General features: G+C 47.4%; 6 protein-coding genes across 16 annotated transcripts; 2 read left to right on the top strand and 4 right to left on the bottom strand.

The window, feature by feature from the left end:
• Positions 1-16,110: 16,110 nt before the first annotated feature.
• On the bottom strand, positions 16,111-41,225 carry LOC138792274 (piwi-like protein 1). Of its 2 annotated transcripts, none has more exons than XM_069969508.1 (21): positions 41,201-41,225; positions 29,176-29,262; positions 28,476-28,602; positions 28,189-28,314; positions 27,774-27,985; positions 27,024-27,145; positions 26,701-26,781; positions 25,193-25,390; positions 22,552-22,663; positions 22,278-22,398; positions 20,869-20,986; positions 20,240-20,354; positions 19,633-19,820; positions 19,463-19,535; positions 19,183-19,383; positions 18,714-18,817; positions 17,928-17,998; positions 17,517-17,670; positions 16,726-16,851; positions 16,417-16,564; positions 16,111-16,326 (listed from the first exon to the last, which is right to left on the bottom strand). In XM_069969508.1, exons 2-21 carry the CDS (start codon positions 29,251-29,253, stop codon positions 16,210-16,212), a joined length of 2,592 nt encoding a protein of 863 aa, XP_069825609.1. In that variant the 5' UTR covers positions 29,254-29,262; positions 41,201-41,225; the 3' UTR covers positions 16,111-16,209. The 2 variants fall into 2 exon arrangements, with proteins under 2 accessions (XP_069825609.1, XP_069825611.1); XM_069969510.1 differs by lacking the exon at positions 41,201-41,225 and adding an exon at positions 41,055-41,137.
• A 293-nt stretch (positions 41,226-41,518) lies between these two features.
• WDR73 (WD repeat domain 73) lies at positions 41,519-67,618 on the top strand. Of its 2 annotated transcripts, none has more exons than XM_069969512.1 (8): positions 41,519-41,611; positions 59,812-59,879; positions 61,235-61,323; positions 61,984-62,072; positions 63,609-63,676; positions 64,555-64,716; positions 65,154-65,522; positions 66,065-67,618. In XM_069969512.1, coding segments are annotated over exons 1-8 (1,077 nt in total). In that variant the 5' UTR covers positions 41,519-41,609; the 3' UTR covers positions 66,295-67,618. The 2 variants fall into 2 exon arrangements, with proteins under 2 accessions (XP_069825613.1, XP_069825612.1); XM_069969511.1 differs by lacking the exon at positions 41,519-41,611 and adding an exon at positions 41,706-41,781.
• Positions 67,619-71,774: 4,156 nt separating this feature from the next.
• Positions 71,775-83,275, bottom strand: LOC138792273 (sialidase-3-like). Its single transcript, XM_069969507.1, has 3 exons — positions 83,043-83,275; positions 73,869-74,076; positions 71,775-73,511 (listed from the first exon to the last, which is right to left on the bottom strand). The coding sequence occupies exons 2-3, from the start codon at positions 74,064-74,066 to the stop codon at positions 72,561-72,563; spliced, it is 1,149 nt and encodes a 382-aa protein (XP_069825608.1). The 5' UTR covers positions 74,067-74,076; positions 83,043-83,275; the 3' UTR covers positions 71,775-72,560.
• Positions 83,276-84,968: 1,693 nt separating this feature from the next.
• On the bottom strand, positions 84,969-92,236 carry NEU3 (neuraminidase 3). Of its 4 annotated transcripts, none has more exons than XM_069969506.1 (3): positions 92,178-92,236; positions 89,166-89,380; positions 84,969-88,489 (listed from the first exon to the last, which is right to left on the bottom strand). In XM_069969506.1, the coding sequence occupies exons 2-3, from the start codon at positions 89,364-89,366 to the stop codon at positions 87,488-87,490; spliced, it is 1,203 nt and encodes a 400-aa protein (XP_069825607.1). In that variant the 5' UTR covers positions 89,367-89,380; positions 92,178-92,236; the 3' UTR covers positions 84,969-87,487. The 4 variants fall into 4 exon arrangements, with proteins under 4 accessions (XP_069825607.1, XP_069825606.1, XP_069825604.1 ...); XM_069969505.1 differs by lacking the exon at positions 92,178-92,236 and adding an exon at positions 91,337-91,676; XM_069969503.1 differs by lacking the exon at positions 92,178-92,236 and adding an exon at positions 91,528-91,676.
• Positions 92,237-97,033: 4,797 nt separating this feature from the next.
• On the bottom strand, positions 97,034-112,442 carry SPCS2 (signal peptidase complex subunit 2). Of its 2 annotated transcripts, none has more exons than XM_069969500.1 (5): positions 112,303-112,442; positions 106,133-106,219; positions 103,254-103,413; positions 102,676-102,811; positions 97,034-100,545 (listed from the first exon to the last, which is right to left on the bottom strand). In XM_069969500.1, the coding sequence occupies exons 1-5, from the start codon at positions 112,339-112,341 to the stop codon at positions 100,359-100,361; spliced, it is 609 nt and encodes a 202-aa protein (XP_069825601.1). In that variant the 5' UTR covers positions 112,342-112,442; the 3' UTR covers positions 97,034-100,358. The 2 variants fall into 2 exon arrangements, with proteins under 2 accessions (XP_069825601.1, XP_069825602.1); XM_069969501.1 differs by having other exon boundaries at positions 106,133-106,216; positions 112,303-112,439.
• A 5-nt stretch (positions 112,443-112,447) lies between these two features.
• XRRA1 (X-ray radiation resistance associated 1) lies at positions 112,448-141,475 on the top strand. Of its 5 annotated transcripts, none has more exons than XM_069969496.1 (18): positions 112,448-112,647; positions 114,562-114,636; positions 115,142-115,314; positions 115,423-115,494; positions 115,780-115,852; positions 119,479-119,576; positions 119,770-119,903; positions 120,004-120,108; positions 120,921-121,135; positions 121,391-121,434; positions 121,727-121,840; positions 124,228-124,321; positions 138,930-139,048; positions 139,236-139,502; positions 139,680-139,848; positions 139,962-140,077; positions 140,819-140,927; positions 141,000-141,475. In XM_069969496.1, exons 2-18 carry the CDS (start codon positions 114,567-114,569, stop codon positions 141,242-141,244), a joined length of 2,217 nt encoding a protein of 738 aa, XP_069825597.1. In that variant the 5' UTR covers positions 112,448-112,647; positions 114,562-114,566; the 3' UTR covers positions 141,245-141,475. The 5 variants fall into 5 exon arrangements, with proteins under 5 accessions (XP_069825597.1, XP_069825596.1, XP_069825599.1 ...); XM_069969495.1 differs by having other exon boundaries at positions 112,448-112,660; XM_069969498.1 differs by having other exon boundaries at positions 112,448-112,666; positions 115,423-115,470.
• The last annotated feature ends 2,704 nt before the right edge of the window (positions 141,476-144,179 follow it).

Below are 144,179 nucleotides of genomic sequence, written 5' to 3'. Positions count from 1 at the left end.
TAACAAATCATTTGGTAACCTCTATTGACATCTGCCATGTGGTTTCTATTTGTAATAGCAACAGCGTCAGTCTTGCTGGTGAACCAGGAGCGGTGAGGCATCTGAGACCCATTCACTTCAATGTAGATGAGCCATATTTCAAATTTTTTCTAATTTTATAAATTCACTTAATTTCAATTTTGCTGTAGGGTGGTTTACATCTTTACTGCTCTTACATTAAAGAATCCCTTCCCGTATTACCTTTCCTTTATACAAGACCATGGCCCTCTGGTCATTTTTTTCCCCATTTTTGTTAACACAAGCTCATGCTGTAGAGTAGTTTTACTCTAATTGCCCTTTTGGTCATTTCTTCAATTTTGATGACACAACCTCTTCCTAAACCTCCCAGATTTGTCACTTTTACTGTAAAGAATCCTTTCCTATATTAATGATAAAATTACATTTCCTTCGTGTACAACTAATATCCCCCTGGTCATTTATACAATTTGTAAAATAAAAATGGCAGAAGGTGAATATTCAAAACATTTGGCCCTGGATATATTCTTAGATGTCGTTGACATAATCCAGACAGCGCTTGTTGTAGGAGAGACTGCCTCCATCATTTTACCTCGGACACACATGACTTCCCAATCCTATGTCCTTGTTACAATACGAGGGACATGATCCAAACCTTTAAATATGTTAAATGACTAAATAAGGTTCAGGAGGGAAACTGGACACAAGAACAAGGGGGCACAATCTGAGGTTCCATTTTTTATATTTCTGGCATTAAACCTTAGAAAACACAATAGTTATTTTTTTGTATTGTTCCCTTTTTAGTTTCACTTTTTTTGCCTTTAATCTACTGATGGAAAGTTTTTTTTGGTAGAAACTATAAAAGAAGCCTGTGAGATGGAATCACTTTATAACAGTCATGTAAACAGGGCCTCCCCGGGAGGCGTCATACTGAGGATCATTCTCAGCCTCCTGACTCCGGGCGGAGTAATGGGGGCCCGGAGGGATTCATTATCTGGTTGTTTAGAGTCAGTCCACAATATGTTCAGCGATTACCAAAGTGACTGATGTGCACCGATCAGCCGATTCCTGGGGGAGGCCATTACTGACACAGCCCGGAGCGAGGTCAATGCTTTCTCTTTTAATAGGATTATTTCTCGATTTGATCACTTTTACTCAATAATCACATTTTGAAAAAAAATTTAAAACAGTATTAAAATAAATGCCAAACATCGTCTATGTATTAGAACAATGTAAAGGAATTGAGTCATTCTGACATATCATAGTCTACTATACAAATAGCAAAGGATGGGTGAGGATCACAGATGGCCACATAGATGATGGTGACCTACAGTGCCTGTAGTGGGGTCATCAACATGGGTCCCAGACACCCTGGATGGCTTTTATATGGCATGGGAGTTGTGTTATATCTAAATGTACATATATACTGAAGTTTATTTGGGAACTGTGCAAAGTTTGGTAGCAACCATACAGATGGTGGCCAAAAGTGGTGTTCAACTAGTATCTTTACCCAAGTAATGGACCAAGATAACTCGTGTTACGGCGCAGAGTTCTGTAGGCTTCAGTGCTCAAAGGCCAGAGCAAGGCTGGTACATAGGGTGTTTGTGGCTCTGGACAAGAACCAGACTTATGGTACGATAATTCGCACGATTAACGATTTTGAATGAACAATGTTTTTTTTATAACGATCAGTGTTTAGACGGTATGATATATCGTACAGAAAATTCGTTTTGCGATCGTTTAAGCCTATCTCACACATAGGTGAAATTGCTGAAAGAATGTTTACACGGAACGATCTGCGAATTTTTTGCGAACGATCAACGATGATTTGAGAACATGTTGAAAGATCAAAATGAACGATTTTTTGCTCGTCGTTTGATCGTTCGCTGCGTTTACACGTCCGATTATCGTTTGAATTTGACCGTTATCGTGCAAAAACGAACGATCAATCATCCCGTGTAAAAGGACCATTAGTCCCAAGTGACACCAAGTAGGTCATGGCAATTAACTCCTTCCAGGCTTCTTGTGCTGGTTCTATTTACTTTGGAACATACTACTCTTTGCATCAGACTAGACTACTCTTAGGGTTTAAATAAACAGTCCGGTTAACAACGTGCACAAATGTATCCCGAGAGAGATACCGTTGACTTCAATGGGGTTCGTTGGGTTTCAGTCTAGTGTCTGTTTATTCTGCAGGATTTCAGTAGACAAACAAGTTACTGCTTGGTTTGTTTTGTTGGCTGAGATCTTGAAAAATAAATGGAGCGTGAGATGGAACTCCCCAAACACAGCGTTAAGGCAGGTGTGACCCTAACCTAGGCTCGACAAAGGGCCCTATTACACCAACAGATTATCTGACAGATTTTTTTACACCAAAGCCAAGAAGGGATTTGAAAAGAAGAGAAATCTCAGTTTTTCCTTTGTTCGTACAAACCCGGACTCTCTGCAATGATTCCCGCTATCTTAAACCTCCGTGCAGAAGGTGGATACAGCGGGAAGACCGCCTGGAAAACTGGGATACAGCCTATGGCTGTGGCTGTATCCCGGTTTTCCAGGCAGTCCTCCCGCTGTATCCACCCTCTGCACGGAGGTTTAAGACAGCGGGAATCATTGCCGAGAGTCCGGGTTCGTACGAACCCGAGCCTCGGCAGGTTCGGAGCATCCCTAATCAGAATCTAAAACATGAAACCACAGGACAACATAATCTAGATTACCAAACCAATGGGCACATGATCTAGAACACCAAACCACTTGATACAAGCATCTTAACCACAGAACAGAAAACTCTAGATTACCAACCAATGGACTTTAGGATATGGAACACTAACCCACTGGCCACTGGGATCTAGAACACTAAACCACTGACTACCATGATCCAGAAAATGAAAGAGTTAGACACCAGTATTTAGAAACACTAAACCACAGGACACTAGAATCTAGAACATCAAATCAATTGACAGATCTAGGACACTAAACCACTGAACACCGGGTTCTAGACCATCAAACCACTGGACAAAAGGATTTAAATGACAAAAATGGACATCATGAACTTAAACATGAAACTACTGGATAAATGTAGAATACCAAAACCACAAAGAACAGGATCTACAACAACTAACCACTGGATAGAAGAATCTAGCACATCAAACCACTAGACAACAAGATCTAGATTACAAAAACACTGGACGCCAGGTTGTAAAACACCAAACCACTAGACACCAGAATCTTGGACATGAAACCACAGGACAGCGGAATCTCGATTACCAAACCACTGCCCATAAGGATCTAGAACACCAAAACTCTAGATACCAGGTTATCGAACACCAAAACCACTGGACACCAGGATCTAGAACATGTCAAACATTCATTGTTAACCTGAAACTCATTGGTCACCAAAGACGAGAGCAGCACATTTATGGACACTAGTTCATTGCACTTTGCGTCTTCGGGCACCAAATGAGTGGAGACTGGTGACGCTGTACCACAGGTCAGCAGGACTAGCGGCTGATCACACCCAATAAAAAGAAGAGATTAGTGCATTTAGAAGCACTTTATTTCTAGTTCTGTGATATTTCACACCTTTACCACCTGTCACGTTGAGGACATCAAAATTGTTTTTGACCCATTTATTCAGCGTAGAAATCCAGCTTACTTGTTGTCTAGACTGGAGACTGAATGACACTTTGCATAGAACATTGTCCGTGCCCTGGCAGCCTGCCCCACCCTTTTATTGTATGGCATTAGAGAATAAATACAGGGACAGTGTGATAAGCTGTGCAATCATCAGACCATGCTGCGCCTCCGGACCCTCACACTGCTGCTCTTGTTTACTGCCACTCTACTACTTGGTATGTAGAATTGTTTTGTTTTTGTTGTGGTTGCTTTTATTGGTGTTTTGTGTGTATCATGATCTGGATAACTGTAGATAATTGTATTACATGATAACAGTTGACTTTAGACCCAATAGCCACTTGAATCTTGGTAGAGAATGCTGTGGGGTCATGGAGGACATTGTATAACCCTTGTTGAAGGATACGTTGGTGTGGACCCATGAGAAGAGATGGCCACCGATAGCTAGACCACCATGAGCCTGGTCCCCCCCGGATCACCATGCCCAGAAATTTCCAGATCTCTAAGTGAATGCTGCCCTCACTCCCTGTTGGAACTGTAATTAGAATTTTTATGGTGATATCCGCAAACTGTTTTTGGGGATCAAGAGATCTGGGTGACTGGTAATCTTATTTTCCTTACATAGAAAAAGAACCCACCAGGGAAAGAAGGATCCAACCCTAATATGAGAACCCTCAACCTTCTTGTGGGATCTAATGTAGTTATAAAATCCCATGTATCTGATCAGTGAAGCATTATCCTCCATGATTATTCGGATCTTCTCGAATTTTGTGTCTTTTTCTACCATTGTCTGAATAATGTGTCCTAGACCACCCATAGATTTTCAGTCCATCTCCCAGTCCAAAAGGTCTAATCAGCTTATGGTTAAAGAGATCTGTCCGCACGATCGATCCTACACTACTATAGAGGTGGTCATCAACCAGTAGCTACAAGCCCACCACTCTGGTCCATAGTCATAGTCACTCTCTGCGTTCTTCTGTCCATGAAGGTACTCCAGGCATTTTTTTTTCTTTCAAGAAATAGAAGATTATAAACAGCCTATTCTCGCCCAACAGGTTCTTCTAAGGCATCTTCAGGTCTCCTGCTAAACTCTCTGGCTGCTACTTTGGAAAGGGACTCATTCTGGCACCGACAGCCTGCTCAGCCAATTACTGGCCATAGCACTGTCCTACTTGTTAGTAATTGGGTGAGCGGGCTGTCACTGCCGAGAAAATTCTGCCTTGAAAGTAGCAGCCAAAGGGATCACTGTAGGTGAGAATAGACTTTATTATTTTCTATGCAACCCCACCAATATCTAAAATATATATATGCCCAGAGTATCCCTTCAATGTTTTTTTTGCCATGGTCTTCAAAACATACCCAAGGATCAGTGGTAGAGTCCATGACCTCAAATGACCACTACTCGCCTACAGGTGGGTCCATAGGAGCACCTATATTTTTCCATCATTGAAAGGTGCTCTTGCTTTTATTGGCTTTGTATCGCATGTTATGTTTGTATTGTATGTTTAGAGATGAGCGATACTTGAGCATGCTCGGGTCCATCCAAACCAGAGTGTGCAGCATTTGATCACCAGTAGCTGAAGTTGGATGGAGCCATAGGGAGTCCTGAAAAACATGGCTGTATCCAACTTCTTCATACATTGGTATTTAAATGCCGAACAATCAGACTTGAGTTACGCTAATCTCTAGTATCTACCTCCATCTCGTGCCTTGTGTCAATTCGTGACACAAGGCACCAGTCTCACATGTTCATGAGATTTTTGCAAATATCAGTTCTAGGCTATGTACACACAAAGATGTTATGCAGCCATGATGACAAAACAATGTTTTATGAACATAGCCTTTTTTTTCTTGCTATCAAAAACAGTGCAGCCAAATATTACCAGGGAAATATAAAAAGCCACACCCACAATGTTTTTTGTTTATGGTGTTTTTTGTTTTTTTATTTCTCAATTGGCATTTATGGCATTTTTTGGGGTTTACATTCTTTAATTAAAATCCTTGAATCTTCTGAAAAAAAAATCACAATTGTAAAATGCTGTAAAGTAATGATAAAATGCTGTAAAGCCAAGAAAACACTTAAAGGTGTAGTTCAATAAATTATTTAGCTGCCAGGGCAGGGGAAAATATTGGAGGGAAAAAAATAACCTCTCTGCCAGTCGAATAAACCCCTTTTAAGCCTATTTTCCCCAGGTAAATTTTTCCCAGAATACCCCTTTAAGGATTTTCTTCAGCTTGTGAGTCTCATTCTTTAGTATCGATAAAGCTATCCTGTGACTATGAGTGTTATGTTCCTTTTTCAGCTGTCGGCAGCAGTGATGACCTCAAGCTGTCACTATGGACGTGTGGCAATCACCAGGGTTACTGCCGCCGCTACTGCTTTACGCACGAGAGCTTCGTAGGGGCATTCGGTTGCCCTCGGAAATTTAGGTAATGACAATATATGTCATTGTAGTCTGGATTTTCTGATTAGCGTCACATACTAAAAATTGCATTGTAATCTGTTAGTAACAGTTGTAACAGTTTCCAGTTTTTATTTTGTGATTTTTTTTTTTGTCTATATATTTTGAGGGTGGTCCTTCTTGCCTGATCTGATACCGCAAGGTGTGACCCTCCAGATGTTGAAAAAAACTACAATTCCCATGTCTAACACCCTCAGATCAGTCATCGTTTTACATGATATATAAGAGAGCTGCCATTCAGGGATGTAGAAACTATCAGTGCCCGCCCCCGAGGGAGCTGTAATATACTGTGACACTTTATAACCTTGATTCTCTGCTGTTCTAGATGCTGTGTTCCTGGGGCCTAATCCCTCCTCGTGCATGCAGACTATGGCACCCCAGCTGTGGGCCCTATCAGCACATTGCTAGACAGATACAGAATGTTTTCCAGTTACACACAAAGCAACATAAACCTTCCAATCCCTCAGAAATGTGAATCATGACATGAAATGTACAATAAAGCTTTATTTATTCAGTATTCCGTGCTTCTATCCTGCTCTCTGATTTATTAATATATGGCCTAGTCTAAGTTTTTGGTGGAAATTCCCTTTAAGAATTTTGTCTGACCTGAACACATAGACAAAGCTGGGGCAACTGCTCAAAAAAAATAAAGGGAACCCTCAGATAACACGTCCTAGATCTGACTGAATGAAATATTCTCATTGAATACATTGTTCTGTACAAAGTTGAATGTTTTGACAAAAAAAAAAAAAAATCATTGGAAATCACATTTAGTGCCCAATGGCGGCCTGGATTTGGAGTCACACACAAAATTAAAGTGGAAAAACACACTCCAGGCTGATCCAATTTTGATGTAATGTCTTTAAAACAAGTCACACTGAGACCCAGTATTGGGTGTGGCCTCCACGTGCCTGTATGACCTCCCTACAATGCTTGGACATGCTCCTGATGAGGTGTCTGTATGACCTCCCTACAAGGCCCGGGCATGTTCCTGATGAGGTGTCTGTATGACCTCCCTACAATGCTTGGGCATGCTCCTGATGAGGTGTCTGTATGACCTCCCTTCAAGGCCCGGGCATGTTCCTGATGAGGTGTCTGTATGACCTCCCTACAAGGCCCGGGCATGCTCCTGATGAGGTGTCTGTATGACCTCCCTACAAGGCCCGGGCATGCTCCTGATGAGGTGTCTGTATGACCTCCCTACAAGGCCCGGGCATGCTCCTGATGAGGTGTCTGTATGACCTCCCTACAAGGCCCGGGCATGCTCCTGATGAGGTGTCTGTATGACCTCCCTACAAGGCCCGGGCATGCTCCTGCTGAGGTGTCTGTATGACCTCCCTACAAGGCCCGGGCATGTTCCTGATGAGGTGTCTCTATGACCTCCCTACAAGGCCCGGGCATGCTCCTGATGAGGTGTCTGTATGACCTCCCTCCAAGGCCCGGACATGCTCCTGATGAGGTGTCTGTATGACCTCCCTACAAGGCCCGAGCATGCTCCTGATGAGGTGGCTGTATGACCTCCCTACAAGGCCCGGGCATGCTCCTGATGAGGTGGCTGTATGACCTCCCTACAAGGCCCGGGCATGCTCCTGATGAGGTGGCTGTATGACCTCCCTACAAGGCCTGGGCATGCTCCTGATGAGGTGGCTGTATGACCTCCCTACAAAGCCCGGGCATGCTCCTGATGAGGTGTCTGTATGACCTCCCTACAAGGCCCGGGCATGCTCCTGATGAGGTGCCTGTATGACCTCCCTACAAGGTCCGGGCATGCTCCTGATGAGGTGTCTCTATGACCTCCCTACAATGCCCGGGCATGCTCCTGATGAGGTGTCTCTATGACCTCCCTACAAGGCCCGGGCATGCTCCTGATGAGGTGTCTGTATGACCTCCCTACAAGGCCCGGGCATGCTCCTGATGAGGTGGCTGTATGACCTCCCTACAAGGCCCGGGCATGCTCCTGATGAGGTGTCTGTATGACTTCCCTACAAGGCCCGGGCATGCTCCTGATGAGGTGTCTGTATGACCTCCCTACAAGGCCCGGGCATGCTCCTGATGAGGTGTCTGTATGACCTCCCTACAAGGCCCGGGCATGCTCCTGATGAGGTGTATGACCTCCCTACAAGGCCCAGGCATGCTCCTGATGAGGTGTATGACCTCCCTACAAGGCCCGGGCATGCTCCTGATGAGGTGTCTGTATGACCTCTCTACACCGCCCGGGCATGCTCCTGCTGAGGTGTCTGTATGACCTCCCTACAAGGCCCGGGCATGCTCCTGATGAGGTGGCTGTATGACCTCCCTACAATGCCCGGGCATGCTCCTGATGAGGTGTCTGTATGACCTCCCTACAAGGCCCGGGCATGCTCCTGATGAGGTGTCTCTATGACCTCCCTACAAGGCCCGGGCATGCTCCTGATGAGGTGTCTGTATGACCTCCCTACAAGGCCCGGACATGCTCCTGATGAGGTGGCTGTATGACCTCCCTACAAGGCCCGGACATGCTCCTGATGAGGTGGCGGATGTTCTCCTGAGGGATCTCCTCCCTGACCTGGACTAAAGCAGCTGCCAACTCCTGGATAGTCTGTGCTGCAACGTGACGTTGGTGGATGGAGCGAGACATGATGTCCCAGCTGTGCTCAATAGTATTCAGGTCTGGGGAACGGGCGGCCAGTCCATAGTTCATCTTGCAGGAACTGCTGCCACTCTCCAGCCACATGAGGTCTAGCATTGTCCTGCATTAGGAGGAGCCCAGGGCCAATCGCACCAGCACATGGTCTCACAAGGTTACTGAGGATCTCATCTTGGTACCTAATGGCAGTCAGGCTACCTTTGGCGACATATGGAGGGCTGTGCGGCCCCCCCAAAAAATGCCACCCCACCCTATTACTGACCCACTGCCAAACCACTCATGCTGAAGGATGTTGCAGACAGATCACTCTCCATGGCGTCTCCAGACTCTGTCACGTCTGTCACATGTGCTCAGTGTGAACCTGCTTTCATCTGTGAAGAGCACAGGGCGCCAATCCTGGTGTTCTCTGGCAAATGTCAAGCATCCTGCACGGTGTTGGGCTGCGAGCACTACCCTCATCTGTGGACATCAGGTCCTCATACCATCCTCATGGAGTCAATTTCTAACCCTTTGTGCAGGCACATGCACATTTGTGGCCTGCTGGAGGTAGTTTTGCAGAGCTCTGGCAGTGCTCCTCCTGTTCCTCCTTGCACAAAGGCAGAGGTAGCGGTCCTGCTGCTGGGTTGTTTGCCTCTTCCACATGTCCTGTTAGCGCCTCCAGCCTCTGGACACTATGCTGACAGACACAGCAAGCCTTCTTGCCACAGCTTGCAATGATGTGCTATCCTGGATGAGCTGCACTACCTGAGCCACTTGTTTGGGTTGTAGAATCCATATAATGCTACTACGAGTGTGAAAGCACCAGCAACATCTATAAGTGACCAAAGCATCAGCCAGAAACCATTCCGTTTCCGCCATGGACGGCAGTGACCTTTGGAAGATCAGCGCCTTAAAACCTGAAAGCTTTTTAATAAAACATATAGCATGTTCCAATCCCCCTTCAAGTGCCCTTTCACCTCCCCTTGTGAGGCACCCTTTGTCGCCCCAGTCAATTTAAGTGTGAATTTTATTTCATTTTTAATTAATTCAATTTTATTTTATTTTATTTGAATTCAATTCAAAGTAAAAAAAAATTAATTTAAATTTAATTGGTATAACTTAATTTTATTAATTCTATTTCAATTCAATATTCAATATTTCAATTTGAAGTTTTTTTTTAAATTTAATTAAATTTAATTTGAAATTTCATTTGAATATTTAGTTAATTGTTATGAAAGTGCATTAGCTAAGCCCTCACCCACCTTGTGGTGCTGCGACAGCAACGCAGAATAGAGGTCACATCACTATGGACATCAACTCGTACCCATCTAGCACCCAGTGACCTGGTATAATGAACAAGACCAGCAAGGGGAGCAGTGGGAGGGGCTGACGTGTAGCAGTCTGTAACATCATACAACGGTACAATGTAGCTCTCTGGCAGCCGTCCAGCCACAAGCTGTAATAGGCCTGTGATATTTGTGATATTTCACTCTTAAAAATGAGCTACTACCACTCAAAAAGCAAACTTCCTATTATCTCTACCTGCTGCCTCCTCCTCTGCCCTTCGGTTCAGAATTCAGGCTGACTACAGTTGGTATTTCTCTGTATGTACTCTTTCTTGGGTCTGATCACTGCAGAATAGCTTAGGACTCTTGACGCTCAAATCAAAGGTAATTCTTTTGCCATGGTTTCCTAGAGGTTTCTTACACAGGGTGTTCCTCTCCTGAATCTTGTTGGGGGACTTTAATAGTTGGGAGTTAGACAGCTATTGCCTGGACATCTAGCTTTTCTAACCTCCTGTTATTAAATTAAGTGTTAGGGTGTGTTCACACCTACAGGATCCGCAGCAGATTTGATGCTGTGTTCAGTTATTTAAATGAAATCTGCTGCAGAGCCGCAGCAGAAAATACGCTGCAGATCCGTAAGTGTGAACATACCCTTAAAGTCATTTCACATATATAAGAGAGGCATTGTACACAAGGTGCTTTCATTCTTTGGTCTTATCACTGCATGTCCCACATATTGTCAGGTACACACATTGTACCCCTCTGTGATAGAACTTTTGCCATAAGCTTTTTATACTGTAGAACAGCTTATCTAGCAGAACGTCTCCACCTTGTGGCGGACAGTCTTTCCTGCAGCCAAGCAGCTCTTGTGGCTGGCTGCCTCTCTCAGACAGACAGAACTCTTACTAATTAAAGCGACTCTGTACCCACAATCTGACCCCCCCCCCCAAACCACTTGTACCTTCGGATAGCTGCTTTTGATCCAAGATCTGTCCTGTGGTCCGTTCGGCAAGTGATGCAGTTATTGTAATAAAAAATTATTTTAAAATCGCAGTCCTGATGAGGAGGGCGGGGAGGAGGGATGGAGGAGTGGTGCAAAGTTAGGGCACAGATACACCCGTAGAGCACGGAGCTGCAATTTTAAAAGTAATTTTTTATGACAATAACTGCATCACCTGCCAAACGGACCCCAGGACAGATCTTGGATTAAAAGCAGCTATCCCAAGGTACAAGCAGTTTGGGGGGGGTCAGATTGTGGGTACAGAGTTGCTTTAAGTCTAGACTGTTTCATTATCCACACACTTTCTATCTTGTCCTTCTTTTGCTCTTACCTAAAGAACTAGAGAAAACCTTTTCTGTCGACCACCCTTTTACTTGCTACACTAATAATGATTTCTCTGTTACCTGTATAATTTCAAGTCGGCATGAAACCTCGAAGCCCAAAGCAATGATAATTTTTTGCCATGTTTCCCTAGAGGTTTCTTCCACAGGGTGTTCCTCTCCTGCATGTTGTTGGAGGACTTTAAGAGTTGGGAATTAGATGTGTTTAGCCACGTATGGCTTTTGCCTGGACAACTAGCTTTTTAGGTTATATCCTCATGGTATTGAATTAAGTGTAGTAGTCATTTTACATAAGAGTGTTACATTTCATATTCTGAAGTTGAGGAAGCACAAGAAAGTCATTTGCAGGCAATTTAAGGGAGACATTTTAACAAGAGGATCTTAAAATATATGGAGGTAAACAGACTGCGCTTTGTGAGTAGGCAGTTTTAGAGGAGTATTCTGGAGGTCAGTTGTTTTTAAATCAGATACACAGATGGGTATATCATTATTATTAAAAAGCTTTACTAATAGTTTGTGTCTTGTAGGATCTCACACATTCGCCAGTCATCCGTCTTGTTTCCTTGTACATTGCTTTAACCCTCAAGGCACGGCTTCTGTTTATTTGGTTTTCTTACATCACAATCTGCCGATCGCCTGTCATCACGTCTGCCAATAAAGTATCACCATCCCCGAAATGTTTATCACTGGGCCCGTCGCATACACCATTGTTCGACTTTACTGAAGCAGCAGAGATTTCATTCCCAGATCAAAAACACACGCCTGCACTTAATGCTTTGTAGGAAGGGAACATCTGCGGGACAATGTCACCCAGCACTGATCCCTTTCCAGAGCTAATTCTTTGGCGGAAGAATACTTGCGGTGCATCAAAATCGCCATACTGTGCCATTGCTGGTCTTGTGTACCTGCAATCTGTAATCCTGTCTACTTTAAAAAGGTCCAAGCTGTGCCTGAAAGGTAAGTCAAGGCTTTCCTCATATCGCTGACCACCCATAAAGTTCTGGGCAGCTGTCCTATTTGTAAATGCCACAGTTAGTACTACAATATATACACTGTGCTGCCTCCTAAATGCAATCTTCCAACAAGTGCTGTGTGTGACTTGATCAATGCTATTCTTTCCTTTCTGCTCAGGTAACCCCTACATCCACCTCCTCACCATTATAGTAATGTACTGTACATTTATCTCCCAGCACAATGCCAGTCGATCTGATCCAGTTAACATGCTTCAGCACCATGTCATGGTTTAGCAGAGAAGACTAAGGCTGCATTTACAAGTCCCGTAAAATTGTCTGTAGTTGCGGATCCACGACCATGGACAATTTTAGGGTCCATTGAAGTGAATATAGCCATTCACATGATCCGTGCCGCGACCCGCACCGCGAAAAAATAGGACATGTATTACAGCAAGACTCATGGACATAGACAATAGACAGACTCTGTCCCCTTGAATAAATTTAAAATGTTCCCGAGCATGCTTCTGTGACCTTTGAAGTAGTCATTCCACAGGGAGCTGCTATTGTGTCCTCTATCTACTAGTGTCACATGACGCTGCAAGGATATACAGATCACTTTACAGCAGCTTCCTCCTATCACCACAGACACAACAGAAAGTCTCAGGTTAGTTTTAGCCCCAGTGGTGCGAATGAAAACTGCAAGATCTCAGGATTATTTTATAAAATAGATTTAAAATAAAATTTAAAATTAGGAAAAAAATGTCACCAAAATTCTTAAAAAATATTCCCAACATAAAAATAATGTTTAAACAGTAGGTACTTTTCTGATGACACATTCCCTCTAAGGATTAGGTCAGTTGCTTCTTAGGGTGCCTTCACACCTAGCGACTTGCAGCGTAAATTACGCTGCGAGTTGTCTAGGTCCTGGCAGATCACTTTCACTACATACACGCAGCGGTCTGAACGACCGCTGCGTGTATGTAATTCTGCCGGCCCCTTAACCCCTTCAGCTGCCGCCCGCCTCCCACTCCACAGTATACATTACCTCTTCTCGCTGCACAGGGTCCCGCCGTACTGCTCTCCCACCCGGCCAATCAGTGTGTTGCCCAGCCGCAGCCACTGATTGGCCGGGCGGGAGAGCAGCGAGAAGAGGCATGTATACAGATCGGGAGGCGGGCGGAAGCTGAAGGGGTTAAGGGGCCTGCAGAATTACATACACGCAGCGGTCGTTCAGACCGCTGAGTGTATGTAGTGAAAGTGATCTGCCAGGACCTAGACGACTCGCAGTGTAATTTACGCTACGAGTCGCTAGGTGTGAAGCCACCCTTAGAATCAGATTACATTGCCTTACCTAGAAAGCTGATGATCAAATGGCCTCCAATCTTTCATCGAGATTGCATGCTTTAAGTGACAGATTTACCTCTGCTATATATAAATATGACATCTAGGGATAAATACTTTATAAGGGAACAACTTTGGTACCCAAGTACACATGACAGTCTAATGTGACCCACTAAGAGACCTCAGAAAAATCCTCATAATACAAACACCATTGCGGAGAGTGCATCGGCTCATTCAGTGAGAGTAGATTTCATTCAAGCCTCTGGTTCAGGTCACATCAGGTCTGCTGGAGAGGTGACCCGAGGACATACAATGACTGCGGCTTCACAATCAGAGGACTGGTCACTAGGTCTGGGTTCGGGTCTCAGATTTGCAAGTCATTACTGTTTTGTTTATATATTTGGAACCAAAAAAAAAAGAAGATTGTATGTTTTTGCAAACTTTTCTAAAAACAAACGTTACAAAAGTCGAATGAAGACAATGGCCTCTCAACTGTACGGGGAACATGATTTCTAGAACAGATCTATAGAAAAATATCCCGCCCATCCCTTATAGAGTCACTCCGGTACTCGTAAAAGGGACATTGATGACACCATCACAAAGTCAACACAACGCCTGACACTCATGTGAGCTAAATGTACAGAACTGGTTTTATCTTCAAAACACGTGCAAGAGCATGTAAGGTCATCACATCCTGCAATATGGCTGCTGGGCAGTCCCCGAAAGGCACACAGGCCCCCAACAGGGACCTCCTGAACGCCATCTTGACACACAGGAAATGACCGCTCAGCCAGTCAGTGCTAAGGCCAGTGATTGGTTGAGTGGGCACCTAGACTGCGTTCATACTTCGTCATACATTGCTGTATACATGTGTCGGCATCAGACAGATCACCACAAAACAAACTAAATGGTCAAACAGACTTTATTAACCATGGGAACAAAAACAAACTATAGAACTAGCGCTCTGGAATTTAGGGCGCTTTATAAATAAATTTTATTATTAATAATAATTTTACACAACAAAAAGGTAAGGTTTTAGTCTATCAACATTTCCACTCAGGTAAAATACATTTGGAATCACCCCCGCCCTAGAGACTAACAATCCCTTCCATACATGTTATATTTTCTGTCTCCTTCCCCCAGTTCTGAGCTGCAGCTTTCTGCTGAAGACACATAAAAATGTGAGTTGTTCACGCCGCTTCCCCCTCCCTTCTGAGATGGCTGATGTAAGCAGCGTCCCTGGCCGGCTGTCTCTGCATTGTGTAATGCAGGAGAGTTTAGCTAAGACAGAGTTACTTGTGGCCTCACTGTGATTAATACTCCCTGCACCACAGAGTGCAGAAACAGCCGGCCAGGGACACTGTTTACATGAGCCATCTTAGAAGTGAGGGGGAGGAGGAGGGGGGGACAGAGAGAAAGGGTCTTCAGCAAAAAGCAGCAGCTGAGAACTGGGGGAAGGAGACTGAATAGATAACAAGTATGGAAGGAATTGTAAGTCTTTTGGGGGGGGGGGGTGATTTAAAATGTATTTTACCCCTTTAAATGCAACTAAATTGAGCCAGAGGCATTTGTATCGCAATTTTGGAAATTTGGTAAGCACTGCGAAGTTACCACAAGGAAGAAAAAAAAACAAACAAAAAAAAACAATAATGTGAGAACACAGCCTGAGATTCTCAGTCATCTCGGAATTAAAGTGCCCCTAAACTAAGTGTCACTGTCGTTATAACTTTCAAAATCTAAATCAGCAGGGGATGTGATATAAAGCAAATTTTCATTAACTTTTTTTAAGTTATCACAGGAAACAAAGACTTCCTGTGTTTTGTTTTTTTTTTGGGGGGGGGGGGGGTACTAAACACAGGAAGTCTCGGTCATCTGCGCACAGAGAGGGCAGTCACGTAATGGATGGACACATTGAGTCGTGACTCTCTGTACTGGCCGGGACCTCAGGCGTTTTTTTTCAACCCATACAAGACTTCGGGATACTGGACCTGGATACAAGTAAGTATAGCTTTGTTATAAAGCATTTTCTCTCCAAAAACAAAGGGGTCGGGCAGTTAAAAATTCCTCATGCCTGACCACCATCTCCACCAACAAAATCCATACACTTTATTCTTATGTCAGCACAATATGAAGTGTATTTTCATGGTCGATTTCCATGAAAAGCTCATCATGAATACCATGGTAATCTCAGACCACACAGTATAGACACCTTGACAGTCTCTCTCTGCATTACTGTTTTCCAATGAAAGCCAAGCAGAAATTAGGGGACACAGTGCCCCTAGTAATAAATGGGGTTTTCAGCAGCCGCACCCTACCAGTCACATGACTGTTTTCATTCATTAACTTGAAAACAAAATGACAGCTTGGCTGCCGTTTAGCTTTCCTGACTTTCCATAAACTTTCAAAAACTTCAAATGAAAACAATAGCCAATTGCTAACAACAAACTCTACAAACATGTAGAGAACAGACCACCCAATAATATCACCATTTTAGGTTATGAAAAAAGAAAAAACAAAACAAAAACAAAAAAAAAACTATTTCCGTAAGTGCAACAACTCCCTGCCATAATAGAAAGCTACAGGTAGTAGAGGAGGCTGGACAGGGAAGTGTGCGGTTCTCTGTGGATGCTCTGTCCGACCAGGAAGGCAAGCTTGTGAGCGTACTGGCACGGGGCAGGAACCCTGATGACACCCTGAAAAGAGAGGAAAAAAATAAAAATAGTCAGTAAATTAATGAGTTGCCCTCAATAAATCTCATATCAAAGACCTGAGAGGTAACATACAGGCCAGTTGTAGTACTGGTGGCATAGCTTGTAGGTAAGACGCTGCATGTGGTCAGGCTTCAGTCCTCCATTGTCGTACACAACATTGTAATGTGTTGGCGAGACTGTCCCCTGTCTCACAGATTGGCTGATGATGAAGAAGTCATACCTGAGGAGAAGCAGATGATCCATTACAGTAAACATCTTGAGACTGATGTGGAGAGAAGCTTGGAGCCCATGAAAAGTCAAAAACAGACACTGGATTTAGTGACCAGTCATGCTGCACATTACTTAGGATCCCAATAACCACCAAGTAGGCATCTTCCATACCATTCAGGTCTGGTGACTTCAGTGTCGACTATTGTTCCTGGTGGTGGATTCTGGAGCCGACCGCCCAAAACAGCAAAGAATCTTGCGTTTATTCGTTTCTTCACCACAACCACCGTGAGTTTAGGGCTGGAAAAGAAAGTGACCAAACTTACATTGAAAAGTTAGTGATAACCAAAAGATGACGTAGACATCAGGATTCTTCCCCATATTAGCGCAACTCGAGAATGCTCAAGTCCAATTGTTCGGCATTTTAATACCAGTTGCTAAGGTTGGATGCAGCCTTAGAGAGTCCTGGAAAACATGGATATAGCCACAGGCCTATGGTGGTATACATGTTTTCCCAGACTCCCTAGGGCTGCAATAAACTTCTTCAACCACCAGTATTTAAAAGCTGAACGACTGGGCTTGAGCATATTCAAGTTGCTCTCACTAAAGTCCTCCTAGCAATTGCACCTAATAATGAGCCACTTGAGGTGTAAGGCAGGGGGTCGACACAAGGGGCTTGAGCACCACAACCTGCTTAGTGACCAGGAGTGAGAGAGGGAAAAAAAACAAAAAAAAACCAAACACACACCACCACGGTTCTAGCAGTCGGATCTCCATAACTTAGCACGCAATATACTAGCAATCTGCCATAACTTACTATAGTGGAGAATCCTCCCTTAACATGATGATGTGAGATGATCGCGAAAGATGGGATTTATCAATATAGTGTCTTTTACTGCAATCTACATACTTTTTTTTGTTACATGCAAAAATACCCCAAGGGGTTAAAATAGTTTTAAACGGACCTGTAATCTTTCCCAGCAGACTTTATACAGTCCATGAACTGTGGGACCTCGTAGTTGACCATGGTTTTGAGCTGTCCGTCACCCACGCCGTCTCTGTAGATGATGATTCGGTTCGGCAGGGTGCCATTAGACTTATACCAGGCGTGGAGCGCAGCTAGAGAGGATACACCATAGAACTGAAAAACGTCAACTGCTGCATTGTGATAGACGGATAAATACAGAACCGCCCATAGACGTACAGTTCATCAAATCACCAATGATCACTTAAGTCTATGATATTAATCAGCTCTGACAGATGGAAAATATTTAAAAACCTACCATGTACGGCTATAAAATCATAGTGGTCACTGACACGAATACCATGTGTGTAAAAAAATGCCAATTTTGCCTTGTCCTCCTCTTTATTTTTACCTTGCATACAGACTTTGAGGCCATCGACAATCTCTTGTTTCTGGTCCTGGACAACACACCGAGAGAACCACCTAAAATAAAGATCAGAATGTCTCTATGAGTCCTACCTGCACTCTGTTAGATCTGTACAACTAAGGGCCCTATTAGACAAAGCGATAATCTGCCGAATCAGGCCGATTCTGCAGATAATTGCTCTGTGTAATAAAGACAACTATCAGCTGATGAAAACAATCATCGCCTGATCGTGTCTTTAGGTGCTGACCTAAAACCATTGGCCGCTGGGCGCACATAGCTGCATGTAATAGCTGTGTGTGGCTGATGTCTGATGAATGTGAAAGAAGAAAAAAAGGGGAAAAAAAAAGAAAAAAAAGAGAGAAAAAATAGAAGAGAAAAAAAAGAAAGAAAGAAACTCTCCAGGCCCCCCAATGTCTTGCTAGCTTTGGCCTGTTGCCCCCTCCCTGCAGTGTCTGAAGTGACAGGCTAGTCAGACATTCACTGGCCCAACACTTTTCCAGTGAATGGATGAGTGGCCGTGACTTCAGACACTGCGGGAGAAGCTGGAAATCAGGGGAAGCAGACAGTTATATACAAGTTTATTAACTTACACTTATTAGGCAAGGGCTGCATGATTATTGAACAGTATATGAGCTCAGTAAGCGAGCGCCAATCTAGCAGATCGGTGCTCACTTCCATAACGACATCTGGCCATGTAATACGACCCTTAGCGTCTCCCATTCCTGACGGATCAATCATTGAATATCGGAAACTACCCAGTAGATACATTACCGAGTCATGCCTTTATTCATGCTTGCAACAAAACCAGCAATTGATCTCTTGCCCTGTAGAGTGTCGTGGTAGATATCAATACCAATGATCATCATCTTATCCAGCTGGAAGAAAAACAAATATTTATTCACGTGAACCATTTTCCTACTTCTCTACTTTCTCTCCCCTTACAGCGTTTATGTAAACAAGACAGCCCTTAGACTTATTTTACGTGACAGGGTCAAGAGAATAAATAATAAGCAGGGTCTGAACAGATCAAAACTTTTGATATGTCGCTATAACATGGACATGACAGTGCCCATTGATAAAAGGATGTTTGTCTGGCAGCAGACAGTAAGATTTGGCACCTCAGCTATAGCTGAAGAACATGAATGAGGGATATCCCTGCTGTCTGTGTTCCTGCTACTAGTTATACATAAGAAAACACACACATTATCTTCACAGAGGTAAGGTATAAGTGGACAGGTACCGGTATATCCACGCTCCACAGCTCTCCTCCTAATTTACAATTCATCTGTAAGGCGATTTTAGTGCAGACGGAGAGTACAGTCTGGGGTTTGCTTAAGGTCCTGGCAATGACGCACTGACTGGGGATAGGGTTGTCGAGGCAAAGGTACTTCTTGATGGCGTCGTACTTCATCTTGTTATTACTGGACAGGATACAGACAACCTAGAGAGAGATCAGGATAAAATCATGAATCATACGCCTCTCCCCGATCACATTCCCAACCAGTCCGGTATCTACACACCATCTCTGTGCGGTCGGTAAGGTTTTGCTGGAAGGCCTGTAGATATCCACCTACTGTGTCCTCAATTTCAACCCTTTAAAAGAAAAAAAAAAATTTAAGATATTAAAGAGTTGAATAAAATGTGTAATAAATGCAAAACCTGAAGATCCCGGCTGATCCCCATAACTTACATCACGGCCCGGTTCATGCGGATGCCCATTTGCTGGGTGATCTTGAAGAGGTTTTGGAGAAGGGCATTTGCGGCGTCATAATTTCTCCGGGTATAGACCAGCAGCCAGTTATTCAGGTCCCGGGCGCTGATCAACACGTTTCCTCGCATTTCTTTTGACCAGTCTGCAAACTGTGGATTATATTCTGCCTGCAAACAACCAGGGACAACTGACTCAGATGTACTCTAAAAGGGTGTGATGACTGACTACAGTACCAGAGAGGTCACCCATACCATCTTAGTACTATAAAAATCTGCATTGTAAATGTAATTTAGCACTTTTCAAACTTTGTGTTTTCATAGAAGTGACTGGAGGCTGCACTAAATCCTTGGTTTATCATCAATGATTCATTTTGTATTTCTAACATTATACAGAATTCAAGAGACAAAAAGATATTAAAAGGATATTTTTATTTCTAGGAGTAGGCAAAAATTTACCATGTTAAAACAGCGCTCCATCCTAAATGACATAGAACACAAAGTTACATTTTTTTAATCTATAAACAGAAAAGTGCTAAAATGTAGATTTTCCCTCAGTGTTTGGGCCCCTCCCCATCCCTTATACTCACAGCTCTGCCGCTTTGCAGAATTCGTTCTGGAGGTGCAACTCTCCCGGTAAACTGCAGAAGTCTGGTGTCAAAGTTCAGACCCCAGTCACGTAGCTCTTTCTGCACACCATCATCTCTGTAGAAATAGAGGGGGGGATAAAATAATTTCTGTGGAGTTTTGATCAGTCCAGGACTGAGTGCTCATACTCGTACAGATCAGGAGATAGAGCGGGGAGAGGACCACAGCTGCAGCACATCCACTCTCCGCCCTGAATTAAAAAAAAAAAAGTGACTTATAATCGGCTGACATGGAGCCTGACTTTTTTAACTGCAGCTGCGGTCCTCTCCCCGCTCCATCTCCTGATCGGTACAGGTGTGAGCACTCAGAGCCAGACCAATGAAAACTTTTGACATCAATTTGACACGTCAAAAGTTTCGTATAACGACATTGACCTCCCTGCAAACTGAGAGCTAACAGCCATTACTGCACCATCAATACCTGGTTGGTGGGGTCCCCCGAGCTGTATCAGGGATTTATTTTCATGGCACTTGTTCATTCGTATTTAATTGTACCGTAGAGGACAACAACAACCTTCTCAACAGCAGAGAGAGTAGACCTGCAACAACTCACCACACACCAGGCTCCTTACTTGTGGATGTAGTCAAGGAATTTGGCCACTTGCCGCTCCCTCTGGTCTGGTGGTAAGCGGGTGTGGACGGCCAGATCTTTCATGACGTTGAAATCACTTCTCATTCTGTCAGTCAGGCCTGTTTTATACAAAAGGTGGAAACTTATTCTGATATTATTTTAAAGGGTTCTAACTGTTCAGAAAGAATAGCTTTTGCTATTGGCTGATGCATGCAGGTCCATACACTGTAACCAGGGCAGAGGCACACTTTACTGTATTTACTACAGATTTACTAATTTAGGTCTCCTTCACACGTCCAGAAAATCCACCCAGATATCCAGACCCATAGGGGTAACATTAGTGCCGGACACCCTTCAGGTTTTTACTAAAGAGTGTCTGTTGCATAAAATAGATCATAGAACTCTATGGGTGTAAAAATTGACACGGACATGTGAAAGGGACCTTACTCTTTTGCAGCCGGCTAAAAATTCTTGTCATTTATATTGGGGAACTGTAGTTAGGGTGACCACCGGTCACAGACAGGCACACAAACATGGCCACGTCCTGGAAAGACAAGGCTTAGAGGCCATGTTCTTCCTTCTTATCCTTAAAGATGAAATGATGGTGATCCTGCTAGTCATAATTTGCAGCCTCCGATGCTTGAAGTTCAGATTCCTAGCTTGGTGCGAGCTGGTTCAAGTGGGATTCTGGGTAAGAAGATGGAACTGGATCACACAATGGGGGACATTTACTAAGGAGTCCAATTTGTGCGACTATTCTAATGTGGGTTGGTGTTCATTTTGTTTCAAAATATTGTGTGTTATTTATAGCAAAGTTGCACTGTCATAGTAAATGCTTCTAAATAAAAAGGTCACAAAAAAGTCGCAAACATATTCACCTGGTACTGCCCAGCCGTAGGCCTGCACCAGTTTTTTTTACTTCTGGGGGTACATACATAGACAAAAATCAGACATTACAGGAAAGAAGGCTCTCCTCACATGCATGAGCTTACAGACTATGAGGAGGGGCTTCATTCTTCCTGTGATCCAGCCATCTTTATAACTTAGACCAAAAATGGGCAAAAAATCCAATTATTTTCTGAAAAGTAGGCGCAAAGCCCTTGATAAATTTCCCCCAAATGTGTTTCTTGGTAAACTCCAATCCTGAGCTACCTGTATGGGAGCATGTAGGGAACCTACAGTCTGCCTTACATGTAAGGTGTCCACACAACTTGTACCAGGATTTGGCAAGCAGTATGATGTGTATGGGGACCTTCTAATTTTTCAACAGATGTCGTCGGTGGAGAGAAGGGTCAGGCATTTTTGCTGCAAAACCTTTTTGTTCTTGGAGGGATAAGCTGTCACCAGAGCTGTCTGGCTGTGGCCTACCCCACAAAAATGTATAACATGCAGCAAATAAAATCCATTCACCTGTTAGGTTACATAATTCAGGTATCAAGACGATGGCTCCATTAGTGACGCCTGGCTTGGTTCTCTTCGGGATGTTCACTATCAGGGGCTGGCGCAGGTCAGTAATGTTTTCATTGTATTGCTGTGGGTAGTATGAAAAACAGCATCTATAACAGCACATTTATTGCAAGAGAAATGAGAGATTCCAATTATAAGGTTGGGCAATAACCAAACAAACAATCTCCCAAGGCTTTGGCACCGAAGTCTCCCAGTTACGTAATATAAGACGACTTACGTTTTTATAGTAGTCCAGGAAGCTGATTTCAGTTCCATCGGCTTTCTTAAAAGTAGACTCCGGAGTCATGTTCCAGGAGATTTCATCTATACGGTAGGTTTTATTGTTGTATCTACAGAAAGTACATCATATCAAGTCAGAATATACAATAAATGCCGGTATAAGACACAGATGAGTTCCTAACACATTCTAACACCAGCAATATACCGAGGTATACCACAATCTTCAAAGTATGGAGATGGAAATATGCAGTTATGTCTCAGGCTGATAGGTAATGATTACAGGTGCAGTCTCATTAGATCCTTGGTCTTGCCATAAGACAGTGTGTGGTACTCTACTACTCGACCGCTGACCTGCTGGGAGGTGGCTAATGACGCCACTTCTGTGGTGGTTGATTGGTTGTGTTGTACGGCTCAGCCAAAAGGAGAAAATGTTGTGATGCCAGTGCTAGTCCAGCACACAGGTGTGATGCTGTTACCTGCTTTATGTTGTTGTGACTGGCTGTACTCCCCTGAAATGGTCAGTGATCTTCCGGGCTGTGATGGGTCCCTTGGGCTCTTGTCACGGTAGTCCTGAGTGGAAATTGACCCACCCGGACTATCGGTACAAAGGGGAAAATTACCCAAGGTGTGACGGAGGTGTATAGGTGCTGATGTAAGGAAGACTGAGTCCCAGTAGAATAAACAGAACGGCTTTACTGTACAGTCTCCTGAATAATATAAATGCTTTGGCAGTAAATAGCTTATCTTGATACATGCTTTAATGTTTCACTGGATCTGTGCTGAGAGATACTCGTAAGTGCTAAATATAAGAGAGGTAGTGGTAGCGGTGCTTGTATAGTTTAGAGTTGAGCAGTGCAGAGAAGAGGAGAGGATCGTGTCAAGGGAGTCCCAACCCAAGGTAGTGGTGTTCTCTGCTGGAACTTTAGAGAAGAATACTTGAGAGATACTTGTGCCTGTGATTAGACTGTTGTCTGACCACCTTCTGCCCTACAGTGTCAAGTTACCCATCCTACTAGGGTGACAAGCCCCAGTTGTGGTTGCCTTGGTAAAGCTAAGTGTCCGAGCCTTCCCGATTTCACCTGCACCACAAGATAGGATACATAGACCCTCTGGTTGCTCTGTTCTATCCAGGCTAGCACTGCACTTTTTAGAGTGGTTCTCGGCGTGGGCTGGGTTAATCCCCGACTTTCTCACTCTTGTGGTGTCTAGCAGTGCATCGTAGAAATAGTTGATAGACTAGGAAAACAGTGTCTCTGGCTGCTTCATACATGTGTCTTGACTCACTAACTCACTAGACTAGACACTGAACAGTCCCGGACAGGGGTCCTGGAAGAGCCAGGCCCTGGCTTCAGTACAGCAAGAAATTCCGCTCTGTGTGTCCTCCTCCCACGAGAATCTGAGCAAGACTGAAGCTACACTTCCTCCCACAAAGTAACTACTTCCTACAGGGGTGTGTACGGGACCCTGTGAGTGGTGGAAAGGAATGTGTGCAAGAGGAGAAGGAAAGTGATAGGTTAGATAGAGTATCTCTATTGGACAACAAACTACATAATATAGAAGGAGCAGTAACCCTTTGTTCACTACAGCTGTACAATAGACAAAAGTTTACATACAAAACACTGACATCTAGTGGTGAAAAAACAAACTACCTTCCATCACCACTTCGCTTGGAGTAAAACGGCTTTCGTGACAGGTGTGGCATAAGAAACACCCAAGGTGGGACACCACAAGTGTAGAACCTCTCAGAGGCTACTTTTAAGCAGCATTCCAACCATCAGGACACAGGTGGCCCCTTCATATTACATTATCTGTCTCTGCCCAAACCATTCCAAGCACTTTGCAGGAGGAAATTTGGTGTCTCTGCTATTGAGAGCCATCCACCATTGTCTTTATTCACAGTGGTGTTTTGAATACCACTGGGCTTCTAGGGACTGAAACTGTATATTCTGTAGTAATCCAATTTGTTGGGGATTTGATCATGGTCTGTTTGGAGTATGAAACCTTGTGGGGAGAGCTTCAACCCTGCCTATGCCGCGGAGCACACATTGCCCCCTGCTGGTGTGATAATGTGGGGAGGATACATTGCCCCCTGCTGGTGTGATGATGCAAAAGGGATATACTGCCCTCTGCTGTAATGATGTGGGGAGACATCACATAGGACAGTGGTCCCCCCTAGTACTGCTACAAGGACACTAACCTGTCAGTGATAAGTACAGGACATCCTGCGGCCATATGTTACAGCTATAATGGTCCCCACACACGGGGGTTTCCAGGAATGTCTCCACCAGATTGTAACACTTTCTTACCATTACAGATCACCAGACTTATCACCAATCCAGCAGTTACCAGTGAGCAGGGTCTACAGGCAACAGCTGTAACATCTGTGGGTGCATGGGCCGCAGGATACTGAGCCTGTATACTTCATGCCCAAAGTATCTCATCTTTTATTCAGGTTAGAGGTGCCCAACAGGGTACTAGAACCTCTTTACGAAGGAGGATAAAACAACCTGCATTTCTTTCTTTTTGTCAGTGAGCATTTTAATATTCTGGCAGAAAAGGAATTTGCTTATGTTATTGGGGACTATTCCCTCCTTTTGTGCCTTAAAACATGTCTGGAAGGAAACCAGGTCACCACCTACCTGGTTAGAACAATCTGTCCAATAAGTTCTTTGATACAGATGTCCTGAAATCTCTGAGGGCCACACGAGGAATAGATATTTGTCATCATGTCATGAACAGTTTCATTCCTGAGAACTTTATGGCTGACGTCAATGCTCAACATGATGCTGGTTTCATACTGTAGGATGGATGCAGCAAAACCAGGCCAGATGGCGAGTCTAATGGGAGATGAGACAGGAGGGCGAGTCAAGATAAACATTTAGTGAACACACAAGTGACAGATATCAGGTAAACTCAAAGATTAAGTCTCCAAAAGTGGATGTGGACTAATGGGTTTTCACTTTTGTTTTTTACCGACGTGCTTTCACATACTAATATACCATTCTGGCACTATGTAAGTGAATCAATCACACTCTGGCATCACCTAGAGAAGTGTGCTGCCAAAGAAACTTTTCAAAAGCAAATTATACAAGTGAATATAGCTTAAGGGTGCGTTCACACGTACAGATCTGCAGCAGATATCAATGTAACTAAATACAGCATCAAATCAGCTGCGGATCCTGTACACATTCGTGTGCAATGTACTCCCGACTCCGTGTCACATGACTAAGCAGTCTCTGAAGTAACAGGCTGGTCAGCTAATCACTGGCCGAGACGGGACCAGTGATTGGCAGAGCTGCTTTAACGGCTTCAGTGGCAGCTGCGGTGAGCGGTAAAAAAGCAGCAGGAGACCGGGGAGTGTGGGAAGGTAAGTATAAGGTCTATTATTTTGTTTAAACTTTTATCAGCCATCGCCCGTATATCACTATCACAGAGATCGATGCACGGTTGTTGGCTGATGATTTTTAAACTTGCTGAAAGACAACGGTCAGCTGATGATCGGGTCTTCGGCTGATTGTCATCGCTATAACATGGAAAGTACCCTAAAGGCCCAAATACATGAAACGATTATCATCCGTACTTGGCCAATAATTGTTTAGTGATGAAAGACAACGATTAGCCGACATGCACACTGAATTACATACACGTTGACAGCATGTTGAATTAAAACAATAGCGATGGTCTGCTGGATGGTGCTCTATGGGCCACCCAGACAATCTAAAGAGAAGAGGAGCACTTGGCATGCTTCCTGCTTATTTTACTGACTGAACACTCGGACCCTGACTGATAAACTTTTAGGCCTAGTTCACAAAAACTAAAAATAAGAGCAAAATATGGCTGTATTTAGATAAATAAAGCCTGAAATAAAGAACATGAAAATTATTTCAGGCCGTATTTGTCCAAATACGGCCGTATATTGCCCTTATTTTTACGTTGTGTCAACATGGCCTTTATATGTTTATGACAAATCAAAAGTTTTGTTGTTTTTTTTTTAACGACAAACTTTTTACACAGGGGACAAAAACTAAAGAAAGAAAAAAAAAAAAAAAGGTATAAAAAGGAGACCAATTTGTGTCTCTCAATTAAACACACTTCTTGCCCCATCACAGCAATGATAGGGGAAGTTCAGTTCTGCTTATTACGTTACCGGTGAGCCCGGACTTCTGTTGCATCATTTGGGTTGTAGTAGTTGCGGCCAATCTGCTTCATGTTCATCATCTTCAGGACTCTGCGGAAGCAACAGAAGGGTGAACCAACAATTCTGGCAGGATTAGGACGTTCTCAGAAGTAGAAAAGTATAATGAATAAGTGGTTTCATCACAGCGAAGAAACATGTGCCTCTATCTCTCTGCTTTAGGGACACATTGGTAAGTGGTTCATGTCATTTATACCCGAGAGGAAATAGTGATCAGGACACCACCATAAGGAATGAAACAGAAGTTGATAAAAACAAAAGTTATAGTCTCACACCTCCTGAAGATGATGTTGTAGAACTGAAAGCAGGTTGGTGACGTAGGTGGAAGCTCGTTCGTCAGGGTAATGGTCACCTTCACATTTTCTCCATTTCGGGTTTGGCTAAACACCTCCGTAACCTTTAACAACACGTACAAATAAATCAAATCCGGTCTCCTTTATATGGGTGGCTTCAATCACTTGAACGAGCTAACAAAATGGTCACAAATATAACCAAGAACCATCATCTGGCTCCTAAGGCATTACACCTAGCAACCAAAAGGCACCCAAGTGATTTGTGACTGGTCTGTAAACCGCAGACAAATTGTAAGTCAGCACAACTTGTAAAGAAGTATTCCCATCTCAACTCATTAGCCTATATCCTTAAAGGGGTTACCCAGCGTTAGAAACACACAGCCACTTTCTTCCAGAGACAGCACCACTCCTGTCTCCAAGTCAGGTGGGGTTTGCAATTAAGCTCCATTCACTTCAATGAATGAATGAACCTGAACCCAAACTGGAGACAAGAGCGGTGCTGTCTCTGGAAGAAAGTGGCCATGTTTTTCCCATGCTGGATAATCCCTTTAATGCCTCAATCCTGCCTGTGCTGTGGAGCAATATGCTGCCCTCTGCTGGTGTGACGATGCTATTGATAATAAGGTCACTCTCTTCATACATGAGACTCTCATGGGCTACATGAGGCAAATTAGTTTGCTCATCTCCATCAATAAATAACCCCGTTGCAATTTTTCCCAAAATCAAATTTACCTTGTTCAGTCTTTTTGGTAAAAACAAAATTGTTCCGTCAAATGCTCGGGCTTTCCCAATGGTTTCTTCGTGCTGGTATAGTAGGGCAGTCCGCAAACGCCTGGACTCCATGGGGGGGTTGTAGTCGATGTGGTACTGGTACAAGGCCCACTGGGGTCGTGACACTAGTCTGATGTGGTTGGTCACAAGCTGAATGGTGTTCCCAGAAACACCTGTGGAGAAAGGAAATTGTATCATACAAAGACTTCAGAATTTGTCCATACTATTGGCCATCCTCTTCTGTCACGCTATGCACTTGTGTTAACTATGTAACTGGCTGAATGGCAATTCTAGAAGATTTGAGGGAGTCCATGGTTGTCATTAAGCTTCACCCTCACCCCAAAAAATAAGAAAAAACATTTTGATAACGAGTTACCTGTTTTAGAAGCTTTGACGTGTTCTATGGTTTGACGGGTGTTCACTCCAAGGTCATGGAAGTCTCGTCTACGGCCGCCCCGTTCTCCAAGTGATACGTCCTGAAATCCAGCTGAAAGCTGTTGGACTAAAAAAGAAACCTTGAGCATGAGTAAAAAGTCCGGGCATGACAGATTTACTGTAAACCATTTACACCCCCAGGTTGGGACTGCTCTTTTTATTGGCATCATTTATAGAAGGGCATTTACTTATTTAAAGCAGGCTTCCTCCATCATTAAGGATAGTTACCATCAACTGGGGGTCTCTCCACCGCTGGTGGGCCCCTTTGGCGTCCTCTTCCAACAAGTAAAGGCTCAGATGGCGGTGGTCGTGCTGGCTGCTGTGGTCTCTCTGTGGGCCTGGGGCCTGGAGCCTCCTGTGTATGTAATGAGGAGACAAGTGCCTTGTGTTAGGGGTGAAGTAATGATAGTGCCAATGATTCTGCAGGTTTAGAGGCTTACAGGGTATGCTGGGACTCAATCATTTCTCGGCTGGGATGATCTGGCATCCTTCAGGCCACCGACCACAATTGGACAATTATATATTTTCCAGTTGTGGTCGGTGGCTTGAAGGACCCCAAATACATACACACATATTATATATATATATATACACACACACATACACACACACAGGGGATAGTTAATTCCAGGCACCAGGTCCCTAATATTCTATACAGCTCCCTATGGAAGCAGGTTACTTGTCCTCCTTGGGGCTAAGGGCAATCCCTGTGTCAGGTTAAGCCCCCTGACCTTTTAAAACCCTAGAGAGAGGGGTTGGGAAGGAGTGACAAAGCAGTTCACATGTACAGTAGGTGGGTAAAGCAACCCACTGGATTACCCTGAAGGAGAAGAATCCTACTGATCCCTGAAGTAACATGGTCTTAAGACACATATCGGGCAGATCCTAATTGACTCTACAAGGACTGTGTAAGTGTAAGGCACCAAACCTGTCCTGGAGGTCCAAGCGGGGCCTGCTCCTGGGCACGGGCTCTCCCGCGGGCTCGGGCTCTGGCTCGTCCGCTCATTTTCTATATCTGCAAAGGAAAATATGTCAACATCAATAAAAAAAGAAACCTCACAGAGTGCAAATGTCAATGATAGCTCCGCCTACAAGTGTAGACCACACCCATTACAGTGGTGCTGGCAGAGGTTCTATTCATGCAGAAGCACTCTGTCCCTCACTCCCCCCAATAAACACCACAGCTGGCAGAGGGGCCCCCTATACACACCACAGCTGGCAGAGGGGCCGCCCCAATAAACACCACAGCTGGCAGAGGGCCCCCCTATACACACCACAGCTGGCAGAGGGGCCGCCCCAATAAACACCACAGCTGGCAGAGGGCCCCCCTATACACACCACAGCTGGCAGAGGGACCCCCCAATACACACCACAGCTGGCAGAGGGCCCCCCCAATACACACCACAGCTGGCAGAGGGGGCCCCCTCCAATACACACCACAGCTGGCAGAGGGGGCCCCCCTCCAATACACACCACAGCTGGCAGAGGGGGGCCCCCTATACACACACCACAGCTGGCAGAGGGGGCCCCCCCTATACACACACCACAGCTGGCAGAGGGGGCCCCCCTATACACACACCACAGCTGGCAGAGGGGGCCCCCCTATACACACACCACAGCTGGCAGAGGGGGCCCCCCTATACACACACCACAGCTGGCAGAGGGGGCCCCCCCTATACACACACCACAGCTGGCAGAGGGGGCCCCCCTATACACACACCACAGCTGGCAGAGGGGGCCCCCCTATACACACACCACAGCTGGCAGAGGGGGCCCCCCTATACACACACCACAGCTGGCAGAGGGGCCCCCCTATACACACACCACAGCTGACAGAGGCCCCCCCCCCCCCTATACACACCACAGCTGGCAGAGGGGGCCCCCCTATACACACCACAGCTGGCAGAGGGGGCCCCCCTATACACACCACAGCTGGCAGAGGGGGCCCCCCTATACACACCACAGCTGGCAGAGGGGGCCCCCCTATACACACCACAGCTGGCAGAGGGGGCCCCCCTATACACACCACAGCTGGCAGAGGCCCCCCCTATACACACCACAGCTGGCAGAGGCCCCCCCCCCTATACACACCACAGATGGCAGAGCCCCCCCCCATACACACCACAGCTGGCAGAGGCCCCCCCTATACACACCACAGCTGGCAGAGGGCCCCCCTATACACACCACAGCTGGCAGAGGGCCCCCCCAATACACACCACAGCTGACAGAGGCGCCCCCCCCCCATACACACCACAGCTGGCAGAGGGGCCCCCTATACACACCACAGCTGACAGAGGCCCTCCCCTATACACACCACAGCTGACAGAGGCCCCCCCCCTATACACACCACAGCTGACAGAAGCCCCCCCCCATACATACCACGGCTGGCAGAGGGGCCCCCTATACACACCACAGCTGACAGAGGCCCCCCCCCCCCCTATACACACCACAGCTGGCAGAGGGGCCCCCTATACACACCACAGCTGGCAGAGGCCCCCCCCCCCCTATACACACCACAGCTGGCAGAGGCCCCCCCCCCTATACACACCACAGCAGACAGAGGCCCCCCCCCCTATACACACCACAGCTGGAAGAGGGCCCCCCCCATACACACACCACAGCTGGCAGAGGGCCCCCCCCCCCATACACACACCACAGCTGGCAGAGGGCCCCCCTATACACACCACAGCTGGCAGAGGGCCCCCCTATACACACCACAGCTGGCAGAGGGCCCCCCTATACACACCACAGCTGGCAGAGGGCCCCCCTATACACACCACAGCTGGCAGACGACCCCCTGAGACTTCCTGTTCTGTCTCTGATAAGGAGGCGGCCGCTGGAAAGTGATTTGTACAGCATTACAGCATCATGTGACACCAATAGATAGAGGAGACAACAGATAAAGCTCACAGCTCAGCCTCCTCCTCCGCCTCCTCCTCCCTCCTCCCTGTGGAAGCATCTGCAGGAGTATGCCCAGTAACGTTACCCATTCAGGTCAAAGGGACAGCTCCTGTCTATTGTTCCTTATGCTTATGAGGCTTTCTGTAAAGTATATACATACTTATGTTCACACGTCTGATGCTGTAGTTTGAAAATGTCAGCTGACTGTGGTTTTTTAACATGTCCTATTACACCAAATCATCATCAGCCGGAACGGCCATCATTCATTTTGTGTAATGGAGCCATAACTGGTCACATACGAGATACAGTGACTGGAGTGTACAAACATTGCACAGTGAGCGGTATGTAATGGAACTATCGGCATACACTGTGAGACGTCATAACCAGATAGTCAGCGATCCAACCAGAGATACTGGAAGTTGTTGTGACACGAGCTTAGGCTATTTAGGGTAGCTTCACACGTACCCACTTGAGTCGGATAGGTCCTGGCAGATCATTGTCACTACATACACACAGCTGTCTGAACGACCGCTGCGTGTATGTAATTCTGCCGGCCCCTTAACCCCTTCAGCTGCAACCCGACTCCCGCTCTGTATACATTACTTGTCCTCGCTGCACGGGGTCCCGGCGTACTGCTTTCCTGACCGGCCAATCAGTGGCTGCGGCTGGGCAACACACTGATTGGCCGGGCGGGTGAGCAGTACGCCGGGACCCGTGCAGCGAGGACAGGTAATGTATACAGAGCAGGAGCCAGGCGGCAGCTGAAGGGGTTAAGCTGCCGGCAGAATTACATACACGCAGCGGTCGTTCAGACCGCTGTGTGTATGTAGTGGAAGTGATCTGCCAGGACCTAGCCGACTCCGCTGCGAGTCGGTACGTGTGAAGCTACTCTTAACGGAATTAGTCAGCACAATTGTGCCGATATGGTTCCCAGCAGCGGAGTATAGATCTACTGTGCGGCTCCCGGAGCAAACCGGCCGTGTCTGCATCGGTTGCTGTAGGGGAAAAAGAGGTTTTAACGTATGCAATCTGTTTAACGTACACATTTTATGGAAAAACGGATGCAATTGTGTGTCGTCCATTTGGATCAGTTTTTCCATTGACTTTTATTGTAAAGAAAAAAAAAAAAAAAAAAAAAAGACACAAAAGTAGTGTTGACTATATTTTTCTGTCCATTAAAAGTAAATTCAAATTCAAAATGGATACGTTGAACGGATTGCAAAAGCGCAGTGTGAACCCAGCCTAATGGTGCGTTTACATGGAACGAATTTTCACGATAACGATCGCATTTGAGCGATAATCGGTTCTTGTAAACACAGCGAATTATCAAGAAACGAACGAGAAATCGTTCATTGTGATCTTTCAACATGTTCTCAAATCGTTGTTGGCTAAAGATTCGCAGATCGATTCACCTTAAGGGTATGTGCACACGGAGCAATTCTCGCGGAATTCCGCCCGAACTCCGCCATAAAAAGCGGGCGGAATCCGCGTGGAATTCCGCCCGTGTAAATGCAACATTGCTCTTTCCATAGAGAACAATGGGATTTCCGACTGCCCGTGCACACAGAGTAAATTCCCGTCTGGAATTCCGCGCAGAATCCGCATTCCGCCCGAAGAATGTACATGTCAATTCTTTGGGCGGATTCCGCTAGAGGAATCTTATAGAAGTCAATGGGGTTTGAATTCTGCTGGTAATTCCGCTTGCATTCCGCTTGATTTCCGCGCGGATTCCGCTCAAATTCCGCCAGAGCAGAATAGGCGAGGAATTTCAAGCAGAAGTCTTTCAGCTACAATTCCTTGAGAATTGCTCCGTGTGCAAGGGCCCTAAGGGTATAAACCCACACACCGTATACACAGCGTATTTACTGCTGCGATACGCAGCGAATACGCAGCAAAAACGCAACAAATACGCAACAAAAACGCAGCAGATTAGATCTAAATAACTGAACTCAGCATTAAATCTTCACCATCAAACTGCTGCGTATTTGTTGCGTATTTGTTGCGTATTTGCTGCGTATACGGTGTGTGGGTTTGTACCCTAATGCGCGAGATGGGTTTAAGCGATCTTAAAAACAATCAGAATAACAATTTTTCCAAACGATATATAGTTCCTTCTAAGGGTCCATTTACACAGAAAGGTTATCTGCCAAAGATTTGAAGCCAAAGCCAGGAACAGACTATAAACAGAGATCAGGTCATAAGTAAAAGCCTGAGATTTCTCCTCTTTTCAAATCCATTCCTGGCTTTGGCTTCAGATCTTTGGCAGATAATCTGTCAGATAATCTTTCTGTGTAAATAGACCCTGCAGCACCAGCCGCAGCTGCTGGCGTCCCCTGTGAGAGCAGGCTCAGGTGTATGGTGGTCAGCCAGATATTGCTGTAAGGAATCAGCTGTAACTAACAACTCTGTATGAGCCCCCTACAATAAACAACAACCAGAGGGGGAATTTATCAATACAAGTCCCTATCTGCAACCTTGTAATGCTGGGAGGATTAATCACAGTAAGGGTACAAACACACACACACACACACACACACACCATATACGCAGCCTATTTACTGCTGCGATACGCAGCAGATTAGATCTAAATAACTGAACACAGCATCAAATCTGCACCACCAAATCTGCTGCAGATCTGCTGCGTATACGCAGCAGATACGCAGCAAATCTGCAGCAGATTTGAAGAAGTTTTGATGCTGTGTTCAGTTATTTAGATCTAATCTGCTGCGTATTTGTTGCGTATTTGCTGCGTATCGCAGCAGTAAATACGCTGCGTATACGGTGTGTGTGTTTATACCCTGAGTGTACAAACACACACACACCGTATACGCAGCAGATTTGATACTGTGTTCAGTTATTTAGATCTAATCTGCTGCGTATTTGTTGCGTATTTGCTGCGTATCGCAGCAGTAAATACGCTGCGTATACGGTGTGTGTGTTTGTACACTAAGGGGGGCATTTATTAAGTCCGGCGTTTTTTACGCCGGACTTATAAATGCCCCCGCAGCTCCGGCGCTACGGAGATTTATGTAGAGGCGGACTGCCTCTACATAAATCCCGTGCGCGCCGGTGCGCACCGCCGAAAACCTACGCCAGCTGAGGACTGGAGTAGGTTTTCGGCGTACATTTGGGCGGAACGGATGGTAAATTGCGCGGACTCTGAGTCCGCGCCCTCCGTTCCGCCCACTACACGCCCCCTTTCCGCCCCCCTGGCGTACTCGGCGGAAGGTGCCGATTTGCGAATACTTTATTCACAGATTGGCCATTTGCGTATAAAAAAAAACGCAAATCGCCACTTTCCGCCGAAAATCATCCGTTCGCCGGATGATACATGTGGCCCTAAGGGTACAAACCCACACACCATATACGCAGCAGATACGCAACAAATACGCAGCAGATTTGATGGTTTAGATTTGATGCTGTGTTCAGTTATTTAGATCTAATCTGCTGCGTATTTGCTGCGTATCGCACCAGTAAATACGCTGCGTATACGGTGTGTGGGTTTATACCCTAAGGGTATAAACCCACACACCGTATACGCAGCAAATACGCAGCAAATGTGATGGTGAAGATTTGAAGCTGTGTTCAGTTATTTAGATCTAATCTACTGCGTATTTGCTGCGTATTTGCTGCGTATCGCAGCAGTAAATACGCTGCGTATATGGTGTGTGGGTTTATACCCTAATGCTGCGTTTACACGGAACGATTATCGTGCAAATTCGCACAATAATGATTGAATTCGAACGATAATTGTACGTGTAAACACAGCGAACGATCAAACGACGAGCGAGAAATCGTTTCATCTTTCAACAACTTCTCAAATCGTCGTTGATCGTTCGCAACAAATTCGCAGATCGTTCCGTTTGAACAGTCGTTCGCCGATTTAACCAATGTGTGACACAGGCTTAAGCGATCGCAAAACGAATTTTCCGTACGATATATTGTAACGTCTAAACGCTGATCAATATGAAAAAAAAAAATAGTTACTCGTACGATCGGGCGAATTATCGTTTCGTGTAAATGTAGCATAAGGGTCCATTTACACAGAAAGATTATCTTAAAGATTATCTGCCAAAGATTTGAAACCAAAGCCAGAAACGGACTGTAAAGAGAGATCAGGTCATAAAGGAAAGCCTGAGGTTTCTCCTCTTTTCAAATACATTCCTGGCTTTGGCTTCAAATCTTTGGCAGATAATCTGTCAGATAATCTTTCTGTGTAAATGGATCCTAAATTCATCAGCAACTTGACCTCAGAACTTAACCCTCCCAGCATTACAAAGAAGCTACAAAGTTGCAGATAAAGCCTGCCAGGGACTGGAAGGCTTGCTGAGTATATATAAAGTAATGAAGCTATACTTATGCTCCTTACACTCCCCAGTATTCTCCTTGCTTCTTCCCGCTCACTACAGCAGCTGTTGGCACTTCTCACACATCTCTGAAGTGACAGGCCACTCAGCCAATCAATGACAGGCGACGGGCCAGCACCACGACCTGTTACTTCGGAAAGGTGCCAAAAGTGCCAGCGACAGCTGTGAGGAGCCAGGAAGATGCTGGGGAGCATGGACAAGTAATGGCTTATTATCTTCTACACACATCAGCTGTCGGACGCTCACCTCCTATTACACGGAGCGATGCACGGTCGGCTGAGGATTTTTAAACTGATGAAAGACGACAAACAGCTCCTCAACTGATCATTATCTTTATTATACAGGGCAAAGTCTGCCCAAATCAGCCTCATTTGGCAGATAATCACTCTGCGTAATAGGACCCTACGTTTCAAGTGCTTATCCTGTGTAGCAGTACAGTATGCACCATGATGGAGAAGGCAGGAGATGTGCGGCTGTGTAGGGTCAGTAGTAACGGTAGTAGTACAGTATGGACCATGATTGACAAGGCAGCAGATGTGTGGCTGTGTAGGGGGGTAGTAGTATCGGTGGTAGTACAGTATGGACCATGATGGACAAGGCAGGACATGTGCGGCTGTGTAGGAGGGTAGTAGTATCGGTGGTAGTACAGTATGGACCATGGACAAGGCAGGAGATGTGCGGCTGTGTAGGGGGGTAGTAGTATCGGTGGTAGTACAGTATGGACCATGGACAAGGCAGGAGATGTGCGGCTGTGTAGGGGGGGTAGTAGTATCGGTAGTAGTACAGTATGGACCATGATGGACAGGGCAGTAAATGTGCGGCTGTGTAGGGTAGTAGTATCGGTGGTAGTACAGTATGGACCATGGGCAAGGCAGGAGATGTGCGGCTGTGTAGGGTGGTAGTATCGGTGGTAGTACAGTATGGACCATGGACAAGGCAGGAGATGTGCGGCTGTGTAGGGTGGTAGTATCGGTGGTAGTACAGTATGGACCATGGACAAGGCAGGAGATGTGCGGCTGTGTAGGGTGGTAGTAGTACCAGTAGTAGTATGGTTAGTAGTACAGTATGGACCATGGACAAGGCAGGAGATGTGCGGCTGTGTAGGGGTAGTAGTATCAGTGGTAGTACAGTATGGACCATGGACAAGGCAGGAGATGTGCAGCTGTGTAGGGTAGTAGTATCGGTGGTAGTACAGTGTAGACCATGATGGACAAGGCAGGAGACGTGCGGCTGTGTAGGGGGCTAGTAGTATCGGTGGTAGTACAGTATGGACCATGATGGACAAGGCAGGAGATGTGTGGCTGTGTAGGGGGGGGTAGTAGTATCGGTGGTAGTACAGTATGGACCATGATGGACAGGGCAGTAAATGTGCGGCTGTGTAGGGGGGTAGTAGTATCGGTGGTAGTACAGTATGGACCATGGACAAGGCAGGAGATGTGCGGCTGTGTAGGGTGGTAGTAGTACCGGTAGTAGTATGGTTAGTAGTACAGTATGGACCATGGACAAGGCAGGAGATGTGCGGCTGTGTAGGGGTAGTAGTATCAGTGGTAGTACAGTATGGACCATGATGGACAAGGCAGGAGATGTGCGGCTGTGTAGGGTAGTAGTATCGGTGGTAGTACAGTGTAGACCATGATGGACAAGGCAGGAGACGTGCGGCTGTGTAGGGGGCTAGTAGTATCGGTGGTAGTCCACTATGGACCATGGACAAGGCAGGAGATGTGCGGTGTGTAGGGTAGTAGAAGGGTAGTAGTATTGGTAGTAGTACAGTATGGACTATGATGGACAAGGCATTAGATGTGCGGCTGTGTAGGGGGGGTAGTAGTATCGGTGGTAGTACAGTATGCACCATGATGGACAAGGCAGGACATGTTCGGCTGTGTAGGGTGGTAGTAGTACCGGTAGTAGTATCGGTAGTAGTACAGTATGGACAATGATGGACAAGGCATGAGATGTGCGGCTGTGTAGGAGGGTAGTAGTATCGGTAGAAGTACAGTATGGACAATGATGGACAAGGCAGGAGATGTGCGGCTGTGTAGGGGGGGGGGGGGGTAGTAGTATCGGTAGTAGTACAGTATGGACCATTGACAAGGCAGGAGATGTGCGGCTGTGTAGAGTAGTAGTATCGGTAGTAGTACAGTATGGACCATTGACAAGGCAGGAGATGTGCGGCTGTGTAGGGTCAGTATTAGTGGTAGTAGTACAGTATGGACCATTGACAAGGCAGGAGATGTGCGGCTGTGTAGAGTAGTAGTACAGTATGGACCATTGACAAGGCAGGAGATGTGCGGCTGTGTAGGGTCAGTATTAGTGGTAGTAGTACAGTATGGACCATGGACAAGGCAGGAGACGTGTGGCTGTGTAGGGTCAGTAGTAGTGGTAGTAGTACAGTATGGACCATGGACAAGGCAGAAGATGTGCGGCTGTGTAGGGTAGTAGTATCGGTGGTAGTACAGTATGGACCATGATGGACAAGGCAGGAGATGTGCGGCTGTGTAGGGTAGTAGTATCGGTAGTAGAACAGTATGGACCATGGACAAGGCATGAGATGTGCGGCTGTGTAGGGGGGTAGTAGTATTGGTAGTACAGTATGAACCATGATGGACAAGGCAAGAGATGTGTGGCTGTGTAGGGGGGTAGTAGTATTGGTAGTAGTACAGTATGGACCATGATGGACAAGGCAGCAGATGTGTGGCTGTGTAGGGGGGTAGTACAGTATGGACCATGATGGACAAGGCAGGAGATGTGTGGCTGTGTAGGGGGGGTAGTAGTATCGGTGGTAGTACAGTATGGACCATGGACAAGGCAGGACATGTGCGGCTGTGTAGGGTGGTAGTAGTACCGGTAGTAGTATCGTTAGTAGTACAGTATGGACAATGATGGACAAGGCAGGAGATGTGCGGCTGTGTAGGGTAGTAGTGTCAGTGGTAGTAGTACAGTATGGGCCATGATGGAGAAGGCAGGAGATGTGCGGCTGTGTAGGGTAGTAGTATCGGTGGTAGTACAGTATGGATCATGGACAAGGCAGGAGATGTGCGGCTGTGTAGAGGGGTAGTAGTATCGGTAGAAGTACAGTATGGACCATGATGGACAAGGCAGGAGATGTGCGGCTGTGTAGGGCAGTAGTACAGTATGGACCATGGACAAGGCAGGACCTGTGCGGCTGTGTAGGGTCAGTAGTATCGGTAGTAGTACAGTATGGACAATGATGGACAAGGCAGGAGATGTGCGGCTCTGTAGTAGCAGTAATAGTACAGTATGGACAGTGATGGATAAGGCAGGAGATGTGCGGCTGTGTAAGGGGGTAGTAGTATTGGTAGTAGTACAGTATGGACCACGATGGACAGGGCAGTAAATGTGCAGCTGTGTAGGGTAGTAGTATCAGTGGTAGTACAGTATGGACCATGGACAAGGCAGGAGATGTGCGGCTGTGTAGGGTCAGTAGTAGTGGTAGTAGTACAGTATGGACCATGGACAAGGCAGGAGATGTGCGGCTGTGTAGGGTAGTATTATCGGTGGTAGTACAGTACGGACCATGATGGACAAGGCATGAGATGTGCGGCTGTGTAGGGGGGGGGGGGGTAGTAGTATCAGTGGTAGTACAGTATGGACCATGGACAAGGCAGGAGATGTGCGGCTGTGTAGGGGGGGGGTAGTAGTATCAGTGGTAGTACAGTATGGACCATGGACAAGGCAGGAGATGTGCGGCTGTGTAGGGGGGTAGTAGTATCGGTGGTAGTACAGTATGGACAGTGACGGACAAGGCATGAGATGTGCGGCTGTGTAGAGTAGTAGTATTGGTGGTAGTACAGTATGGACCATGGGCAAGGCATGAGATGTGCGGCTGTGTAGGGGGGTAGTAGTACAGTATAGACCATGGACAAGGCAGGAGAAGTGCGGTGTGTAGGGGGGTAGTAGTATCGGTAGTAGTACAGTATGGACCATGGACAAGGCAGGAGATGTGCGGTGTGTAGGGGGGGTAGTAGTATCGGTAGTAGTACAGTACAGACAATGATGGACAAGGCAGGAGATGTGCGGTGTGTTGTGTCAGTAGTAGTGGTATCAGTGGTAGTACAGTACAGACAATGATGGACAAGGCAGGAGATGTGCGGTGTGTAGGGTCAGTGGTAGTTGTACAGTATGGACCGTGGACAAGGCAGGAGATGTGCGGTGTGTAGGGTCAGTAGTAGTGGTAGTAGTACAGTATGGACCGTGGACAAGGCAGGAGATGTGCGGTGTGTAGGGTCAGTAGTAGTGGTAGTAGTACAGTATGGACCGTGGACAAGGCAGGAGATGTGCGGTGTGTAGGGTCAGTAGTAGTAGTACAGTATGGACCATGATGGACAAGGCAGGAGATGTGCGAGTCGGGGCAGAAGTGGCATTAAACTGATGTGATTACAGCCCAGCTCCATAAAGTTGTAATAAGATCAGTCTCCGCTCCACCATTCCCCAGGCTGTGTAGCGCCATGTTTGGACAGCGCAGTTGTCTGGTACACGGCGGCAGAATTTCCTCATCAATCATCAGCAAACACAAATATATTTACACTATAAAGTGAAATCGACAACAATTTTTGTAGAATTGCGCCATTAGGCTGGATTCACACTACGTTTTGGCAATCCTTTTTTCCGTCCGTTTTTGCAACAACAAAAAAAAAAAACACTGATGTAAAAACAGACGCCTTTGTATGCATCCGTTTTTCCATTGACTTCTGTTATTAAAAAAAAAAAAACACGATCAATAACGTACACAAAAACGTAGCTGACCTTATTTTTGAGAATGCAGCAACAGACAGCACTTCAAGTCAAAGGAGTGTTTATTTCACCGGAGTGCGACGTTTCGGCTCAACAATAGCAGCCTTTCTCAAGCAGTGAGCTTATTTTTGAGTACGAATGCGTTTCGATCCTTTTTTTTTTTTCATGGAAGTCAATGGAAAAACGGAAGCACACAAAAGCATCCATTTTTTGCAAAAACAGATGGGAAAAAAAACAGTGTGAACCCAGCCTTACCTCACACTTTGGAGTGAACATGTGACTTGGCGGCACACTTACATGCCGTTACTGGTGATGGCGGCGGTGGTTATCGCCCATCTGGAATTACTATGAATCCCTGGTAGAGAGGAGGAAAGTTTATTTTGGATCCAGTTTGGCCCTATTCAGCTTTAACCAAATAAATTCAACCCCAACCAAGCGGCCAGGATCGCCCCGAGACATTGCAACCGTATCCGTAATAATCCCAGTGGTGCGATAAGCTGCGCCACCTACACCAGTGTTTCCATATAAACGAATATAGAGATGTGTTGGAAAATCAAAGCCGTGACAAAATGGCGCCATCTTCTCAAAACCGATACAAATACACATACCAACATGATACACCGTATCTAAGCGTGATACACACCGAGCGCCTGCGCCAGGGAGGCTCACGTGAGGCGAGTACCAGCTTATTTTGCCAGATTCCTCAGACGAGACGGCCCAACAGTTATATGATCCTCTGTATTAACAATTTACCTCACGACAAGCGACGCGCTCGCTAACACCTCACCTCATAAATTTACACCAAAAATATTTATCACAGTTTGAAAACATGACTTATACAGTAGACTCGCTGAGACTTGTGGTTCCCTTATTACTGATAATATAAATTATTATTAATACAGCACTATGGGAACTATACAGCAAACACATCACCTCAGCGCTCACCAAATGACACACTGCGCATGCGTGGCTCCAAGATCTCCCAACGGTAGCAACGCTTCATAACCGCTATTTAAGCGTTCGCCTATTGCGCATGCGTGTGACGTCACGGAGGCGGGTGGACGTCCATGCTTATGTCGGGCAATATTTGCCCATAATATAACAGTTATAAAGTGTCGATAATGATATTTCAATAAACGGATACGTGCACGATATGGTGGGTGAAGGCGAGGGTTGGTGAGAGTTACTTTGGGTTAGAGGTTAGTTGCCAGAAAGCAACATCGCTCCTAAGCTGTAAAAGGAGGAGACGGGCTTGCGCCATCTTTGTTTTGGGCGCCGAGCTGTAACGTCCAGTGAATACACAAATTAAGGAGATAACTTTCTTATAGTGACACAATGCAATATGTAAGAAGGAAGAAGGAGACTCTTGTAGATTTGATTAGGTTATGGGCGAGGTGCCCATAAGTAAAATGGCCTGTGAGGAAGAGACGGGGCGGGGCTCTGGGTGTTATGGAGGGAGATTCAGCAATGGACAGTGAGGAGTGTGAGGACTGGCTGCTGGAGTCTATAAAGCTGTGAGTGTATGAGGAGGGTCTGAGCACACTGTGAGGGGGATGGGGTGTCATAGATATGTACAGGATACATTCTTATGGGGGATGTGTAGATGTGTTATGGGGGATGTGTAGATGTGTTATGGGGGGATGTGTAGATGTGTTATGGGGGGATGTGTAGATGTGTTATGGGGGGATGTGTAGATGTGTTATGGGGGGATGTGTAGATGTGTTATGGGGGATGTGTAGATGTGTTATGGGGGATGTGTAGATGTGTTATGGGGGATGTGTAGATGTGTTATGGGGGGATGTGTAGATGTGTTATGGGGGGATGTGTAGATGACACTGTGTTATGGGGGGATGTGTAGATGTGTTATGGGGGGATGTGTAGATGTGTTATGGGGGGATGTGTAGATGACACTGTGTTATGGGGGGATGTGTAGATGTGTTATGGGGGATGTGTAGATGACACTGTGTTATGGGGGATGTGTAGATGACACTGTGTTATGGGGGGATGTGTAGATGTGTTATGGGGGGATGTGTAGATGACACTGTGTTATGGGGGGATGTGTAGATGTGTTATGGGGGGATGTGTAGATGTGTTATGGGGGATGTGTAGATGACACTGTGTTATGGGGGGATGTGTAGATGACACTGTGTTATGGGGGATGTGTAGATGACACTGTGTTATGGGGGATGTGTAGATGACACTGTGTTATGGGGGATGTGTAGATGTGTTATGGGGGGATGTGTAGATGTGTTATGGGGGGGATGTGTAGATGACACTGTTATGGGGGGATGTGTAGATGTGTTATGGGGGGATGTGTAGATGTGTTATGGGGGGATGTGTAGATGACACTGTTATGGGGGGATGTGTAGATGACACTGTGTTATGGGGGATGTGTAGATGTGTTATGGGGGATGTGTAGATGTGTTATGGGGGGATGTGTAGATGACACTGTTATGGGGGGATGTGTAGATGACACTGTGTTATGGGGGGATGTGTAGATGTGTTATGGGGGGATGTGTAGATGACACTGTGTTATGGGGGATGTGTAGATGTGTTATGGGGGATGTGTAGATGTGTTATGGGGGGATGTGTAGATGTGTTATGGGGGATGTGTAGATGACACTGTGTTATGGGGGGGATGTGTAGATGTGTTATGGGGGATGTGTAGATGTGTTATGGGGGGATGTGTAGATGTGTTATGGGGGATGTGTAGATGTGTTATGGGGGGATGTGTAGATGTGTTATGGGGGGGATGTGTAGATGTGTTATGGGGGGATGTGTAGATGACACTGTGTTATGGGGGGATGTGTAGATGACACTGTGTTATGGGGGATGTGTAGATGACACTGTGTTATGGGGGGATGTGTAGATGTGTTATGGGGGGGATGTGTAGATGACACTGTTATGGGGGGATGTGTAGATGTGTTATGGGGGGATGTGTAGATGACACTGTGTTATGGGGGGATGTGTAGATGTGTTATGGGGGGGATGTGTAGATGACACTGTTATGGGGGGATGTGTAGATGACACTGTGTTATGGGGGGATGTGTAGATGTGTTATGGGGGGGATGTGTAGATGACACTGTTATGGGGGGATGTGTAGATGTGTTATGGGGGGATGTGTAGATGACACTGTGTTATGGGGGGATGTGTAGATGTGTTATGGGGGGGATGTGTAGATGACACTGTTATGGGGGGATGTGTAGATGACACTGTGTTATGGGGGATGTGTAGATGTGTTATGGGGGATGTGTAGATGTGTTATGGGGGATGTGTAGATGACACTGTGTTATGGGGGATGTGTAGATGACACTGTGTTATGGGGGATGTGTAGATGTGTTATGGGGGGATGTGTAGATGTGTTATGGGGGATGTGTAGATGTGTTATGGGGGGATGTGTAGATGTGTTATGGGGGGATGTGTAGATGTGTTATGGGGGATGTGTAGATGTGTTATGGGGGATGTGTAGATGACACTGTGTTATGGGGGGATGTGTAGATGACACTGTTATGGGGGATGTGTAGATGTGTTATGGGGGATGTGTAGATGTGTTATGGGGGATGTGTAGATGTGTTATGGGGGATGTGTAGATGTGTTATGGGGGATGTGTAGATGTGTTATGGGGGATGTGTAGATGACACTGTGTTATGGGGGGATGTGTAGATGACACTGTGTTATGGGGGATGTGTATATGACACTGTGTTATGGGGGGATGTGTAGATGGCACTGTGTTATGGGGGGATGTGTAGATGGCACTGTGTTATGGGGGGATGTGTAGATGACACTGTGTTATGGGGGGATGTGTAGATGTGTTATGGGGGGATGTGTAGATGACACTGTGTTATGGGGGGATGTGTAGATGACACTGTGTTATGGGGGATGTGTAGATGACACTGTGTTATGGGGGATGTGTAGATGTGTTATGGGGGGATGTGTAGATGTGTTATGGGGGGGATGTGTAGATGTGTTATGGGGGGATGTGTAGATGTGTTATGGGGGGATGTGTAGATGTGTTATGGGGGGATGTGTAGATGTGTTATGGGGGGATGTGTAGATGTGTTATGGGGGATGTGTAGATGTGTTATGGGGGGATGTGTAGATGACACTGTGTTATGGGGGATGTGTAGATGTGTTATGGGGGGATGTGTAGATGTGTTATGGGGGGATGTGTAGATGTGTTATGGGGGGATGTGTAGATGACACTGTTATGGGGGGATGTGTAGATGTGTTATGGGGGGATGTGTAGATGACACTGTGTTATGGGGGATGTGTAGATGTGTTATGGGGGGATGTGTAGATGTGTTATGGGGGATGTGTAGATGTGTTATGGGGGGATGTGTAGATGACACTGTGTTATGGGGGGATGTGTAGATGTGTTATGGGGGGATGTGTAGATGACACTGTGTTATGGGGGATGTGTAGATGTGTTATGGGGGATGTGTAGATGTGTTATGGGGGGATGTGTAGATGTGTTATGGGGGATGTGTAGATGACACTGTTATGGGGGGATGTGTAGATGTGTTATGGGGGATGTGTAGATGTGTTATGGGGGATGTGTAGATGTGTTATGGGGGGGATGTGTAGATGTGTTATGGGGGATGTGTAGATGTGTTATGGGGGATGTGTAGATGTGTTATGGGGGGATGTGTAGATGTGTTATGGGGGGATGTGTAGATGACACTGTGTTATGGGGGGATGTGTAGATGTGTTATGGGGGGATGTGTTATGGGGGATGTGTAGATGTGTTATGGGGGATGTGTAGATGTGTTATGGGGGATGTGTAGATGTGTTATGGGGGGATGTGTAGATGTGTTATGGGGGATGTGTAGATGTGTTATGGGGGGATGTGTAGATGTGTTATGGGGGGATGTGTAGATGACACTGTGTTATGGGGGGATGTGTAGATGACACTGTGTTATGGGGGATGTGTATATGACACTGTGTTATGGGGGGATGTGTAGATGTGTTATGGGGGGATGTGTAGATGACACTGTGTTATGGGGGGATGTGTAGATGACACTGTGTTATGGGGGGATGTGTAGATGTGTTATGGGGGGATGTGTAGATGACACTGTGTTATGGGGGGATGTGTAGATGACACTGTGTTATGGGGGATGTGTAGATGACACTGTGTTATGGGGGATGTGTAGATGTGTTATGGGGGGATGTGTAGATGTGTTATGGGGGGGATGTGTAGATGTGTTATGGGCGGATGTGTAGATGTGTTATGGGCGGATGTGTAGATGTGTTATGGGGGGATGTGTAGATGTGTTATGGGGGGATGTGTAGATGTGTTATGGGGGATGTGTAGATGTGTTATGGGGGGATGTGTAGATGACACTGTGTTATGGGGGATGTGTAGATGTGTTATGGGGGGATGTGTAGATGTGTTATGGGGGGATGTGTAGATGTGTTATGGGGGGATGTGTAGATGACACTGTTATGGGGGGATGTGTAGATGTGTTATGGGGGGATGTGTAGATGACACTGTGTTATGGGGGATGTGTAGATGTGTTATGGGGGGATGTGTAGATGACACTGTTATGGGGGGATGTGTAGATGTGTTATGGGGGATGTGTAGATGTGTTATGGGGGGATGTGTAGATGACACATGTGTTATGGGGGATGTGTAGATGTGTTATGGGGGATGTGTAGATGTGTTATGGGGGGATGTGTAGATGTGTTATGGGGGATGTGTAGATGACACTGTTATGGGGGGATGTGTAGATGTGTTATGGGGGATGTGTAGATGTGTTATGGGGGGATGTGTAGATGTGTTATGGGGGATGTGTAGATGTGTTATGGGGGATGTGTAGATGTGTTATGGGGGGATGTGTAGATGTGTTATGGGGGGATGTGTAGATGTGTTATGGGGGATGTGTAGATGACACTGTGTTATGGGGGGATGTGTAGATGTGTTATGGGGGGATGTGTAGATGTGTTATGGGGGATGTGTAGATGACACTGTGTTATGGGGGGATGTGTAGATGTGTTATGGGGGGATGTGTAGATGTGTTATGGGGGGATGTGTAGATGACACTGTGTTATAGGGGATGTGTAGATGTGTTATGGGGGATGTGTAGATGACACTGTGTTATGGGGGATGTGTAGATGACACTGTGTTATGGGGGGATGTGTAGATGTGTTATGGGGGGATGTGTAGATGACACTGTGTTATGGGGGGATGTGTAGATGTGTTATGGGGGATGTGTAGATGACACTGTGTTATGGGGGATGTGTATATGTGTTATGGGGGGATGTGTAGATGACACTGTGTTATGGGGGGATGTGTAGATGACACTGTGTTATGGGGGGATGTGTAGATGACACTGTGTTATGGGGGGATGTGTAGATGTGTTATGGGGGGATGTGTAGATGACACTGTGTTATGGGGGGATGTGTAGATGTGTTATGGGGGGATGTGTAGATGTGTTATGGGGGATGTGTAGATGACACTGTGTTATGGGGGGATGTGTAGATGACACTGTGTTATGGGGGATGTGTAGATGACACTGTGTTATGGGGGATGTGTAGATGACACTGTGTTATGGGGGATGTGTAGATGTGTTATGGGGGGATGTGTAGATGTGTTATGGGGGGGATGTGTAGATGACACTGTGTTATGGGGGGATGTGTAGATGTGTTATGGGGGGATGTGTAGATGTGTTATGGGGGGATGTGTAGATGTGTTATGGGGGGATGTGTAGATGACACTGTTATGGGGGGATGTGTAGATGTGTTATGGGGGGATGTGTAGATGACACTGTTATGGGGGGATGTGTAGATGACACTGTGTTATGGGGGATGTGTAGATGTGTTATGGGGGATGTGTAGATGTGTTATGGGGGGATGTGTAGATGACACTGTTATGGGGGGGATGTGTAGATGACACTATTATGGGGGGATGTGTAGATGTGTTATGGGGGGATGTGTAGATGTGTTATGGGGGGATGTGTAGATGACACTGTGTTATGGGGGATGTGTAGATGTGTTATGGGGGGATGTGTAGATGTGTTATGGGGGATGTGTAGATGTGTTATGGGGGATGTGTAGATGTGTTATGGGGGGATGTGTAGATGTGTTATGGGGGGATGTGTAGATGACACTGTGTTATGGGGGGATGTGTAGATGACACTGTGTTATGGGGGATGTGTAGATGTGTTATGGGGGGGATGTGTAGATGACACTGTTATGGGGGGATGTGTAGATGACACTGTGTTATGGGGGGATGTGTAGATGTGTTATGGGGGGATGTGTAGATGACACTGTGTTATGGGGGATGTGTAGATGTGTTATGGGGGATGTGTAGATGTGTTATGGGGGGATGTGTAGATGTGTTATGGGGGATGTGTAGATGACACTGTGTTATGGGGGATGTGTAGATGACACTGTGTTATGGGGGATGTGTAGATGTGTTATGGGGGATGTGTAGATGTGTTATGGGGGATGTGTAGATGTGTTATGGGGGGATGTGTAGATGTGTTATGGGGGGATGTGTAGATGTGTTATGGGGGATGTGTAGATGTGTTATGGGGGATGTGTAGATGTGTTATGGGGGATGTGTAGATGTGTTATGGGGGGATGTGTAGATGTGTTATGGGGGGATGTGTAGATGACACTGTGTTATGGGGGGATGTGTAGATGACACTGTGTTATGGGGGATGTGTAGATGACACTGTGTTATGGGGGGATGTGTAGATGTGTTATGGGGGATGTGTAGATGACACTGTGTTATGGGGGGATGTGTAGATGACACTGTGTTATGGGGGATGTGTATATGACACTGTGTTATGGGGGGATGTGTAGATGGCACTGTGTTATGGGGGGATGTGTAGATGGCACTGTGTTATGGGGGGATGTGTAGATGACACTGTGTTATGGGGGATGTGTAGATGTGTTATGGGGGGATGTGTAGATGTGTTATGGGGGGATGTGTAGATGTGTTATGGGGGGATGTGTAGATGTGTTATGGGGGGATGTGTAGATGACACTGTGTTATGGGGGATGTGTAGATGTGTTATGGGGGGATGTGTAGATGTGTTATGGGGGGATGTGTAGATGTGTTATGGGGGGATGTGTAGATGACACTGTGTTATGGGGGGATGTGTAGATGTGTTATGGGGGGATGTGTAGATGTGTTATGGGGGATGTGTAGATGTGTTATGGGGGATGTGTAGATGACACTGTGTTATGGGGGATGTGTAGATGACACTGTGTTATGGGGGATGTGTAGATGACACTGTGTTATGGGGGGATGTGTAGATGTGTTATGGAGGATGTGTAGATGACACTGTGTTATGGGGGGATGTGTAGATGACACTGTGTTATGGGGGATGTGTATATGACACTGTGTTATGGGGGGATGTGTAGATGGCACTGTGTTATGGGGGGATGTGTAGATGGCACTGTGTTATGGGGGGATGTGTAGATGACACTGTGTTATGGGGGATGTGTAGATGTGTTATGGGGGGATGTGTAGATGTGTTATGGGGGGATGTGTAGATGTGTTATGGGGGGATGTGTAGATGTGTTATGGGGGGATGTGTAGATGTGTTATGGGGGGATGTGTAGATGTGTTATGGGGGGATGTGTAGATGTGTTATGGGGGGATGTGTAGATGTGTTATGGGGGGATGTGTTATGGGGGATGTGTAGATGTGTTATGGGGGATGTGTAGATGTGTTATGGGGGATGTGTAGATGTGTTATGGGGGGATGTGTAGATGTGTTATGGGGGATGTGTAGATGTGTTATGGGGGGATGTGTAGATGTGTTATGGGGGGATGTGTAGATGACACTGTGTTATGGGGGGATGTGTAGATGACACTGTGTTATGGGGGATGTGTATATGACACTGTGTTATGGGGGGATGTGTAGATGTGTTATGGGGGGATGTGTAGATGACACTGTGTTATGGGGGGATGTGTAGATGACACTGTGTTATGGGGGGATGTGTAGATGTGTTATGGGGGGATGTGTAGATGACACTGTGTTATGGGGGGATGTGTAGATGACACTGTGTTATGGGGGATGTGTAGATGACACTGTGTTATGGGGGATGTGTAGATGTGTTATGGGGGGATGTGTAGATGTGTTATGGGGGGGATGTGTAGATGTGTTATGGGCGGATGTGTAGATGTGTTATGGGCGGATGTGTAGATGTGTTATGGGGGGATGTGTAGATGTGTTATGGGGGGATGTGTAGATGTGTTATGGGGGATGTGTAGATGTGTTATGGGGGGATGTGTAGATGACACTGTGTTATGGGGGATGTGTAGATGTGTTATGGGGGGATGTGTAGATGTGTTATGGGGGGATGTGTAGATGACACTGTTATGGGGGGATGTGTAGATGTGTTATGGGGGATGTGTAGATGTGTTATGGGGGGATGTGTAGATGACACTGTGTTATGGGGGATGTGTAGATGTGTTATGGGGGATGTGTAGATGTGTTATGGGGGGATGTGTAGATGTGTTATGGGGGATGTGTAGATGACACTGTTATGGGGGGATGTGTAGATGTGTTATGGGGGATGTGTAGATGTGTTATGGGGGATGTGTAGATGTGTTATGGGGGGATGTGTAGATGTGTTATGGGGGATGTGTAGATGTGTTATGGGGGATGTGTAGATGTGTTATGGGGGGATGTGTAGATGTGTTATGGGGGGATGTGTAGATGACACTGTGTTATGGGGGGATGTGTAGATGTGTTATGGGGGGATGTGTAGATGTGTTATGGGGGGATGTGTAGATGACACTGTGTTATGGGGGGATGTGTAGATGTGTTATGGGGGGATGTGTAGATGTGTTATGGGGGGATGTGTAGATGACACTGTGTTATGGGGGATGTGTAGATGTGTTATGGGGGATGTGTAGATGACACTGTGTTATGGGGGATGTGTAGATGACACTGTGTTATGGGGGGATGTGTAGATGTGTTATGGGGGGATGTGTAGATGACACTGTGTTATGGGGGGATGTGTAGATGTGTTATGGGGGATGTGTAGATGACACTGTGTTATGGGGGATGTGTATATGTGTTATGGGGGGATGTGTAGATGACACTGTGTTATGGGGGGATGTGTAGATGTGTTATGGGGGGATGTGTAGATGACACTGTTATGGGGGGATGTGTAGATGTGTTATGGGGGGATGTGTAGATGACACTGTGTTATGGGGGGATGTGTAGATGACACTGTGTTATGGGGGGATGTGTAGATGTGTTATGGGGGGATGTGTAGATGACACTGTGTTATGGGGGGATGTGTAGATGTGTTATGGGGGGATGTGTAGATGTGTTATGGGGGGATGTGTAGATGTGTTATGGTAGGATGTGTAGATGTGTTATGGGGGGATGTGTAGATGTGTTATGGGGGGATGTGTAGATGTGTTATGGGGGATGTGTAGATGACACTGTGTTATGGGGGGATGTGTAGATGACACTGTGTTATGGGGGATGTGTAGATGACACTGTGTTATGGGGGATGTGTAGATGACACTGTGTTATGGGGGATGTGTAGATGTGTTATGGGGGGATGTGTAGATGTGTTATGGGGGGGATGTGTAGATGACACTGTGTTATGGGGGGATGTGTAGATGTGTTATGGGGGGATGTGTAGATGTGTTATGGGGGGATGTGTAGATGTGTTATGGGGGGATGTGTAGATGACACTGTTATGGGGGGATGTGTAGATGTGTTATGGGGGGATGTGTAGATGACACTGTTATGGGGGGATGTGTAGATGACACTGTGTTATGGGGGATGTGTAGATGTGTTATGGGGGATGTGTAGATGTGTTATGGGGGGATGTGTAGATGACACTGTTATGGGGGGGATGTGTAGATGACACTATTATGGGGGGATGTGTAGATGTGTTATGGGGGGATGTGTAGATGTGTTATGGGGGGATGTGTAGATGACACTGTGTTATGGGGGATGTGTAGATGTGTTATGGGGGATGTGTAGATGTGTTATGGGGGGATGTGTAGATGTGTTATGGGGGATGTGTAGATGTGTTATGGGGGGATGTGTAGATGTGTTATGGGGGGATGTGTAGATGACACTGTGTTATGGGGGGATGTGTAGATGACACTGTGTTATGGGGGATGTGTAGATGTGTTATGGGGGGGATGTGTAGATGACACTGTTATGGGGGGATGTGTAGATGACACTGTGTTATGGGGGATGTGTAGATGTGTTATGGGGGATGTGTAGATGTGTTATGGGGGGATGTGTAGATGTGTTATGGGGGATGTGTAGATGTGTTATGGGGGATGTGTAGATGTGTTATGGGGGGATGTGTAGATGTGTTATGGGGGGATGTGTAGATGACACTGTGTTATGGGGGGATGTGTAGATGACACTGTGTTATGGGGGATGTGTAGATGTGTTATGGGGGGGATGTGTAGATGACACTGTTATGGGGGGATGTGTAGATGACACTGTGTTATGGGGGGATGTGTAGATGTGTTATGGGGGGATGTGTAGATGACACTGTGTTATGGGGGATGTGTAGATGTGTTATGGGGGATGTGTAGATGTGTTATGGGGGGATGTGTAGATGTGTTATGGGGGATGTGTAGATGACACTGTGTTATGGGGGATGTGTAGATGACACTGTGTTATGGGGGATGTGTAGATGTGTTATGGGGGATGTGTAGATGTGTTATGGGGGATGTGTAGATGTGTTATGGGGGGATGTGTAGATGTGTTATGGGGGGATGTGTAGATGTGTTATGGGGGATGTGTAGATGTGTTATGGGGGATGTGTAGATGTGTTATGGGGGATGTGTAGATGTGTTATGGGGGGATGTGTAGATGTGTTATGGGGGGATGTGTAGATGACACTGTGTTATGGGGGGATGTGTAGATGACACTGTGTTATGGGGGATGTGTAGATGACACTGTGTTATGGGGGGATGTGTAGATGTGTTATGGAGGATGTGTAGATGACACTGTGTTATGGGGGGATGTGTAGATGACACTGTGTTATGGAGGATGTGTAGATGACACTGTGTTATGGGGGGATGTGTAGATGACACTGTGTTATGGGGGATGTGTATATGACACTGTGTTATGGGGGGATGTGTAGATGTGTTATGGGGGGATGTGTAGATGGCACTGTGTTATGGGGGGATGTGTAGATGACACTGTGTTATGGGGGATGTGTAGATGTGTTATGGGGGGATGTGTAGATGTGTTATGGGGGGATGTGTAGATGTGTTATGGGGGGATGTGTAGATGTGTTATGGGGGGATGTGTAGATGACACTGTGTTATGGGGGATGTGTAGATGTGTTATGGGGGGATGTGTAGATGTGTTATGGGGGGATGTGTAGATGACACTGTGTTATGGGGGGATGTGTAGATGTGTTATGGGGGGATGTGTAGATGTGTTATGGGGGATGTGTAGATGTGTTATGGGGGATGTGTAGATGTGTTATGGGGGATGTGTAGATGTGTTATGGGGGATGTGTAGATGTGTTATGGGGGGATGTGTAGATGTGTTATGGGGGGATGTGTAGATGACACTGTGTTATGGGGGGATGTGTAGATGACACTGTGTTATGGGGGATGTGTAGATGACACTGTGTTATGGGGGGATGTGTAGATGTGTTATGGAGGATGTGTAGATGACACTGTGTTATGGGGGGATGTGTAGATGACACTGTGTTATGGGGGATGTGTATATGACACTGTGTTATGGGGGGATGTGTAGATGGCACTGTGTTGTGGGGGGATGTGTAGATGGCACTGTGTTATGGGGGGATGTGTAGATGACACTGTGTTATGGGGGATGTGTAGATGTGTTATGGGGGGATGTGTAGATGTGTTATGGGGGGATGTGTAGATGTGTTATGGGGGGATGTGTAGATGTGTTATGGGGGGATGTGTAGATGACACTGTGTTATGGGGGATGTGTAGATGTGTTATGGGGGGATGTGTAGATGTGTTATGGGGGGATGTGTAGATGTGTTATGGGGGGATGTGTAGATGACACTGTGTTATGGGGGGATGTGTAGATGTGTTATGGGGGGATGTGTAGATGACACTGTGTTATGGGGGATGTGTAGATGACACTGTGTTATGGGGGATGTGTAGATGTGTTATGGGGGATGTAGATGTGTTATGGGGGGATGTGTAGATGTGTTATGGGGGATGTAGATGTGTTATGGGGGATGTAGATGTGTTATGGGGGGATGTGTAGATGTGTTATGGGGGGATGTGTAGATGTGTTATGGGGGGATGTGTAGATGTGTTATGGGGGGATGTGTAGATGTGTTATGGGGGGATGTGTAGATGTGTTATGGGGGGATGTGTAGATGTGTTATGGGGGGATGTGTAGATGTGTTATGGGGGGATGTGTAGATGTGTTATGGGGGGATGTGTAGATGTGTTATGGGGGGATGTGTAGATGTGTTATGGGGGATGTGTAGATGTGTTATGGGGGATGTGTAGATGACACTGTGTTATGGGGGATGTGTAGATGTGTTATGGGGGATGTGTAGATGACACTGTGTTATGGGGGGATGTGTAGATGTGTTATGGGGGGATGTGTAGATGACACTGTGTTATGGGGGATGTGTAGATGTGTTATGGGGGGATGTGTAGATGTGTTATGGGGGGATGTGTAGATGTGTTATTGGGGGATGTGTAGATGTGTTATGGGGGGATGTGTAGATGTGTTATGGGGGGATGTGTAGATGTGTTATGGGGGGATGTGTAGATGTGTTATGGGGGGATGTGTAGATGACACTGTGTTATGGGGGGATGTGTAGATGTGTTATGGGGGGATGTGTAGATGACACTGTGTTATGGGGGGATGTGTAGATGACACTGTGTTATGGGGGATGTGTAGATGACACTGTGTTATGGGGGGATGTGTAGATGACACTGTGTTATGGGGGGGATGTGTAGATGACACTGTGTTATGGGGGGATGTGTAGATGTGTTATTGGGGGATGTGTAGATGACACTGTGTTATGAGGGGATGTGTAGATGTGTTATGGGGGGATGTGTAGATGACACTGTGTTATGGGGGGATGTGTAGATGACACTGTGTTATGGGGGATGTGTAGATGACACTGTGTTATGGGGGGATGTGTAGATGACACTGTGTTATGGGGGATGTGTAGATGTGTTATGGGGGGATGTGTAGATGTGTTATTGGGGGATGTGTAGATGTGTTATGGGGGGATGTGTAGATGTGTTATGGGGGGATGTGTAGATGTGTTATGGGGGGATGTGTAGATGTGTTATGGGGGATGTGTAGATGTGTTATGGGGGGATGTGTAGATGACACTGTGTTATGGGGGGATGTGTAGATGACACTGTGTTATGGGGGGATGTGTAGATGACACTGTGTTATGGGGGGATGTGTAGATGTGTTATGGGGGGATGTGTAGATGTGTTATGGGGGGATGTGTAGATGTGTTATGGGGGATGTGTAGATGTGTTATGGGGGATGTGTAGATGACACTGTGTTATGGGGGATGTGTAGATGTGTTATGGGGGATGTGTAGATGACACTGTGTTATTGGGGGATGTGTAGATGTGTTATGGGGGGATGTGTAGATGTGTTATGGGGGGATGTGTAGATGTGTTATGGGGGGATGTGTAGATGTGTTATGGGGGATGTGTAGATGTGTTATGGGGGATGTGTAGATGTGTTATGGGGGGATGTGTAGATGACACTGTGTTATGGGGGGATGTGTAGATGTGTTATGGGGGGATGTGTAGATGTGTTATGGGGGATGTGTAGATGACACTGTGTTATGGGGGATGTGTAGATGACACTGTGTTATGGGGGGATGTGTAGATGACACTGTGTTATGGGGGGATGTGTAGATGACACTGTGTTATGGGGGGATGTGTAGATGTGTTATGGGGGATGTGTAGATGTGTTATGGGGGGATGTGTAGATGACACTGTGTTATGGGGGATGTGTAGATGACACTGTGTTATGGGGGATGTGTAGATGTGTTATGGGGGGATGTGTTATGGGGGGATGTGTTATGGGGGGATGTGTTATGGGGGGATGTGTTATGGGGGGATGTGTTATGGGGGGATGTGTTATGGGGGGATGTGTAGATGTGTTATGGGGGGATGTGTAGATGTGTTATGGGGGGATGTGTAGATGTGTTATGGGGGGATGTGTAGATGACACTGTGTTATGGGGGATGTGTAGATGTGTTATGGGGGGGATGTGTAGATGACACTGTGTTATGGGGGGATGTGTAGATGTGTTATGGGGGGATGTGTAGATGACACTGTGTTATGGGGGATGTGTAGATGTGTTATGGGGGATGTGTAGATGTGTTATGGGGGATGTGTAGATGACACTGTGTTATGGGGGATGTGTAGATGTGTTATGGGGGGATGTGTTATGGGGGGATGTGTTATGGGGGGATGTGTAGATGTGTTATGGGGGGATGTGTAGATGTGTTATGGGGGGATGTGTAGATGTGTTATGGGGGGATGTGTAGATGTGTTATGGGGGGGATGTGTAGATGACACTGTGTTATGGGGGATGTGTAGATGACACTGTGTTATGGGGGGATGTGTAGATGTGTTATGGGGGATGTGTAGATGTGTTATGGGGGGATGTGTAGATGACACTGTTATGGGGGGATGTGTAGATGTGTTATGGGGGGGATGTGTAGATGACACTGTTATGGGGGGATGTGTAGATGACACTGTGTTATGGGGGGATGTGTAGATGTGTTATGGGGGGATGTGTAGATGACACTGTGTTATGGGGGATGTGTAGATGTGTTATGGGGGATGTGTAGATGTGTTATGGGGGGATGTGTAGATGTGTTATGGGGGATGTGTAGATGACACTGTGTTATGGGGGATGTGTAGATGACACTGTGTTATGGGGGATGTGTAGATGTGTTATGGGGGGATGTGTAGATGTGTTATGGGGGATGTGTAGATGTGTTATGGGGGGATGTGTAGATGTGTTATGGGGGGATGTGTAGATGACACTGTGTTATGGGGGGATGTGTAGATGACACTGTGTTATGGGGGATGTGTAGATGACACTGTGTTATGGGGGGATGTGTAGATGTGTTATGGAGGATGTGTAGATGACACTGTGTTATGGGGGGATGTGTAGATGACACTGTGTTATGGGGGGATGTGTAGATGACACTGTGTTATGGGGGATGTGTATATGACACTGTGTTATGGGGGGATGTGTAGATGGCACTGTGTTATGGGGGGATGTGTAGATGGCACTGTGTTATGGGGGGATGTGTAGATGACACTGTGTTATGGGGGGATGTGTAGATGTGTTATGGGGGGATGTGTAGATGACACTGTGTTATGGGGGGATGTGTAGATGACACTGTGTTATGGGGGATGTGTAGATGACACTGTGTTATGGGGGGATGTGTAGATGACACTGTGTTATGGGGGATGTGTAGATGTGTTATGGGGGGATGTGTAGATGTGTTATGGGGGGATGTGTAGATGTGTTATGGGGGGATGTGTAGATGTGTTATGGGGGGATGTGTAGATGACACTGTGTTATGGGGGGATGTGTAGATGACACTGTGTTATGGGGGGATGTGTAGATGACACTGTGTTATGGGGGATGTGTAGATGTGTTATGGGGGGATGTGTAGATGTGTTATGGGGGGATGTGTAGATGTGTTATGGGGGGATGTGTAGATGACACTGTGTTATGGGGGATGTGTAGATGTGTTATGGGGGATGTGTAGATGACACTGTGTTATGGGGGATGTGTAGATGTGTTATGGGGGATGTGTAGATGACACTGTGTTATGGGGGGATGTGTAGATGTGTTATGGGGGGATGTGTAGATGACACTGTGTTATGGGGGGATGTGTAGATGTGTTATGGGGGGGATGTGTAGATGTGTTATGGGGGGATGTGTAGATGTGTTATTGGGGGATGTGTAGATGTGTTATGGGGGGATGTGTAGATGTGTTATGGGGGGATGTGTAGATGTGTTATGGGGGGATGTGTAGATGTGTTATGGGGGGATGTGTAGATGGCACTGTGTTATGGGGGGATGTGTAGATGACACTGTGTTATGGGGGGATGTGTAGATGACACTGTGTTATGGGGGGATGTGTAGATGTGTTATGGGGGGATGTGTAGATGTGTTATGGGGGGATGTGTAGATGTGTTATGGGGGGATGTGTAGATGACACTGTGTTATGGGGGGATGTGTAGATGTGTTATGGGGGGATGTGTAGATGACACTGTGTTATGGGGGATGTGTAGATGACACTGTGTTATGGGGGATGTGTAGATGTGTTATGGGGGGATGTGTTATGGGGGGATGTGTTATGGGGGGATGTGTTATGGGGGGATGTGTAGATGTGTTATGGGGGGATGTGTAGATGTGTTATGGGGGGATGTGTAGATGTGTTATGGGGGGATGTGTAGATGTGTTATGGGGGGATGTGTAGATGTGTTATGGGGGATGTGTAGATGTGTTATGGGGGGGATGTGTAGATGACACTGTGTTATGGGGGGATGTGTAGATGTGTTATGGGGGGATGTGTAGATGACACTGTGTTATGGGGGATGTGTAGATGTGTTATGGGGGATGTGTAGATGACACTGTGTTATGGGGGATGTGTAGATGTGTTATGGGGGGATGTGTTATGGGGGGATGTGTTATGGGGGGATGTGTAGATGTGTTATGGGGGGATGTGTAGATGTGTTATGGGGGGATGTGTAGATGTGTTATGGGGGGATGTGTAGATGACACTGTGTTATGGGGGATGTGTAGATGTGTTATGGGGGGGATGTGTAGATGACACTGTTATGGGGGGATGTGTAGATGACACTGTGTTATGGGGGGATGTGTAGATGTGTTATGGGGGGATGTGTAGATGACACTGTGTTATGGGGGATGTGTAGATGTGTTATGGGGGATGTGTAGATGTGTTATGGGGGGATGTGTAGATGTGTTATGGGGGATGTGTAGATGACACTGTTATGGGGGATGTGTAGATGACACTGTGTTATGGGGGATGTGTAGATGTGTTATGGGGGGATGTGTAGATGTGTTATGGGGGATGTGTAGATGTGTTATGGGGGGATGTGTAGATGTGTTATGGGGGGATGTGTAGATGACACTGTGTTATGGGGGGATGTGTAGATGACACTGTGTTATGGGGGGATGTGTAGATGACACTGTGTTATGGGGGGATGTGTAGATGACACTGTGTTATGGGGGGATGTGTAGATGACACTGTGTTATGGGGGATGTGTAGATGTGTTATGGGGGGATGTGTAGATGTGTTATGGGGGATGTGTAGATGTGTTATGGGGGGATGTGTAGATGTGTTATGGGGGGATGTGTAGATGACACTGTGTTATGGGGGGATGTGTAGATGACACTGTGTTATGGGGGGATGTGTAGATGACACTGTGTTATGGGGGGATGTGTAGATGACACTGTGTTATGGGGGGATGTGTAGATGTGTTATGGGGGATGTGTATATGACACTGTGTTATGGGGGGATGTGTAGATGACACTGTGTTATGGGGGATGTGTAGATGACACTGTGTTATGGGGGGATGTGTAGATGACACTGTGTTATGGGGGATGTGTAGATGTGTTATGGGGGGATGTGTAGATGTGTTATGGGGGGATGTGTAGATGTGTTATGGGGGGATGTGTAGATGACACTGTGTTATGGGGGGATGTGTAGATGTGTTATGGGGGGATGTGTAGATGACACTGTGTTATGGGGGATGTGTAGATGTGTTATGGGGGGATGTGTAGATGTGTTATGGGGGGATGTGTAGATGTGTTATGGGGGGATGTGTAGATGTGTTATTGGGGGATGTGTAGATGTGTTATGGGGGGATGTGTAGATGTGTTATGGGGGGATGTGTAGATGTGTTATGGGGGGATGTGTAGATGGCACTGTGTTATGGGGGGATGTGTAGATGACACTGTGTTATGGGGGGATGTGTAGATGACACTGTTATGGGGGGATGTGTAGATGTGTTATGGGGGGGATGTGTAGATGACACTGTGTTATGGGGGGATGTGTAGATGTGTTATGGGGGGATGTGTAGATGACACTGTGTTATGGGGGGATGTGTAGATGTGTTATGGGGGGATGTGTAGATGACACTGTGTTATGGGGGATGTGTAGATGACACTGTGTTATGGGGGGATGTGTTATGGGGGGATGTGTTATGGGGGGATGTGTTATGGGGGGATGTGTTATGGGGGGATGTGTTATGGGGGGATGTGTTGATGTGTTATGGGGGGATGTGTAGATGTGTTATGGGGGGATGTGTAGATGTGTTATGGGGGGATGTGTAGATGTGTTATGGGGGGATGTGTAGATGACACTGTGTTATGGGGGATGTGTAGATGTGTTATGGGGGGGATGTGTAGATGACACTGTGTTATGGGGGATGTGTAGATGACACTGTGTTATGGGGGGATGTGTAGATGTGTTATGGGGGATGTGTAGATGTGTTATGGGGGGATGTGTAGATGACACTGTGTTATGGGGGGTCTCTTACTGATTCTTCTGTTTCAGGTATAAGGATCTTCACCACTTTGAGTTACAGGAGGCGACGAGGGTCATACAGTGGACGGGTGATAAGAGTGTGTATATTCTTGGCTCCTATGACTTGGTGGGGGTCCCTGGTGTACTATATACCAGGGAAACTCCAGGTAGAGGTTTAAAAAAAATGAAACTTCTGCAGAAGCATATAGCCTTACTTACCTATCTATCTAAGTTTTGAAACTACCAAAAATCCATTTTTTTTTTATTTTTTTTTGGGGGGGGGGAGTTGTTCTGTTTTGTGTTTCTGTATTTCCTGGTTGAGCAGTTGTACTCAGTACTACAGGTTCCAGAATGCATTGATTTCCCTCAGCTGTTTATCACAGTCCTCCACCCTGCACATTCCCTGCCCAAATCTGTTGCAGAACATCTAGGCTGTGTTCACACATTGCAGTTTCATTGTGTTACTGAATTATTTGCAGTAATTTATGATTTCATTGTTGTCCCACACAGCACACTGTTTTTCTACCTGTAACACCACACAGCGCTGTATCCTCTACCTGTAACACCACACAGCACCCTGTATTCTCTACCTGTAACACCACACAGCACTCTGTATTCTCTACCTGTAACACCACACAGCACTCTGTATTCTCTACCTGTAACACCACACAGCACGCTGTATTCTCTACCTGTAACACCACACAGCACGCTGTATTCTCTACCTGTAACACCACACAGCACACTGTATTCTCTATCTGTAACACCACACAGCACACTGTATTCTCTACCTGTAACTCTGATATTAGAATATAGTAAAGAACTTTTTGAATTAATTTTTTTTCTCTTTTGATCTCCACGCACATAGTATGATCAAGCATCTTTTATCTTTAAAGTTGATTCCCACAATAAGGGCTTTATCCCATTTTATCTTTCATGGGATATACTGTTTATGCCTTGTTTTTTTCTCCAGGTAAGATTGGCAGTGCTGGCTCTGATCTTCTCTGCCGTTTAGCATCATTACTTGTGTTACTGCATCATTTTTGTGAATTCGCTGCAGTACTGCAATGAAACTCCAACATGTGTGAACACAGCCCTAATTTCACTGCACACTTCTGCACAATCAGTGAAATCAGTGCAGCAGCCGCTTCTGGCCGGTCAGAGATGGTGAATCACTCAGGGGATTGGGGGATCCAGCCCCGCCTCCTGTGACATCACACCCTGCCCCCTGTCTGCATCATCAGCCTGTGCTCAGCAAACACACAATGTGAGACAGAGGCATAGGAGATTTGTCTCCTAAGGTGGGAGAGCAGTGGGAGCAGGAGACAATGTGATTTGGCACAGAGACCAGGTTTAGGCCCATTGGCCCAATATATAGATTAGTCAGTGTGAGCAGGATGTCACCAGGAGTTCTAATTTAACCCCCTCTATATATATCTCTCCCTTTGTCTCACAGGTATCTGTATAGCGGGCTACACCAAACCCCAGAATAATGAGATCCTGCAGCTCCTCTTCCCCCAGAAGCTACATGAGACAGAGAACCAGGTAGCCACCCGGAGACAAACCCTCCGCATCTCATCACTGTACCGTCTCTTTAAACTGGATGGCTTGGATAATGTCTGTCTTCTCACTTTTTACCACCAGGGGGCACTGCTCTCTTTCACATTCTTATTCAGTCACTCAGGACTGGATGAACCCTGAATCACAGTCCTTGTGGAGGCCTTTGTGGCTTGTATTGGTACTTAGCCAGCGTTCCCAGCCTCCTGAATGGCAGACCAGCCTGGTAGTGGAGGACTTCATCTACTCTATTATTTCATATATATTAAAGTGTCCAGAGAATTATGTTACCATCCCCAAGAGAAGGGGCTGTGACACCACAATGGCAGGTACCTGGCTTTCCTAGGCCCCAGAATACAGCAAGATACTCACAACGTGGATGGGCTTAAGCCTTTCAGGAGACTGGTAAAGCTGTGTAATAATAACCATGTTGGGGCTGTTGTAGTAACATTGGGTATAACCCAGCTTTCTCAGGATCCTGTATGACATATCACTATGGTTGTGCAGTAATTCACCGCCAGATTGTGCACTGAGGGTGATTGCCCCTGCTGACCTCCCGTCTTCCATTGTTCGCTGACCTCTTCCTGATGACTGCCATGTAATCCGCAGCAGGAATTAGCTGACACCTTCTGCTCCTTCTTCCGGCAGGGTCTGTGTCCAGAGAGAGACCTGAGGGTGGAGTATGGGGGATTCTCCCAGCATCCCGTATACAGCCTGCGGCATGTCCCCGACACCAGGTACAGGACACGTATGTAACACTGCACCCCCTGCCCTGCCAGCCCCGTATATGTCATACAATGGTCATATACTGTGTGATGTACCCCATAGAGTCACTGTCTACATACATTACTGATCCGGAGTTACATCCTGTATTATACTCCAGAGCTGCACTCACTATTCTGCTGGTGGGGTCACTGTGTACATACATTACATTACTGATCCTGTATTATACTCCAGAGCTGCACTCACTATTCTGCTGGTGGGGTCACTGTGTACATACATTACATTACTGATCCTGTATTATACTCCAGAGCTGCACTCACTATTCTGCTGGTGGGGTCACTGTGTACATACATTACATTACTGATCCTGAGTTACATCCTGTATTATACTCCAGAGCTGCACTCACTATTCTGCTGGTGGGGTCACTGTGTACATACATTACATTACTGATCCTGTATTATACTCCAGAGCTGCACTCACTATTCTGCTGGTGGGGTTACTGTGTACATACATTACATTACTGATCCTGAGTTACATCCTGTATTATACTCCAGAGCTGCACTCACTATTCTGCTGGTCGTTGTGTTCTCCTCAGTTAAGGTGAGGGGAGTCACACATACTATGGGTCAGGCTCCTGGCCAGATGTATTGGTGATCCCCTGTATTGTGCTGTTATCTGGCCGCCCGGGGTGTGATATGGCGGGGATCCTAATAATTGTTCCTCTGTGCTGTGTGGATTGGACTCTCTCCTGGTATCTGACAATCTGCACAGGAACCTGCAGAGATTTCCCTCCGCGCAGCCCTTCCTGTTATGTACAGTGCTGTTCTCTTCTCACTGCTGGAGGCCGAGGATCAGAGTCACCGACCACAACACCACAAACACCAGAGGAGTCTACACCAGCATTTACTAGAGGACATTTTATTATATAGATTATTATTTACACTATACATTATACATGGATTATTATTTACACTTTATATACATTATTATATATTTATATACAGTATACATTTATTATTTACTATATATTATACATTTATTATTTTCTATACTGTATATTCTTTATTATATTACTATATCTTATTACATATATTACTATATATTACATTATTTATTACATTTTATTAGATATAATAATATATTAATATGATTAATGGATAATATATTTAGTAAAAATATGTATATAGTAAATGTAATAAAATGTATATAATGTATAGTAAATATATAATGTATGTTATCATATACATCTCTAATAGTAATAATAATAATTATTATTATTTACATTTTATTATAGATTTATTATTAATTATTTACTGTTATTATCATTATTTACATTTAATATAGATTTATTGTTATTAACTGTTATTAATAATAATAAAATGTATAACAGTTAATAACAATAAATCTATAATGTAAATAATAATGATAATAAACAGTAAATAATAATTAAAAATAAATCTATAATAAAATGTAAATAATAATAATAATAATATTATTATTAACCTTTCCTCGGGCCTGTACATGTGACCTCTTGCTGTGTTTCCTCTCAGTCTCCTGGTGACCAGTGGTCCATCCTCGGCTCATGTTCAGACCTGGCAGATTGGTGCTGGAGATACAGGTACAGCACCAATGTGAGGTCTTCTCTCTCTCTTCTATAGATAGATGCTGGTGGCTGAGCTCCATTGCTCTCATTGCTTCTATTACTGTATATGTAGCATTACCTCCATGAAGCAGGCAGCTCAGGATGAGCAGTGGTCTCATTGCTTCTATAACTGTATATACAGCATTAACTCCATGAAGCAGGCAGCTCAGGATGAGCAGTGGTCTCATTGCTTCTATTACTGTATATGTAGCATTACCTCCATGAAGCAGGCAGCTCAGGATGAGCAGTGGTCTCATTGCTTCTATAACTGTATATACAGCATTAACGCTATGAAGCAGGCAGCTCAGGATGAGCAGTGCTCTCATTGCTTCTATTACTGTATATGTAGCATTACCTCCATGAAGCAGGCAGCTCGGGATGAGCAGTGCTCTCATTGCTTCTATTACTGTATATGTAGCATTACCTCCATGAAGCAGGCAGCTCAGGATGAGCAGTGCTCTCATTGCTTCTATTACTGTATATGTAGCATTACCTCCATGAAACAGGCAGCTCAGGATGAGCAGTGCTCTCATTGCTTCTATTACTGTGTATATGTGGTATTCCCTCCATGAAGCAGGCAGCTCAGGATGAGCAGTGCTCTCATTGCTTCTATTAGTGTATATGCGGCATTCCCTTCATGAAGCAGGCAGCACGGGATGAGCAGTGCTCTTATTGCTTCTATTACTGTATATGTAGCATTACCTCCATGAAGCAGGCAGCTCCGGATGAGCAGTGCTGTGTCTTATTGATATCCGCGGAAACCCTTACTTCCCTTTTATTATAACATGTTCAGCTATTATTCTCTGGTATCTGCTGTTTTCAGTGACCATTAGTGGTTATTATTCCCGCTACAGATGTCATCCAGCCCGCGACATCCATACAGTCCGAACCCAGCAAAGAAACCTGGACAAAACTCGATGTTTCAGGTGGCGCAGCGCCCCGCGTGCTCCACGGATCTCAGGTCAGCGCCGTTCACGTAACAGAGATCGAGTCGGCCAAGTGCGTCTATACGTTAGGTAGGTGGCGGGTTAGGGCCGTATGCATAGAGGCTGCTGGGTACTTACATAGTGCACTCACCTACACCTGCCAGGATGCAGCACAGCAGAGCCAACTCTGTACTGGCACTGACCAGCAGGGGGCAGCAGTGATGGCTCACGTGTAAATAGCAAAGGATTCAGTGCAGCTCTGGATGTGACTGGAGTATAGGATGTTATAGAGGGCATCAACTTATCTGTGCCAAGGCTGCTAGACTTCTGCTACACCCCAGAGCTGAAATCACAGTGCTGCCAGGGGTGTATCTATCAACAGGGATCAGACATCTCCCTATATTCCCTATTGGCTCTGCTGTGATGCATTGTGGGAGATAAGCAGGGGTGTGGCTTATAGCCTGCAGGACTGTGATTGCTGCTTTGGTGGTGACTTGTCACCCACCATCCCTCTTCCCATCCCCCAGCTGTATCTAGTGGTGAGGCCATCGGGTCGCTCTCCTTCCTGGACCCCAGAACCATCCACCTGTGCTGCCTGAGCGGCCGGCAGATCATTGCTGATGTCCGGCACCCGGGGATCGCCAGTGAGGGGAGCGCAGCTCTGAAGGTGCCCTGTGACGGACGGTGGAGCGCAGCTCTGAAGCCCCAGAGCCAGGACGTCTGTGCAGAGATCGCCAGCCTGTCTTCTGAGGGTCACATCACAATCACTGATACCCGGGACATGGCAGCCCCCCTGAAATGTGCCAAGAGCAAATCACCTAGTGGCCCCACCCCCGAGGAGCATATGATGTGTGTCTGCTGGGCCCCCAAACTGGACGGCTGCATCTCCTGCTCAGGTCAGTGTTCTGGATTATAGCTAGTAGTATAGAACTAAAGGGGTTGTCCAGTGGAAAAAAAAATAAATTTTTTAATAAACTGGTGTCAGAAAGTTTTAAATAGATTTGTAATTTACTTCTATAAAAAAATTCTCCAGTCTTCCAGTACTTATCAGCTGCTGTATGTCCTGCAGGAAGTGGTGTATTCTCTTCAGTGTGACACACTGTTCTCTGCTGCCACCTCTGTCCATGTCAGGAACTGTACAGAGCAGAAGAGGATTTCTATGGGGATTTGCTGCTGCTGCTCTGGACAGTTCCTGACATGGACAGAGGTGGCAGCACTGTGTTTGACTGGAAAGAATACACCACTTCCTGCAGAATATACAGCAGCTGATAAGTACGGGAAGACTGGAAATTTTTAAACAGAAGTCATTTACATTGTACATATAATTTATATAACTGTCTAAAACCAGTTGATTTGAAAACAATGTGTTTTCTCTAGAGTACCCCTTTAAGATGATTATTGACTCTCTACTTGTTCATTCCCTCTTTCCCCCTTTCAGGCTTTGATGGTACAGTCCAGATCTATGATACAAGACACTGGGACGCAGATGGAAAGGAGGTGGATGCGCTCTTCACCCACAGGGGGCACTGTGTTATGGGGGAGTGTGAGGATGGGAGCCCCCCCAGGCTCACCGTCCACTCCTGGCACCCGTGGAAAGAGAGGACGCTGGTGTCTGCCGCCAATGACGGCTCCTTACATATCTGGGACTGGCTGGAGGGACCCGCGTAGCGCTGGGTATAGGGTTAACTTATCACTGTACTGTATAGGCTTTATCCAAATTTAGAGGAATTTTGTAATAAAAGAATTAATGAAGAAGTGTGTGTGTGTGTGTGTGTGTGTGTGTGTGTGCGCACACACACACACACACACACTGAGGATTACACCCAGCACACAGGACAGAAGAAGTGGTAGTGCTAGTGCTGCAGCCTCCCCTGATATCTATATAATACATGTCACCATTAGAATAGACATTACACTGGGATAGCTGTTAGTGTCACTAGTGCTGCAGCCTCCCCTGATATCTATATAATACATGTTACCATTAGAATAGACATTACACTGGGGGGAGCTGTCTGTGTCACTAGTACTGCAGCCTCCCCTAATGTCTATATATTACATGTTACAATTAGAATAGACATTACACTGGGGGGAGCTGCCTGTGTCACTAGTGCTGCAGCCTCCCCTGATGTCTATATAATACATGTTACCATTAGAATAGACATTACACTAGGGGGAGCTGTCTGTGTCACTAGTACTGCAGCCTCCCCTAATGTCTATATATTACATGTTACCATTAGAATAGACATTACACTGGGTGAGCTGTCTGTGTCACTAGTGCTGCAGCCTCCCCTAATGTCTATATATTACATGTTACCATTAGAATAGACATTACACTGGGGGGAGCTGCCTGTGTCACTAGTGCTGCAGCCTCCCCTGATGTCTATATATTACATGTCACCATTAGAATAGACATTACACTGGGTGAGCTGTCTGTGTCACTAGTGCTGCAGCCTCCCCTAATGTCTATATATTACATGTCACCATTAGAATAGACATTACACTGGGGGGAGCTGCCTGTGTCACTAGTGCTGCAGCCTCCCCTGATGTCTATATTAAATACATGTTACCATTAGAATAGACATTACACTAGGGGGAGCTGTCTGTGTCACTAGTACTGCAGCCTCCCCTAATGTCTGTATATTACATGTTACCATTAGAATAGACATTACACTGGGGGAAGCTGCCTGTGTCACTAGTGCTGCAGCCTCCCCTAATGTTTATATATTACATGTTACCATTAGAATAGACATAACACTAGAGGAGCTGCCTGTGTCACTAGTGCTGCAGCCTCCCCTGATGTCTACATAATACATGTTAATATTATATTGTTAATATTACACGTTATAGCTATCAGGATAGTCTGCAGCACTAGTGACACAGACAGCTCCCCCCACTGTAGTTTCTATTCTAATCGTAACACTAGATCAGGCATGGGTTTTGCCATATCTCCTGACATGGTGGTGTATACTACGGATCTATAAGCAGCTCTGAAGGAGGAAGGAAACTCCCTGCACATTGTATACATGGAGGAAACTTCTCTTTATATATATATATATATATATATATATATATATATATATATATATATATATATATATATATATATATTATATATATATATTTTTTTTTTTATTCGTTTACAGCCAGCGGAGCCGATATTTATACCGGACGTGTCACGTGAAGGTCACAAGAAGGTCGGCCCTGCAGAATGTGCCAAAACGGCAAAAATGTGTTATCTGAAGCGATTGCTGTATATACATAAAATCCTCCCCAGTTACTGGTGGCTGGGATCGAAGAAAAATAAAGAGAAGCTTCCTCCATGTATACAATGTGCGGGGCGTTTCCTTCCTCCTCCACAGCTGCTTATAAATCTGTTCTATATACCATGTCTGGAGATATGGAAAAATCCATCCCTGACCACGGATTCACCACTGGGGGGGAGCTGTCTGTATCACTAGTGCTGCAGCCTCCCCTAATGTCTATATATTACATGTTACCAAGTTTAATGTGATATTACATGTTAAGATGTATTATATAGACATCAGGAGAGGCTGCAGCACTGGTAATACAGACAGCTTCCCCAGTGTAATGTCTATTCTAATGCTAGCATGTATTATATAGACATCAGGGGAAGTGCAGTCTCACTAACACTACATGGAGATATGTAACTGTGTCAGGACCAGGGCTTTAGAAGCCCTGCAGTTCCCAACATAGCCACTGGTGGCAGTAGAGCAACTGTCACCCTTTATTGCTAATAGTCAATGTAAAAAAAAAAATATATATATATATATATTGTATTCTTTAATAAAGTTCTTTTTACAAAATTATTTAACTTTGTTAATCAAATGTATTTTTATTTTTTTTTGCAGGGGAATAGCTAGAAAGGGCTGGGCCCCATAGCAAACGTTTGATTGCTACTGTTTGTTACCCCTCCGCCCAGTAGATAGCATATAGTTAAAATCTTTTTGGTATCCCCCCAGTACACAGTGTCCCCCAAAATAGGCATCTTCCAAAGTATCCTACAGCCCCCCCAGTACACAGTGTCCCCCATGGTAGGCATCTTCCCTGGTATCCCCCCCTATACAGAGTCCCCCAAAATAGGCATCTTCCCAAGTATCCTACAGCCACCCAGTACATAGTGTCCCCCATCTGCCTTGGTAGTATAATGACAGCTCAGGAGGCCCAGTGTATTTCAGGGATGGGCCCCCTAAGGCGGTGGGCCCTGTAGCAGCCGCTATGGCTGCTAGTTACGCCCCTGATTTTTATTTTTTTTTTCCCCAGAATCCTCCTCTAATATGAGGTAATGTTATTTGGAGAAGAGACTGGGCAGACATCCTGCTTACCATAAATCTTCTTTATTGCAGTGGCTGTATCCTCTGTACGCCGTATACACATACATTCCAGTACAGGTTATATATATATAACGATTATATGTCATTATTATTATTAGTTCTCTTATTATCGCCCGTCCGTTATATAATATCACAAATCTAGAAAAACATTCAGACATGTCAGGTGTTAGTGCTGCAGAGAGTACACAACCTGTATACAGTGCAAAGAGGCCTGGGAGATAAGGGGTTAATTACCATTTCTAGTATTCGGAACAGTGAATGAGGAGCCTCCTATTTACAATCAGTGCCTGATCCTTCTCACAGCTGAGGGTTTGTTACAGCGGCTTCAGGGCTGACACAATGTAATAAACAGAGAACTGAAGCAAATAGAGAACATTTATACACCCAATGTATTAAAGGGGTACCCCGAAGACTGAAGATTTTATTTATTTATTTTTTCTTGGCAATACATTGCTTTAATAAAGTTAAAATACTTTCTAATTAAACTTTATTAATACAAATGTTTAGTTTTTTTTTATGTACAGAGGACTGGCAGCAGTAAGGGGCGACACAACCTCCTCTGCTGCCACCAACATTTGTGTTGGGAACTGCAGGGCTTAGATAGTCCTGCACTGCCACACAATTCCATCCCGCCCATGTACTGTATATTCTACGGGAGGCTGCCTGATACCATCGCTGTGTCTGTCAGCCTCTGCAGAGGAAGTGGTAATAGCAATACATATAATGCTTTCTCCATTTTTAGTCTGTGGAGTACCCCTTTAAGAAAGGTATGCTGCTTTTTATATTCGTTTTCTGTATACCAGAAAAATGGTGCCCGAGTCCTCCATAGTTTGTTAGGTAGCCGCAGAGTCATTCACCATACAATAGTTGCAGAAAAAGAAACAAAGAGCAACTCTTAATATACCGGAGGATGAGTGTCCCACCGGAAGCATTGCAGTGCACCTGAATGAGGAAACTGTTTTCTGGGCGTTGTATCACACGGAGTGGGGAACATTTTCGCCACTCACCAAGTGTAAGTGACCTGTTGCTATTATACTGAGTGCTCCATAGGGAGGACAGATCCGCTCCAGTTTAGTTTTTTGTATTATTTCTTTCACCATACTATAGTGGAACATCCCTTTAAGGGTGGGTTTATATGGGCAGAATGCAGAATGTTTACGCCCATATTACTGATGCTAGTCTTGGATTACTGCGGTCGGGCCAGGAAAACACGGCCATATTATCCTCGGCCTAAGATTATAATATAGGAGAACAGTGCGTTCTATAGTGATTTGTCGGAGAAGTGTATGGGCGATATGGTAGACCTTGAGCGGCCACGCAGACTAATATCCTGGAGGCCTTATTACGGCTGCCAATTATATACTGACTATTATAATACGGTTTTCAGGGTCAATACCACTCAATCTTAATTGTAGAATTTTGACTGGATACAATTCAGTCAGATGACATCATGCCGGATCAGGGTTATAATGGAGGACCGTTTGCCGCTGGTGACCACCATAAATCGTAGGACGCCATTGGTGACTCTGCGGTAGCAGTCTATATTGGCTGGTGACCACCCTGATTCCCATAGGGGGTCATATACTTTTACTAGTAAAGCCATTTTTTATTATTTGTAGCAATTCAACTACATAAGAAGAGAAATCTGATTTTATATATATATATATATATATATATATATATATATATATATATACACACACACACACACGTGTGCAGTACATAGTAGTGGAGCGGTTGCCCCTGACAACCAGTCACATCCCTTCTTTCATGTAATAAGCTGCAGTGAGAAAATGAAAGCTGCGCTGTGATTAGTCGGTGTGGACTGCAATAATTCAGTTCCTACTTAACTTTCTTCATTATATCTGTCTGTGGACAATTTGGGTGACAACCAATATGGCCGCCAAGTTGGCTCCCACAAGGGATATCGGCACAACTTCTGAATAACCAATCATTACTCTATTGCTGAAAGACTTGAGTGTATTCAGCGTCATAGGTCTGGTCTGGGGTCTGTATTAGTTTAGGGGTCTGGTCTGGGGTCTGTATTACATTAGGGGTCTGGTCTGGGGTCTGTATTAGTTTAGGGGTCTGGTCTGGGGTCTGTATTAGTTTAGGGGGTCTGGTCTGGGGTCTGTATTAGTTTAGGGGTCTGGTCTGGGGTCTGTATTACATTAGGGGTCTGGTCTGGGGTCTGTATTAGTTTAGGGGTCTGGTCTGGGGTCTGTATTAGTTTAGGGGGTCTGGTCTGGGGTCTGTATTAGTTTAGGGGTCTGGTCTGGGGTCTGTATTAGTGTAGTGGTCTGGGGCCTGTATTACATTAGGGGTCTGGTCTGGGGTCTGTATTAGTGGAGTGGTCTGGTCTGGGATCTGTATTAGTTTAGGGGTCTGGTCTATGGTCTGTATTAGTTTAGGGCTCTGCTCTGGGGTCTGTATTAGTTTAGGGGTCTGGTCTGGTGTCTGTATTAGTTTAGGGGTCTGGTCTGGGGTCTGTATTAGTGTAGTGGTCTGGTCTGGGGTCTGTATTAGTTTAGGGGTCTGGTCTGGGGTCTGTATTAGTGTAGGGGTCTGGTCTGGGGTCTGTATTAGTGTAGGGGTCTGGTCTGGGGTCTGTATTAGTTTAGGAGTCTGGTCTGGAGTCTGTATTAGTTTTGGGTTCTGGTCTGGGGTCTGTATTAGTTTAGGGGTCTGGTCTGGGGCCTGTATTACATTAGGGGTCTGGTCTGGGGTCTGTATTAGTTTAGGGGTCTGGTCTGGGGTCTGTATTAGTGTAGTGGTCTGGTCTGGGGTCTGTAGTTTAGGGGTCTGGTCTGGGGTCTGTATTAGTTTAGGGGTCTGGTCTATGGTCTGTATTAGTTTAGGGGTCTGGTCTATGGTCTGTATTAGTTTAGGGGTCTGGTCTGGGGTCTGTATTAGTTTAGGGGTCTGGTCTGGGGTCTGTATTAGTTTAGGGCTCTGCTCTGGGGTCTGTATTAGTTTAGGGGTCTGGTCTATGGTCTGTATTAGTTTAAGGGTCTGGTCTGGGCTCTGTATTAGTTTAGGGCTCTGGTCTGGGGTCTGTAGTAGTTTAGGGGTCTGATCTGGGATCTGTTTTTTAGGGGTCTGATCTGGGGTCTGTATTAGTTTTGGGGTCTGGTCTGGGATTTGTATTGGTTTAGGGGTCTGGGGCCTGTAGTTAGGGGGTCTGATCTGGGGTTTGTATTTAGGAGTCTAATCTGGGGTCTGTAATAGTTTAAAGGGGTCTGATCAGGGATCTGTATTAGATTTGGGGCGTCTGTCTTTACAGAGGTCATCTGGTTTAGGGTCTGTATTTATTTAGAGGGTTAGGGGTCTTGAGTCTATTTAAGGGATTTGGGGGTCTATATGCATCTTGTGGTCTGATGAAGGGGTCATCGGATGCACAATGTATACAGTGATATGGCAGTCATTGCATGGGCTGCATTACCTTTCAGGGGTCTAGGAAAGATGAGTGCCATCTTGTGTGGGGGCTATAAGAGAAGCCATATAAGTTGACAGGCAGCTTTTTCAGAAACAGGTTATTGGGATGTTTTTGTTTGTTTTTTACATTTTTTTTTTATCTCATCTTTACTTAAATCTGCTGAACAAGCCTTTCTTCTTGTTGATATTCTCCAAGACGTCTTCCACGGTAAAAAGACAAAAGTTGATCTTCTCGTAAGGCCCATTGATTCCGCTCTCAAACAGGATGGCAAAGGTATTGGCTTCCTTACAGTCAGCGAGATCGGAGTAGCCCGAGGGGCCGTTGTGAATCACCCAAGGCTTGGACCAGGCCTCAGACATCAGTGGTGTCTTGTTCAGGTAGATGCCCAGATCTCTTCGCTCCTTCTTTGACGGGTGTGAGAAGAGAAGCCAATGGCAGCGTTTCTGCTGTTCCAGTCCTGGGAAACTCAAGACGCTCCCGGAGCAGCCACCCTTCTCTGTCTCCTTCAATTTGCGACTTTTATCTGCAATCTTAAATTCCCCCCCAACGTTGAGCATCAGTGCCTCCACCCGTTTCTTGGAGGGGCTCCGTGCGTTGCAGTACAGCATTCTCTGACCATCTTCAGACACGATTTCCGCCAGTTCAGATTCGCCGCACTCGTGCTTTTCAATCCGTTCCGATATTCGCCACCTGTTGCCTTGGTCCTCGCTGTAGATGTAAAACGTGTGGGCTTCGGCAGACCACCAGCGTATGAACCAAAACTTGGCCACGTACACATAGGCCGGGACCACCAATTTCCCACATTGGGTCTGGATGCCATGACCAGGAGACACGTAGAAGGTGGCCAGATTCCTGATGCCATTGGTGATGTCAGTGATGTCTTTGGGGGTGCTCCACGTCTTCCCGAAGTCCATACTGGTGGAGTAGCAGAGGCGGCAGCTGTTACCCCACTTCTTCATGTGTTCTTCCGTCACACCGATGGGGATGCAGTTGTAGAAGAGGAACACGGTCTTGGTGGCGTCTTCATAGACCGGACAGGGGTTCATCATCCGGTGATTTTGCTGACAGATGTCGTGTAAACTCTGTGGACCTTCCCACTAAAGAGATACAAAATATACGTAAAGCGTTATATACAAAAAATATATTTATAAAAGAACAACAGTAAGATTTAGATTTTAAAGGGGTTATCCAGCGCTACAAAAACATGGCCACTTTTCGCCCTAGTGTTGTCTCCAGTTCAGGTGCAGTTTGCAATTAAGCTCCATTTACTTCAATGGAACTTAGTTTCAAAACCCCACCCAATCTGGAGACAACAGTAGGGGGAAAGTGGCCATGTTTTTGTAGCGCTGGATAACCCCTTTAAGTTTTTTTTTCCATTAAAGCAATACAGAGAAAGACCCTTGAAGAATTCTCCACCCCCTTTAAGGTGATAAGCAGCGAGGAGATACACTTACTGACACGTATCCGGTCTTGTAGATCCCTCTCCTCATGACCACGCTGTCCGCATCAACATCGCTCTCGCTCTTACGCTTCTCCGCGAACGCCAGGAATACGTTCTCCCCAGGGATGTAGATGAGGGACGGGATCCGGTATACACATCCACTGGATTCCTTCTCGAACAGCGGCGTCGGCTCTAGTTGTGTGGCCTTCATGGTGACGGTTCTAGAAGACAGAACACTGAACATTAAATATGTATACAATATATGCTTTTAGAGCAGAGTGGTGGTCGGTAACCTAGACAACGAGCTGTCAACAATGGAAAGTAAGATATATAACTTGACAAGTCCTACAGGTATAACTATATTAGCTGAGATAACGAATACCCCTTTGAAAGGGTTACATTTTTTCCTTCAAATCAACGATACCGAAAAGTGCCAGAGATTTTTAATTTTACTTCTATTAAAAAATCACCAATAATCCAGTATTTATCAGCTGCTGTATGTCCTGCAGGAAGCGGGGTATTCTCTCCAGTCTGACACAGTGCTCTCTGCTGCCACCTCTGTCCATGTCAGGAACTGTCCAGAGCAGCAGCAAATCCCCATAGAAAACCTCTCCTGCTCTCCAGACTGGAAGGAATACACCATTTCCTGTAGTACATACATCAGCTGATAAGTACTGGAAGACTGGAGGTTTTTTTAGAAGTAAATTACAAATCTCTGGCACATGTTGATTTGAAAGAAAAAAAATTTCGGTGAACAAGCCCTTTAAGACTCGGTATCCGGATGGTAGGATGTGCCGTGATATAATGTGATTATGTTCTGCTTGGATGTATTTTCCATCTCTGTGTATTATGTACCAGGCAGATAATGTGCCCGCAGTCTCTGGCTCTGTGCCAGGTTTCTCCTTCATATAATAAATAGTGTCTGGAGCTGGCCGTGCCAGGTGATCTCTGTGCTTATTTATGGTGCCCGTTCCCATACACATTGTACTTTATGGCTGCACCCTCCACCACCGGCAGTATAAGGAGTATGGGGGTCTCCTGACTCTCAGTGGACATAGGGGTTGGGTGTGATGCATTATTACTGCCTGACACTTTGCTTATCGAGAGATAAGCTGGCGCCAAAGTCCTCTCCTCTCTATAGGGAGTACATGAATGTTCAGCCGCGCCAAATGTTCATGTCTATGGGGAAGACAGGGATTAGAGATGAGCGAACATGCTGGTCGGAGCTTGGTACTCGATCGAGTATTAGGGCATTCGATGGTACTCGTTACTCAGACGAGCATCTCGCAATACTTGAGAAAATCTCATCATCCGTTTCCTGTAAGTTTGCACACTTTTTCTCAGCCAATAAACATGCAGGAGACTCTTTGGTACATCCTGCGATGACGTGGGACCCATACATGTCGATAGCAGCGATTGGTTGGCCAGATCAGATGACCCTGCCATATAAAACGCACAGCCGGCAGTACTCGCTTCAGACGCATGCTGTGAGAGATCAGGGACAGAGCTGCTGCTGGTCAGGGAGAGTGTCAGTGTAGGATATAGCGTTCCAGTAGGCAGGGTATATACTAGCAATACAAACAAACAGACCTTTTCAGGGCTTAAAAGCTTTTATTAATACTATTACTACAGACTACTGGCTGGGAGTTGCAGTGCTGCTACCGCGATTTAACCAGCACACTGTGGTGATCGGCTGCTGGCAGAAAGGGGACATTAGGTGTTACATACACACCCCTAAGAAGTGCTCAGTGTGCTCCTTTTTTATTTTGGGGCTGGTGGTGCTGCTGTACTACATTGGATTGATGGGATTTGTAGTGCATCCTGCATAGAACTTCACTGCTCATTGGACAGGGGTATCACAGCGTGTATCTAGGTCCAGTCAGTACCAGATTGTACCGTACAGCCCCCCAAAACTAGTGGCTACTACATTGTATTGCTGGGATTTGTAGTACACCTTTATAAAACTTCACTGTTCATTGTAAGGGGGTGTCACAGAGTGTGTATAGGTGCAGCCACTACTGGATTGTATCCCACAGACTCACAGGGTCTCATGGTAGACCGGTATTGAAACTGCAGCAGTGTGAACAGGTGATCACATGGATAGCGGATAATGTGTCCAGTAACTTATCCACCACCCAGTCTTCCACACAGTCCACCCATGCTAGCCAAGGGAGTGGAACCTTTGCTCCAGCAGCTCAGCCTCCTTCCCCACAGCCTGGCCCCTCCAGGGAAGGAAAGGATACAGATTCACCACCATGCTCCCAGGAACTGTTTTCTGGACCCTTCCCTGAGTCTGAGCACATTTATTACAAATTTATTACAAAATGGTAACAAAGACTGCACAGTGTTTTGCTCATTCTGGAAAGATGAAGCTCAGTGATACACAACTCTGGAAATTGTCCAAAGGTTGCGGGAATTAGATTATTGGTTTTGTCTGCCCATTCCCTGCCACAGGGGCCTGCAGATCCTTGCACTGTTAGGAGATACATACTCCTCTGGCTGTGAAGGGGCAGAAAATAAAATGAAAATAAAATGAAGGGAAATAAAATGAAGGACGCTGACCTTGCCCATCTTTCCAAATGAAATATGAGAAGGATCTTCAAAAATGCACAAACGTGTTTCTTTTATTACCAAATAGTGCTACAATGAACAATGCAAACTTTGCTGTCTATTTCTGTGTTTGTCTCTCTCTCACTCGTTTTTTTCTTACAATTTTTAAACCGAGTGGTAAACTTTCTCAGTATTCTGTTCTTAAGTGTGTGTCTGTATACAGACCTGTGTGTGTCTGTATACAGACCTGTGTGTGTCTGTATACAGACCTGTGTGTGTCTGTATACAGACCTGTGTGTGTCTGTATACAGACCTGTGTGTGTCTGTATACAGACCTGTGTGTGTCTGTATACAGACCTGTGTGTGTCTGTATACAGACCTGTGTGTGTCTGTATACAGACCTGTGTGTGTCTGTATACAGACCTGTGTGTGTCTGTATACAGACCTGTGTGTGTCTGTATACAGACCTGTGTGTGTCTGTATACAGACCTGTGTGTGTCTGCTGGCATAAAACAAAACAAAAGAGGAAAAAGGGAAAAAAAAATCAATCAGATCCTGCTTAAACTAAAGAAACAAATGACAATTCTAGTTGTTGGGCAGCACATAATTAGTAAGGCAGGACCTCAAGTGATCATCCCTTTGCATGAGACAATTGCCAGATCCTCAAGGAATTAAAGCCAGGATGCTTGAGCCACATCACTACAGTCAAAGAAAATCAAAACAGCGGTGGGGGGAGAGGTGCAGGGAATGTTACTCCAACTGCTACAGTCAAAGTCAAAATAAAGCCTCCATGTTGGCTACTGCTGGGCCTTTACTGGCACCCATGTTGACTACTGTTGTGCCTGCCCTTGCCTCCATGTTGACTACCGCTGGGCATCCATGTTAACTACTGCTGGGCCTTTACTGGCATCCGTGTTGACTGCTGTGCCTGCCCTTGTTGTTTTTTTCTTTATTTGTATAGCGCACACAGATTCCGCAGCGCTTCACCTATCTGTATGTTTTTTTGGTGTGGGAGGAAACCCAGGCAAACACGGAGAGAACATACAAACTCTTTGCAGATGCCGTCCTTGGTCATATTTGAACCCAGGACTCCAGCGCTGCAAGGCTACAGTGCTAACCACTGAGCCACCATGCTGCCCTTGCATCCATGTTGGCTACTGCTGGGCCTTTACTGGCATCCATGTTGACTACTGCTGGGCCTTTACTGGCATCCATGTTGACTACTGGTGTGCCTGCCCTTGTCTCCATGTTGGCTACTGCTGATCCTGCCTGGCCTCCATGTTGGTTACTGTTGCTCCTGCCTGGCCTCTATGTTGGTTACTGTTGCCCTGCCGGGCCTCCATGTTGGTTACTGTTGCTCCTGCCTGGCCTCCATGTTGGCTACTGCTGATCCCGGCAGTTCTCTGTGTGCTCAATGCCATGCAGTGTCTGGCCTAATTTTGAGGAGGCTCACTTTCTTCCTCACTCACTTTTAATGGTTCTCTGTGTGCTCACTGCCATGCTAGGTCTGGTATAATTTTTGGAAGGCTGACTGGCTACCGCTTCTACCTTGTTCACTCTGTCCTCACCGCTATGCTGTGTCAGGCTAAATTTTTGGGTGGTTCATGATAAGCTACCTCTGTTTTAATGGTTCCCTGTGTTCTCAATGCCATGCTGTGTCAGGCTGAGTTTTTGGGTGGTCCATATGCCTACCTCTGTTTTAACCAGGCTGTTGCACAGAATTAGGCATAATGGTGCCATTAGGCAGCCTCAGAGGCATGCATACATGCTGACCTTCCCCCTACCGAACTTTGGTCCCCTGCAAAAATGCTCGAGTCTCCCATTGACTTCAATGGGGTTCGTTACTCGAAATGAGCACTCCAGTATCGGGAGATATTCGTCTCGAGTAACGAACACCCGAGCATTTTAGTACTCGCTCATCACTAACATGGATGATAAGTTATGGACACCTTTTAGGCTGGGTTCACACTACGTATTTTTCAGTCAGTATATGTATATTTCAGTCAGTATATTTCAGTCAGTATATGTATATTTCAGTCAGTATATATCAGTCAGTATTGCAACCAAAACGAGGAGTGGATTAAAAACACAGAAAGGATTTGTTCCCACAATGTTGAAATTGAGCGGATGGCCGCCATTTAATGGCAAATATTTGCTGTTATTTTAGACGGCTGTTATATTAAAATAATGGCCGTTATTTACGGTTATATGGCGGACATCCACTCAATTTCAACATTGTGTGAACAGATCCCATAGTCTCAGGCTGCGTTCACACTACGTATATTCCAGTCAGTATATTTAAGTCAGTATTGCAACCAAAACCAGGAGTGGATTAAAAACACAGAAAGGATCTGTTGACACAATGTTGAAATTGAGTGGATGTCCGCCATATAACGGTAAATAACGGCCATTATTTCAATATAACAGCCGTTGTTTTAAAATAACAGCAAATATTTGCCATTAAATGGCGGCCATCCACTCAATTACAACATTGTGTGAACAGATCCTTTCTGTGTTTTTAATCCACTCCTGGTTTTGGTTTCAATACTGACTGAAATATACATATACTGACTGAAATATACGTAGTGTGAACATAGCCCTAATATGTATATTACAATATTTTCTTTAACCCCTTTTAAAGGGGGCCTGTGGTTGCTGTTTCAAGTAATCATGATACCTCGAAGGTCTAGTTTATTCTGATAGTCCGGCATCTAATTACATTATGTCCATATCTGTCAACTCAGCCAGAACATCCAGGAGGCAAAGGAGACGCATGAAAGTACTCACCTCTCCCTGTTCCTGCACCTCCCTTCATTTCTGAAGGCCACTGAAAACTGTGTGGGGTCTTTATTAAGGTGTAGTCTTCCCTGGTGTCTGTATAAATTAATGGGTCTGGTCTGGTGTCTGTAGTTAGGGGGTCTAATCTAAGGTCTGTATTAGTTAAGGGGTCTGGTCTGGGATCTGTATTAGTTTAGAGGTCTGGGGTCTGTATTAGTTTAGGGGCTTGGTCTGGGGTCTGTATTAGATTAGGGCTCTGGTCTGGTGTCTGTATTAGTCCAGGGGTCTGGTCTGGGGTCTGTATTAGTTTAGGGGTCTGGTCTGGGGTCTGTATTAGTTTAGGATCTGGTCTGGGGTCTGGTCTGGTGTCTGTATTAGTTTAGGATCTGGTCTAGTGTCTGTATTAGTTTAGGGGTCTGGTCTGGTGTCTGTATTAGTTTAGGGGTCTGGTCTGGGGTCTGTATTAGTTAAGGGGTCTGGTCTGGGGTCTGTATTAGTTTAGGGGTCTGGTCTGGGGTCTGTATTAGTTTAGGGGTCTGGTCTGGAGTCTGTATTAGTTTAGGGGTCTGGGGTCTGTATTAGTGTAGCGGTCTGGTCTGGTGTCTGTATTAGTTTAGGGTCTGGTCTGGGGTCTGCATTAGTTTAGGGGTCTGGTCTGGGGTCTGTATTAGTTTAGGGGTCTGGATTGGGGTATGTATTAGTTTAGGGGTCTGTATTAATTTAGGGGTCTGTGGTCTGTATTAGTGTAGTGGTCTGGTCTCGTGTCTGTATTTAGGGGTCTGGTCTGGGGTCTGTATTAGTTTAGGGGTCTGGTCTGGGGTCTGTATTAATTTAGAGGTCTGTGGTCTGTATTAGTGTAGCGGTCTGGTCTGGTGTCTGTATTAGTTTAGGGGTCTGGTCTGGGGTCTGTATTAGTTTAGGGGTCTGGTCTGGGGTCTGTATTAGTTTAGGGGTCTGGTCCGAGGTCTGTATTAGTTTAGGGGTCTGGTCTGGGGTCTGTATTAGTTTAGGGGTCTGGTCTGGGGTCTGTATTAGTTTAGGGGTCTGTATTAGTGTAGCGGTCTGGTGTCTGTATTAGTTTAGGGTTCTGGTCTGGGGTCTGTATTAGTTTAGGGGTCTGGTCTGAGGTCTGTATTAGTTTAGGGGTCTGGTCTGGGGTCTGTATTAGTTTAGGGGTCTGGTCTGGGGTCTGTATTAGTTTAGGGGTCTGGTCTGGGGTCTGTAGTTAGGGGTCTGGTCTGGGGTCTGTATTAGTTTAGGGGTCTGGGCTGGGGTCTGTATTAGTTTAGGGGTCTGGTCTGGGGTCTGTATTAGTTTAGGGGTCAGGTCTGGGGTCTGTATTAGTTAAGGGGTCTGGTCTGGGATCTGTATTAGTTTAGAGGTCTGGGGTCTGTATTAGTTTAGGGGCTTGGTCTGGGGCCTGTATTAGTTTAGGGGCTTGGTCTGGGGTCTGTATTAGATTAGGGCTCTGGTCTGGGGTCTGTATTAGTCCAGGGGTCTGGTCTGGGGTCTGTATTAGTTTAGGGGTCAGGTCTGGGGTCTGTATTAGTTTAGGGGTCTGGTCTGGGGTCTGTATTAGTTTAGGGGTCTGGTCTGGAGTCTGTATTAGTTTAGGGGTCTGGGGTCTGTATTAGTGTAGCGGTCTGGTCTGGGGTCTGTATTAGTTTAGGGTCTGGTCTGGGGTCTGCATTAGTTTAGGGGTCTGGATTGGGGTATGTATTAGTTTAGGGGTCTGGTCTGGGGTCTGTATTAGTTTAGGGGTCTGGTCTGGTGTCTGTATTAGTTTAGGGGTCTGGGCTGGGGTCTGTATTACATTAGGGGTCTGGTCTGGGGTCTGTATTAGTTTAGGGGTCTGGTCTGGGGTCTGTATTAGTTTAGGGGTCGGGTTTAGGGTCTGTATTAGTTTAGGGGTCTGGTCTGGGGTCTGTATTAGTTTTGGGTTCTGGTCTGGGGGTCTGTATCAGTTTAGGGGTCAGGTCTGGGGTCTGTATTAGATTAGGGGTCTGGTCTGGGGTCTGTATTAGTTTAGGGGTCTGGTCTGGGGTCTGTATTAGTTTTGGGTTCTGGTCTGGGGGTCTGTATCAGTTTAGGGGTCAGGTCTGGGGTCTGTATTAGATTAGGGGTCTGGTCTGGGGTCTGTATTAGTTTAGGGGTCAGGTCTGGGGTCTGTATTAGATTAGGGGTCTGGTCTGGGGTCTGTATTACATTAGGGGTCTGGTCTGGGGTCTGTATTAGTTTAGGGGTCTGGTCTGGGGTCTGTATTAGTTTAGGGGTCGGGTTTAGGGTCTGTATTAGTTTAGGGGTCTGGTCTGGGGTCTGTATTAGTTTTGGGTTCTGGTCTGGGGGTCTGTATCAGTTTAGGGGTCAGGTCTGGGGTCTGTATTAGATTAGGGGTCTGGTCTGGGGTCTGTATTAGTTTAGGGGTCTGGTCTGGGGTCTGTATTAGTTTTGGGTTCTGGTCTGGGGGTCTGTATCAGTTTAGGGGTCAGGTCTGGGGTCTGTATTAGATTAGGGGTCTGGTCTGGGGTCTGTATTAGTTTAGGGGTCAGGTCTGGGGTCTGTATTAGATTAGGGGTCTGGTCTGGGGTCTGTATTAGTTTAGGGGTCTGGTCTGGGGTCTGTATTAGTTTAGGGGTCAGGTCTGGGGTCTGTATTAGTTTAGGGGTCAGGTCTGGGGTCTGTATTAGTTTAGGGGTCTGGTCTGGGGTCTGTATTAGTTTTGGGTTCTGGTCTGGGGTCTGTATTAGTTTAGGGGTCGGGTTTAGGGTCTGTATTAGTTTAGGGGTCTGGTCTGGGGTCTGTATTAGTTTTGGGTTCTGGTCTGGGGGTCTGTATTAGTTTAGGGGTCAGGTCTGGGGTCTGTATTAGTTTAGGGGTCAGGTCTGGGGTCTGTATTAGATTAGGGGTCTGGTCTGGGGTCTGTATTAGTTTAGGGGTCAGGTCTGGGGTCTGTATTAGATTAGGGGTCTGGTCTGGGGTCTGTATTAGTTTAGGGGTCTGGTCTGGGGTCTGTAGTTTATAAGGGTGGTTGATCTGGGGTCTGTAGTTTACTAGGGGGGTCTATATTAATTATGGTGTAAATTACAGAGGACAAGCAAAATGTGGGATGGAAATGCTGTAGAACGTGCCCTAAATAAGTGGGCGGGGCCTGACACCAAACATGTTACACTGTGAACGTTCTCTGAATTAGTCACCTTCCATCTGGAGAGCTGCCAGATATCCTTGGAAACTTATAAGAGTTCAGCTGGAGGTGATAGAGCTACAAGGAGTAAGTTTCTATGCTGAGCCCTGTAGTCCCCCAGACCTCTCTCTAGTATAATAGGACTGGCTGCATTGTGTGACGGTCCTGCAGCCGCACGTGTTGTTTTTCAGTCTGGCCGCTGATGTCATGGGATTGTAGAGAGCGGCTGCCAGCGTCTCCTGTGCTTATGTAAAGCTGAGGGCCCCCTCCACTAAACGCTGATAATCCTATTACTTACTCTGCACTTCCCCTTTAAGTTCCATCCTACATGGACAGGAATATCCTCTATATACAATCACCAACCCCTTCAATATCAGGACTCTTATCGTGTTATTACCAGTAAGCTGTTGGGAGTAGTAGTCATGTATCTAAAGTATCTACAATATCAATGAGGGTGGACGGGGATTTCATCACAGCCGCCACCTGTCCGGGACCTTACAAGTGATGGATCCGCCATGTTGGTTTTATACTTTTTCTGCCTGAATTTCCTTACAGGGGACACAAAAGACAACTTTCTTAAAGGGACATATCAGACCTATTCACCCTGTGCCATAAAGTGAGCGGTCATCTGTGTCAGTGAGTTTTCCTATATGATGTATAGTAAGAGGATGAACTTACTGGAGTCTGGAGTCTTGGACCTGACCGGCAGCTGGTGTCCCCTGGGCACGTCTGGTATCGGCGGTGCCCGTCCTGGTCCCTGCACTGAGGTGGGAGCCTGCAGATGTGGCTGATGTTCCTCTATCGCTCTGTAGATGGGAAACTCCCAAAACTTCCCAGCTTTCCTATTGGCTGCAGGGTGTGTGATGGGGCTGCAGCCTTGTACTAGCTTGTACTGTACACCCGCTGGACTTTATCTTTATGAAACCCCCTCCCTGTACTGTATCCTACCCTCACTGTACTGTACACTCCCTGGACGTTATCTTTATGAGACCCCCTCCCTGTACTGTACAGACTCCCTCCTTGCACTATACAGACCCCTTCCCTGTACTGTACACCCCCTGGATGTTATATTTGAGACCCCCTCCCTGTACTGTACAGACTCCCTCCCTGTACTGTACAGACCCCCTCCCTGTACTGTACAGACCCCCTCCCTGTACTGTATAAGACCCCCTCCCTGTACTGTACACCCCCTGTACTGTATAAGACCCCCTCCCTGTACTGTACACCCCGTGTACTGTATAAGACCCCCCCTGTACTGTATAAGACCCCCTCCCTGTACTGTACACCCCCTGTACTGTATAAGACCCCCTCCCTGTACTGTATAAGACCCCCTCCCTGTACTGTACACCCCCTGTACTGTATAAGACTCCCCCCTGTACTGTACAGACCCCCTCCCTGTACTGTACACCCCTGTACTGTATAAGACTCCCCCCTGTACTGTATAGACCCTCTCCCTGTACTGTATAAGACTCCCCCTGTACTGTACAGACCCTCTCCCTGTACTATACACCCCCTGTACTGTATAAGACCCCCTCCCTGTACTGTACACCCCCTGTACTGTATAAGACCCCCTCCCTATACTGTACAGACCCCCTCCCTGTACTGTACACCCCCTGTACTGTATAAGACTCCCTCCCTGTACTGTATAAGACCCCCCCCTGTACTGTATAAGACCCCCCCCTGTACTGTATAAGACCCCCTCCCTGTACTGTACACCCCCTCCCTGTACTGTACAGATCCCCTCCTTGCACCACCGCTCACACTCGCTCCGCTGTTCTGTCTCTGCACCATCTGTTTCCTTTCTATATCTGATAAACACTCAGGGAGCTGCCCTGTTATCCCACAGCTCACAGCTAGGAGGGGCTATAGCCCTGAGGAAATACTATCTAATCCTATCCTGTGTGATACTCTGCTGTATCTAAGCCTATCCTGTGTGATACTGTCTGCTGTATCTAAGCCTATCCTGTGTGATACTGTCTGCTGTATCTAAGCCTATCCTGTGTGATACTGTCTGCTGTATCTAAGCCTATCCTGTGTGATACTGTCTGCTGTATCTAAGCTTATCATGTGTCATACTCTTGCTATATCTTAGCCTATCTGGTGTGATACTGTCTTGTGTATCTAAGCCTATCCTGTGTGATACTGTCTGCTGTATGTAAGCCTATCCTGTGTGATACTCTCTTGGGTATCTAAGCCTATCCTGCGTGATACTGTCTGCTGTATCTAAGCCTATCCTGTGTGATACTGTCTGCTGTATCTAATACTATCCTATGACTATACTATTACTACCGTCACTGATACATTAAAGGGGTTCTCCAGTGCTACAAAAAACATGGCCGCTTTCTTTCAGAGACAACACAACTCTTGTCTCCAGTTCAGGTGCGGTTTGCAATTAAGCTCCATTCATTTCAATGGAACTGAGCAGCAAAACTCCGCCGAAGCTGGAGACAAGAGCGGTGCTGTCTCTGCAAGAAAGTGGCCATGTTTTCGTAGTGCTGGATAACCCCTTTAAGGGCCCGTTCACACTGAGTAAAACGGGGAATTAAGCGGAGAGGGTACTTAGGAAAGTTACACAATGTTGCATTATACTATGATTAAGCTTTATTAAAACAATGGACATATCCCCTATTTCTGGAAATAGGGTAAAAACTGATGCGGTACCAGTGCGAGGGGAAATAGAAAAACATACTCACCTACCCCTAGCCCCCCCGCAGCTTCTGTTCCCCTCTGTCTGGTCCCCTGATTTTCTGTGTTATTTCTGAGATGAGCGCTCAGGAGCAGCCAATCACTGATCGCCTCGGTGACCTGTCTTTGGTGACAGCTCCTGCTCCTGAGCGCTCCTAACAGAGACGATCAGGGGACCAGGCAGAGGTGAGCAGGAGCTGCCAGGGATCGGGGGTAGGTGAGTATTCCTGCTGCCCTGGCAGGATATTCACTTTTACTCTAGAGCCAGAACCCCCCCATTAGCAGTCAGGGCAGAGAGGTCATGGGGCCGGCCTGTAACAGATAAAGAGGAGCAGCATTACCGTAATACACCACATAATGGAGCAGCATTACCGTAACACACCACACAATGGAGCAGCATTACCGTAACACACCACACAATGGAGCAGCATTACCGTAACACACCATACAATGGAGCAGCATTACCGTAACACATGACACAATGGAGCAGCATTACCGTAACACACCACACAATGGAGCAGCATTACCGTAACACACCACACAATGGAGCAGCATTACCGTAACACATGACACAATGGAGCAGCATTGGCGCAGTAAGTGCCTTCATGTCTTATTGGCTATTAGCTTACACCCCGCCCGGGGTATGGAGACTTCTGCTTTTTAAAGGGAGCCTGGCACCTTGGGACAGAATCCATCTAACCCCTGATACTAAACCCCCCGCTGCCATTCCCGCCACAGAGAATCCGCAGCCCGCTCCTCTGAGAAGAGACGAGTCCCATGTCCATAGGAACTTACTGCTCCGGTTATTTCTTATGGACATCGGACTCATCTCTTCTCAATTGCATATTGAAAGCGCAGCGATTTCTCCGCGTCACGACCGGCAGCAGGAGGTAAGTATCAGGGGGTCGGGTGCCAGAATCCCTTTAAACCCTCCACCCCACCCTCCTTAAAACCCTAAAGTCATCGGTAAGTAGCATAAAGGATGCGGATTCCAGATCACATGACATCAGCATCGTATATACAACTTAAGCTTTGCAGGAGTCCCTTTAAGCAACAACTCTGTAAACAGTTTTGATTGAGAATCCAGTGTTTTCTATATACAGCTCCTATGCAGAATGATGTGTCTCCATGGTTACAGACTACAATATACCCTGTGTAGTCTGATCCTGCAGTCACATGAGAACAGTAAAGGCATCTATGGTCACATAAACATATAGCTAACCTGCTGTCTGCACCGTAAGGGGGAGGAGCCACAGGGAAGAGTCAGGAGGCAGGGACCACCCACAGGGCTCTGAACTTGCAGCTGCACAAGGAGGAGATTAGATACAGCAGTATCTTCAACAAAAAGAAGTGTGAGAGAAAGAGAGCAGGGAGTCAGTCTAAGTCCCCATGACAACACTTACTGCATTGAGTCATTGAATTACAAAGAAAAGCTGGATTCTGGCTATTAGTTAAATGGGTAGGATACAGCGACAGGAAGTGTTGTCATAAGGACACTGATACAGAAAATCTTCTTAAAAGAGGATCCAATATTAGTGACCCTCCAGTGCTGCAGGTCACTAATGTTGGATCCTCCTTTATAGCAGAGACATCTGGAGCTGGAACAGAGGGCAGCATCTGATGCTCTCATGGGGGCCGCAATCAGTTCTGGCACCTCCCCTTTCCTATAAGTGGTATGGCCCTGCACAGGACTTCTCCTGGAACAGACCAATGAGATGGGGGGGAGTAACACATCACCAGGATGTGGGGCCCCTCTCCTCTATATACACCCCTAACCCAAAATAATATTTAAGCTTCAAGTAATAACTACCAGAATCACCTTAAAGCCTGTGGACTACAACTCCCAGCATCACCTCAAAGTCTGTGGACTACAACTTCCAGCATATCCCAAAAGTCAATTTCTAGCCAATTGTATCAGCTGTAGATACCATAGGAGCTGCCGCTATGATCCGTATGCCAAGAGCTCAGCAAGGCATGCAGGGAGTTGTAGTCCTTCTGATTTAAGTGTATGACAGATTGGCAAGACATGCTGGGAGTTGTAGTCTTCAGGTTGTCAGGTATGCTGGGAGTTGTAGTCCACAGGATGTCGGAATATGCAGGAAATAGATGAATCATAAGGTGGTATATAATACTTAGCGTTTGACTTTCTACCTCTGCTGGCTGTCAGTGATTGGGAACACACAGACTCCACATCATCATCATCATAATCTGCACTATGTCTGCAATAGTCCACAGTCATTGACAGCCAGCAGAGATCCTGACAATATCTATTACAAGCTTGTAGAACATTCCATTCTACTGATTCCAGTGTAATAAGGAGCAATGGATGATGGGAGTCAGTCTCCAGGACTTGTAGGCTCTGTTCACACCAGCATCATGGCTTCCATACCCGGGTCACCATCCTCCCCCTTGCAGTGTGTGAACGGAGCCGTATGGGATCAGGATTTCGAGGAATTGTCCAGCAGCTCCTCCACCGTGAACCTCCGGAAGGCGATCTTCTCACAGGCATCCTTCCCACATTCATACAGACAGGCGAAGGAGTGATTGTCCTGGCAGACCGCCAAGTCTGAGTATCCGCTGGGGCCGTGGTTGATGACCCATGGCGGAGCCCAGTTGGATGGCACAAGAGGGGATTTATTCAGGTAGATTCCTAAGTCGATGCGTTTCTGGCTGCTGGTGGGATGGGAGTAGAGGAGCCATGATGAGGCTGTATGTTTAAGGCAGGACACTTCGGCACCGTCTCTGGCGTCCCCCTCCTCGTCTTCTTCTTGGTGGGCCGCCATGGGCTGGTAGCTCACCACGCTGCCCTGACATCCATGAGGCGGCTCACACAGGCTCCTATTGTAGTGGACGTCACTGAACTCTATGGAGTGGGGGCTGCTGGTGGCCTCCACGCGGTAGTGTCGGCTGCTTCTGGCGCTGCAATACAGGAGGTCCGGGCCATTGGTGCAGGACACCGGGGCCACCTGGCACTCCCCGGTCTCCTGCCGCCATAGGCCGCTGCCCCGATGCCAGCTCTCACCGTGGTCATCGCTGTAGAAGATAAAGGAGTGAGCCTTGGTCTTCCAGGGGATGGGCAGCCCGCAGATCCGGGAGTGGACGTAATACAGGTACGCCGGCACGGTCAGCCACCCCGAGGGCGAGCACACCCCGTGACCCGGCCCTACAGCCAGGGTGGCGCAGTTCTTCAGGTCCCTTCCCAGAACCTCCTCGGTGACGTCCTCCAGCCGGCCCCATGACATGCCCTGGTCCCGGCTGGCGATGTAGCAGAGGCGGGCCGCGTTCCTGCCAGTCAGGATTTGCCATCTTTCGGAGCAGTCTGTTCTGACGCAGATGAAGAAGAGGAGGACGGTCTTGGTGGTGGGATCGTACACGGGGCAGGGGTTCATGGTGCGGTGGCCTGGTAACTTGGCGTGTCTCACTGCGATGGCAGGCTCCCACTAAAAAGGATAAAACACACATAGGTTACCATAGCCCCATAGTGACGGTAATCATAGGGTTAAAAAAAATGTTTTCTTTCAAATCAACTGGTGCCAGAAAGTGCCAGAGATTTGTAACATACTTCTATTAAAAAAATCTCCAGTATTCCAGTACTTATCAGCTGCTGTATGTCCTGCAAGGAGTGGTGTATTCTCTTCAGTCTGACACGGTGCTCTCTGCTGCCCCCTCTGTCCATGTCAGGAACTGTCCAGAGCAGGAGAGGTTTTCTATGGGGATTTGTTGCTGCTCTGGACAGTTCCTGACATGGACAGAGGTGGCAGCAGAGAGCACTGTGTCAGACAGGAAAGAATACACCACTTCCTGCAAGACATACAGAGGCTGATAAGTACTGGAAGAGTGGAGATTTTTTTAATAGAAGTAATTTACAAATCTCAGGCACTTTCTGGCACTTGTTAATTTGAAAGAAAACATTTTTGGTGAACAACCCCTTTAACCCCATATGACATTTCCATCACCATGCTCTGTAGCGCCCCCTATCTAGATCCCTGTTCAGCCAGAGCCCTCTGGTGCATGAACAGAATACCAGGACTGCAGAGCACCATGACCCAGGACTGAACTGTGACCCTATATTGAGGCCCTTCAGGGCCTGATATATAGAATGAGGAGCCCCCGTACCTGCACCCCGCCGGGCCCCACCACTCCTCTCCTCATCACGAGGTACATGGCGTCCTGGTCATTGGGAGAAGAACGCTTTTCAGCGAAGGCCAAGAAGACGGGAGGCTGCGGGATGTAGAGCAGAGCCGGGATGCGATAGGTGACACCGCTGGGCTCCTGCTGGAACAAGATGTCCGTGTCTGGAGAGAGCGCCCCCGACATGTCTGCACCTGAAACTACAGGGGAAAGAGAACTAGCAACACAGGCCTAAACCACGTGATACCGCCTACTGTGTATCCGATCCTAGCAGGTGGATTACTTATACCCGATCATATAAAGCAGAGATGGAAAACCTTAGGGTCCATTTACACAGAAAGATTATCTGACAGATTATCTGCCAGAGATTTGAAGCCAAAGCCAGGAATGGATTTGAAAAGAGGAGAAATCTCAGGCTTTCCTTTATGACCTGATCTCTGTTTATAGTCCATTCCTGGCTTTGGCTTCAAATCTTGGACAGATAATCTGTCAGATAATCTTTCTGTGTAAATGGTCCCTAAGGCCCTCCAGCTGTTGCAAAACTACAACTCCCATCATGCCTGGACAGCCGAAGGTTCCCCACCCCCAATATAAGTCATTATACGGGTTTGCTGAGCTTTGTATCTAAATCTATCACATGTGGTACTGTCTGCTGAACTTCTGTATCTAATCCTATCAAGTGTGATACTGTCTCCTGAGTTGTGTATCTACGTATATCATCAGATACTGCCTGCTTAGCTGCTGTATCTAAACCTCTCTAGTATGATACTATATGTTGGACTGTGTATCTATCACCTGTGATACTGTATGCTGGGTCACTGTATCTAATCCACTCCTGTGATACTGTATGCTGGGTCACTGTATCTAATCCACTCCTGTGATACTGTATGCTGGGTCACTGTATCTAATCCACTCCTGTGATACTGTATGCAGGGTCACTGTATCTAATTCACTCCTGTGATACTGTATGCTGGGTCACTGTATCTAATCCACTCCTGTGATACTGTATGCTGGGTCACTGTATCTAATTCACTCCTGTGATACTGTATGCTGGGTCACTGTATCTAATCCACTCCTGTGATACTGTATGCTGGGTCACTGTATCTAATCCACTCCTGTGATACTGTATCTAATCCACTCCTGTGATACTGTATGCTGGGTCACTGTATCTAATCCACTCCTGTGATACTGTATGCTGGGTCACTGTATCTAATCCACTCCTGTGATACTGCCTACTCTCATGAACTCTCTATATAAACCTATCATGTAAGGAACTGTCTGCTGAGCCAATGTAAAGCTGATGTATCTAAGTTTGTGCGTATCTAATCATGTGTGATACTGTGTACTGAGCCAGTGTATCTAATTCTGTCATATGTGTCAACCAGGCCACTGTATCTAATCCTCATGTATGATAGTCTACCAGGCCACTGTATCTAAGCCCTTCATTTGCGATACAATCTGCTCGGCCACTGTATCTAATCCTCATGTATGACAGTCTACCAGGCCTTGTATCTAAGCCCTTCAGTTGTGATACAATCTTTTCGGCCACTGTATCTAATTCTCTCATGTATGACAGTCTACCAGGTCATTGTATCTAAGCCCTTCAGTTGTGATACAATCTTTACGGCCACTGTATCTAATCCTCTCGTGTATGGCAGTCTACCAGGCCTTGTATCTAAGCCCTTCAGTTGTGATACAATCTTTACGGCCACTGTATCTAATCCTCTCGTGTATGGTAGTCTTTCAGGCCTTGTATCTAAGCCCTTCGTGTGTGCACCTGTCATGTGTTATACTCTCTTGTATACAGACATATACGCAGCAGCCGGCGCCCCCTCTTTACCTTCTGTCCCGCAGCCTGTCCAGGTCCTATTGACACAAGATAACCAGCTGATCATAAGTGTTCCCGCCACATCAGCCAGCGGCCATCTTTTCGGAGACCATATGCTTAGTATAGCATAGGCACAGACGCAGCCAACATGGCGACCTCAGTGTGCCTCCTATAGGGGTGAGCACCGGCAGCTCTAGTGATGTCAAGCTTCCAGCTGTGACATCTGATCTGTCAGGTGACCCGGTGCGGGCTCTATACTGTGTATAAATATATATAGGAGGCGGCAGCTGTCGCTCCTGTCACACTGGACGGACGGGAAGTGACTCACTGTGTACTCAGCGCCATCTGGTGTCCACAGCAGGAATAGCAGAAACTTCCATTCACTGTTCCAGTCTGCTTTTGATAGGTCAGGTGTCTCTTAATGTTTACAAAATAACAAAGCATGCTGGGAGTTATAGTTCTGCAACAGCTGGGGAGCCCACTGTGATTGGTCATGTATTATATATCGCTCCCATGTACCATGGCACTGTACACAGGACACATAGGGCTGACATATCTTATCCCTCATCAGCTTCTTATACTATTCCCCCTCCAGTTATGGGACATGGGGTCTACTAGCACTGGTACACTGTAACGACTCCTGCAGCTGTGTATAGACCCGCCCTGGTCATGTGACACACACAGGTGAGCACCGGTACACTGTAACGACTCCTGCAGCTGTGTATAGACCCGCCCTGGTCATGTGACACACACAGGTGAGCACCGGTACACTGTAACGACTCCTGCAGCTGTGTATATACCCGTCCTGGTCAGTGGCGGATTAAATGTACGCTGGGCCCCCCCATCACGAATAATACCTGTGTATAAGAAAAAAATATCACCTCACCGTGACCACCACATAGTGACTTAGGGGTCATTCACATGTCTGTAGAGTTTCCTCCATACACGGACGGTGTTCTGAGGACCGGACCAGGGAGCTCCCAGCATCAGGATCAATTATGATGTTGGGATCTTCTAGGCAGTTTAACAGTTCCCGCTAGTGTACTGTACCAACTGCAAGGCTGTGTCAGTACACTAGCACAAACCATACAATGTACCATTTAGACCCCAACGGTACAAAGGCTCTGCACACTATAGAAGTTATTACAGTGCACTTACTAATGACTCACAGGTGATGTCTTCTCTGATTGCTGTAGCTCACTTTTCGCTTTCTTCTTCATTTGGCACGGCCACCATGAAGATTTCTCTGACCACAACTTGTCTGCAGGGGGGCAGCTGGGAGTGACTGGGGCAGGTGACTTGCCTAGCTGGGGGGATACAGCTGGGAGTGACTGGGGCAGGTGACTTGCCTAGCTGGGGGGATACAGCTGGGAGTGACTGGGGCAGGTGACTTGGCTAGCTGGGGGGATACAGCTGGGAGTGACTGGGGCAGGTGACTTGCCTAGCTGGGGGGATACAGCTGGGAGTGACTGGGGCAGGTGACTTGGCTAGCTGGGGGGATACAGCTGGGAGTGACTGGGGCAGGTGACTTGGCTAGCGGGAGGGGGGGGGCAGCTGGGAGTGACTGGGGCAGGTGACTTGGCTAGCGGGGGGGATACAGCTGGGAGTGACTGGGGCAGGTGACTTGGCTAGCGGGGGGGGGGGGCAGCTGGGAGTGACTGGGGCTGCTGGGAGGGGGAGGGGGGGACAGCTGGAAGTGACAGGGGCGGGGGTTAGTTGGGAGTGGCAGGGGGACCAGCTGGGATGACTGGGGCAGGGGAAACAGCTGGAGGCAGCTGGGGGACATCTGGAGATGACTGGGGGACAGCTGGGGGTGACTGGGGAACTGCTGGGAGTGGCTGCTGGGGGGTAACAAGGGAAATGATGGGGGGTGACTAGGGGACTGCTGGGGGTTACTAGAGGAGACAGGGGCTACTGGGGGTGACAGTGGGACAGCTGGGATGACAGGGGCTGCTGGGGGTGACGAGGTACTGCTGGGGGTGACAGGGGTGACTGCTGGGGGTGACAGGGGAACTGCTGGGGGTACTGCTAGGGGTGACAGGGGCTGTTGGGGGTGACAGGGGGTACTGCTGGGGGTGACAGGGGTGACTGCTGGGGGTGACAGGGGAACTGCTGGGGGTACTGCTAGGGGTGACAGGGGCTGCTGGGGGTGACAGGGGGTACTGCTGGGGGTGACAGGGGTGACTGCTGGGGGTGACAGGGGAACTGCTGGGGGTACTGCTAGGGGTGACAGGGGCTGCTGGGGGTGACAGGGGGTACTGCTGGGGGTGACAGGGGTGACTGCTGGGGGTGACAGGGGAACTGCTGGGGGTACTGCTAGGGGTGACAGGGGCTGCTGGGGGTGACGGGGTACTGCTGGGGGTGACAGGGGAACTGCTGGGGGTACTGCTAGGGGTGAAAGGGGCTGTTGGGGGTGACAGGGGGTACTGCTGGGGGTGACTGCTGGGGGTGACAGGGGAACTGCTGGGGGTACTGCTAGGGGTGACAGGGGCTGCTGGGGGTGACAGGGGGTACTGCTGGGGGTGACAGGGGTGACTGCTGGGGGTGACAGGGGAACTGCTGGGGGTACTGCTAGGGGTGACAGGGGCTGCTGGGGGTGACGGGGTACTGCTGGGGGTGACAGGGGAACTGCTGGGGGTACTGCTAGGGGTGACAGGGGGTACTGGGGGTGGCTGGGGGACTGCTAGGGGTGACAGGGGGTACTGGGGGACTGCTGGGCGTGACTGGGGGACTGCTGGGGGTGACTGGGTGACAGGGGCTACTGAGGGTGGCTGGGTGATTGCTTGGGGTGACGGGGTACTGGGGGTGACTGCTGGGGGTGACTGGGGGACTGCTGGGGGTGACAGTGGCTGCTGGGGGGGACAGGGGCTACTGAGGGTGGCTGGGTGATTGCTGGGGGTGACCGGGGCTACTGGGGGACTGCTGGGGGTGACAGGCTGGATCTGGCACATACCTGGAGGAGGAGGGCGCACAGGCCGCAGTGACCGCCTGATTGGGGGATTGCGTCGCTGGGGAGAACGTGAGTGAGTGCGTGCGGGGGCGTGGGGATTGGGCGGGAGCGGACGGGGAGAGGGTGGATGTGGACGGGAGACTCTACTATTCTAGGGGGAGCGCCTGTAAACTGACGCTGTCATCTGACAGGGTGAGTGAGGGCCCAGTCAGATGACAGCATGGATATGGCGACAGCACTGGGCATGGGCCCCCCCGGAGCCTCGGGCCCCGGGCGGCCGCCCAAAACGCCCTTATTATAATCCGCCACTGGTCCTGGTCATGTGACACACACAGGTGAGCACCGGTACACTGTAACGACTCCTGCAGCTGTGTATAGACCCGCCCTGGTCATGTGACACACACAGGTGAGCATCGGTACACTGTAACGACTTCTGCAGCTGTGTATACATCCGTCCTGGTCATGTGACACACACACAGGTGAGCACCGATACACTGTAACAACTCCTGCAGCTGTGTATAGACCCGTCCTGGTCATGTGACACACACAGGTAAGCACCGGTACACTGTAACGACTCCTGCAGCTGTGTATAGACCCGCCCTGGTCATGTGACACACAGGTGAGCACTGGTACATTGTAACGACTCCTGCAGCTGTGTATAGACCCGCCCTGGTCATGTGACACAGACACACACAGGTGAGCACCGGTACACTGTAACGACTCCTGCAGCTGTGTATACATCCATCCTGGTCATGTGACACACACAGGTGAGCACCGGTACACTGTAATGACTCCTGCAGCTGTGTATAAACCCGTCCTGGTCATGTGACACACAGGTGAGCACTGGTACATTGTAACGACTCCTGCAGCTGTGTATAGACACACAGCTCACTATAGTGCTGTGGTTTCCAATGTGGGGCTACTGGCAGTAAGAGAGTGACAGCAGCTGGAGAACCACAACTGCACCTTCCCATGATGCACCACTCCCAACCCGAAATGTATATATGGGCGGAGCTTTGTTAAGCAGAACTGCAAAATACTAAGACAAGAGGGAGGAGAAAGGTCACCATAATGTAACCCTCCAAAGAGACCATCCCTTAAAGGGAATCCGTCAGCGCCCAGGCTGTACCTGAGGTGCTGGCGGTCCCCCAGGGAGCATGGTGCCTTTTTGGTAATTTTCCGTGCAGCGGATTATGTACAATCTTATGTCTCCTACTGTACTGAAGAGCCACAGAGCTGTTGTTTGTGCCGCACTCGGGTCGCCTCACCACTCCTTCCTCCTCCCTCTTCTTTATGAATAATCGATGCTGCCCGGCCTCCTGCACGCTCAGCTGTCAGCCAGTGTCTCTGATTGCAGATCAGTCCTCTGTAGGCAGGTTATGTCTGACAGAAACACTCAGGTATAATTGAATCTCTTCTCCCTAATGTGTTGGAGCTGTGGTCTCGGGGTAACTGGTCTAGAGACCACCAGCAGTGCATTCTCTGGTTCAAATCCCCTGATAGAAATTAAATATAGGTCCTATTTTCTTTCTTCTCATTACTGTATCATTTTTAAGGTTATGTTCACACAGTATTTTTGCAACCAAAACCAAGAGTGGATTGAGAACACAGAAAGGCCATGTTCTCACACTGTTAAAATTGAATAGATGGCCGTCATTTAATGGCAAATATTGGACGTTGTTTTAAAATAACAGTAATTATTTGCGATTAAATGGCGGCCATCCACTCAATTTCAACAGTGTGAGAACATAGCCCTTCTGTGTTCTCAATCCACTCTTGGTTTTGGTTGCAAAAATACTGTGTGAACATAACCTTAAAAATGATACAGTAATGAGAAAAACATAAATAAAGACCTCTACTTCATTTCCATCAGGGGATTTGAACCAGAGAATGAACTGCTGGCAGGTCTCTAGACAGGTGAGTTACCCCGAGACCACAACTCCAACCATATCTGAGTGTTTCTTTCAGACATACAGGGGGAGATTTATCAAACATGGTGTACAGTGAAACTGGCTTCGTTGCCCCTAGCAACCAATCAGATTCCACCTTTCATTTTCCAAAGAGTCTGTGAGGAATGAAAAGTGGAATCTGATTGGTTGCTAGGGGCAACTGAGCCAGTCTCACTTTACACCATGTTTGATAAATCTCCCCCGCACTGCCTACAGAGGACTGATCTGCAATCAGAGACACTGGCTGACAGCTGAGCGAGCAGGAGGCCGGGCAGCATTGATTGGTCATGAAAAGGAGGAAGGGGAATGAGTGGAGAGGTGTGGTATAAACAACTCCTATTGCCTCTTCAGGACAGTAGGAGATGTGAGATTGTACATAATCCGCTGCACGGAAAATTACCGAAAAGCACCATGCTCACTAGGGGACTGCCAGCTACAGCACATTGTAAGCACCTTAGATAGGGCCCAGAAGCTGACAGATCCCATTTAAAGGGGTTGTTCACCCAAAAAAAATTTCTTTCAAATCAACTGGTGCCAGAAAGTGGCAGAGATTAGCAATTTACTTCTATTAAAAAATCTCCAGTCTTCCAGTATTTATCAGCTGCTGTATGTCCTGCAGGAAGTGGTGTATTCTTTCCAGTCTGACACAGTGCTCTCAGCTGCCATCTCTGTCCATGTCAGGAACTGTCCAGAACAGCAGCAAATCCCCACAGAAAACCTCTCCTGACATGGACAGAGGTGGCAGCAGAGAGCACTGTGTCACACTGGAGAGAATACACCACTTCCTGCAGGACATACAGCAGCTGATAAGTACTGGAGATTTTTTAATAGAAGTAAATTGCTAATCTCTGCCAACATACAGCAGCTGATAAGTACTGGAAAACTGGAGATTTTTAATAGAAGTAAACTACAAATCTTTTACAAGAATTTTTTTAAATTAACTATCCCTTTAAGGGCCCAGCCCCTTGGGGCCCAGTGACTCATCACACCTGGAGATTCCGCTTCTCCTTTTCTCCTCTTTTTTTTTTTTTATTGGAAAAAAAACAAGACTTAGAAAACGTCAATCTGAGAAGCTGAGACACTGAAACGGAAGGTCAGAAGTGACGGGGACCCAGAGCGACAGATCTACAAATGCTTCTTCCTTTATTGTTTACAATGAGAGGACAGAGCGAAGCGCCACACACCGCCGCCGCGCGCCCTGCTCATGGTGTTATTGGTTTTAACCCTTTTTACGCTGTACAAAAAAAAATACATCAAATAAATAAACGAGAGGAATGAATAGTAATAGAGGGGACAATCCTCCCGAAATTCCAAAAAAAGTGGCTGTGGGTTTGTGTCTGGGGCGTCACACCCCGATATGGGCGGCTACAGTCACTTCCTATAGGGGGCAGTGATGAGACGCCTCGTGGGGATCATGTCCCTTTTACTTCAAGGGAGATGAGCTGCAATACCACACACAAACTGAGGATGGGGGTGGCGCTGTCACTGAAAGAAAACCCATGCTTTTGGAATGCTGGACGTTATTATTAAAGGGGACGGACGGGATTAAGTGAAACATACCTGCTGCATTCTTCCAGAAACAGCGCCACTCTTGTCTTTAGCCTGTGAGCGGCATTGCAGCTCAATCCCAAGTGAATGGATTGGAGTTTTAATATCACTAATAACCTGAGGACAAGGGTGGCGCTGTTGTTTTAATTCTAGAATGTCCCCTTTCTGGGAAAGCTGGGTGACCACCACTACGGCCGCTGTTATAGCCCCCGCAGGGGTGACCACCACTACAGCCACTGTTATAGCCCCCGCAGGGGTGACCACCACTACAGCCACTGTTATAGCCCCCGCAGGGGTGACCACCACTACGGCCGCCGTTATAGCCCCCCGCAGGGGTGATCACCACTACGGCCGTTGTTATAGCCCCCCACAGGGGTGACCACCACTACAGCCACTGTTATAGCCCCCCACAGGGGTGACCACCACTACGGCCGCTGTTATAGCCCCCCACAGGGGTGACCACCACTACGGCCGCTGTTATAGCCCCCACAGGGGTGACCACCACTACGGCCGCTGTTATAGCCCCCCACAGGGGTGACCACCACTACGGCCACTGTTATAGCCCCCACAGGGGTGACCACCACTACGGCCGCTGTTATAATGAGGGGTGACCACCACTACGGCCGCTGTTATAGCCCCCTACAGGGGTGACCACCACTATGGCCGCAGTTGTAGCCCCCACAGGGGTGACCACCACTACGGCCACTGTTATAGCCCCCTACAGGGGTGACCACCACTACGGCCGCTGTTATAGCCCCCACAGGGGTGACCATCACTACGGGCGCTGTTATAGCCCCCACAGGGGTGACCACCACTACGGCCGCAGTTGTAGCCCCCACAGGGGTGACCACCACTACGGCCGCTGTTATAGCCCCCTACAGGGATGACCACCACTACGGCCACTGTTATAGCCCCCACAGGGGTGACCACCACTACGGCCGCTGTTATAATGAGGGGTGACCACCACTACGGCCGCTGTTATAGCCCCCTACAGGGGTGACCACCACTACGGCCGCTGTTATAGCCCCCTACAGGGGTGACCACCACTACGGCCACTGTTATAGCCCCCTACAGGGGTGACCACCACTACGGCCGCTGTTATAGCCCCCACAGGGGTGACCATCACTACGGGCGCTGTTATAGCCCCCACAGGGGTGACCACCACTACGGCCGCAGTTGTAGCCCCCACAGGGGTGACCACCACTACGGCCGCTGTTATAGCCCCCTACAGGGGTGACCACCACTACGGCCACTGTTATAGCCCCCACAGGGGTGACCACCACTACGGCCGCTGTTATAATGAGGGGTGACCACCACTACGGCCGCTGTTATAGCCCCACAGGGGTGACCACCACTACGGCCACTGTTATAGCCCCCACAGGGGTGACCACCACTACGGCCGCTGTTATAATGAGGGGTGACCACCACTACGGCCGCTGTTATAGCCCCCTACAGGGGTGACCACCACTACGGCCGCTGTTATAGCCCCCTACAGGGGTGACCACCACTACGGCCGCTGTTATAGCCCCCTACAGGGGTGACCACCACTACGGCCGCAGTTGTAGCCCCCACAGGGGTGACCACCACTATGGACGCTGTTATGGTCAGGGGTGGTCACCCAGCTTTCCGGCAGTCCTGAGACAGATCTGAGGCTTCTCAGTAACCACCCCTGGTGGCCGCCATATTGCCGGTCACCCAGCTTTTCCAGAGGACGACTCCTCAAGGACTAGGGGACAGCTTAGATTTTGGGGGTGACTATTGTGTAACATTACACCCCAACACAAACAGGAGACTATGCAGGAATGAATGGAAGTGTGAGGAGGATGGGGGTCGTAGTCTTGTGTGTGACTGGGGGGGCTCAGTTGTGCAGGCGAGGGATGGGGGTGGGGTCTCCTAAGCTTATCGCGTTACATCAAGAGCTGCAATCACAATTCTGCCGACTTCTAATAGGCACTATATACTTTACTACAAAACTCCCATGATGCATCGCACTGAATTAGACACCCATAATGCAGTGCGCTCAATGTGTGCACACTACACCTCCTACAATGTAATGCAGCAGAACATTCCTGATAAGTATCAGAGGTGAACGGGGAATATGTAACAGCAGAATAGTGAGTGCAGCTCTGGAGGTGACCGGGATATAGGAGCATCGAATAGTGGGTGCAGCTGTGGAGGTGACCAGGATATAGGAGCATGTACCAGCAGAACAGTGGGTGCAGCTCTGGAGGTGACCGGGATATAGGAGCATGTACCAGCAGAACAGTGGGTGCAGCTCTGGAGGTGACAGGGATATAGGAGCATGTACCAGCAGAATAGTGGGTGCAGCTCTCGAGGTGACAGGGATATAGGAGCATGTACCAGCAGAACAGTGGGTGCAGCTCTGGAGGTGACCGGGATATAGGAGCATGTACCAGCAGAACAGTGGGTGCAGCTCTCGAGGTGACAGGGATATAGGAGCATGTACCAGCAGAACAGTGGGTGCAGCTCTGGAGGTGACCAGGATATAGGAGCATGTACCAGCAGAATAGTGGGTGCAGCTCTGGAGGTGACAGGGATATAGGAGCATGTACCAGCAGAATAGTGAGTGCAGCTCTGGAGGTGATCAGAGTAGAACGTAAGACCAACAAAGCAAAGTAGTTGCAAAATGACTCTGCATTATGAATGATGCTAACAGGTGGAGTTCCCCTTTAAGGGATTCTACCAGATGAGCTGCGGTGACGCTCACAGCTCCGGAGGGTGTCAGGACAGAACCGCGTCCACCGGGCCGCCCTGAGGGATCTGCAGCTCTGGAGTGACAGAGGCGTGCGGGATACAGAGCCCTTCGGTAGCGCCTGCTGGGGGTGGGGTGGGGGAGGGGAGACCTTCGGCTTCATCCCTCTCAGCATATAAAGGTGACGCTGCTACTTCATCTTCTTCTCGGAGGCCAGACTGTCATGGAGCTTGGAGACTTCAGGCTCAAACATGTCCATCACTAAGGTGCCGTGATCATCAAAGAACTTGGCTATGGATCTGGTGAACTCCGCATCACGCTGCTGCCTGGTCCTCCCGCTGATGAAGGTGACCTTCAGGGTGTACTTGTCATCAAACCTGGGGGAGGGGCCAGACGTCAGAGAGGCCGACCAGCCTGAGGGTCCTGCTAACCCCGCCCACATGGGGGAGCCTGAGGGTCCTGCTAACCCCGCCCACATGGGGAGCCTGAGGGTCCTGCTAACCCCGCCCACATGGGGAGCCTGAGGGTCCTGCTAACCCCGCCCATACATAGGAAGCCTGAGGGTCCTGCTAACCCCGCCCACACAGAGGAAGCCTGAGGGTCCTGCTAACCCCGCCCACATAGGGAGCCTGAGGGTCCTGCTAACCCCGCCCACATGGAGAGCCTGAGGGTCCTGCTAACCCCGCCCACTGCTAACCCCGCCCACACAGAGGAAGCCTGAAGGTCCTGCTCACCCCACCCACACAGAGGAAGCCTGAGGGTCCTGCTAACCCCGCCCACATAGGGAGCCTGAGGGTCCTGTTAACCCCGCCCACATGGGGAGCCTGAGGGTCCTGCTAACCCCGCCCACATAGGGAGCCTGAGGGTCCTGCTAACCCCGCCCACACAGAGAGCCTGAGGGTCCTGCTAACCCCGCCCACACAGAGGAAGCCTGAGGGTCCTGCTAACCCCACCCACACAGAGGAAGCCTGAGGGTCCTGCTAACCCCGCCCACATAGGGAGCCTGAGGGTCCTGCTAACCCCGCCCACACAGAGGAAGCCTGAGGGTCCTGCTAACCCCGCCCACACAGAGGAAGCCTGAGGGTCCTGCTAACCCCGCCCACACAGAGGAAGCCTGAGGGTCCTGCTAACCCCGCCCACACAGAGGAAGCCTGAGGGTCCTGCTAACCCCGCCCACATAGGAAGGCTGAGGGTCCTGCTAACCCCGCCCACACAGAGGAAGCCTGAGGGTCCTGCTAACCCCACCCACATAGGGAGGCTGAGGGTCCTGCTAACCCCACCCACACAGAGGAAGCCTAAGGGTCCTGCTAACTCCGCCCATATATGGAGCCGGAGGGTCCTGCTAACCCCGCCCACATAGGGAGCCTGAGGGTCTTGCTAACCCCACCCACACAGAGAAAGCCTGAGGGTCCTGCTAACCCTGCCCATACAGAGGAAGCCTGAGGGTCCTGCTAACCCTGCCCACATAGGGAGCCTGAGGGTCCTGCTAACCCCGCCCACACAGGGAGCATGAATCTTGCTAACCCCGCCCACAGATAGGAAATCTAGGGGTCCTGCTGACTCTGCCAACATAGGGAGCCTGAGGATCCGGTCCCGCTAACCTCGCTATCAGAGAGGAAGCTTGAGGGACCTGCTAACCCCGCCCACAGAGAGGAAATCTGGGGGTCCTGCTGACTCTGCCAACATAGGGAGCCTGAGGATCCGGTCCCGCTAACCTCGCTATCAGAGAGGAAGCTTGAGGGACCTGCTAACCCCGCCCACAGAGAGGAAATCTGGGGGTCCTGCTGACTCTGCTGTCCACAGACAGGAAGCCTGAGAGTCCTACCATCGCCATCAACAGAGACAAAGCCTAAGGGTAAATTCACACGGGCAGATCCGCCTGGAGTCTCACGCACGAAATCCGCAATACACATTATTCTTATTATTATGTGTATTGCGGATTAGCGGCGGATTTCGTGCACGAGACTCCCGGCGGATCCGCCTGTGTGAATTTACCCCAAGACTCCTGGTAACCCTGCCCACAGATAGGCTTCCTGCCTTTGGGACTAGTAACCAGGACTGTATGGATTCCTTGGGTGGGGTTAGCAGGACTCTCATGCTTCCGATGTGGCTGGGGTTAGCAGGACTCTCATGCTTCCGATGTGGGTGGGGTTAGCAGGACTCTCATGCTTCCGATGTGGGTGGGGTTAGCAGGACTCTCATGCTTCCGATGTGGGTGGGGTTAGCAGGACTCTCATGCTTCCGATGTGGGTGGGGTTAGCAGGACTCTCATGCTTCCGATGTGGGTGGGGTTAGCAGGACTCTCATGCTTCCGATGTGGGTAGGGTTAGCAGGACTCTCATGCTTCCGATGTGGCTGGGGTTAGCAGGACTCTCATGCTTCCGATGTGGGTGGGGTTAGCAGGACTCTTAGGAAGCCATAGAGGGGGAGCCTAAGAGTCTTAATAACCCGAAAATACATAGAGGAAGCCTGAGAATCCTCAGGATGAGCCAGCTGTAACCTCTCACCTTTTCAGACTGGAGGAGAGGTGCCAGATATCGTCGGGGTCCATCCCTGCCGGGTCCTTTCTGTGGGCGACCAGGAATATGCTCTTCTCCTTGTATGAGGTATAAACGGTCAGGACGCCCATCATCAGGAAATACGTGACTGAGGGTTAAGGGAAACAAGGACGCCAACACTGCCTATCCTGACTGCACTATAAGTCCCAGCATGCTCACAGAGGAGAGGTCTGCCAGTCACCACTGTCCCTCCTCCTGGTGGCAGCAGGATATGCGCAACAGTAGCAGAAGGAACTCTATACAGATCAACAGGATGAGACTGGGGTTGAATACTAACTCATTCTCACAGCTGAGGCTTTGTTACAATGTATGAAGTCTTGATGATACCCTAATAACTTAAAAAAAAAAACTGGCCTGATTGTTACAATGTATCAGTTTGAAGGTCAGCTAAAAGCATGGAGAGTGACTGCTGGATCTGACTACACAGGGGGCTTGTTGTCTGTTACCATGGAGACACTAAAAATGGCAACAACGTAAGCAGGACAAGGTCCAGGCACCATGGACTGATCACATAACCAAAGGATATGATATGACGCAGAAGGCAAGAACAGGCTTAGATTCAGGGAAGGGATGAAGATAATCCCACACCAAGGCTACGATGGCGAACATACAGGAGATGGTGCAGATGATGAGCCGGCCATCAATGAGACAGAAGTTCTCCACATACTTATACTTCTCCAGGAGAACCTGAGGAGACACCAAGATTACAGTATTATAATACAGTACATAGGGGGCGGTATTATAGTAGTTATATTCTTGTATATAGGGGCAGTATTATAGTAGTTATATTCTTGTATATAGGAGCAGTATTATAGTAGTTATGCGGTTCAGGGAAGAAACAGAGTGCTGCACCTCACACCTATGGCTGATACTAGTGCCGCTTGGCTAAATATAAAACACATCAGAATTTTGTGTATGAATTGATCAAGCCATACTGCCCCATGTACCTCGTGCCGGTATCTGATACACATGGGTCCCTACACTAAGTCCACACCGTGCCAGTCAGTGGCCACCAACCCCGCAGGCGTGCACAGCCAGGGAACGGGGGCCATGGGACGGCCCTGCGACCCCCATGCCACAGGACCAGACCCAAAAACACCACACCAGAACCCGGCCAGCACCGCCGGCGGAGAAGGTCGCCCCCAAGCAGCACAAGTCTGGATAAGGTATTGCGCTCACCATAGCTGCAGCAAACAGAATGGGAAAAAACAGGAGGGATTAAAACCATGTGCACTCAGGTGTCTCCTGCTAATTGCGGTCATGTGGGTCTCACCAGGAGGAGTGCAAAACACGGAGAAAAGAGAGAAACAAAATGCGGTTCAGGGAAGAAACAGAGTGCTGCACCTCACACCTATGGCTGATACTAGTGCCGCTTGGCTAAATATAAAACACATCAGAATTTTGTGTATGAATTGATCAAGCCATACTGCCCCATGTACCTCGTGCCGGTATCTGATACACATGGGTCCCTACACTAAGTCCACACCGTGCCAGTCAGTGGCCACCAACCCCGCAGGCGTGCACAGCCAGGGAACGGGGGCCATGGGACGGCCCTGCGACCCCCATGCCACAGGACCAGACCCAAAAACACCACACCAGAACCCGGCCAGCACCGCCGGCGGAGAAGGTCGCCCCCAAGCAGCACAAGTCTGGATAAGGTATTGCGCTCACCATAGCTGCAGCAAACAGAATGGGAAAAAACAGGAGGGATTAAAACCATGTGCACTCAGGTGTCTCCTGCTAATTGCGGTCATGTGGGTCTCACCAGGAGGAGTGCAAAACACGGAGAAAAGAGAGAAACAAAATGCGGTTCAGGGAAGAAACAGAGTGCTGCACCTCACACCTATGGCTGATACTAGTGCCGCTTGGCTGCTTCCCTGCACGTGCACGCTTTGCGGGGTTGGCGGTCGCTGACCGACACGGTGTGGAGTTAGCGTAGGGACCCGTGTGGACCAGAGGACCTGCGCGGTGGTACACGGGGCAATATGGTTTGATCAATTCATATACAGACACTCTGGTGTTGATTTTTAATATAGGCCTGGCGGCATTAGTATCAGCCATAGATGGGATGTGCAGCCGTTCCATTCTCTCCAGTTCGTGTTCGATTATAGTAGTTATATTCTTGTGTATAGGAGCAGTATTATAGTAGTTATATCCCTGTATATAGGGAGCAGTATTATAGTAGTTATATACATGTATATAGGAGCAGTATTATAGTAGTTATATTCTTGTATATAGGGAGCAGTATTATAGTAGTTATATACATGTATATAGGAGCAGTATTATAGTAGTTATGGATCAATCAATGAGAACGTAGCGCCCGCACTCTCGGTGTATAAGGGTAATAGATGCAAGTGAGGCACAATGGAAAGACGTACACAGGCAAGTGTGTCAGACTGATATCGGGGTGCTGCGGCAGGAAACACAGTAATGTATTGGCACAAGCGAGGAGATGAAAGATCACCGAAGCACTCACCGATTAGCAGTAGTCTTCAGAAGTTTATTACATAAACATCACAGGGAGGGGAGATGGTGGATAAGGTGCGGGAGCGTCTCTGCAAACGTTTTTGCAGAGACGCTCCCGCACCTTATCCACCATCTCCCCTCCCTGTGATGTTTATGTAATAAACTTCTGAAGACTACTGCTAATCGGTGAGTGCTTCGGTGATCTTTCATCTCCTCGCTTGTGCCATTATAGTAGTTATATTCTTGTATATAGGGAGCAGTATTATAGTAGTTATATCCCTGTATATAGGGAGCAGTATTATAGTAGTTATATACATGTATATAGGAGCAGTATTATAGTAGTTATATTCTTGTATATAGGGAGCAGTATTATAGTAGTTCTATTCCTGTATATAGGGGGCAGTATTATAGTAGTTATATTCTTGTATATAGGGAGCAGTATTATAGTAGTTATATTCCTGTATATAGGAGCAGTATTATAGTAGTTCTATTCCTGTATATAGGAGCAGTATTATAGTAGTTATATTCTTGTATATAGGGAGCAGTATTATAGTAGTTATATTCATGTATATAGGAGCAGTATTATAGTAGTTATATTCTTGTATATAGGAGCAGTATTATAGTAGTTATATTCTTGTATATAGGAGCAGTATTATAGTAGTTATATTCCTGTATATAGGAGCAGTATTATAGTAGTTATATTCCTGTAAATAGGAGCAGTATTATAGTAGTTATGTTCCTGTATATAGGAGCAGTATTATAGTAGTTATATTCTTGTATATAGGGGGCAGTATTATAGTAGTTATATTCCTGTATATAGGGGGCAGTATTATAGTAGTTATATCCCTGTATATAGGAGCAGTATTATAGTAGTTAGATTCCTGTATATAGGGTGAAGTATTATAGTAGTTATATTTTAGCACATAGGGGGCAGTATTACCTTTTTAGCTGCATCGTCCAGCGAGTTCTTGACAGCAGATCCGTCCCATTTGTCGACTTTAACTGGTTTGTCGTCAATTTTCCACTGCAACAATAACAAATCATTGATCACATAAGCATCTGATATAAATCACACATGTTGTAAATGTCTGGAGGTTCTCCGCACTGCAGATAAACAGATAAACATCAGGGGGTATAGATTATAATGGCCGTTTACTCCTTTTAAATCAACTGGTGCCAGAGATTTATAATTTACTTCTGTTAAAAATTCTCCAGTCTTCCAGTACTTATCAGCTGCTGTATGTCCTGCAGGAAGTGGTGCATTCTTTCCAGTCTCACACAGTACTCTGCTGCCACCTCTGTCCATGTCAGGAACTGTCCAGAGCAGGAGAGGTTTTCTATGGGGATTTGCTGCTACTCTGGACAGTTTCTGACATGGACAGAGATGGCAGCAGAGAGCACTGTGTCAGACTGGAGAGAATACACCACTTCCTGCAGGACATACAGCAGCTGATAAGTACTGAAAACTGGAGATTTTGTAATAGAAGTAAACAACAAATCTCTGGCACTTTCTAACATCAGTTGCTGCACTACCCCTTTAAGTAGGAAACAAAACTATAGGTTATGTATGATTCCATTTAGTAATAAACCCCTCTAAATACACATTCCCGGCCTTATTGTCGTGAACCAGGAGCCTCAGGATTAGCAGTGCTCTATGTCCCTCACAGCTGATGGTTTGTTACAATGGTTAAGGCTGGATAATTATGAGGTTGGAGTAGGCTTTCCCTCTCCGTGTATTCTGGGAGTTGTAGTTTTCATAATATGATGTCTTAGATCTATAAACGCTGCACATTTTATTGAGTCCACTTTGGCGCGGTTACGGCTCCGCTCTCTCTGCTCTTAAATTTCTTCTAGTTTTTTTTTCTCCTGGTTTTCAGCTTGGAGGTAAAATTATAGGGATATTAAAAGGTCTATTGAGGTAATGAAAAGCGAGCGGCTCCGTCTGGCGTCTTATCCGCCGCCGCTCAAATCCCATTTATCTTCATTACCATAAAGAAGCTTTACTGCTCCGCCGCCACATTATCTCTGTGCTGAAGGTCAGGAGCGGGAGGGAATGCTGAGACTTGTAGTCCATAGCCCTGTGATGACCCTGTTAGATGCATTATCCGCTGCCATGATGGGGGGGCTTGGTGTGTACAATGGTCAGGTAGGTGGTCGGTGTCACAGTAACATCCACATGATGCCAGGACACAATGGGGAGATTTACCAAACATGGTGTAAAGTGAGACTGGCTCAGTTGCCCCTAGCAACCAATCAGATTCCACCTTTCATTCCTCACAGACTCTTTGGGAAATGAAAGGTGGAATCTGATTGGTTGCTAGGGGCAACGGAGCCAGTTTCACTTTACACCATGTTTGAATAACCCCCCCTAAGGTCCCCAGCAGAACATTGCCCATCACACTGCCCCCGCCATCTTGTCTCCTTCCCATAGTGCATCCTGGTGCCATCTCCTCCCCAGGTAAGTGACGCTCAAGCACCCGGCCGTCCACATGGTGTAACGTGATCCATCCCACCAGACTGTTTTCTCCATTGCTTCATGCCTGATGACCATTGTAGACACTTTCGGGGGGTGGACAGGGGTCACATGACCAGTCTACAGGGCCCCATACATGTTCTGTGTGATCTGACTCCTTTCTTTTCAGCAATTTGCTTTACTGCAGCTCTCCTGTGGGTCCTGATTGGACTCCTAATGGCTGTTTGGTGTCTATGTACCGCTGCTCCCTGCCACGGGAGACACCACTGCCACCTTGCCTGCCTGCCACTGCGCCAGATTTAAAAACCCTGACTCTCTCCCTGCCTCCCTTCCCCTCCCCTTGGGGTACAACTCTCCAGATGCCAGAAACGTTGTAATTGGGTTTATTAGGCAAATCTGCCATTATCTGCATTCAGAAAGACTTTCCCCAGGAAATCTTGTCTCTTTTACATCAGTCGGGCCCTGTCTGTTCTATGGAGAGGGGAGAGGGAGATTAGTTGCCGGCAGAGAACAAAGAATTACACAGCAGGACCTGTGTGAAAGCATTCAGAGGTCAGAGCTGACGTCAGAGGAGATAGCCCGGTGATGTAGCTGTAAATTAACTCTTTGTTGTCCTGTTTTGGTGCCTCATCTTCCTCCACCCCTCTCCTCTCCATAGGAGAACCATGAAGACAGGGGGGAGAGCGTCAAACTGCTTTTTCATGATAAAAATTTATTTTTCAGCTAATAAACCCAATTACAAAGTTTCTTAAAATTGCCTTTACTATTGATTTCTGCAAAAAAAAAAAAAAAAAAAAATTAAACGACAAAGACACTTTAAAAATCCACTTTGTGTTATGGAAAAAAACTCAATAAAAAAAAAAAAAAAAAAAAAAAAAAATACCTTTACATATACTGAAGGAGACTGCCCGAGTATATAAGGAGTCTGTATATACTGTAGTAGTGCAGTGTCGGTGCCCAGGTGATCGCTAGATGGTCCGGGCAGCCAATAAATGATAGCACGGTCTGCTGCCGCCCGCCTGCCCCCGCTCCTATCACATGGAGGGACGGCCACAGGTCCAACATTGTTGGAGGACAACAACAGAAAACAATCAGCCGCCATCGTTCCTGTCTGCTGATCGTTGTCTTCTATTACACCAGATGACTATCGCCTGATAAGCGTTTTGTGTAATAGGGCCTTTAGGAAAGGTTTATTTTTTGTTTTTAAAAAAAAATCAAGATTTTATTTTTTGGCCATTTCGCCCAGCTCTAATATATAGACACCTACTAAAGTCTCACCTCCCCCGACATACAATACAAGCTGCACATCATGGTAAAGAGATGTGACCACACAGTCAGATACCGAAATCAGTGCCATTTCTTCTGTCCTCTTCTGCCGTCTCCTGGACCGATACATTGTAACAACCGCTCTCTATAGAGGGGCCCCTACTGCATCCATATAGTATGTATAGAGGGGCCCCTACGGCATCTATATAGTATGTATAGAGGGGCCCCTACGGCATCTATATAGTATGTATAGAGGGGCCCCTACGGCATCTATATAGTATGTATAGAGGGGCCCCTACTGCATCTATATAGTATGTATAGAGGGGCCCCTACGGCATCTATATAGTATGTATAGAGGGGCCCCTACTGCATCTATATAGTATGTATAGAGGGGCCCCTACTGCATCTATATAGTATGTATAAAGGGGCCCCTACGGCATCTATATAGTATGTATAGAGGGGCCCCTACTGCATCCATATAGTATGTATAGAGGGGCCCCTACTGCATCTATATAGTATGTATAGAGGGGCCCCTACTGCATCTATATAGTATGTATAGAGGGGCCCCTACTGCATCTATATAGTATGTATAGAGGGGCCCCTACTGCATCTATATAGTATGTATAAAGGGGCCCCTACGGCATCTATATAGTATGTATAGAGGGGCCCCTACTGCATCCATATAGTATGTATAGAGGGGCCCCTACTGCATCTATATAGTATGTATAGAGGGGCCCTTACTGCATCTATATAGTATGTATAGAGGGGCCCTTACTGCATCTATATAGTATGTATAGAGGGGCCCCTACTGCATCTATATAGTATGTATAGAGGGGCCCCTACTGCATCTATATAGTATGTATAGAGGGGCCCCTACTGCATCCCTATAGTATGTATAGAGGGGCCCCTACTGCATCCCTATAGTATGTATAGAGGGGCCCCTACTGCATCTCTATAGTATGTATAGAGGGGCCCCTACTGCATCCCTATAGTATGTATAGAGGGGCCCCTACTGCATCTCTATAGTATGTATAGAGGGGCCCCTACTGCATCTCTATAGTATGTATAGAGGGGCCCCTACTGCATCCCTATAGTATGTATAGAGGGGCCCCTACTGCATCTCTATAGTATGTATAGAGGGGCCCCTACTGCATCTCTATAGTATGTATAGAGGGGCCCCTACTGCATCTCTATAGTATGTATAGAGGGGCCCCTACTGTATCTCTATAGTATGTATAGAGGGGCCCTTCAGCTGTTAGGGCATGCTGGGAGTTGTAGTTGTGCAGCAGCTGGAGGGTGACAGGGCACATAATTGGCAAATACCCCATCAGGACCTGTTCTGCTGCGCTTACACGTAACAATTATCGTGCGAATTTGTACCATAACGATTGAATTCGAACAATAATCGTACATGAAAACGCAGCGAACGATCAAACGATGAGCGAGAAATTGTTCATTTTGATTTTTTAACATATTCTCAAATCATCGTTGATCGTTCGCAAAAAATTTGCAGATCGTTCCGTGTGAACAGTCGTTCGCCGGTTTAACCAATGTGTGAGACAGGCTTAAAGGGGTAGTCCACCAAAAAAAATTTTCTTTCAAATCAACTGGTGCCATAAAGTGCCAGAGATTTGTAATTCACTTCTATTAAAAAATCTTAAGTCTTCCAGTACTTATCAGCTGCTGTGTGTTCAGCAGGAAGTGGTGTTTTCTTTCCTGTCTGACCCATTGCTCTCTGTTGCCTCCTCTGTCCATGTCAGGAACTGTCCAAAGCAGGAGCAAATCCCCATAGAAAACCTCTCCTGCTCTCCAGACTGGAAATAATACAACTTCCTGTTGGGCATACAGCAGCTGATAAGTACTGGAAGGCTTGAGATTTTTTAATAGAAGTAAATTACAAATCTCTGGCACTTCATGGTAGCAGTTGATTTGAAAGAAAATTTTTTTGGGAGGACTACCCCTTTAAGGATCACAAAACGAATTTTCCGTACAATATATCGTACCGTCTAAATGCTGATCGTTATGGAAAAAAAAAATCGTTACTCTGACATCGTTAATCGTACGATCGGGCCAATTATTGTTTCGTGTAAACGCAGCATTACTTGTCAGAGCTGAGGGTTTGTAACGGCTGTGTCCTGTCTAGTCCATCCTCTATACAGATATACTGATACATTGTAACGTCTGTGTCCTGTCTAGTCCATCCTCTATACAGATATACTGATACATTGTAACGTCTGTGTCCTGTCTAGTCCATTCTCCATACAGATATACTGATACATTGTGACGGCTGTGTCCTGTCTAGTCCATCCTCTATACAGATATACTGATACATTGTAACGTCTGTGTCCTGTCTAGTCCATCCTCTATACAGATATACTGATACATTGTGACAGCTGTGTCCTGTCTAGTCCATTCTCCATACAGATATACTGATACATTGTAACGGCTGTGTCCTGTCTAGTCCATTCTCTATACAGATATACTGATACATTGTGACAGCTGTGTCCTGTCTAGTCCATCCTCTATACAGATATACTGATACATTGTGACAGCTGTGTCCTGTCTAGTCCATCCACTATACAGATATACTGATACATTGTGACAGCTGTGTCCTGTCTAGTCCATTCTCCATACAGATATACTGATACATTGTAACGGCTGTGTCCTGTCTAGTCCATCCTCTATACAGATATACTGATACATTGTAACAGCTGTGTCCTGTCTAGTCCATTCTCCATACAGATATACTGATACATTGTAACGGCTGTGTCCTGTCTAGTCCATCCTCTATACAGATATACTGATACATTGTAACGGCTGTGTCCTGTCTAGTCCATCCACTATACAGATATACTGATACATTGTGACAGCTGTGTCCTGTCTAGTCCATTCTCCATACAGATATACTGATGCATTGTAACGGCTGTGTCCTGTCTAGTCCATCCTCTATACAGATATACTGATACATTGTGACAGCTGTGTCCTGTCTAGTCCATTCTCCATACAGATATACTGATACATTGTAACGGCTGTGTCCTGTCTAGTCCATTCTCTATACAGATATACTGATACATTGTGACAGCTGTGTCCTGTCTAGTCCATTCTCCATACAGATATACTGATACATTGTAACGGCTGTGCCCTCCTCCCTGCTCATGCTGTGTACATAGAGGGGGAGACACTGGGCGCCGCCATGTTTCTGCTGAGGTCCCCTGATACAATGGGGAGCAGAGCGCATCCTCCTGCCCGGCACATCAGGAGTTAACCCTCCCTGTCATGTGACTGACAGCCCACATACACCCCCTCTGGTGACAGCTGACTGACATCTCGGGGTCCCCCCTCAGACACCCCCGGCCCGAGACCCCCATTACTTTCTCCAGGAGCCCGTTCTTGCCGCCTCTTGCCGCCATCTTGTCTCATCCCTCTGTGCCCCTGACCTGGCAGCCGCTGATTGGTCGCTTTCGAGTCGTGACGTAACACCCGCCTCTGCCTTAGCTGCGTGTTATAGATCGGAGAACTACAGGACTACAATTCCCGGCAGCGCGCCGGATGTGACGTCATGGCGTCACGGTGCGTGAGGCCGAGTCGTGTCGGGAGTTGTAGTTCTGGGAACTTTTGGTAACTTGAGAGCGTCTCTTGTTGCTAGGAGACGGGGAGATGGGGACAGAAGGGGAGAGCCGGGCACCGGCAGCGGCTTGAGGTGTCTGTCCGTGACCGTAAGGCTGGCGGGTAACGGTGTGTCTGTATTTACAGTGTATAACTTGTGTGATAGCATGAGGAGTCCGAATATCAGCTGAGACCCTTCTTCTAGGGTAAAGGGGCCTCCATGGCGGCCACTAAGCCACATGGTGACAAATAATGAGCAAATATTAAAGGGTTTGTCTAATTCTGTTCATAGGATGCGATTTGTAATCTAATACTGGTCACATGATACGATTTATAATCTAATTATTGGTCACATGACGCGATTTATAATCTAATTATTGGTCACATGACGCGATTTATAATCTAATACTGGTCACATGATACGATTTATAATCTAATACTGGTCACATGATACGATTTATAATGTAATACTGGTCACATGACCCGATTTATAATCTAATACTGGTCACATGACGCGATTTATAATCTAATTATTGGTCACATGACGCGATTTATAATCTAATTATTGGTCACATGACGCGATTTATAATCTAATACTGGTCACATGACGCAATTTATAATCTAATACTGGTCACATGACGCGATTTATAATCTAATACTGGTCACATGACGCGATTTATAATCTAATATTGGTCACATGACACGATTTATAATCTAATACTGGTCACATGAGGCGATTTATAATCTAATACTGGTCACATGACGCGATTTATAATCTAATACTGGTCACATGACGCGATTTATAATCTAATACTGGTCACATGAGGCGATTTATAATCTAATACTGGTCACATGACGCGATTTATAATCTAATACTGGTCACATGACGCGATTTATAATCTAATACTGGTCACATGACACGATTTATAATCTAATACTGGTCACATGAGGCGATTTATAATCTAATACTGGTCACATGACGCGATTTATAATCTAATACTGGTCACATGACGCGATTTATAATCTAATACTGGTCACATGACGCGATTTATAATCTAATACTGGTCACATGACGCGATTTATAATCTAATACTGGTCACATGACGCGATTTATAGTCCAATACTGGTCACATGACGCGATTTATAGTCCAATACTGGTCACATGATGCCATTTATAATCTAATACTGGTCACATGACGCGATTTATAATCTAATTATTGGTCACATGACGCAATGTATAATCTAATACTGGTCACATGACGCGATTTATAATCTAATACTGGTCACATGACGCGATTTATAATCTAATACTGGTCACATGACGCGATTTGTAATCTAATATTGGTCACATGACACGATTTATAATCTAATACTGGTCACATGACGCGATTTATAGTCCAATACTGGTCACATGACACGATTTATAATCTAATACTGGTCACATGACACGATTTATAATCTAATACTGGTCACATGACGCGATTTATAGTCCAATACTGGTCACATGACGCGATTAATAGTCCAATACTGGTCACATGATGCCATTTATAATCTAATACTAGTCACATGACACGATTTATAATCTAATACTGGTCACATGATTGATTTATAATAAATGATGTCACATGACGGAACTATCAGTGCGATTCTGGCCACGTGACAATATCTGTAATTCAACGATGATCACATGGTGTGAATGTGATGAGCGAACCTGGAGCATGCTGGAGTCGATCCGAACCCGATCTTTTGGCATTTGATTAGTGGTGGCTGCTGAAGTTGGATAAAGCCCTAAGGCTATGTGGAAAACATGGATATAGTCATTGGCTGTATCCATGTTTTCCAGACAACCTTAGAGCTTTATCCAACTTCAGCAGCCCCAGCTAATCAAATGCCGAATGTTCGGATGAAGGCGATTCTGGTCACATGACCACTGGTGAGCTCCCGGACAGTAATAGACCATCGCTCCCCTTACATTGGAGCAACCTGACATAACATTGTATTTCCCGGTGTCCTGTCCCCTGCAGACACGATGGACGCCGATCCTCTCTACATCACCGATTACTTCCCGGCCAGGAGCCTTTTCCGAGCAAAAAATGGAGGTAAGCTGCCCCAGCCATAAAGGGGTAGTCCACCAATAAAGTTTTTCTTTCAAATCACCTGGTGCCAGATATTTGTAATTTACTTCTATTAAATGATCTGGTGTTCCAGTACTTATCAGCTGCTGTATGCTCTACAGGAAGTTGTGCATTCTCTCCAGTCACAGTGCTCTCTGCTGCCACCTCAGGATCTGTCTAGAGCAGTAACAAATCCCCATAGAAAACCTCTCCTGCTCTGGACAGTTCCTGACATGGACAGAGGTGGCAGCAGAGAGCACTGTGTCAGACTGGGAGAGAATACACCACTTCTTGCAGGACATACAGCAGCTGATAAGTACTGGAAGACTAGAGATTTTTTAATGTAAGTAAATTACAAATCTCTGGCACTTTCTGGCACCACTTGATTTGAAGGAAAACATTTTTTGCTAGGGTACCCCTTTAAGGGAAATAAAAAGTATGTGAACCCCTGTGTGTCGGGGACATGTTGCTGAGTCCTCTTTCACCGCAGGGGCCGGTCACTGGCGGGTGGCTCAGCGGAGCGGCTTCAGGACGGTGGTCCGCTCCGCGTCCTCAGAGCAGAAGATGGCGGCTGACAGCAGAGAGGTAGCACGTCCAACCCTGAGGTGCCAATCCAACAAGATGGAGGACAGAGGGGAACGTGTGCTGGATACACCATTCCTGGTAGGGGATCACCTCCAACCTCAACTATTAGCTCCTCCCACTTACACAGACCCCCTCCCCCTTGACTATGTGCACTTGTAGCTTAAAATCTTCCTTCTCTGACTGCAGGTGAGGACGCATCATGTGAAGAGACCGTCCGACCTGTGCGCCGCCGACGTGAGTGACAGAAGACTGACCTCAGTAAGGAAGAACCTGATCACCATGTTACAGATGAGACTTCAGAGCTGCACTCACTATTCTGCCAGTTATTACAGGAAACAATCAGGAAGCTTGTGGAAATATTATGCTGCCAGTTCTTTCTACATGTGCAGACACTGAACAAGCAGGAAGGCTGAGAAGGTGCCTCTATAAAGCTGCAGCGTAGTGAGTGCAGCTCTGGAGTATAATACAGCATGTATGCATGGTGACATTGTTGGCTACATGGTTACGGCGTCCTCAGCTGATGTCTCTATTCTCCGTCCTCAGGCGCAGTGGGAGGAGTTCCAGCAGTTTACATGTCTGGCTTACATCAATGCATCCGAGAATCTGCTGCCCCTGGGTAAGAGACAGATCCCAGCATGATCAGTGTCTGCTCTCAGGTGCCCTGCTGTCCCTGGTCCTGTGCTGTCCCTGGTCTCTGTACACCATGATCAGTGTCTGCTCTCAGCTACTCTGCAGTCCTGCCCTGCTGTCCCTGGGCCTGTGCTGTGCTGTCCCTGGTCCTGTGCTATCCCTGTTCTGGTGCTTTCCCTGGTTTTCACACACCATGATCAGTGTCTGCTCTCAGCTACTCTGCAGTCTTGCCTGCTTCTTATCACCGCAGTTTCAGGTTATTTCCATGTGGTGGCGCTCTCACCTATGAAACGTTATTGTGGCCACCTGTAATGTGGTATAGTGCTGTCTCTGGTCTAGTGCTGTCCCTGGTCTGTTACTGTCCCTTTGAGTGCCATCCCTGCTCTAGTGCTGTCCCTTGTTTGGTGCAGTCTCTGATCTAGAGCTGTCCCTGGTCTGCTGCTGTTTCTGGTCTAGTGCTGTCCCTGGTCTGCTGCCATTTCTGGTCTAGTGCTGTTTCTAGTCTAGTGCTGTCCCTGGTCTAGTGCCGTCCCTGGTCTAGTGCTGTCCTGGTCTAGTGTTGTCCCTGGTCTGGTGCTGTCCCTGGTCTAGTGCTATCCTGGTCTAGTGTTGTCCCTGGTCTGGTGCTGTCCCTGGTCTAGTGTTGTCCCTGGTCTGGTGCTGTCCCTGGTCTGGTGCTGTTTCTGGTCTGGTGCTGTCCCTGGTCTAGTGCTATCCTGGTCTGGTGCTGTCCCTGGTCTAGTGCTATCCTGGTCTGGTGCTGTCCCTGGTCTAGTGCTATCCTGGTCTGGTGCTGTCCCTGGTCTGGTGCTGTCCCTGGTCTAGTGCTATCCTGGTCTGGTGCTGTCCCTGGTCTAGTGCTATCCTGGTCTGGTGCTGTCCCTGGTCTAGTGCTATCCTGGTCTGGTGCTGTCCCTGGTCTAGTGCTATCCTGGTCTGGTGCTGTCCCTGGTCTGGTGTTGTCCCTGGTCTGGTGCTGTCCCTGGTCTGGTGCTGTCCCTGGTCTAGTGTTGTCCCTGGTCTGGTGTTGTCCCTGGTCTGGTGCTGTCCCTGGTCTGGTGCTGTCCCTGGTCTAGTGCTATCCTGGTCTGGTGCTGTTTCTGGTCTGGTGCTGTCCCTGGTCTAGTGCTATCCTGGTCTGGTGTTGTCCCTGGTCTGGTGCTATCCTGGTCTGGTGTTGTCCCTGGTCTGGTGCTGTCCCTGGTCTAGTGCTATCCTGGTCTGGTGCTGTCCCTGGTCTAGTGCTATCCTGGTCTGGTGCTGTCCCTGGTCTAGTGCTATCCTGGTCTGGTGCTGTCCCTGGTCTAGTGCTATCCTGGTCTGGAGCTGTCCCTGGTCTGGTGCTGTCCCTGGTCTAGTGCTATCCTGGTCTGGTGCTGTCCCTGGTCTGGTGTTGTCCCTGGTCTGGTGCTGTCCCTGGTCTAGTGTTGTCCCTGGTCTGGTGCTGTGTTCTGGTCTGGTGCTGTTTCTGGTCTGGTGCTGTCCCTGGTCTAGTGCTGTCCCTGGTCTAGTGCTGTCCCTGGTCTAGTGCTATCCTGGTCTGGTGTTGTCCCTGGTCTGGTGTTGTCCCTGGTCTGGTGCTGTCCCTGGTCTAGTGCTATCCTGGTCTGGTGCTGTTTCTGGTCTGGTGCTGTCCCTGGTCTAGTGCTGTCCCTGGTCTAGTGCTATCCTGGTCTGGTATTGTCCCTGGTCTGGTGCTATCCTGGTCTGGTGTTGTCCCTGGTCTGGTGCTGTCCCTGGTCTAGTGCTATCCTGGTCTGGTGCTGTCCCTGGTCTAGTGCTATCCTGGTCTGGTGCTGTCCCTGGTCTAGTGCTATCCTGGTCTGGTGCTGTCCCTTGTCTGGTGTTGTCCCTGGTCTGGTGCTGTCCCTGGTCTAGTGCTGTCCCTGGTCTAGTGCTATCCTGGTCTGGTGTTGTCCCTGTTCTGGTGTTGTCCCTGGTCTGGTGTTGTCCCTGGTCTGGTGCTATCCTGGTCTGGTGTTGTCCCTGGTCTGGTGCTGTCCCTGGTCTGGTGCTGTCCCTGGTCTAGTGCTATCCTGGTCTGGTGCTGTCCCTGGTCTAGTGTTGTCCCTGGTCTGGTGTTGTCCCTGGTCTGGTGTTGTCCCTGGTCTGGTGCTGTCCCTGGTCTAGTGCTATCCTGGTCTGGTGCTATCCTGGTCTGGTGCTGTCCCTGTTCTGGTGTTGTCCCTGGTCTGGTGTTGTCCCTGGTCTGGTGCTGTCCCTGGTCTAGTGCTATCCTGGTCTGGTGCTATTCTGGTCTGGTGCTGTTTCTGGTCTGGTGCTGTCCCTGGTCTAGTGCTGTCCCTGGTCTAGTGCTATCCTGGTCTGGTGTTGTCCCTGGTCTAGTGTTGTCCCTGGTCTGGTGCTGTCCCTGGTCTAGTGCTATCCTGGTCTGGTGCTGTCCCTGGTCTGGTGCTGTTTCTGGTCTGGTGCTGTCCCTGGTCTAGTGCTATCCTGGTCTGGTGTTGTCCCTGGTCTGGTGCTATCCTGGTCTGGTGTTGTCCCTGGTCTGGTGCTGTCCCTGGTCTAGTGCTATCCTGGTCTGGTGCTGTCCCTGGTCTAGTGCTATCCTGGTCTGGTGCTGTCCCTGGTCTAGTGCTATCCTGGTCTGGTGCTGTCCCTGGTCTGGTGTTGTCCCTGGTCTGGTGCTGTCCCTGGTCTAGTGCTGTCCCTGGTCTAGTGCTATCCTGGTCTGGTGTTGTCCCTGGTCTGGTGTTGTCCCTGGTCTGGTGCTGTCCCTGGTCTGGTGCTATCCTGGTCTGGTGTTGTCCCTGGTCTGGTGCTGTCCCTGGTCTGGTGCTGTCCCTGGTCTAGTGCTATCCTGGTCTGGTGCTGTCCCTGGTCTGGTGTTGTCCCTGGTCTGGTGCTGTCCCTGGTCTAGTGCTATCCTGGTCTGGTGCTATCCTGGTCTGGTGTTGTCCCTGGTCTGGTGTTGTCCCTGGTCTGGTGCTGTCCCTCGTCTAGTGCTATCCTGGTCTGGTGTTGTCCCTGGTCTGGTGTTGTCCCTGGTCTGGCGCTATCCTGGTCTGGTGTTGTCCCTGGTCTGGTGTTGTCCCTGGTCTGGCGCTGTCCCTGGTCTGGTGTTGTCCCTGGTCTGGTGTTGTCCCTGGTCTGGTGCTGTCCCTGGTCTGGTGCTGTCCCTGGTCTGGTGCTGTCCCTGGTCTAGTGTTGTCCCTGGTCTGGTGCTGTCCCTGGTCTGGTGTTGTCCCTGGTCTGGTGTTGTCCCTGGTCTAGTGTTGTTCCTGGTCTGGTGCTGTCCCTGGTCTGGTGTTGTCCCTGGTCTGGTGCTACCCTGGTCTGGTGCTGTCCTGGTCTGGTGCTGTCCCTGGTCTGGTGTTGTCCCTGGTCTGGTGCTGTCCCTGGTCTGGTGCTGTCCTGGTCTGGTGCTGTCCCTGGTCTGGTGTTGTCCCTGGTCTGGTGCTGTCCTGGTCTGGTGCTGTCCCTGGTCTGGTGCTGTCCCTGGTCTGGTGCTGTCCTGGTCTAGTGTTGTCCCTAGTCTACAGCTCAGTAACACCAGTTACATTATGAATGCAGCTCTGGAGATGACAGTTATCACAATGTCGCATCCGCCAGTGCTTTCTCACATTCCTTTCTTTTTCTTGTGTTTCTCAGAATCTTTTCAGACGTTTCCTGCTCTGCGAGAACTGGATCTGTCTATGAATGGAATCCACAGGATCACAGTGATCCCCGGAGAGTTCCCGCACCTGGAGGTGAGTGACAGGTGGAGGTGTGAACACTGCGCATGGTGTACACCAGGGATGGGGATCCTGCTGCCCTCCAGCTTTGGCCATCCAGGCATGATGGGAGTTGTAGTTCTGCAGCCGATTCCCCCTCCCTGCTTTACACTGAAGCCCTGCTATATTCACAGTATGGAGCTCATCCCCCTATATGATTGTGCCTCAGGTCCTGGATCTTTCCTATAACAGCCTGTCCCCGGGGGACATCCTGCAGCTGGGGGTCCTCCCCCGCCTCCGAGTACTCTGCCTGACCGGGAACGGGCTGACACATCTGCCCCGGGACCTGAGTGCGCCCCCTAGGTAAGTCTACGGGTATGGGAGCTGCTCCACAAAGACAATGTGCCTGCCCCATCCCCGTCCTGCCCCTCCATATACCCCAGTGTGGTCTTATATATCACAGGAGCAAGGAGGACAGACACATCTTCCCCAGTCTGGAGGTCCTTATGTTAGATGAGAACTTACTGTCCCATCCTGACGTCTTTGTGAGCCTGGCCGGTCTACAAAGGTGAGTGCGACCTGAGGGTGAGTGCCCTGTGTGATGTGATCCCACCAGCAGAAGAGTGAGTGCAGCTCTGAGTATAATACAGGATGTTACTCAGGATCAGTACAGGATCAGTAATGTATGTACACAGTGACCCCACCAGCAGAATAGTGAGTGCAGCTCTGGAGTATAATACACAATGTAACTCAGGATCAGTAATGTAATGTATGTACACAGTAACCTCTCCAGCAGAATAGTGAGTGCAGCTCTGGAGTATAATACACAATGTAACTCAGGATCAGTAATGTAATGTATGCACACAGTGACCCCACCAGCAGAATAGTGAGTGCAGCTCTGGAGTATAATACACAATGTAACTCAGGATCAGTAATGTAATGTATGTACACAGTGACCCCACCAGCAGAATAGTGAGTGCAGCTCTGGGGTATAATACAGAATGTAACTCAGGGTCAGTACAGGATCAGTATTATAATGTATGTACACAGTAACCTCTCCAGCAGAATAGTGAGTGCAGCTCTGGAGTATAATCCAGGATAAGTAATGTAATGTATGTACACAGTGACCTCTCCAGCAGAATAGTGAGTGCAGCTCTGGGGTATAATACAGAATGTAACTCAGGATCAGTACAGGATCAGTAATGTAATGTATGTACACAGTGACCTCTCCAGCAGAATAGTGAGTGCAGCTCTGGAGTATAATACAGGATGTAACTTAGGATAGGTAATGCCATGTATACATATTGTATATAGTGGTGATGGGGCACATGCACATTATTACGGTCCGGTTATAATCCTCACTTTTCTTGCTCTCCTCAGGTTACGGCTGCTGAATCTAGATAAGAACGCCATCTCCGCCATCCCCGACCTGTCAGGAGCGGTGGTCAGTCCCGCCATGAGACAGACAGGACCAGGGGGAGCTATGGCGGGACGAGGTCACCTGACTGATGAGGCTGTGATGGAGCAGAGTAATACGGCTGAGGACAGAATGCATTATATGGTCCTACGCAGCACGACCGATCCTGACAGGACGGGTGAGTAATGGGATCTCCTCCTGCATTTAAAGGGACAAATCCCCCCTCACACAGGCCGAGGACCCCCTTAACACTTATGTTTTCATGTCTCTCATATGTGACTGAAAACGTGTAATAATGGCGCCCTTCTTTTTATAGACATTCCATTTCTGGTGGCCCCCAGTGCTAGATAGGCGGCCATCTTGCCATCTTGACCGGTGCGGCTTGGCTCACTCTGGGCTGTATGTCTCACGTCGTTTCTCTTTTTCATTGCAGAAGTGATATTCCCTTCCCCCCGAAATCCACCCGACCGCGCCATGGTGAGTACAGCGCCCCCCTCTGAGTGTGAGGGGAGAGGATGGGCGGATAATGGGGCTACTAGAGCACTATGTGACTGCTGGCACCTGTAGAAGTCAGGGAGTCCTGAAAAACATGGATACAGCCATAGGCCATATCCATGTTTTCCTGGCAGCCCTAGGGCTGCATCTGACTTCTTCAGGGAGCGGTAGTCACATGCCGAACACTCGGACAATCTCTACTTGTTATATTCATAATGACCTGGGGCCCAGGATCCGTCAGTACTGAGGATAACATCAATCTATTGTGTTACAGAAACCTCTGGATATCGCTGCCATTCCCCCCTCCTCCCTGCCCGAGCCCCTGCTGTCACCTACAGGGTCACCTCCCCTGCCGAGCCTGAGGACCCTGAGCCTGGCCGACAACAAGGTAACTGCAGTGCCCCCTGCTGTATACAGTCAGTATGGGGCCCCCTCCTCCTGTATACAGTCAGTATGGCGCCCCCCCTCCTCTATAGTATCAGTATGGTGCCGCCTCCTGTATAGTATCAGTATGATGCCCCCTCCTGTATACAGTCAGTATGGTGCCGCCTCCTGTATACAGTCAGTATGGTGCTGCTTCCTGTATACAGTCAGTATGGGGCCCCCTCCTGTATAGTATCAGTATGGTGCCGCCTCCTATATACAGTCAGTATGGGGCCCCCTCCTCCTGTATACAGTCAGTATAGGGCCCCCTCCTCCTGTATACAGTCAGTATGATGCCCCCTCCTGTATACAGTCAGTATGGTGCTGCTTCCTGTATACAGTCAGTATAGGGCCCCCTCCTGTATAGTATCAGTATGATGCCCCCTCCTGTATAGTATCAGTATGGTGCCGCCTCCTGTATACAGTCAGTATGGGGCCCCCTCCTCCTGTATACAGTCAGTATAGGGCCCCCTCCTCCTGTATACAGTCAGTATGATGCCCCCTCCTGTATACAGTCAGTATGGTGCCCCCTCCTGTATAGTATCAGTATGGTGCCGCCTCCTGTATAGTATCAGTATGGTGTCGCCTCCTGTATACAGTCAGTATGGGGCCCCTCCTCCTGTATAGTCCTGTATAGTATCAGTATGGTGCCCCCTCCTGTATACAGTCAGTATGATGCCCCCTCCTGTATACAGTCAGTATGATGCCCCCTCCTGTATACAGTCAGTATGGCGCCCCCTCCTGTATACAGTCAGTATGGGGCCCCCTCCTGTATAGTATCAGTATGGTGCCGCCTCCTGTATACAGTCAGTATGATGCCCCCTCCTGTATACAGTCAGTATGGCGCCCCCTCCTGGATACAGTCAGTATGATGCCGCCTCCTGTATACAGTCAGTATGGTGCCGCCTCCTGTATACAGTCAGTATGGCGCCCCCCCTCCTGTATAGTATCAGTATGGTGCCGCCTCCTGTATACAGTCAGTATGATGCCCCCTTCTGTATACAGTCAGTATGGTGCTGCTTCCTGTATACAGTCAGTATGGGGCCCCCTCCTGTATACAGTCAGTATGATGCCCCCTCCTGTATACAGTCAGTATGATGCCGCCTCCTGTATACAGTCAGTATGGTGCCCCCTCCTGTATACAGTCAGTATGGTGCCGCCTCCTGTATACAGTCAGTATGGTGCCGCCTCCTCCTGTATACAGTCAGTATGGGGCCCCCTCCTCCTGTATACAGTCAGTATGGGGCCCCCTCCTGTATAGTATCAGTATGGTGCCGCCTCCTGTATACAGTCAGTATGGGGCCCCCTCCTCCTGTATACAGTCAGTATGGCGCCCGCCCTCCTGTATACAGTCAGTATGATGCCCCCTCCTCCTGTATAGTATCAGTATGGTGCCCCCTCCTGTATACAGTCAGTATGATGCCCCCTCCTCCTGTATAGTATCAGTATGGTGCCCCCTCCTCTATACAGTCAGTATGATGCCCCCTCCTCCTGTATAGTATCAGTATGGGGCCCCCTCCTCCTGTATACAGTCAGTATAGGGCCCCCTCCTCCTGTATAGTATCAGTATGGTGCCGCCTCCTGTATAGTATCAGTATGATGCCCCCTCCTCTATACAGTCAGTATGGCGCCCCCTCCTGTATACAGTCAGTATGGCGCCCCCTCCAGTGTACAGTCAGTATGATAACCCCCCTCCTGTATACAGTCAGTATGATGCCCCCTCCTATATACAGTCAGTATGATAACCCCCCTCCTGTATACAGTCAGTATGGCACTTCCCCTCCTGTATAGTATCAGTATGGCGCCCCCTCCTGTATACAGTCAGTATGGCGCCCCCTCCTGTATACAGTCAGTATGATGCCCCCTCCAGTGTACAGTCAGTATGATAACCCCCCTCCTGTATACAGTCAGTATGGCGCCCCCTCCTGTATACAGTCAGTATGGCGCCCCCTCCTGTATACAGTCAGTATGGCGCCCCCTCCTGTATACAGTCAGTATGATGCCCCCTCCTATATACAGTCAGTATGATGCCCCCTCCTATATACAGTCAGTATGATGCCCCCTCCTGTATAGTATCAGTATGGTGCCCCCTCCTCCTGTATAGTATCAGTATGGCGCCCCCTCCTGTATACAGTCAGTATGGCGCCCCCTCCTGTATACAGTCAGTATGGCGCCCCCTCCTGTATACAGTCAGTATGGCGCCCCCTCCTGTATAGAATTAGTGTACATGTTATATACAGGCTGTATACAGAAGAAGCCTCAGTGATGGAAATACAGGGGCACCATGTAAATAGAGAGGGGTGATGTCAGAGCAGATGAGATAACGTCTCTGTATGATGTCATATATTACAGATCACTCGTGAAGAGGACGTGCTGCCCGTGGCGCTGTTCCCCTCACTAGAGGAGCTTATAATCTACGGGAACCCCCTGACAACTCTCAGGAAAGGTATATACTGTAACTGCCTGTATACATGTCATGTGACTTCAGCTCCACATGTATAATCTATACTGACCAGACATACAGGTCATGTGACTACAGCTCCTATATATAATTTGTACTGACCAGACATACAGATCATGTGACTACAGCTCCTCATATCTATATAATAAAAATCAAAGTCTGTCTGTCCGTCTGTCCCATATAGACTTCCAAACGCCTGAACCGTTTGACCCCAAATTTGGCCCACAGATACATTGGGTGCCCGGGAAGGTTTTAGCGAAGGTCCCGTCCCCGCCAGATGTACAGGAGGGGAGGGGGAGGGGAAAGAGAGGCGCCTCATAGAGATGAATGGGAAAATTTCCTCACTGCAAACACAGGTGATATAATTAGCTGCAGCAGACACGGCAGTTGGAGCCTTAGCAACCAATAGGATTACTGCTTTCACTTTCACATGGAGCAATGGTTGCTAGGAAAGCTGCCTCACAACATCCACAGTAATAACTGGTAGACTCCTACTCCATCTATACAGTACATGTATATACAGGAGCCCCTACTCCATCTATACAGTACATGTATATACAGGGCCCCCCACTCCATCTATACAGTACATATATATACAGGACCCCCTACTCTATCCATACAGTACATGTATATACAGGACCCCCTACTCCATCTATACAGTACATGTATATACAGGGCCCCTACTCCATCTATACAGTACATGTATATACAGGAGCCCCTACTCCATCTATACAGGACATATATATACAGGACCCCCTACTCCATCTATACAGTACATGTATATACAGGACCCCCTACTCCATCTATACAGTACATGTATATACAGGACCCCCTACTCCATCTATACAGTACATGTATATACAGGACCCCCTACTCCATCTATACAGTACATGTATATACAGGGCCCCCTACTCCATCTATACAGTACATGTATATACAGGACCCCCTACTCCAACTATACAGTACATGTATATGTATATACAGGACCCCCTACTCCATCTATACAGTACATGTATATACAGGACCCCCTACTCCATCTATACAGTACATGTATATACAGGACCCCCTACTCCATCTATACAGTACATGTATATACAGGGCCCCCTACTCCATCTATACAGTACATGTATATACAGGACCCCCTACTCCATCTATACAGTACATGTATATACAGGACCCCCTACTCCATCTATACAGTACATGTATATACAGGGCCCCCTACTCCATCTATACAGTACATGTATATACAGGGCCCCCTACTCCATCTATACAGGACATGTATATACAGGACCCCCTACTCCATCTATACAGTACATGTATATACAGGACCCTCTACTCCATCTATACAGTACATGTATACAGGACCCCCTACTCCATCTATACAGTACATGTATACAGGGCCCCCTACTCCATCTATACAGTACATATATATATATATACAGGACCCCCTACTCCATCTATACAGTACATGTATACAGGACCCCCTACTCCATCTATACAGTACATGTATACAGGGCCCCCTACTCCATCTATACAGTACATGTATACAGGGCCCCCTACTCCATCTATACAGTACATGTATATACAGGGCCCCCTACTCCATCTATACAGTACATGTATATACAGGACCCCCTACTCCATCTATACAGTACATGTATACAGGGCCCCCTACTCCATCTATACAGTACATGTATACAGGAGCCCCTACTCCATCTATACAATACATGTATATACAGGGCCCCCTACTCCATCTATACAGTAAATGTATATACAGGACCCCCTACTCCATCCATACAGTACATGTATATACAGGACCTCCTACTCCATCTATACAGTACATATATATACAGGACCCCCTACTCCATCTATACAGTACATGTATACAGGACCCCCTACTCCATCTATACAGTACATGTATACAGGGCCCCCTACTCCATCTATACAGTACATGTATATACAGGACCCCCTACTCCATCTATACAGTACATGTATATACAGGACCCCCTACTCCATCTATACAGTACATGTATACAGGGCCCCCTACTCCATCTATACAGTACATGTGTATACAGGGCCCCTACTACATCTATACAGTACATGTATATACAGGACCCCCTACTCTATCTATACAGTACATGTATATACAGGACCCCCTACTCCATCTATACAGTACATGTATACAGGGCCCCCTACTACATCTATACAGTACATGTATATACAGGACCCCCTACTCCATCTATACAGTACATGTATACAGGACCCCCTACTCCATCTATACAGTACATGTATATACAGGACCCCCTACTCCATCTATACAGTACATATATATACAGGACCCCCTACTCCATCTATACAGTACATGTATATACAGGACCCCATACTCCATCTATACAGTACATGTATATACAGGACCCCCTACTCCATCTATACAGTACATGTATATACAGGACCCCCTACTCCATCTATACAGGACATGTATATACAGGGCACTACAGGTATACCAAACTGTGACTGGGTAACACTGCCACCCCAGACCTGACCAATACCGCCATACTGTGACTGGATAACACTGTCATACCAGACCTGATCAATATTGCCATATACTGTGACTGGATAATGGACAATATTGCCATATACTGTGGCTGGATAGCGCCACACTGTGACTGGATAACACCATCATATCAGACCTGACCAATACCGCCATACTGTGACTGGATAACACCGCTATACCAGACCTGACCAATACCACCACACTGTGACTAGATAACACTGCCATACCAGACCTGACCAATACTGCCATACTGTGACTAGATAACACTGCCATACCAGACCTGACCAATACTACCATACTGTAACTGGATAACACTGTCATACCACACCTGACCAATACCGCCATACTGTGACTGGATAACACTGCCATACCAGACCTGACCAATACCGCCATACTGTGACTGGATAACACTGCCATACCAGACCTGACCAATACCGCCATACTGTGACTGAATAACACTGCCATACCAGACCTGACCAATACCGCCATACTGTGACTGGATAACACAACCATACCAGACCTGACCAATACCGCCATACTGTGACTGGATAACACCGCCACACCAGACCTGACCAATAACGCAATACTGTGACTGGATAACACCACCATACCAGACATGACCAATACCGACACACTGTGACTGAATAACACTGCCATATCAGACCTGACCAATACCGCCATACTGTGACTGGATAACACCGCTATACAAGACCTGACCAAAGATTTTCTGGCAAGTCTGAACAGGAGGGTACTGCCCCTCTGCAAGGTGCTACCCTACGCACCAGACCATAGGTGCCTAATGGTAAATACGACCCTGCAGGTATACAGGACCCCAAAACTATACACTACAGGTGCATGGGACCTCCACCAACTATATACTACAGGTATACAGGACCCCAAACTTTACACTACAGGTAAACAGGACCCCAAAACTATACACTACAGGTATACAGGACCTCCACCAACTATATACTTTAGGTATACAGGACCTCCACCAACTATATACTACAGGTATATAGGACCCCAAACTATACACTACAGGTATACAGGACCTCAAAACTATACACTACAGGTATACAGGACCTACACCAACTCTATACTACAGGTATACAGCACCTTCACCAACTCTTTGCTACAGGTATACAGGACCCCAAAGCTATATACTACAGCTATACAGGAACTCCACCAACTATATACTACAGGTATACAGGACCCCAAACTATACACTACAGGTATACAGGACCCCAAACTTTACACTACAGGTAAACAGGACCCCAAAACTATACACTACAGGTATACAGGACCTCCACCAACTATATACTTTAGGTATACAGGACCTCCACCAACTATATACTACAGGTATATAGGACCCCAAACTATACACTACAGGTATACAGGACCTCAAAACTATACACTACAGGTATACAGGACCTACACCAACTCTATACTACAGGTATACAGCACCTTCACCAACTCTTTGCTACAGGTATACAGGACCCCAAAGCTATATACTACAGCTATACAGGAACTCCACCAACTATATACTACAGGTATACAGGACCCCAAACTATACACTACAGGTACACAGGACCCCAACGCTATATACTACAGGTATACAGGAACTCCACCAACTATACACTACAGGTATATAGGACCCCAAACTATACACTACAGGTATACAGGACCCCAAACTATACACTACAGGTATACAGGACCCCAAAGCTATATACTACAGGTATACAGGACCTCCACCAACTCTATACTACAGTTATACAGGACCCTCAAACTATGCACTACAGGTATACAGGACCCCCGAACTATATACTACAGGTAAACAGGACCTCCACCAATTATACACTACAGGTATCCAGGACCCTCAAACTATAAACTACAGGTATACAAGACCTCCACCAACTATACATTACAGGCATACAGGACCCCCGAACTACACAGTACAGGTATACAGGACCTTCACCAACTGTACACTGCAGGTATACAGGACCTCCCTCAACTATACACTACAGGTATACAGCCCCCCCCCCAACTACACACTACAGGTATACAGGACCCCCCCCAACTATACACTATAGGTATACAGCCCCCCCAACTGTGCAGTACAGATATGCGAGACCCCTAAAAACTATACATTGTGAGTATACAGAACCCCTCCAAGTAGGGCTGGGCGATTAATCGAATTAATTCGATTAATTCGCCCAGAAGGTTAGAATCGATTTGATTTTTTGTGAAAATCGTAAATTCGATTTTCACAAAAAATCATTGCGGGCAGAGAAGGGCAGAGAAGCGCGGAGAGTCAGTCGGGCGGGCGGACGGGAGGTGCAGGTGCCGGGCGGGAGATGGAGGGCGGGCAGCACTGCGTGGAGGTGCCGGCCGGGCATGAGGTGCAGGTTACGGCCGGCGGGAAGTGAGGGGGCGGCGCTGCGTGGAGGTGCCGGGCGGGCGGGAAGTGCGGCGAGGTGCAGGTCGGTCGGCAGTCCCCCAGAGCTGCGACCGACCTTCCCCAGCTGTACACATAGCCCTCCTCCCCTCACCCCGGCCACACATGCAGGTCCCGGTCTCTGCAGGGACTGTAGTGGTGATAGCGTCGCTGCCATTACTGGAGCTGTACAGCAGGATCTTCACCCCTGATCCTGCTGTACAGCTCCAGAAATGGCAGCGACGCTATCACCACTACAGTCCCTGCAGCCTCCTGCAGAGACCGGGACCTGCATGTGTGGCCAGGGTGAGGGGAGGAGGGCTATGTGTACTCCTTTCCCAATCATTCCCAGCTGCCCAGCCCCCCTCCATCTCCCCCAGTCGCCCTCCATCTCCCCCAGTCGCCCTCCATCACTCCCAGTCGCCCTCCATCACCCCCACTCCTCCTTCAGTAACCCCCAGTCGCCCTCCGTCACCCCCAGTCGCCCTCCGTCACCCCCAGTCGCCCTCCGTCACCCCAGTCGCCCTCCATCACCCCCAGTCGCCCTCCGTCACCCCCAGTCGCCCTCCGTCACCCCCAGTCCCCCTCCATCCCCCCCTAGCTGCCCATCTATACCTGTACTACTACAGCCCTCATCTGTACCTGTACTACTACACCCCTCATCTATACCTGTACTACTACTACTACACCCCTCATCTATACCTGTACTACTACTACACCCCCATCTATACCTGTACTACTACACCCCTCATCTATACCTGTACTACTACTACTAATCCCCTCATCTGTATTACTAATACACCCCATATCTATACCTGTACTACTACTACACCCCCATCTATACCTGTACTACTACACCACTTATCTATACCTGTACTACTACTACACCCCTCATCTATACCTGTACTACTACTACACCCCTCATCTGTACCTGTACTACTACTACTACACCCCTCATCTATACCTGTACTACTACTACACCCCTCATGTATACCTGTACTACTACTACTACTACACTCCTCATCTATACCTGTACTACTACTACACCCCTCATCTACACCTGTACTACTACTACACCCCTCATGTATACCTGTACTACTACTACACCCCTCATGTATACCTGTACTACTACTACACCCCTCATCTATACCTGTACTACTACTACACCCCTCATCTGTACCTGTACTACTACTACACCCCTCATCTATACCTGTACTACTACTACACCCCTCATGTATACCTGTACTACTACTACACCCCTCAGCTATACCTGTACTACTACTACACCCCTCAGCTATACCTGTACTACTACTACACCCCTCATCTATACCTGTACTACTACTACACCCCTCATGTATACCTGTACTACTACACCCCTCATCTATACCTGTACTACTACTACACCCCTCAGCTATACCTGTACTACTACTACACCCCTCATCTATACCTGTACTACTACTACACCCCTCATCTATACCTGTACTACTACTACTACACCCCTCATCTATACCTGTACTACTACTACACCCCTCATCTATACCTGTACTACTACTACACCCCTCATGTATACCTGTACTACTACTGCACCCCTCATCTATACGTGTACTACTACTGCACCCCTCATCTTTACCTGTACTACTACTACACCCCTCATCTGTACCTGTACTACTACACCCCTCATCTGTACCTGTACTACTACTACAGCCCTCATCTGTACCTGTACTACTACACCCCTCATCTTTACCTGTACTACTACTACACCCCTTATCCACTATACCTCCACTACTAAACACACAAAGAAGATCTCCTATACTATATGGGGGCCCAGAATGGCACACAGGGAGCTTGTCTACTACAGGGGAGCACTGTTACAGTGAGAAGCAATACAGTTGTCTCAAATGTCATTAAAATAGTATCTGATGCTGCAAGGACAAAACTATTCTGTTTATTTAGCAAAAAGGAAAAAAAAAATCGAGATTTAAATCGAGAATCGTCCAAAATTTTTAAAAAATCGAGATTTTATTTTTTGGCCATATCGCCCAGCTCTACCTCCAAGTATGCACTACAGGTATACACTAATTCCACTGATTAACTCAGATGAAACAATACCTTTAGCTTGGCCTCCTGGGCACCTTAGAACAAATCTAATTAACACACTGACACTTTATACCCGGGCAGCGCCAGGTACATTTTCTAGTCTATATAATAAAAATCAAAGTCTGTCTGTCTGTCTGTCCGTCCTTCTGTCCGTCTGTCCCAAATAGACTTCCAAACGCCTGAACCGTTTGACCCCAAATTTGGCCCACAGATACATTGGGTGCCCAGGAAGGTTTTAGCGAAGGTCCCGTCTCCGCCAGATGTACAGGAGAGGGAGGGGGAGGGGGAAGAGCGGCGCCCCATAGAGATGAATGGGAAAATCTCCTCACTGCAAACACAGGTGATATCATTAGCTGCAGCAGACACGGCAGTTGGAGCCTTAGCAACCAATAGGATTACTGCTTTCATTTTCACAGGGAGCAATGGTTGCTAGGGAAGCCGCCTCACAACATCCACAGTAATAACTGGTAGATCCCTACTCCATCTATACAGTACATGTATATACAGGGCCCCCTACTCCATCTATACAGTACATGTATATACAGGGCCCCCTACTCCATCTATACAGAACATGTATATACAGGACCCCTACTCCATCTATATAGTACATGTATATACAGGACCCCCTACTCCATCTATATAGTACATGTATATACAGGACCCCCTACTCCATCTATACAGTACATGTATATACAGGACCCCCTACTCCATCTATATAGTACATGTATATACAGGACCCCCTACTCCATCTATACAGTACATGTATACAGGACCCCCTACTCCATCTATACAGTACATGTATATACAGGACCTCCTACTCCATCTATACAGTACATGTATATACAGGGCCCCCTACTCCATCTATACAGTACATGTATATACAGGGCCCCCTACTCCATCTATACAGTACATGTATATAGGACCCCCTACTCCATCTATACAGTACATGTATATACAGGGCCCCCTACTCCATCTATACAGTACATGTATATACAGGACCCCCTACTGCATCTATACAGTACATGTATATACAGGGCCCCCTACTCCATCTATACAGGACATGTATATACAGGACCCCCTACTCCATCTATACAGGACATGTATATACAGGACCCCCTACTCCATCTATACAGTACATGTATATACAGGAGCCCCTACTCCATCTATACAGTATATGTATATACAGGACCCCCTACTCCATCTATACAGTACATGTATATACAGGGCCCCCTACTCCATCTATACAGTACATGTATATACAGGACCTCCTACTCCATCTATACAGGACATATATATACAGGCCCCCTACTCCATCTATACAGGACATGTATATACAGGACCCCCTACTCCATCTATACAGGACATGTATATACAGGGCCCCCTACTCCATCTATACAGTACATGTATACAGGACCCCCTACTCCATCTATACAGTACATGTATATACAGGACCCCCTACTCCATCTATACAGTACATGTATATACAGGACCCCCTACTCCATCCATACAGTACATGTATATACAGGACCCCCTACTCCATCTATACAGGACATGTATATACAGGGCCCCCTACTCCATCTATACAGTACATGTATACAGGACCCCCTACTCCATCTATACAGTACATGTATATACAGGACCCCCTACTCCATCTATACAGTACATGTATATACAGGACCCCCTACTCCATCCATACAGTACATGTATATACAGGACCCCCTACTACATCTATACAGTACAGGTATATACAGGGCCCCCTACTCCATCTATACAGGACATGTATATACAGGACCCCCTACTCCATCTATACAGTACATGTATATACAGGACCCCCTACTCCATCTGTACAGTACATGTATATACAGGGCCCCCTACTCCATCTATACAGTACATGTATATACAGGACCCCCTACTACATCTATACAGTACAGGTATATACAGGGCCCCCTACTCCATCTATACAGGACATGTATATACAGGACCCCCTACTCCATCTATACAGTACATGTATATACAGGACCCCCTACTCCATCTGTACAGTACATGTATATACAGGACCCCCTACTCCATCTATACAGTACATGTATATACAGGACCCCCTACTACATCTATACAGTACAGGTATATACAGGGCCCCCTACTCCATCTATACAGGACATGTATATACAGGACCCCCTACTCCATCTATACAGTACATGTATATACAGGACCCCTTACTCCATCTGTACAGTACATGTATATACAGGACCCCCTACTCCATCTATACAGTACATGTATATACAGGACCCCCTACTCCATCTATACAGTACATGTATATACAGGACCCCCTACTCCATCTATACAGTACATGTATATACAGGGCCCCCTACTCCATCTATACAGTACATGTATATACAGGGCCCCCTACTCCATCTATACAGTATATGTATACAGGACCCCCTACTCCATCTATACAGTACATGTATATACAGGACCCCCTACTCCATCTATACAGTACATGTATATACAGGACCCCCTACTCTATCTATACAGTACATGTATACAGGAGCCCCTACTCCATCTATACAGTACATGTATATACAGGGCCCCCTACTCCATCTATACAGTACATGTATATACAGGACCCCCTACTCCATCTATACAGTACATGTATATAGGACCCCCTACTCCATCTATACAGTACATGTATACAGGGCCCCCTACTCCATCTATACAGTACATGTATACAGGACCCCCTACTTCATCTATACAGTACATGTATATACAGGACCCCCTACTCCATCTATACAGTACATGTATACAGGAGCCCCTACTCCATCTATACAGTACATGTATATACAGGACCCCCTACTCCATCCATACAGTACATGTATATACAGGAGCCCCTACTCCATCTATACAGTACATGTATATACAGGACCCCCTACCTACTCCATCTATTCAGTACATCTATATGCAGGGCCCCCTACTCCATCTATACAGTACATATATATACAGGGCCCCCTACTCCATCCATACAGTACATGTATATACAAGACCCCTACTTCATCTATACAGTACATGTATACAGGGCCCCCTACTCCATCTATACAGTACATGTATATACAGGGCCCCCCTACTCCATCTATACAGTACATATATATACAGGGCCCCCTACTCCATCCATACAGTACATGTATATACAAGACCCCTACTTCATCTATACAGTACATGTATACAGGACCCCCTACTCCATCTATACAGTACATGTATATACAGGGCCCCCTACTCCATCTATACATGTATACAGGACCCCCTACTCCATCTATACAGTACATGTATATACAGGGCCCTCTACTGCATCTATACAGTACATGTATATACAGGACCCCCTACTCCATCTATACAGTACATGTATATACAGGACCCCCTACTCCATCTATACAGTACATGTATATACAGGACCCCCTACTCCATCTATACAGTACATGTATATACAGGACCCCCTACTCCATCTATACAGTACATTTATATACAGGACCCCCTACTCCATCTATACAGTACATTTATATACAGGGCACTACAGGTATACCAAACTGTGACTGGGTAACACTGCCACACCAGACCTGACCAATACCGCCATACTGTGCTGGATAACACCGCCATACCAGACCTGACCAATACCGCCATACTGTGCTGGATAACATTTTCATACCAGACCTGACCAATATCACCATACTGTGACTGGATGACACTGCCACACCAGACCTGACCAATACCGCTAGACTGTGACTGGATAACACTGTCATACCACACCTGACCAATACCGCCATATACTGTGACTGGATAACACTGCCACACCAGACCTGACCAATACCGCCATACTGTGACTGGATAACACCGCCATACCAGACCTGACCAATACCGCTATACTGTGACTGGATAACACTGCCATACCACACCTGACCAATACCACTATACTGTGACTGGATAACACTGCCATACCACACCTGACCAATACCGCCATGCTGTGACTGGATAACACCACTATAAAAGACCTGACCAAAGATTTTCTGGCAAGTCTGAACGGGAGGGTACTGCTCCTCTGCAAGGTGCTACCCTACGCACCAGACCATGGGTGCCTAATGGTAAATGCGACCCTGCAGGTATACAGGACACTACAGGTATACAGGACCCCAAAACTATACACTACAAGTGCACGGGACCTCCACCAACTATATACTACAGGTATACAGGACCCCAAAACTATACACTACAGGTATACAGGACCTCCACCAACTATATACTTCAGGTATACAGGACCTCCGCCAACTATATACTACAGGTATACAGGACCCCAAAACTATACACTACAGGTATACAGGAACTCCACCAGCTATATACTTCAGGTATATAGGACCCCAAACTATACACTACAGGTATACAGGACCTCAAAATTATACACTACAGGTATAAAGGACCTCAAAATTATACACTACAGGTATACAGGACCTACACCAACTCTATACTACAGGTATACAGGACCCCAAAGCTATATACTACAGGTATACAGGAACTCCACCAACTATATACTACAGGTATACAGGACCCCAAACTATACACTACAGGTATACAGGACCCCAAAGCTAAATACTACAGGTACACAGGAACTCCACCAACTATATACTACAGGTATATAGGACCCCAAACTATACACTACAGGTATACAGGACCTCCACCAACTCTATACTACAGTTATACAGGACCCTCAAACTATGCACTACAGGTATACAGGACCCCTGAACCATATACTACAGGTGTACAAGACCTCCACCAATTATACACTACAGGTATCCAGGACCCTTAAACTATAAACTACAGGTATAAAAGACCTCCACCAACTATACATTACAGGTATACAGCACCAACTATATACTACAGGTATACAGGACCCCCGAACTATACAGTACAGGTATACAGGCCCTTAACCAACTGTACACTGCAGGTATACAGGACCTCCCTCAACTATACACTACAGGTATACAGCCCCCCAACTACACACTACAGGTATACAGGACCCCCCCCCCAACTATACTCTATAGGTATACAGCCCCCCCAACTATGCACTACAGATATGCAAGACCCCTAAAAACTATACATTGTGGGTATACAGAAACCCTCCAACTATGCACTACAGGAATACACTAATTCCACTGATTAACTCAGATGAAACAATACCTTTAGCTTGGCCTCCTGGGCACCTTAGAACAAATCTAATTAACACACTGACACTTTATACCCGGGCAGCGCCGGGTACATTTTCTAGTATAATCTATACTGACCAGACATACAGGTCATGTGACTACAGCTCCTCATATATAATCTATACTGACCAGGCATACAGATCATGTGACTACAGCTCCTATATATAATCTATACTGACTGACTTTTCTCCGTGTTTTGCACTCCTCCTGGTGAGACCCACATGACCGCAATTAGCAGGAGACACCTGAGTGCTCATGGTTTTATTCCCTCCTGTCTGTCCCATTCTATCTTTGATAGCTATGGTGAGTGCAATACCTTATCCAGACTTGTGCTGTTTGGGGGCAGCTTCCTCCGCCGGTGGTGCTGGCTGGGTTTTGGTGTGGCATTTTTGGGTCTGGTCCTGTGGCATGGGGGTTGCAGGGCCGTTCCATGGCCTCCCTTCCCTGACTGTGCACATCTGCGGGGGTGGTGGTAGCTGACTGGCACAGTGTGGACTTAGTGTAGGGACCCATGTGTATCAGATACCTGCACGCGGTACATGGGGCAGTGTGGCTTGATCAATTCACATACAGAATTCTGATGTTTTTTATGCAGCCGAGAGGTACTAGTATGAGCCATAGGTGTGATGTGCAGCACTCTTTTTCTTCCCTGAACCGTATTTTGTTTCTCTCTTTTCTCCGTGTTTTGCACTCCTCCTGGTGAGACCCACATGACCGCAATTAGCAGGAGACACCTGAGTGCTCATGGTTTTATTCCCTCCTGTCTGTCCCATTCTATCTTTGATAGCTATGGTGAGTGTAATACCTTATCCAGACTTGTGCTGTTTGGGGGCAGCTTCCTCCGCCGGTGGTGCTGGCTGGGTCTTGGTGTGGCATTTTTGGGTCTGGTCCTGTGGCATGGGGGTTGCAGGGCCGTTCCATGGCCTCCCTTCCCTGACTGTGCACGCCTGCGGGGGTGGTGGTCGCTGACTGGCACAGTGTGGACTTAGTGTAGGGACCCATGTGTATCAGATACCTGCACGCGGTACATGGGGCAGTGTGGCTTGATCAATTCACATACAGAATTCTGATGTTTTTTATGCAGCCGAGAGGTACTAGTATCAGCCATAGGTGTGAGGTGCAGCACTCTTTTTCTTCCCTGGACCATATCTAGTATAATCTATACTGACCAGACATACAGGTCATGTGACTACAGCTCCTCATATATAATCTATACTGACCAGGCATACAGATCATGTGACTACAGCTCCTATATATAATCTATACTGACCAGACATACAGATCATGTGACTACAGCTCCTATATACAATTTGTACTGACCAGACGTACAGATCATGTGACTACAGCTCCTATATATAATTTGTACTGACCAGACGTACAGATCATGTGACTACAGCTCCTCATATATAATCTATACTGACCAGACGTACAGATCATGTGACCACAGCTCCTCATATACAATCTATACTGACCAGACATACAGATCATGTGACTATAGCTCCTATATATAATTTGTACTGACCAGACATACAGATCATGTGACTACAGCTCCTCATATATAATCTATACTGACCAGGCATACAGATCATGTGACTACAGCTCCTCATATATATTCTATACTGACCAGGCATACAGATCATGTGACTCCAGCTCCTCATATATAATCTATACTGACTAGACATACAGATCATGTGACTGCTCAGCTGCTGAATTATAAAATATGTTGTAAGTATAGACCATGTGACTCTATGCATGCTTCTATATAATCTACAGTGCCTGTATAGCCCCTTTAAATATTCCAAATCCTATATTATCCTTGGTACCTAGTATACAACCTGTGACTCTGTTATACATGATGTGGGTCTGTGCCCAGTATACATCATGTGAGTCTGTGCCCAGTATAGATCATGTGACACTGTGCCTGGTATAGATCATGTGACTCTGTGCCCGATGGAGATCATTTGACTCTGTGCCCGGTATAGATCATGTGACTCTGTGCCCGATGTAGATCATGTGACTATGTGCCCGGTATAGATCATGTGACTCTGTGCCCGATGTAGATCATGTGACTTTGTGCCAGGTATAGATAATGTGACTCTGTGCCCAGTATAGATCATGTGACACTGTGCCCGGTATAGATCATGTGACACTGTGCCCGGTATAGATCATGTGACTCTCTGCCCAGCATAGATCTTGTGACTCTGTGCCCAGTAATGTGACTCTTGCAGCCACTGTTTACTCCCCTCGTATCCTCCTCTTATCCCGCAGGTCTTCCCCCATTACTGGGCAGCTTCCTCCAGCAGAGACTCGGGATCACAGTGACTCACAGGAAGTCTCCCGTATCTGACAGACCTCATCTCATCATCCCTAGAAGAGAGAGGAGGAAGGTGAGGGAGGGCTGGGACCATCACCTTGTGCTCAGCTCCTATACAGACCTATACGTGTCTCCATGGTTACAGACTACAACTCCCTGTGTAGTCAGATGCTGTACTGCCCCATGAAGTGTGTGATGTCTGGCATCGCCATATTGATGATCTGTCCTCACATTTACCATCTTTTATATTCTCTCTCCAGGTCACAACCCACGTTCCAAAAATCCCTAAACAACCTCTGATGCTGGAGTCTCTGTTATCCCCTTTCCTGAGACTGCCCCATCTCCAGAGTGATGTCACAGAATCTGTGATGTCATCAAGCCCTCTACCTCCAATCAGAACCTCTTCAGAAAGAGGCACAGACTCACCCCCAGGGCGGAGTCAAGAGTCCACCGAGTCGCCTAGGACCTCAGAAGAGGAAATGAGCTTCGGCTCTGACCCCGACGTGGAGTCCGTGTTCATGACTCAGGTCGGCACCATTCTTAGAGTGTATCCTCTGATCATGTGATCCCTGGTGTTTGCAGTGTGGGCGGGGCTGCAGTCTGATAGTTCAGATCTCAGATTACATCGTCATCCTCTTCACAATGATACACAGTTATTATTATTATTATTATGATTGTTACGGTCCCTTTCCTATAATTCTTAGGTGGAGAATATACCAGATGCTCCTGGGAAGCCTCTCCACATCCCAAGCCCCGCCCCCGAGGAGCAAGACACAGACAGGGAGGGACAACCTAAGAAGATCCCAGAGAAGTTTAGAGGCTACGAGGAGCTCTACGATGTGACGGCTGATCCTACTTTTATAGAACCAGTGGGTGAGTGTCGGATAGTCGGCATAGAGGGTCCAGCCCCCCAATACCACCAATGAGGGAGACTGTGCTGCCTGTATGTCCCTTGTATCATAGTCTCATCAGTCTGTGCATATTAGGTATACAGAACAATGTGCGGGCCCTGGAGTACGCCCTCAGACGCCTAATGGTGTACAAAGACTATAAACCAAGACTGCACAGTATCCAGAAGCCGTATATCCCCCGGGAGAGTAAGGTGAGTCTACCTGTACTATACACTAAATACATACATTACTTATCCTGTATTATACTCCAGAGCTGCACTCACTATTCTGCTGGTGGGGTCACTGTGTGCATACATTAAATTACTGATCCTGAGTTACATCCTGTATTATACTGCAGAGCTGCACTCACTATTCTGCTGGTGGGGTCACTCTGTACATACATTACTGATCCTGAGTTACATCCTGTATTATACTGCAGAGCTGCACTCACTATTCTGCTGGTGGGGTCACTGTGTACATACATTACATTACTGATCCTGAGTTACATCCTGTATTATACCCCAGAGCTGCACTCACTATTCTGCTGGTGGGGTCACTGTGTACATACATTACCAATCCTGAGTTACATCCAGTATTATACTCCAGAGTTGCACTCACTATTCTGCTGGTGGGGTCACTGTGTACATACATTATATTACTGATCCTGTACTGATCCTGAGTTACATCCTGTATTATACTCCAGAGTTGCACTCACTATTCTGCTGGTGTGGTCACTGTGTACATACATTACATTACTGATCCTGAGTTACATCCTGTAATATACTCCAGAGTTGCACTCACTATTCTGCTGGTGGGGTCACTGTGTACATGACTTCCTTCTCTCTGCTGCCCCTTGTGGCCATCTGTTTATACTCTGTTGCACGGGGAGAGCTGTGGTGTACACATGGATGACGCCTGATGTTACATATAATAACGTTCCCTCCTTCTGCCAGCAGTTGGGTGCAGACATTTCCCGGTCTCCTCGGAGGAGTAAGCAGGAGATAGTGATGGAAGTTCTGAGCAGCATGAAGGAGCGGCGGGCCGTGGTGGAGACCCCTTTGGGTAGGTTATCACCTAATAACAGATGGGACTGGGGTCGGGGGTCCGGTCAGTGACGGCTTCTCTTCTCCGCAGACTCCGTCCTACAGGAGGGAAAGTCCAGGAAGGAACACAAAGAAGCAAAACTGCTGCTGAAGGAAATACAGGAGAAGTATAAACTCTGCCACCAGGAGGCGGTGAAGAGGGCGTCTGAGGTGGAGGCCGACCTCCGGGACACCGCCAGACAGCTGCTGCAGGCTCAGAGGAGAGCGGGAGACGCAGGGGGAAGGAGCCGAGAGCGCAGCAGAGATCTACAGCCTGCTGGAGGCGGGAGAGTGTAACACTAAGGGGCCTATTCCATGGAGCAGTAATTGGACGATTATCGCTGCGTAAAATAGAGAGAGCGATCAGGTGATGATCGTGTGATCGGCTGATCGTTCATTTAGACTCAAACCTAAAATCATTGATCACCATCCGCGCATCGCTACCTGGAATAGCGGTGCGCGGCGGCAACGGATGACTTAAAAACATTTTATTTCACCTATCCAGGTCTCCTGTGCTCCTTCTCCCGATCCCGCGCCGCAGCTTCGAAGCAGCCTGTCTGAGCTGATAGACCGCTCAGCCAATCACTGGCCAGGACCACCGCGGCCAGTGATTGGCTGAGCGGTCTGCCAGTTCAGACAGCTCCGCTCCGAAGCTACTGCGGCGCGGGACCGGGAGAAGGAGAAGACCTGCGCCTGGATAGGTAATGTATGAAACAAGGGCTGCAAGGACATCAGTAACGATGTCCCTGCAGCCCTCACTAAACAATTGTCGGGCCGTGGAATAGGCCCAGTAAACGAGCGCCAATCTAGCAGATCGGCGCTCGTTTACATCGTTGATCGGGTCCCCATCGGCCCATGGAATAGGACCCTAAGGGTGGATTCACACTGAGGAGCTCTCGCCGATAAATTCCACGGAATGCCATCACCTGTATACGCGCCTGGTCGCGCACCTTTCCGCCCACTCCATAGACACCATTCTATGAGCCGGCTCGTTCCGCATTCCGCCGAAAGACGTGTCAATTCTTTCGGCAGAATGCAGAATTAGCCGGCCCATAGAATGGTGTCTATGGAGTGGGCGGAAAGGCGCACAGCCGTGCGTGCGTACAGGCGACGGAATTCCATGGAAGTCATCCGTGAGGATTCCTCAGAGTGTGAACTAACCCTAAGAGAGGGGACACACACCTAACAGAAATACACAAAGCACTCATCTACATACACAGCACTCACTGTTACTAATACTCCAGAGCTGCACTCACAATTCTGCAGGATGTAACTCAGGATCAGTAATGTATGAACACAGTGACCCCACCAGCAGAATAGTAGTATAATGGAGTATAATACAGGATGTAACTCAGGATCAGTATGTAATGTACGTACACAGTGACCCCACCAGCAGAATAGTGAGTGCAGCTCTGGAGTATCATACAGACTCCTCTGTTTATGTAGATGAGCTGTGTATCTAAGCTCTTATCAGTATCCCCAGTTCCCAGTATTGTTGGATACAGCCATCAGATCTCTCATGCTTCTCGCTATTGGATAAGCTTGGTCGCGCAGATCTGACTGGTTGAATTTTGTGAACATCTTTCTATGTAGTAATAGTAAATGACCTGTACAGACTCCGTGCGAGTGACTACAGTCTATTATTCCTTGTTATCGGCCGCGTCAGGATGGGCAATGCCGAGTGAATCGCAAACGGTATGTGGAGCGTGGAGGTCGGCGTGTGCAGCGCCCCCTACATCCAGGAGGAGGTAATGGTCACCTATCATGTGCTGCGCCCCCTACATCCAGGAGGAGGTAATGGTCACACCATGTGCAGCGCCCCCTACATACAGGAGGAGGTAATGGTCACACCATGTGCAGCGCCCCCTACATACAGGAGGAGGTAATGGTCACACCATGTGCAGCGCCCCCTACATACAGGAGGAGGTAATGGTCACAACATGTGCAGCGCCCCCTACATACAGGAGGTGGTAATAGTCACATCATGTGCAGCGCCCCCTACATACAGGAGGAGGTAATGGTCACCCATCATGTGCAGCGCCCCCTACATACAGGAGGAGGTAATGGTCACCCATCATGTGCAGCGCCCCCTACATACAGGAGGAGGTAATGGTCACCCATCATGTGCAGCACCCCCTACATACAGGAGGAGGTAATGGTCACCCATCATGTGCAGCGCCCCCTACATACAGGGGGAGGTAATGGTCACACCATGTGCAGCGCCCCCTACATACAGGGGGAGGTAATGGTCACACCATGTGCAGCGCCCCCTACATACAGGAGGAGGTAATGGTCACCCATCATGTGCAGCGCCCCCTACATACAGGAGGAGGTAATGGTCACCTATCATGTGCAGCACCCCCTACATACAGGAGGAGGTAATGGTCACCTATCATGTGCAGCGCCCCCTACATACAGGAGGAGGTAATGGTCACCTATCATGTGCAGCGCCCCCTACATACAGGAGGAGGTAATGGTCACCTATCATGTGCAGCGCCCCCTACATACAGGAGGTGGTAATGGTCACACCATGTGCAGCGCCCCCTACATACAGGGGGAGGTAATGGTCACACCATGTGCAGCGCCCCCTACATACAGGAGGAGGTAATGGTCACACCATGTGCAGCGCCCCCTACATACAGGAGGAGGTAATGGTCACACCATGTGCAGCGCCCCCTACATACAGGAGGAGGTAATGGTCACCCATCATGTGCAGCGCCCCCTACATACAGGAGGAGGTAATGGTCACCCATCATGTGCAGCGCCCCCTACATACAGGGGGAGGTAATGGTCACACCATGTGCAGCGCCCCCTACATACAGGAGGAGGTAATGGTCACACCATGTGCAGCGCCCCCTACATACAGGAGGAGGTAATGGTCACCCATCATGTGCAGCGCCCCCTACATACAGGAGGTGGTAATGGTCACGTCATGTGCAGCGCCCCCTACATACAGGAGGAGGTAATGGTCACCCATCATGTGCAGCGCCCCCTTCATACAGGAGGTGGTAATGGTCACCCATCATGTGCAGCGCCCCCTACATACAGGAGGAGGTAATGGTCACACCATGTGCAGCGCCCCCTACATACAGGAGGAGGTAATGGTCACCCATCATGTGCAGCGCCCCCTACATACAGGGGGAGGTAATGGTCACCTATCATGTGCAGCGCCCCCTACATACAGGAGGAGGTAATGGTCACACCATGTGCAGCACCCCCTACATACAGGAGG

This window comes from Dendropsophus ebraccatus, chromosome 5 (genome assembly GCF_027789765.1).
Source record: "Dendropsophus ebraccatus isolate aDenEbr1 chromosome 5, aDenEbr1.pat, whole genome shotgun sequence".
Classification (NCBI taxonomy): Eukaryota; Metazoa; Chordata; class Amphibia; order Anura; family Hylidae; genus Dendropsophus; species Dendropsophus ebraccatus.
The sequence above is the reverse complement of the archived record's forward strand: the minus strand, read 5'-3'. Positions and strand labels throughout refer to the sequence as shown.

Coding starts and splice junctions, on each gene's coding strand:
- LOC138792273 (XM_069969507.1), bottom strand. CDS start 74,066: ATGAAGGCCACACAACTAGAGCCGACGCCGCTGTTCGAGAAGGAATCC. Junction 73,512..73,868: donor ACAAGACCGGATACGTGTCA/GTAAGTGTATCT, acceptor GTATCTCTTTAG/TGGGAAGGTCCACAGAGTTT.
- LOC138792274 (XM_069969508.1), bottom strand. CDS start 29,253: ATGAGCGGACGAGCCAGAGCCCGAGCCCGCGGGAGAGCCCGTGCCCAG. Junction 20,987..22,277: donor TGAATTATGTAACCTAACAG/GTGAATGGATTT, acceptor TGTATAAAACAG/GCCTGACTGACAGAATGAGA. Junction 16,852..17,516: donor TCTGCTGGGAAAGATTACAG/GTCCGTTTAAAA, acceptor TTTCTTTTCCAG/CCCTAAACTCACGGTGGTTG.
- WDR73 (XM_069969511.1), top strand. CDS start 41,717: ATGGAGGGAGATTCAGCAATGGACAGTGAGGAGTGTGAGGACTGGCTG. Junction 59,880..61,234: donor ACAGTGGACGGGTGATAAGA/GTGTGTATATTC, acceptor TTTGTCTCACAG/GTATCTGTATAGCGGGCTAC. Junction 65,523..66,064: donor CGGCTGCATCTCCTGCTCAG/GTCAGTGTTCTG, acceptor TCCCCCTTTCAG/GCTTTGATGGTACAGTCCAG.
- XRRA1 (XM_069969496.1), top strand. CDS start 114,567: ATGGACGCCGATCCTCTCTACATCACCGATTACTTCCCGGCCAGGAGC. Junction 114,637..115,141: donor TTTCCGAGCAAAAAATGGAG/GTAAGCTGCCCC, acceptor CTTTCACCGCAG/GGGCCGGTCACTGGCGGGTG. Junction 140,078..140,818: donor ATATCCCCCGGGAGAGTAAG/GTGAGTCTACCT, acceptor TCCTTCTGCCAG/CAGTTGGGTGCAGACATTTC.
- NEU3 (XM_069969502.1), bottom strand. CDS start 91,075: ATGATCAGCTGGTTATCTTGTGTCAATAGGACCTGGACAGGCTGCGGG. Junction 89,381..91,020: donor GACAGGCTGCGGGACAGAAG/GTAAAGAGGGGG, acceptor TTTCCCCTGTAG/TTTCAGGTGCAGACATGTCG. Junction 88,490..89,165: donor TGGGGCCCGGCGGGGTGCAG/GTACGGGGGCTC, acceptor TATCCTTTTTAG/TGGGAGCCTGCCATCGCAGT.
- SPCS2 (XM_069969500.1), bottom strand. CDS start 112,341: ATGGCGGCAAGAGGCGGCAAGAACGGGCTCCTGGAGAAA. Junction 106,220..112,302: donor AGAACGGGCTCCTGGAGAAA/GTAATGGGGGTC, acceptor TTGTTATTGTTG/CAGTGGAAAATTGACGACAA. Junction 100,546..102,675: donor CTCTCCTCCAGTCTGAAAAG/GTGAGAGGTTAC, acceptor CCCCTCCCCCAG/GTTTGATGACAAGTACACCC.